The sequence below is a fragment of the Halichoeres trimaculatus genome, unplaced genomic scaffold (assembly GCF_033239565.1).
Source record: "Halichoeres trimaculatus isolate MK-OKI-2021-1 unplaced genomic scaffold, fHalTri1.1 fHalTri1_scaffold_18, whole genome shotgun sequence".
NCBI lineage: Eukaryota > Metazoa > Chordata > Actinopteri > Labriformes > Labridae > Halichoeres > Halichoeres trimaculatus.
In genome coordinates, this window is record NW_027437196.1 from 25,978,458 (window position 1) to 26,122,636 (window position 144,179).

The 144,179-nt window shown below is 41.0% G+C and overlaps 3 protein-coding genes across 3 annotated transcripts in view; 2 read left to right on the forward strand and 1 right to left on the reverse strand.

Moving 5' to 3' along the window:
* Positions 1–10,045: 10,045 nt before the first annotated feature.
* aoc1 (amine oxidase copper containing 1) lies at positions 10,046–14,850 on the reverse strand. The gene is made up of 4 exons (XM_074693878.1): positions 13,314–14,850; positions 11,107–11,395; positions 10,711–10,843; positions 10,046–10,315 (listed from the first exon to the last, which is right to left on the reverse strand). Exons 1-4 carry the CDS (start codon positions 14,848–14,850, stop codon positions 10,046–10,048), a joined length of 2,229 nt encoding a protein of 742 aa, XP_074549979.1.
* Positions 14,851–19,212: 4,362 nt separating this feature from the next.
* sspo (SCO-spondin) lies at positions 19,213–112,682 on the forward strand. The gene is made up of 117 exons (XM_074694077.1): positions 19,213–19,223; positions 20,758–20,967; positions 23,331–23,413; positions 23,599–23,769; positions 23,855–24,078; positions 24,264–24,366; positions 26,639–26,797; positions 26,990–27,075; positions 27,983–28,108; positions 28,601–28,757; positions 28,867–29,119; positions 29,203–29,344; positions 29,436–29,589; positions 30,803–30,975; positions 31,823–32,041; positions 32,128–32,293; positions 34,095–34,356; positions 35,851–36,061; positions 37,900–37,994; positions 38,077–38,333; positions 38,441–38,575; positions 38,822–39,024; positions 39,590–39,717; positions 39,818–39,927; positions 40,051–40,200; positions 40,660–40,753; positions 40,840–41,049; positions 41,285–41,490; positions 41,643–41,757; positions 41,997–42,118; positions 42,563–42,712; positions 42,785–43,018; positions 43,122–43,244; positions 43,437–43,534; positions 43,691–43,922; positions 44,033–44,185; positions 44,550–44,687; positions 44,778–44,960; positions 45,050–45,200; positions 45,878–46,037; positions 46,273–46,321; positions 46,502–46,606; positions 46,747–46,874; positions 46,979–47,099; positions 47,194–47,321; positions 47,494–47,635; positions 47,730–47,900; positions 48,003–48,180; positions 48,666–48,741; positions 49,158–49,179; positions 49,290–49,410; positions 49,559–49,772; positions 49,942–50,083; positions 50,187–50,363; positions 50,460–50,654; positions 50,757–50,867; positions 50,948–51,103; positions 51,297–51,455; positions 51,557–51,721; positions 51,816–52,007; positions 52,159–52,281; positions 52,520–52,649; positions 52,929–53,054; positions 53,342–53,433; positions 53,566–53,763; positions 53,848–54,018; positions 54,199–54,454; positions 54,541–54,587; positions 54,720–54,890; positions 54,982–55,116; positions 55,539–55,675; positions 55,752–55,846; positions 55,955–56,004; positions 56,221–56,394; positions 56,957–57,127; positions 57,232–57,311; positions 57,430–57,599; positions 57,718–57,764; positions 58,427–58,627; positions 58,891–59,061; positions 59,947–60,147; positions 60,236–60,347; positions 60,467–60,687; positions 61,397–61,549; positions 61,627–61,793; positions 61,944–62,089; positions 62,270–62,490; positions 62,692–62,727; positions 63,126–63,290; positions 64,313–64,525; positions 65,869–66,036; positions 66,207–66,341; positions 67,890–68,127; positions 68,296–68,448; positions 68,580–68,626; positions 68,736–68,906; positions 69,034–69,210; positions 69,696–69,851; positions 69,952–70,076; positions 71,365–71,504; positions 72,957–73,003; positions 73,113–73,349; positions 76,620–76,781; positions 77,030–77,146; positions 77,243–77,381; positions 77,462–77,661; positions 77,807–77,977; positions 78,760–78,887; positions 78,994–79,148; positions 82,180–82,226; positions 82,923–83,087; positions 85,947–86,155; positions 87,195–87,290; positions 98,746–98,806; positions 100,814–100,944; positions 104,720–104,870; positions 112,244–112,682. Exons 1-117 carry the CDS (start codon positions 19,213–19,215, stop codon positions 112,264–112,266), a joined length of 17,238 nt encoding a protein of 5,745 aa, XP_074550178.1. The 3' UTR covers positions 112,267–112,682.
* A 4,098-nt stretch (positions 112,683–116,780) lies between these two features.
* The window catches only part of kcnh2b (potassium voltage-gated channel, subfamily H (eag-related), member 2b), a 434,397-nt gene continuing 406,998 nt past the window's right edge, over positions 116,781–144,179 (forward strand). The window contains exon 1 of the mRNA XM_074692997.1: positions 116,781–117,538. Within this exon, the coding sequence (XP_074549098.1) occupies positions 117,463–117,538 (76 nt within the window). The 5' untranslated portion in view covers positions 116,781–117,462. The remainder of the gene's footprint in view (positions 117,539–144,179) is intronic.

A 144,179-nucleotide genomic window follows, 5' to 3' on the forward strand; every position in this document is an offset into this window, starting at 1 on the left:
CCCTCCTAAATTCATGCACGTCAGGACATTGAAGGCTTTTTGTTTCTATTCTTTTCTTCTAGTGTATTAGTTAAACTTTGTGAAATTTTCTATCACAAACACATAATTGGTGATCCTTCAGGAATCCCAAACAACTTCTTTCTGTCATTACTTTTTATTTTATTTTATTTTATTTGTTTTTCTTTTAAAACTTTCATGCCTTTTATCAGAGTGGACAGGTCAGTGGATAGAATAGGAAACAGGGAACAGGGCTAGAGTGGAGAGTGACATGATGGAAAGTTTCCACAGGCAGGACTCATCTGAAATTTTTTTTAAATAAAATTTTCTTTTTCTTTTTTTTAAAGATGGTCCACAGAGCACGCTGCGTCCTCTCTCCTCTGCTCCCTGGTCTGGTCTGGTCTGGTCTGGTCTGGTCGGGTTTCCTCTGAGATCAACAGAAAACATATCATTTAAAAAGAGAGAGAAAAGTAAACAAACAAGAAGAATCATTTCACTTTGTTGGAGTTCTGAAATATTTCAGAATCAGTTTATTCACCTTTTTTTTTGAAGATGGTTTTCAGTGTATGCTGCTCCCTCAGCTCCCCTCTCGTCTGGTCTCTTCAGGTCTGGTCATTTCAGGTCTGGTCTGTTAAGCTCTGGTTTGGTCTTCTCTGGTCTGGATCTCCTTCCTTCCTGAAAACAATAAGAGGAAAAAGATAAGTTAATAAAAAACCTAAAACACTGGTTGTATAATTGAGCAGAATAAGAATAGAAAAAGAAAAAAAAAAAGATTATATTTCTCTATTTTTAAAGAAGCTTCAGTGTTTGCTTCCTCCTCAGCTCCTCTCTGGTCTGGTCAGTGACGCCTCCCTGGATGAAGGTTCCTGGTTTGAGTCCCGGGCTGGTTGGTTTGTTCTCTTAATACCCTGCGTGTGTGTGTGTGTGTGTGTGTGTGCGTGTGTGTGCGTGTGTGTGTGTGTGTGTGTGTGTGTGTGTGTGTGTGTGTGTGTGAAGCAGGGAGCTCGTCTCTCTGAAGTGAGTCCAGAGCTCCTGTAGGTTCACTGTGGCAGACACACAGGCAGCTCCAAGAAAGGAAAAAAGCTGCAGGACGCACAAAAAGACTGACCTGTGTGCTGCATCTACAGTGACGTGAATATGTCAAATATTTCAATGTGCTCAGGGTCCAGTGCCAGATGCTACCAGGGACCCTGACGGCCGGCTGTAATAAAGAAACAGTCACAGTCTGAGGCGTTTCTTGGACTGAGACTGGCTGCTGTCCTCCTTGTCCTCTGTGGTGTCCCTCCTCCTCTTCTTTGTTTTGGGGATGCACCGTGTGGACCACTCAGTGAAACGACAGAGGACAGACATGAGACACTGTCCGTCCTCTGCGTAGTCGGTCACCCTCCAGCGGTTGGTCACCTGGGTGAAGTTGAGGCGATACCCCAGAGAGACGACTCTGGTGACTCTCCTTCCGTTCACCTCCAGGCGCTGGATATGGTTCCTGGGATCTCTCCGTAGAGTTCCCAGCTCCACCCTCTCACGGACTTCCGGGGTCAAGATGATGGGAGGAGGAGGCTCTACGAGGGGAAACATCATCCCCGGTGGAGCTTCTAGGAAGGTCTGCCTGGTGTTCTCCCTCTCCTCTTCCTCTGCAAAGGGCGTGAAGACCAGCCTCCTGCGGAGGGATCCTCTGAAGGGGATCAGAGGAAACTCCATGGAGCCTGTGATCAGGTTGTTGTACAGGCTCACGATGGTGTCCCTCATGGAGTCCAAGCTGGTGTCGCTGAGAGGACGGTTCCTCATGTTGGTGACGATGAGCTGTAGACATCGTCCTGTCCGAGGTAGAGAAGCTGGAAAGAGAGTCAAGAAGAGGAAAACATGAGTCACAGGAGTCAGGAAGACGGGATGGGAGAGAAACAAGTCAGGATTGCTGCTCAACTCTGACTTTGAAGTTCAAATCATTGAACACAGAAGAACACAAAGACACAGCAAATACCATAAAGATGATACGAGATGATCAAATGTAGCATGAGTCACTCTAAGACTTTACAGCATATTAAACAGCTTGGAGCTTAAATACAAATGAAGTGAATAAAGTAATTCTGCCTGAAATCAGTTCAAATAATTTTTTAAATAATCCTCACATGTCTGACAATAACACTGAGAGTAAACTATGAGTTATATCCACATCTTAAGTTACATATCATAAAACAAAGAAGAAAAATATGAAAATGTGGCTTTCACTGCTTTGATGTCTTTAAATCTATCAGGTCAGAGTGGACCTCCTTGGTGTTTTTCTAACTGATCAGGAATCTCAATCTGCGTCACATCATCTCATCACAAACACCTGTATCAGCTGTCATAAACTGAGCATGATTGGCAACCAAAACCAAGACCCCCAAGTAACTTAGCAGTGGCGTAGCTAGTGGCTAAACAGTTTCTTTCATGGACATTTGAATGAGTCCTGTTACTCCACACAGGTTCAAATTACAAGTAACTGAACCATACCAAGAACACAACTTTCCTGTTTAATAAAAGTAAAAATGAAACAAACCTCTAGCTACAGACATACAAGCAATAAGCTGTTCTTTATTTTAGATTCTACTAAAATTTTTAGTCCTGTTTTTGTTTAAACTGCTAAATACTGAAACTCATAGGAAAGTACCAATTCAGCTCTCATGACTCAACAACACAGTAAAAAATGTCAATTTCTGATTTAATGCGACAGAAATAAAGACACCAGAAGGTCTTTTACTTTCTTAATTCCTATTTTTAAACTGAATGTCCTTTAACTGTCCCATTTATGAAGCTAAAGTGTATCCTAGCCATGTTAGCATCGCACTTTCATATTTCTTTATACTCTGAACATGACCATCCAGAGTCCCCATCAAATCAAATCTACTGAAAACAAGAAGAAACATGCATTTTCATTGGTTTTTATACTTGAAAAGTTAGATAAAACATTGAGATAATTTAAACTCTAGCTATCTAATGCTGTTTTAGCTTGAAAAAAATGACGGGCACCATCTTTGCCCATAACCGGCAAATTTAAAAATTTAAGTTCAAGTTTTTCTCAAATTCTACACTTACATTCTTTATTTTCTACATGATTTCTCCCTCATTCGACTTAACGCTTAAAACAAACTCAAACTTGTGTCAGTTTTGGTGAAAAAGTTACATAAATGAAGCTAACATCAATCGACGATCGATGATTTGATATTTGATCATCAGTGGTCATATTTTCAGCCCAAATCATTAAATACAACTTTTTTTTCCATTTAAATGACTTTATTTTCATAATTTCTTCCATTTCCTTCACAATAAAGCATCAAAGTAGAGAGAAATAGTTTTATTGAGTCATACCATACTGCTCCGGCAGACCGAAGATGGTGATGGTCAGGTGGTGCTTCTCTCTGAAGGACCTGTGGGCCATCTCTTCCTGCTGATGTTCACTGGTTTCAAATCCTGAGGATGTTTCCAATACTTTCGTCGATGCTTAAAGTTGAATTTTCCAAAAATGTCAGCTTTTCCAACGGATGAATAAGTCCACTCGTTTTAAAAGTGATCAAAACCGGAAATGAATTGAAATGATCGTGCCCTTCGCTTTTATATGAGCAGGCCTGTCACCATGACGACCAGGGATACGGAAAATAAAATATTAAATAAAATAATCGGTAGCACTTTAGATTACAGCCCGCGTCTTACAGTGTAGTTTCCCGTCTCTTACAGTGTAGTTTCCTCAACTGTAGGGGTAACTCTCACACATGTACCTTGACATTTTGCGGTACCTATCGGGTAGTTACGCCCGCGTCTTACAGTGTAGTTTCCCGTCTCTTACAGTGTAGTTTCCTCAACTGTAGGGGTAACTCTCACACATGTACCTTGACATTTTGCGGTACCTATCGGGTAGTTACGCTCTCGTCTTACAGTGTAGTTTCCCGTCTCTTACAGTGTAGTTTCCTCAACTGTAGGGGTAACTCTCACACATGTACCTTGACATTTTGCGGTACCTATCGGGTAGTTACGCTCTCGTCTTACAGTGTAAGTCCCGGAGTCTTACAGTGTAGTTTCCCGTGTCTTACCATGAACTTATCAAAACAGTGTAATTTTCCTGGACATATGCTCTAACTATGCAAACCTTGATGTATCACTTCCTCTTAAGAATCAGCATGGATAAAGATTATGTAGACCAATGATAAAGTTAAAAGCTGTAATGTATTGATGAGTATGGGTTTCACATAATAATGATATTCAGACGTATAAAATATCTTTATTTTTTTATACACACAGAGACCCCACATTGTAATTCTCCTTTTAAGTTACTGATCCATTAAGATCACACTTGTCTTTGCTTACTGGCTAACTATCCAGTATTTTCTGTTATAAATTGCCTTTGTTCTTCGTTGATGTGTTGTAAGCATTTTGTATATAATTTTATTCAGGCAACTTGGAGGGCAGACCGGGGTCCTTAGGATTTTGCGTATTTGCGTTCATGCCTTTATGCGGGCAGCCTGGGGTCCTAAAAGTTGTATATCCCGAACGGAGATTCCGCGATTGTTTAAAAGCATCTTCAAAACATCTTATAAGTTATCAGTGATGCATTCTTGAGGAAGTAAGTACTTTAACATCTTACAAGTTATCTTTAAGTAGTGTTGAGAGGGGAATAAACATTTAGTTTGTTTATGTGGCAGGAATTTTGGCTCTTGTTTCCCTTACGTTGCACTGCTAATGCTAAATAGCTAGTGGGCGCATCATTAACGTCTGGTAGACACTGTCTTTGATTCACCTTCTGTTATTTATTGTTTCAGATACCATACACTGACAACCCTGTTGAGATGCACTACTGATATGTGGCTGTTGGACGTTGATGTCACACACATTATTCATCCTCTTCGTTCATTCAATCTCCATCCATCCGGCCGTTGCTGTAATGCTGTTTCTTAAAGGATACATAAAAGACTGAACTGTGAACTGTGTATCTGCCTTTACTCTCTGACCAGAGTATCTGTGTGGATAAAGTGTCTAAGCATTATTCATCATTGAAACACAGATGTCAGTAGCTTCAATAGTTCCACTGCAACAACCCAGCACTTTACCTGTAACTACTGGTCAACACCTGGAACTGGACTAGATTATAAAATGCACACTAGTAGAGGGTAGTTACACAGTAAGTAAAGCCAACAAGTGTGCACTTTAAAATCCAGCCCGGTTCCAGTTGTTGACCAGTAGTTACAGTAAAGTAGTGGGTAGTTACACAGTAAGTAAATCAACAAGTGTGCACTTTATAATCCAGCCCGGTTCCAGTTGTTGACCAGTAGTTACAGTAAAGTAGTGGGTAGTTACACAGTAAGTAAAGCCAACATGTGTGCACTTTATAATCCAGCCCGGTTCCAGTTGTTGACCAGTAGTTACAGTAAAGTAGTGGGTAGTTACACAGTAAGTAAAGCCAACAAGTGTGCACTTTAAAATCCAGCCCGGTTCCAGTTGTTGACCAGTAGTTACAGTAAAGTAGTGGGTAGTTACACAGTAAGTAAATCAACAAGTGTGCACTTTATAATCCAGCCCGGTCCCAGTTGTTGACCAGTAGTTACAGTGAAGTAGTGGGTAGTTACACAGTAAGTAAAGCCAACAAGTGTGCACTTTAAAATCCAGCCCGGTTCCAGTTGTTGACCAGTAGTTACAGTAAAGTAGTGGGTAGTTACACAGTAAGTAAATCAACAAGTGTGCACTTTATAATCCAGCCCGGTTCCAGTTGTTGACCAGTAGTTACAGTAAAGTAGTGGGTAGTTACACAGTAAGTAAAGCCAACAAGTGTGCACTTTATAATCCAGCCCGGTTCCAGTTGTTGACCAGTAGTTACAGGTAAAGTAGTGGGTAGTTACACAGTAAGTAAAGCCAACAAGTGTGCACTTTAAAATCCAGCCCGGTTCCAGTTGTTTACCAGTAGTTACAGGTAAAGTAGTGGGTTGTCGCAGTGGAAGTACTGGACAGTTAGACAGTAAGCAGTGGCAAGTGTTAACTTAAAGGCCGGGTTACTTAAAAGGTGAATTACTATGTGGGGTCTCTGTGTGTTTAAAAAAATAAAGTTTTTTTTTTTTTACATCTGCAAGTCTTATCATTATTGTGTGAAACACATACTCATCAATACATTACAGTGTTTAGGTTCATCATTGGTCTACTTTATTCACCATACTAATTGTTAAGAGGAAGTGGCACATTAACAGCAAAAGCTTATGCCCAGGAAAATTACTCTGCTTTGACAAGTTCATGGTAAGACACGGGAAACTACACTGTAAGACGAGAGCGTAACTACCCGATAGGTACCGCAAAATGTCAAGGTACATGTGTGAGAGTTACCCCTACAGTTGAGGAAACTACACTGTAAGAGACGGGAAACTACACTGTAAGACGCGGGCTGTAATCTAAAGTGCTACCAAATAATCTTATGACAAAAATATCACGCCTTTACCAACAATAAACAGCAATTATAATCACAATAAATAAATAAATAAATAGATAAATAAATAAATAAAAACTAAAACACAAAATGTCACTATGGTGCCAACGTATGTCACGCACTTACGCTAAATTCTCACGATCTAAAAACAGCTGATCAAATGAATTTTTTTATTTTTATTTTTTTTTTTTTAATTTTTTTTGTCCAACATGGCCTTTTTGGAGCTTCAGACATGATGTTTAGCTTCAAATATATTAAGAACATTATTTCACTCTACTTTTATAGTTCTGATATTTGTGGATGCATTTCACAACGAAAATAATGGTATGAAGTCTTCTCTGATGCATCACATGCAGCAAATATTATGGCCTAACCGACTGCACCAAGGTGCGATAGTAAACTGAAATTATTTATCCTCTTAATTTATAAAGAAAAAAACCCACACACAATTTATTTTTTGCTCCCACTTTTTTCAGCATATCAATCCCGCCCCGGTTTTGTTCGGTGCGTAAAGGACACCAGGCGGAGCCAACTCAGAGTCAGAAACAGGTGTATCTGCAGACTTCCAGCTCCGCTCATTATCTAACTTCCACAAAAATAACAAAATAAATGTCAGCTGTTCTCGGGTTCTTCCCAAGAAAATCTGAAGAAAGGGAATACTTTTCAGTCATTTTATCAGCATATCAAATACACAGGTAGAAAAGCAGCCTGATAATTATGTAGGTATAGAAATAAGCCACCTCCCTAAAACATGACAGAGAAGTTTGACAGTTCAGAAATGGTCAAATGTGTGTTGAGACCTGGTTTATGGCGCCCCCTGTGGTCATAGGGTTACCCTTCTTTGTTGATTTTGCCCCTTATGTAACCAGTGTTTATTTATATTACAAAAAAGTCTTATCCCTCAAAATCTTATTATCATAGTCATATGTATTAAAACAGTGTGTAAAATGCAATCTCTGCAGGTTGTTTGCATTTCTGGATCATCAAAACATACTTTCTTCATGGTTCCCACCAAAAAGGATGCGACTTCAGTTAACTTAAGTCATGTGACTTTGGAGCAAACCATTGCTGATTTATAGGATTTTTTTCAATGGGTAACACAGCTGACACTGCTTTCTCACACACACACACACACACAAATAATTTATTATTAGATTAGATTTAATTATTAGAATAGTTAGTTAAAAATAACCTTTTTCATATTTTAGTGAAAATTTCAAACAAATGATAGTGAGAAATGATTAACACAAACATGTATTTTAGTGTTGATTTTAAAAAAGAAAACTTGACATTTGAGAAATTAGCACAAAAACTGCAACTTCCCAAATATGATTTGCATTTTTATCAAAATAAATTACGTAACCTGTTAACTTTCTGAATTAGATGAAAAAGAAATATCACCCAAATTACCCACTATTAAATTGGTCATTGCTTGAAATTAATACTCAGTAATATTGATAAGTATATCCCATGGACATGAAATGTAGTCCTAATTATGGAACCACTTATTAGCTAGTGACTCAGGAGCCAGTGACAAGTGTTTTCAAACCAAACATGAACAGAGTTATTGTGGAAAACCTGGATTTTCTTTTGCTGTTACTATGATTAACTCAAATTACAAGGCCCTGGTTGACAGCATGCTGTGTCTAACATCATATTAAAAGTATGTCTATGATAAGGTGTGAAATGGGTCACCAGTAAATAAATAAATAGATTAAATATGGGATTGGAAGTAGCCGGTGACTTGTTTTATTAACTGAAAGTAGCTCTCATCATAAAAAAGCTTGAGGACCAATGGCTTATTAATGTGTGCACAATAACTGCTGCAGCAACAGACGTCATAACTGATGAAACTCTAACAGTTATCAAAATGGACACTAGGTGGAAACAAATCCCCATTTAAGATCCACTCCTCTTTTTCCAGACACAGTTAGAGCTCAAAGGTACATATTATAACTATGTAAGAAACTTGTAGAAAGTGGTCTCCTTTTTATAGTTGAATTTATTATTATTATTTTTATTATTATTATTCTTATTTTCAAATAAAGCTTTTTTTATACAAATAAACATTGAATTTTAATCAGATAAATTTTGGTTCACTGAGCTGATAAGTGTTATATGGGCTGTCTCCAAACATTAAAACACAAACATGCGTCATTTGTGAGAATCTACTCTAGCTCCTCAAGATGTTGATAATAGTTGGTGTTTGTTGATTTTTTTGTTGAAGGAACAGAAAGAAACACAAAATCAAGTTTTAATCGGGGTCAATCTCATGCCTGACTGTAATGTGAACATTTGTATGCATGTTAAACTATAAAAAGCCTGTTTAGCTGGATTTAAGTGTGTTGTTTGCAGCAGCATGTTCTCATTGCTCTCCTATAGTTTGTCTGATGTGACGTGCGGAGCATCATTACCATGGGGACAGCTATAGGAATGCTTGTTACAGGGTTTACATTGTTTTTTGTTCTCTCCTCTGCCTCTGTCTATTCTCCAGAGCATGCATAGCTTTCATGTTATCCCTCTTTTACCATGCGCTCTGTAAAACACAGGCACACACTTATAAAGAGTGTGAAAACAGACATTTGTTGGCCAGGTGCCTTTTTTCTTCATCATTATTTACCATTCACACAAACTGCAGGATCCACTCCTCCATTTACCACTTATAGTTTGTTTGCTGGCTGGCCTGCACCCATATCATTTCAACAGACACTCCCAAATCCACCCACAAAACATGATCACACTTTGATTTATTCAGCCTTTTACGAAACTTTGGCTTGAGGAATTGTCAGGTAACATGGCAATGTGAGGAATGTTTGCAGAAGGGACAAAGCAGATACATGTGCCGCTGATATCCAGCGTCACGTTGGATGTAAAGTTTGGTTACCAGGGGCAGCAGCACAGTCAGGAGGTATCCTGTTAGGGGGGAAGGATCCGGAATCAGGCTGTTTGCTCTGTGAGACCTGTTGTCCTTCCAGTAAAAACATTCCCGTGGCGGGGGTGAGCAGAGCGCGCTGAGAGCCTGCGGTTTACCACACGCAGGGCGGACACAGAGCATCCTGCATCCTGGATGCTCGCTGCTGCTAAACCTCAGTCATGGAGACGTTGACATGGGATTACATGAGCTCCAAAGACCCCTCTCTCATCACAGCCACATCCCCTTCCTCACAACAGGTTACACAAAGTCTGATTGAGTGAGGAGCTTAACCAACATCTTTGAGACTTGTTTCTTTTTGCAGTCCCCCTTTTTTTTGTTTAAAAACACTGGAGACACACGTAATCGTACATTCAAACAATTTATGAGCCAAATCTAAAGATTTAAAAAGACACATGACAATGACATGGTTTAAAAAATAAAGGAAAAAAAACACTTTTTGTTCTAAAATAGTTTCCTGCCCAACTTCTTTGATTTTCTTTAACTTTTAAAAAATATCAGGTAAAGAAATGTCCTTATTTGGTCTATTTTTTTTTTTTTTTTTTTTATTTCTGAGGAAAAATGACTTAAAGATAATCCGAAAACAGCTTTTATCACAGTGACTCTGTTGGGTCATAGAAATGTGCAGCATCATATTTGTGCTAAAAAAGAAAAACAAAACAACACAAGCCAAATCTCTAGACCCCTGCATAGGTGCCATCATAAGAGAAAGGCTTGTCTGTCACACAGTGACCTACGACCTCAGGTGTCCACCTCTGGACCTTAGGCTTGCCGTTTTTGCCTGGCCGGACGATGATGGTACTTTTGGACGCCAGTGAGGGGTCCTCGTCAAAGAAGTTGAAAGGTCGGAGGAAGAAGCCCACGGCGTTGCCAGGTGTTGCTGTGTTGGGGATGTCCTCTGAGTGAGGCACATGCAGGAAGCCCACGGTCACCCAGGCAACCAGGTCCTACACACAAGAGAGCAAACAGCACGTTAGAGGAGAGCAGGACGTATAAAAAGTGTTTTTATCCACATTTAAACAGAGAAGGTTAACATGATAGTCAGGGAGTAGAGCTGATAAAACATGGCAAGAAAAACAAGAAAACTCTTCTTATACTGAGGAGTCACACTGAATCCTTCTGCTGGCTGCATTCATATCTGACTTCCAGCACATGTTCCAGGCTACAGGGAACTAAATTAAAACCACATTAACATGTTTATTTCATTGTCTCGTCTCCAAAAATTACTCATTTCAAATTGTGGCAGGACAAACTCGTAGGCCTATCTCTGAAATCTGAATTATCAGACTGTGATCTGAGAAGAAGAGGAAGCTCTGGTTGTTACTGAAGTTCATGACTGTACCTGGTTGACTATATCCTCGTTGTTGCGGATGAAGTCCTCGAAGGAAACCAGCGGATCCCAGGGGTTATTCTGAGTGTATATGCTGCTGCTGGAGGCCTCGCTGTCTTTGTGACGTGTCACAGCCAGAGGATACCTGCAGAGAAGTCACCACGTCGTGGTTCATATGAACTGTCAACAGGCTTGATGTAGATCTCCTTGATCCTACTGTTTTTTGTTGAGTAAATCATCACAAACAGCTCATGCTGAAAACTTGGCCTGAATGCACAGAAGTTGAGTGTTTACAAGAGATCTCAAAGTGAGCTGAGCCAAATGTGTACAAAATGTTCATTGGTTGATTGTGAAGGCAGTGAGACTTGAGGTAACTATCAAAGCCCCACCTAATAAATACTTCATTACCTTGACCAACTGATGCCGTTTTCCTCTTCCCAGCCTCTTGGAAGAACACTGTGAGCGTGTGAGTTGAACTGGATGCGGTAACCCTTCTGGTGCCCCCATCTGTTCTTCTCATTGGGGTTGTAAAAGTGTACATAGCGAGGGAACTTTTTGCCAAAGCGGAAAGCTGCAGACCTCTCAGTCTTATGCTCCGTCCTGTGGAGTTTGGACTGGACAATGAAATGTTTTGGACTCCAGGGGTTTGTGAAGTTCACCAACTTCAGGTCTATGGACTCAAAGCTGTTTTCTCGGCCTGTGTCACAGTGAAGACAGAGTTTCAGGGAAAAAAGTTGAGTATAACGCTTAAACAGCTGGTTAAGGCATTCTTATCTTTGCATTGTCGCAGAGACATTTAGATGTTTGTATATTAAGTTAATTATTGATGCACAACATCAGGCTAATTGGGCCAGTACTCCCCCTTTATGAGGGGTTAAAGTCCAGTTAGCTGGTTTATCTGGCCTGCATCAATAAAAGACAAAGACAAAACAAGGTTTCTGTTTCCTTTCACTTCTGTCACTGCCTTTGAATTCAATTCAGAGCACCTCTGAATGAAATAAACAGAAGACTGTTCCATCATGACTCTTCTCTGTCAAAAACCATCAACCATCAACCCCTATTTGCTTCATGTCTTACCCCCTGCTTTCTTCACTCCAAAATGTTTTATTTGCACTTGTTTATTCTTTGTTATTAATTTGTAATACTGTGTCTGCTACTTCAGAAATGAAGCACGTCTGTCCGAGACAAACTTTGCAACTGGTACATTAAAGTGCATCATGCACTGTGCCGTGTCATGTCTTCTCCTAGAAGTTACAGCTTGTCCATGTAACTCATGCTTTGGGTTTCTTCACTGGCTCCTGACAAACTGGGTTATAATTGTTGTGTTGATTTTTAAAGCACGCACTGCTTCCAAGTACATCTCTGATCTCATTCAGTCCATGTGTCATACTAAACCCGGGCACGCCCTGCTCTCGTGAAGCCCGTTAATAATAAAATCAGAAAGCCTGTTAGTCAAAAAATGAGTTTGGATTTACTTGATATTCTTAATTCTTATTATATATTTGATTAATGATTCATGCTTCAAATAAAGTAGAAGCTATCACTTTTCATTGCTTTTAGAGTTTTTTCTACTTTAATAACATGTTGTTCTTGGATCATTCACGTTATCTGTACCAGAGCTGTTTTAACAATGTCACAGGGCCCCCCGGCAAATTATTATGTTGGGGCTCCTTGCATGCTGGCTTTTGTCAACAAGAACAACCAAAAAATTAAATAATAAATAAAATGAAAACTTTTTTGTTGATTGGTGGTACCCCTTAAACTCATGGGGGTGGGCAAGCCCCAGAAACTGCCCACCTTGCCCACATATTAAGACAACTCTGACAGGAAGCAAATTCTCTAAAATACTGGTACAAATGAGAGTGAAGTATATAAACTAATTTTCTGACTAACAAGCCTTGAGGTTTTCTGAATAATGGGCCTTCTAATTTTCTGACAAACAGGCCTTCTGACTTTAGGCCTCAGATTTTCTGGCTAACCAGGCGTTAGACTAAAAAGCCCTCTGATTTTCAGACTCACGGCCTTCAGAAGTTCTGACTAACAGGCCTTTTGATTTTCTGACTAATGGGCAATCAGTTGTTCTTACAAATGGGCCTTCAGGTTTTCTGACTAATGGGTCCTCTAATTTTCTGACAAATGGGCCCTTCTGTTTTTCTGACTAATGGGCCTTTATATTTTCTGACTAACAAGCCCTCTGATTTTTAGATAAATGGCTTTTCAGAGGTTTTGACTAATTGGCCTTCTTACAAATGGGCCTGCACATTTTATGACTGACAGGCCTTTTGACAATAAGCTGGGCGCCAATGTAACCTGAGGTTGCCATATGAGGCTGTGCTTGTGGTCCCAAGATAAGAGACTGATGAGCATAGTTGACCTTTGACCTTTTTTGTCAGAGCTCCCACCCTCTGGAACAACCTTCTTGAAGAGATCAGACTTTTTGTTCTCCTTTAAATCTCTTTACATCGGACATTTTATTGATGGGCTTTCACAGAAGATGTTATCCAAGGGTGTATTAAATTTTCAAAATAATACTTTTGTGGTTTTTTTTCAAGCAGTAGCATTGGCAGGATATACTATATGAAGTTTATTGTAATTATAATTATTATTTTACTCACCAGCAATGTCCAGATCCACTTTGTAGTGGATGAGGTGTGTGTGTAGGTTACCCAGCACATGGTTGTACACCTTGGTTCCATAGTGAAGTCCATTTGGTGTGAAGAAAGTGGCGTGGATGTATCCTGTAGCACTGACCTTTACCTCCATGACCCCATTCTGGTAGAAGAGGAAGTCCCAGATGTAATCATAGTTGTAAACTGTTGAGGTCGTACGCAACACCAGCACATTGTTTTCCAGCCCTCCGTAGAAGTTGTACCCTCCCTGGAAGTCTGAGTCAAAATGTCTCCTTAAGGGCACGGCAGTGTTCATCTCAAAGATGCAGAGTGCGTTTCTGTGGCGCACAGGCTTGTCTGTGTCGAAGAAGTGATAGAGGTCAACAAACTGGGCGATTTCAGGACAGTCGATTCCAGGTGCAAGCTCGTAGCTTGAGGCGCCCATTGCCCAGCCAGCATCGATGTACTTTGTCTGCATGCCAGCCGGAGTGTCACCGGAATAAAAGGCAATGGCTTCTTGGAGGCTGATCTCATATGCAATCCTCTCTCCATTGAAACGGAGGTCAAAGACTTGAAGCCCAGCTGAGGAGCGGACTCTGTAAGCAAAGGACCATCCAGCATACTCTACAAAGTTTCGGTCAACATGGTAGCGGGGTCCTTGAGGCTCCACAAACTTGGGACCATGGATATCAGAAGGGGTGTTGCTCTTACCCCGAGGGATGTAGGTGGAAAAGAGGTCACTGTCATCGTGTTTGGGCAGTTTCAGCTTCTCCACATCTCCTGACTCATATTTTTCCACCAGTTCCTCAACACTGTCAAAGTACACGCTGTTGTACCAGACTTTCTCGACAGTCCACTTCTCTGGATTCAGGTCCCTGTGGTTGATGAGCACCTCAAACCCAACAGGCTGGATGAAGAAACCCTCCACATCCTTCTGCAACATGACCCAGGTTCTCCTCTCACCTGGACCCAGGCCACGGGGGGCAATGTCTGAGAATGTAAAGCAGCGGTCAGTGCAGTTGGTGTAAGAAAACCCTCCCGTGGTCTCAAACAGGAGCTTGTAAGCCTTGGTCGCGATCTGCTCCAGTAATCTCTCAAGATGGTAGTACTCAGACTGAGTTATAGGCCTTGATTCAAATAGGATGGGCTTGTTTCCTTTGAATGTCCTGACTTCATGGGAGTTTGGGGACGGCAGAGGACTCACAATGTACTCTGTGATGTTGGGCTTGGTCTGGTTACCGAACATGACGACCACACGGGCCTGGCGCGGAGGTTTAGCCTGTCCACGGTCCAGGGCTCTCAGAGCTTCATGCTTCCTTGGCAGATGCAGTTCAATCAGGAGGATGCTGTTTCTCTGAAGAGTCCTGCTGGTAGCATCAGTGAGCTCCAGCTCTGGGAGACCGTGCAGGTAAGTCCTGACAGCCTTCAGCTCACGCACCGAGAGGTCGGCGAACATGGGGGCACCATGGTGAGCCCAGTCTCTGGATCTGGAACCACTACAGGCAGCCAAGCAGACCAGCTGCAAGAAACAGAGCAGCCTCATGGCTCTAAGAAAGGAGAAAAGAGGATCCAGCACCACATTAATGAAGGACAGTGGATGTTAAATGATTTTACACAATAAACAGGGAGAAGCAGTGCAGTTTGCTCTTTTGGTAAAGCTTAGAGGAAGTCGTACAGGCATAAAGGGAGGAAGACAGAAGCTATGTGCAGCAAAGAGCTGGATCTCAGAATTGAAATGTTTTAAAACTTTTCATCTGAATAAAGATGAAAAAATTCTCTAGCTTCGAGTTTGGATATTTCTCTGTTTTCCACCTCGCTCTTGTATCACATAATCACCCCATTGACACAGAAGATCAGGTAGATGTGTACAGTCAGTATGCTTACAGGCACACAGTGGTCAGACTAAGGTCATAGCTCAATCACAAAGTCAAGATAAGGGATCTTGGCTTGTCTGTGTGTACATGTAGAAAGAGAATTGAACTTCTAGCTGAGGACGTCTCACGCCGCTTTGATAGGTGGTGCCGTGTCCTTTCTTGATAAGTGAAGCTGGGTGCACATTTCAGTTCACCTGAAGAGGCAGGAACATTCTAATGACTATGGCCAAGATGGATGCAGCTGTTCTCTATGTTTTTATGTTTGTGCCATGGTGTTTGTTGTGTTGGAGCCGTGGACAAGGTGAGCGCAGCGACCTTATTTATTATGGTCATCTACTTCCTCCTCCAGCAGAGGGGGAACCAAGTCCTGCTGAACCCAACCACAGTCCAATAGCAATCGCTTTATCCAGGTGTGTCAACCAAGCTTTGCTTAGTCCAATCTCTAAGCTGTTTACATGCATTTCAACAGTCTGATCTCGCACTGACTGAGCTCATAGTCTGATTTCTGAAGCTGAATGTAAACGTACTGATAGCGATATGATTAAGAGATTTGACAGAATAGGTATAAAAACAAAACATAAACATTACTTCAGAAGAAACTTTGAGGATCTTAGAACTTAAAACTACACCCACAGAGGACACCAAACTCCACACAAACTGTTTGGATCTCTCTTAATCAAAATTTTCTTATCCGTAAATTGTAAATTTAAATCAGTTTCTTTGGAAAACCAGGACAAAAAGAAAAGCCTAGGTTTCAAAACTTGCACTTCCAACATCAGATCATTCATATCCAGACAAGTTAGTTTTCTTTCTGCAGAAGCCAGTCAGCTTTGAATTGTGTCATCACTGTGCTTTTATTAAATAAATCTCTCTTTCCCTCTCTGCCAGGAACACAAACTAAACTCTTCACTTTTTGTGCTGCACACTTTAAAACCAAACCCGATCTCTAAAGCACGTTTTCCATGCTGATTGAGAGAACAGAGCAAGCTGTCTTACCTTCAGTGGTTCTCTTTCTCCACGCACTCGATGAAATGTAGGATCAGTTCACCTCTCCCTCTTTGAACACTGAAGAAAACAACCACAAAAAAACAATGATCATTGCACTGCTGTTTACTTTTCACCACCTACTTTGCAGTGAGGGAGACTGATTGGCCAACAAAGGGCTGTAAATGTGACGAAACAGGTGTGCTTTCAGATAAAACTGCAGAGAAAGCAGGTAGGCTGTGTAAGAGATGTTCAACTTCCTGTTTTAGATACTTCATGTATGACACAGAAGGCATGAAGTGAAGAAAGACAAGACCAGGGAAAAAGACAATTAAAAAAAACAAAAACAAACAGTTGACTTGGGAGTGATATAACAGTTGTGGAAAACTAAGAAGACTAACACATTTTGCATCATTTTGCATTTCCTGTGGAATAAATACGTTTCATTCTTACACATAATGTATTTGCAAGCCATTTGAGAGCTACACGCTTCACGTGACTTCCACACATGCTAAGGTGCTTCACACAGATACAAGGACAATCAACGTCATTTGAGACATTTATAAGGATATTTCTTCATTTGCACATAAACATCATGACGAGGTAGACCTTTGTACTGCTTTTGGCTGCAAGAGATCAATCTATTAAGGCCTGAGTTAACCATTAAAAAGCTGTCCTTCAGAATGAATAGTGTGTGATTAACTTCGGGGACTCAGGGACTTTATGATTGTTTTTTGTCCTTATATCAATAAATTGAATAAACAGACAAGCAGGAATAAAGTGGCTCTGCACACATGGTAACATGCAGCCTGGTGCAACAGAGTGATGCATTTTTCATTGGTTAGCTTACTGACAGGTACAGGCAGGTAGCCAGACAGGAAGTTAGGCAGGATAAGTCCAAGGTAGAGTCAAGAAAAGAAAGCTCAATAAAGGGACTGAAATAAAGAGGAAATTAAACCATGTGTCGAGGAGACATGCAGAGTGAGTCTGAGGGGGGACAGGTGGATCAGTCAGACTAATTGGAAGTGGGAACAGGTGTGTAAATGATACTGCATTCGAGGCAACCCGTAACTCGTATGTTTCCCAGTTGAAATCACCGAGTTCAGAACTGAAAGCGTTCCAGGGAATTTACGACTTCGGTTTGAACGCAAGGAATTCTGGGATGTAAACAAACCAGCATTGCAGAGATTTTAAGATTTATGCTTGGTCATTTCAATTACGAAAGGAGCCTGCAAGTTCTTTATTGAAGTGAAACGGAGGAGGGGAAACCACAGCATCCATAGAGGCTGCCATATTCTTATAGCACAGATGTGACGTCACAAGTTGTAACTCGTAGTACATTGATCTAGTACGAGTTCACAGGTTGTAACTTACGAGTTTGACTGCTGTTCCAGGGCATTTTCATGAGTTACAGGTGGGATATATACGAGTTACAGGTTGCCTCGAACCCATCATTACAACTTGCCGTAGAGAACAACACAATTTGCTGATGCCTCTTTAGTAACCAATGGGTGGTGAGACTACTGGTGCGTTTGAGGCAACCCGTAACTCGAATATTTCCCACCTGCAACTAGTGAAAATGCCCTGAAACGGCAGTCAAACTCGTACCAGATCGGTGTACTCCGAATTACGACTTGTGACGTCAAGCCTGCTCTTACCCCAAGGGATGTAAATTGCCTGGAACGCTTTCAGGTCGCGACTCGGATATTTCAACTGGGAAACATACGAGTTACAGGTTGCCTTGAACGCACCATACGTCCATGTTTTACACCAGGAATGTCAAACTCGTGCCATGGAGGGCCAAGAGGCTGCAGGTTTACTTTCCAACCAAGAACTCCACCAGATGATTTCACTGATTATCTCACCTTCAAGCAGAGAGCAGGGACTAATCAGTGAAATCAGCTGGTGGAGTTCTTGGTTGGAAGGAAAACCTGCAGCCTCTTGGCCCTCCATGGCACGAGTTTGACATCCCTGTTTTACACAGTCTGTGGTGGTCAAAGACCTCCCACCTTTTCCCTTTAACAGTTCCATTTCTGACTTCCAGTCACTGATGGCGAGAAGTGAACCAACAAAGTGACTCAGCTCAGTGCCATCTCTATTAAGAGACACAATGTGTGAAAGTTGGTGAGGGGAAACTGAGCTGGGTGTTACATGCTGGAAGAGTAAATTATGACACAGTTTGAGTAAACCCTCACGCCATCAGAAGCTTCTTCTTCCCCTGTGCTCATGCTAAGGTGTGGTGGCAGCTGTGTTTGAGGCTCCTCACTGCAGGGTCAGGAGGGCACACTTGGGATATTGGTGAGTCTGAAAGCCTTCAGTCCCCATGTCTGTTGACACGCTTCATTGAATAAACGCCCCCATCATCCCTCCTGAGACGCCTCTCTTTACAGGATTAGGCTCTGACAAACATCTCTTTATTCTGGGGCTGAGACTCCTCCACCCCCGCCATCACCTACAGCCTCCTGTAACGTTTGACAGCGCACACTCTGAGGGTGAATCCGTCACTGGTCCGGTGCCCAATGTGTGCCCTCACAGCTGTGACCTTACCTCTGGTGTCCAATGGCAGCGGCTTCAGATGCTACTGTACGTCTCTGGAGTTTTCCCCCACGTTTAAAACCCTGCATCAGGGGCTCCACTCCCCCATAAGGAGAAGCGTCACTTTAATGAGGACTGTATCACATAGGATCAGATCAAGGACACCAAGGGGAACAGTGATCAGAGGGACAGCGAGCCCATCAAGACGTCTCACACTGATTAACAAGTCGAGGAATTTTTGAAAATTTCCCAGGAGCACTTTAAAGGTAAGTTTCACTCTTTTTTTTTTTTTTTTAAATAGGAGGGCTTATTAAAAAGATGTTAAGAATGTTTTTTATTTATGATACTAGTGAAGGCAAATACTAATTTGGAATTATATTTTTTAATTTCTTTATATAGACCCTGAACTCTTTTCATTTTACTGTCTTTAAACAGGAATTATAAGCACAACCCTTCAGAAGAGGAACATGGAGACGTTATTTTTGTTTTTTCTGTTTGGACTCCACGGAGTGATGGGAACAGGGTGAGTGTGACTGATATTAAACTGGTTTTGTTTTGGATTCACATGTTCATCCTATGTTTGGATTCTTTCTTCCAGATTTGGTTTTCCTAAGAATTTAAGTTGATTTGATTGTTGAATTTTGAAGCAGAAGCGACATTAACTTCACCTTTTCTTTCACTTATCATGTCAGGTTAAACTACTAATATGCAGCATCTGCTGACTGTCAGTGTTTTGTTCCGAGAATGATTTAAACTTTTAAATATAACCCACCATAAAAACAAAAAAACGTGTCTCTGATTAAGAATATTCACTCTGAAGTAGTTAGAAAATGCAGGTGAACACATGCAAACTGTCCAACTGTGAGGAATTCATCTATTGATGAGATATGTCAGGGAAACTTAACCATTGCCTGCAATTTGTATTCTGGCTTTTTTTTATGCCTTTAATTAAAGAGGACAGGTCAGTGGATAGAGAAGGAACCAAGGTGAGAGTGGGGAATGACACTCAGGAAAAAGGCTCTAGGCTGGATTTGAACCCAGGACGTCCACTTGAGGGTGAACCTCATGGGGCACAACTGCTTGCGGTTTTGGATAGACATGTCTCTTCTGTGAAAACCTGTATATACAATTCAAAGCAGTGGTGTGTAGAGAGGCCATGGCCCAGTTGTTGAAAAACACACACTAATGGATTAACTATCCTCCTGGGTGGCAAAAATGCATGCTCACTGCCTTTATTTATGTCTGTGCACACCACTGATTCAAAGCACCAACGAAAGGAAAACACCAAATAGAAAATTCTGTTGTGACACAGTTTGCATAGTTAGTTTGAGAATAAATATTACCTTTGACTCAGCAAACAGTAAACTGTAATTTGTTTATCACGGTGTCTGATCTGATTTCTGGGTTTGGGATGTTGCAATGCTGTTCCCAAGCCACAAGCACCTACTGCTGCACAAAGACCGAGGCTATAAAACCAATAATGAAGCTCATAACTTTCTTCACTAACAGGGTCAACAAATAACTTTCAGTATTGGTTAATCCTCAGGTATCTGTAGATTGGAAAAAGATTTTTCCCAAACAGTCACCATTGTATTTACACAAGATCACAATATTTACCTCAATTGATTAAACACTGCCGGGAAACTTTGTTAGGATTGGTCTGGTATTCATAAAAGAACAAATAAAGAGAATGACGCTGTGACAAACTAAAAGTCACAGAGATTCTGGTGAAAAAAGGCAACAGTACTTTGTTTCAAAGAATAAGGGAGACAGCTCCATAATTTGACTTATGAGGAAATGAATCACCTGTGGCACACCATAGCACCATATGAGATAAAAGGCACTGAATGCATTTTAAGAATGATTAAAAATGTGATTTATTTGCTGTTATTTTGATACTACTTTTGAGAGAATCGCTCTGCAAGAAGATTCTTCAAGTCTCTTCTTGACCTTGATCCTGGACTCTACAACAGTATAAACAACTATTCAATGCAAGGCAGTCCAGCCATAGATAATAAATATTGTTTTGGTAAAGTCATTGTTCTGTATTTCTGCAGACACTGGTGTGAGCATACAGTGGTGGAGAAAGTGGAGCGGGTTTTGTCTCCTCGGCTGCAGCTTGAAGTGAGCTGCTCTGAGGTGTATCAGTACAACACTGAGGGCTGGAGGCTGGACGTGGACAGGATGAGAGTCAAACATGGAGGAGATGACGGCATCGCACTATACTACAAACAACAGGGTCCAAAGGCATCATGTTTCATGTTCAAGTAAGTGGAGAGTAGCTGAGGAGTTTGTGTAGTAGATTGTTTTTCAGTCTTAAGAAGGAAAGAGTTGAAGGGTTGATAAGTTATTGATTTACCACCAGGAGGCTGAGGAGTGGAGGCAGAATCAATACATTTATAAACCCACAACAATATTTCTCATGTAAAAACTGTCTAACATGCTTTCTTTAAACACAAAGCCCCTGCCAAGTGGCTGGTGTGTCATTTAAAGCTCCAGTAGGGAGTTTTTCCACCACAGCTGCTGTCATGAAACTGACAGAATTTCAATATCAATATATATTTCAAAGCAAAGAAGACCATCAGCAAACTGAGAAAGAGTTCCTCTAATCAATTTGTCATAAAGTGAAGAGCCGCACACTGCTTAAACAGACTTTTTTTTAAATTCATTTGATCATTAAGGAGAGAGGGGTTGTTACAGTTGGGATTCAACAACAAAAGGGTGATAGGTGACAGAATTTATTGAGCAAAAATAAAAAAAAACTAACTGGGAAAACAAAGCTACAGAGGAAAACTCACAAGAATGCAGAGTATGATGATGTGAGGTTAACTGATATGAACAAACTCACAAAAAGGCAGGGAACAGGGGCGGTAACTTAGAAAAGCAGACAGCAAAACTGCTTCCTTTCTATCAAGTTATGGTGTGAAAAAAGTGAATAAATGGTTTCAGTGGACTAGCGTAAACAGTGACCTTCGAGATGGGTATCAGCTCTGTGATGGTTAGAAGTGACAAAAATCACCAGAGTTCTTTCACATCACTTCATGTCTATTCCCTAGACCGTCCAAGATTAGCGTTATGGTATTGTAGTTGAAAAGCCTACATATTCCAGTAGCGTGTAGATGCCAGTGGCAACTAAACTGAGTTCCATCTGCATAAAAAAAAAAAAAAAACAGAAAAAGAAGCCAGACACTACTGGTGCCATGCATGGCATGGTGGGAAGGCAGAGGTAGACTGGTCCCTTGCATACTGAGTCTGTTTGACAAACCGCCGTCTGATGTGGTGAATCTAGTATGGTGTAGGTGAAAGAGAGCAAAATCTGTAGTTCGCAAAAATTCCCATAAGTCATACTGATCTGGGGAAATTTCTCTGTGTGCAGTACCCAGTTCACCTGGCATCCTTTTCCCCACGATGCACAGAGCAAATACTGTTCATCTTCTTTTCCTATTTATTGCGGGATGCACTCAGGTTTAGGTGAATTACTGCCACCTACCAGAATGAGTCAGCATTACAAATACGATACAAAAACACTAACAATAGATTTAAGATAAAAGTGATTTGAATGGTCAAGAAACACTAGAAAATATTGTCTCTTGTCAGGAGGTGTTTACTTCACCGAAAGTCATTAAAGTCCATGTAAATGTTTTTTTTTTTTTTAAACCATATGTGGATACAGAAGCAGTTTTATACTTATCTGTTGCGATAAAATGTTAATCTGTTCTAGATTTGTTTTCATCAAAGGATACAATTTATGGCATGAGATTAAAAATCCAACAAGATGAATTCTGTTGTGATAATTCTGTGCCTTTTCAGACTTTTGATTAACAAAGACAGAATCCTGACATTTCTCCCTGCTTTCTTAAATTAATTTTTAAATATACCTTAAACCACTTGAAATATTATTGTTTTGTTCCTGTTTCTTCACCACTAATACATTGAATAAAATTATATATCTGGCAATTTGTTTGCTTATTAAAGACTGAAATATCAAGATGTACCTTTGGTTTGTTTTGTAAATTTATAATAAAGTTAAAAATATCCACCGGCTGGACTTCATTTTCTTGAAACTTCCACGAAACAGACCCGACAGAGTAGTCATAGTACAGACCACATTCAAGAGCAGTAGGCAGTATCCAGTGCTGTTAGGAAAACAGCTTTAGGAATTTTTTTCCAGAACCAGCTGGAGATCTGGGAATATTTGGCAAACTGCAAATTTTTGGCTCTTTTTCACATACAATTTACTGTATTTTGACCAAATCAGTACACACTGCTAGTACTGTAACTGAGACTAAAAAGGTTACTACACAGAAAGGTGTTTTAACACAGGGTCGAGAGAAGGCACAGGCAACCCTAATGAGTGCAAACAGGAGGGAAACACATGGACGCACAGGAAGCAAGAACTTAAAATTCAATCAACAACAAAACCCCTAAAACCAAACCAAAACAAACAGAACAGGAAACTCAAGTACGACACACATGGAGTACACCACAAGACATGGCTCACTTATAGACAACAAGACATGAAGGGTGACCCACAGGGTAAATCTACAAAAGATAAAAGAAGTAACCCACGTCAACACAAACAGTTTCTCACAGAGTATGGATGCTTTACCTGGCATGTTTGTGATCTCAGACCCCCAGAGATTGAGAAGCAGACTGTGAACAAGACAGTGAGGGCGTGTTGTGAAGGCTGGGGTGGACCACGCTGCTCTGAGGGTGAGGACAAAGAACCACCTTATCTAAGCTGTGTCCAGAAAATACATCACCTTTGTTTCGCATTAGAATATATGCTGTATTAAGAGCTAATATTTATTCGAAACAGACACATTTTCTATATTCTCATGTTATTTTGAGTCTTATATCATTTTCATTGACCAGTTTCTTTATCCTCTTCCTCTCAGGAGTGGGTGCTCGTGGTCAGTGTTTCTCTACTTGGAGCTGTGAGGAGTTTCCTGGAGTCCATAACTCCTCACTGATGTCCATGGAGCAGTGCTGCAGCAGCCTGTGGGGCCTGAGCTGGAGGAATGCCACAGATCAGACCTGCCTGTCCTGCACCTACACTCTCCTCCATGGTCAGAGAACACCTCACACCTCCACACAAATAAAGTTTGCAGCTGCACACTGCTCGTGTTGAAATATTCCCTCTCTCCTCCACAGACTCCCAGTCGTCCCCTCTGGTGCGTGGTGGTCTGCTGGGTAGCGTCAGGTTGCCCCAAAGCTCGGCCACCTGTATGTCATGGGGTGGAGCTCACTATCGCACTTTTGACAGGAAGCACTTCCACTTCCAGGGCAGCTGCACTTACCTGCTGGCCTCGTCTACTGACGGCACTTGGGCTGTCTACATCAGCTCAGTGTGTGACGGGAGAGGACACTGTGAAAAGGTGTGTTAATAGAAGAATTACACAAATAGCTGCAGTAAAATAACAGAGCCTGGATTGATGCCAGTGAAAACCAGCAAGTCTTTGACCACTGCTTGCTGTTTGTGAGTCTTATAAAAATTTCTTTTTTTCCTAAAATGACTGCTTAAAATATGTTCTGGATTTGGTTTCTGCTGCTCTGCTTTCAGGCCTTGAGGATGATGCTGGGTCTAGACTTGGTCACCATTCATCACAAGAACTTAACTCTGAACAACCTCCCTGTCCCAAATGGAGAACCGCTCTTTCAAAATGGTGAGCTCTTCCCTATATCAGTTACCATTTATGAATCTGTTGACCAGGCAGTGTTGTATGGATTGACTGGCTTGTAGAATAAGCTTTCAGATAACTCAGCTTTTGGATGGTAGCCCCATAAATCTTGGTCAGTAAAGAAATGTCGAATAGCTAACAAAGGTGTGTATTAACTACATTTTGACATCATTTCCTTTTTCCCCTCAGTGTTCATATTAATTCAGTGACTATAACAGTGCAGAGTTGAATGTCTTTGTGAAATATAAGCAATACCCTTGTTCTGTAGCTTTGCTTATTATAATGTATTTTACCAGCTTTATTCTGGGATCACGATTTTATGTGCAACAGTAATGCCTTTTGCAGGGCAGAGTTAGGGGAAGCTGTGTTGATCTGATTTGAGAGGGTGCTACTTTTCCATGTTTAGAAGAATATTTGTTTAATGTCAGTCACTTCTGTGATGGTGATGATTTGCTACAGAGCTATGCTTTAACCAGACAGAATGTACAAGATCTATCTTTGAGGTGCAGCAATGCAACCTCACAGTGAACAACATTACAAATTTTCTGAATTCAAAGATTTTCTTTAGCATATTACTCCTACAAAGGTGGGTGTAAAAGACCTTACATGTTGTTGTTGTTATCAGAACAAGGGGAGTGTTAATATATGGAGACAAAGTCAGGGACGCACCGATTCAACTTTTCTGGTCCTGATACTGATACCTGGGCTTTGGGTATTGACTGATTCCCATGCCGATCCAATACCAGTGTTAAAATAATAACCAGCATGCCCTAATCTGGGATAAGACTGGTAATGTACTGAGTAAGAGTCAAAAATGAGTACATATGGAACTACTGAAGTCGATTTTTATTTAAACAATAAAGTGTTTAAATGTTTACCAGCAGTTTGCTATAAACAATTCTTCAGAACGCACAGAAATGACCAGTGTTGTGCCAGCTCACACAAAAGTGAGCTAGTTCAAAGTTCAGTTTACACAATTTTAACAGACTAGCTCATGTTTAGAGCTCATTTCTGAAAATTTTGATCTTAGTTCATGGCACTACAAGTTCTGTTTTTCAGTGAAGCCATTGATGCTTTAATCCATATCCCTTGAGCTAAATATACTATCATAGTACTGCAGACAGAGAAACCATTGCCAGATTGAGTGAACGGAGAGTGTCATAGTAGTAGATCTGACTTCTGTCTCCATAAATCACCTGATATCTCTCGGCAACTCCCCTTATCTCTTAGCACCTTTCGCTGTCCCACTGATTATGAGTGGCCGTTCACTGCCTCCTGAGTGAATTTCGCTTACATTCCACTTCATGAGTTACGAACTGAGCAGTTCATGTTCATGAAAATATGAACATGCTTATTTTTACTCAGTCATGCACAACACTGCTGTAAACTAAATTATAATTTAGCCTTCGTGTCAAACTCAGCTTGATCCTTGCTGATACCCAATACCAGGATCAGGACTGATGCATTTAAGTCACACATGGTGTGACACAGCATCACAACCAATTAACAACTCGCTCACTATTTTGTACGCAGAACAGGTGATTGTGTTTGCAGGACTTCAGGTTTCTGTGCCTCTTGCGTTTTGGGACTGGAAAGGACTTTATTCTGATGAGAGGGCGGGTAACCATCTCTTCACCTCTACCTTGAATGAGCTCCTGTACTAAACTGAGAATCATACAGCCTGAATCGTGCCCTGTTTTACTGTAAATATGAATTATAGATGGGTGTCATGCTGCACTGAAGGAGACAAAAAGCTAGATATTGAGACTATATTAACGATAGGAATATTATTGCGGACGTTTCTAGTCTTGTACAGGTCAGTGCCCATATGCAAGTCCAGACATCAGGGATGAAAGCAGACCCTTGGTATGAATGGAGAGAAATAAATTGACAGATTATGCTTAGTCCTATCTGTATTGTTGGCCGCAGTCATGCATGCAGCTAACATTACGGCTAGATGGGCTGTACCATAACTGTTCATTATGACTAATGGGCCCGTTTGTCTAATGACTGGACATGCATGTGGGCCAAGATCATTGTCTGGTGAGTTGCTTTAAACTAGTTTTGCAACCATTGTTAATGCCCCCTGCTGGCCAATAGAAAAAGGTTTAGTTTTGCACTGACTCAACCTGTTAGACACAATAGAAAATCTGCTCCTTTTCTATTCTATTATGATGATCACAGAAAAGTGAAATTCAGGTGACCTGTAAATACTTGAGCCTCCAACAAGTTTTATCATTTCCTGTCATTTCTTCAGGAGTGAGTGTTCACTGGCTCGGGGACTTTGTGTTCGTGGAAAGCGGCCTTGGTGTGAGAGTAAAGTTTGACCTGACCAACACAGTCTACCTGACTGTCACTGCAGAGCACCTGGCTGCCACTAGGGGGCTCTGTGGAGTCTACAACAACAATGCTGACGGTACAGGAAACACAATCGACATATTAGTTACAGTGATATCAGAGTCAATGCGTACCATTCATATTTTAGTTTCTCTAACCAAGAGTTGTTTTCCCCAAATTTCTTGGGGGAGGTACTACTGTAAGTACTTTTTTTGTTATTGCTGACACACCCGTGCAAGGCTTCAGTAACCTGTTTGTGTTTGTGCCATAGATGACTTCACCACAATGAGTGGAACTGTGTCCCAATACGCTGCCAGCTTCGGCAACTCATGGAAAGTTCCTGATCAGCAGAATGAAGTACAACAATTAACAATGCATGACTGTATTTTTGTGAAAATTTCATTTTGGGATGTAACTAATGTGCTTTTAGAACATACACTTATGAAGATGTCAATTGACTTATGGCTAAGCCACGCCCCCTGGGCTCACTTGGACAAACAGTGAACATTCAGTAACAGATGCTATGGAAGGTGTCACAGCAGGAGACATTTCACAGAATGCTGTTGATGATTTTTGAAGGCTAAAAGATCATATATTATCTAGAAGTCACCAAAAGGCTCTAAAGTCCACATTGGAGGGATAAATAAATATGTATGTAGTATAAATGTGTATAAATATGTAAATATATGAGTGTGTCTTTGTTAGTTTGGAGCTACAGTATTTACACTGAATCATTCAGCACAACGTTTGACAACCTTTGTTATATCAGCTATTACAGATAAGCTAATGAAGCTAAGCGCCAGAAGCTAATGTTAGCTTAACTAGGGCCCTTTGGAAAACAGGTAACAATGATGTATGACCACCAAAGAACAAAAACTAGAACAAAACAGGCCAATGAACTCCCAACAAACAAAGAGACGTGATGAACAACTCAGCTAGGAGCTAATGTTAGGCTAACTTTAGCTAATGTTAGAGAAAATCCAAAAGGGTCCATCAGACTGAAGTGGTGGTTCTAGTGATAAAGATAACTTGATGTAATTTTTCAGCAAAGTCACAATCTGCTGCCTCAAATACGATGTCAGCTTACTTTAGTTAAGAAACAATTTTTAAAAACAAAAAATCTGTTTGGGAAAAAGAATGGTTCCATGTGCGAACATTTTTTTGCTGTAGCATTTTTAAACTATTTGAAACTAAAAAGAAATTTGTCCATGACATGCACTCTCAGAAACTTAATCTCTTGGTGTCTGCCTCTGGTTTCCTGCAGGGCTGCAATGATGCAGCTGAACTGGGTCACAGCTGTGATGTCTCAGGAGACCCCTCCCTACGCAGGCATGCAGAATCTGTGTGTCACCGACTGCTGGAGGACCCCTTCACGCACTGTCACCTCAGGGTCAGACACCACTGATATGCATCACGGTCACATGGCATTGTTTATAAACTTGACGGTAGTCCTCTAAGATGATAAGACAGGGTTTAACTCTGATTTACTGAAAGGCTAAGTCTGCAGTGAACTTGGAATCAAAAGACTCCAAAGACTGAATTATTTATCTGGTGATAATCCTGTGAGAAACTTCAACTACAGGTCAGACTGATTAACAGAGCCTTATAAAACTGGTCAATTATTCATGAATGAAGATACGGTGGCCTCACTAACGTTTACCTTTCCAGTCTGACCTGTGACCTGTTACTGGTTTACTCATTCCAGAGGCTGATAGATGCTTAAATGAGTGTTTGGTGTAATTATTTGGTAAACATTTTCTTTTTGTTGAACATAAAGATTGCGCTCTGAGTTGATAAGCCACTTGGTGTAGGATTGTTCCACACCTACCTCTGCAGACACTCTAACCATGACATTACAAGCTTGTGTCTTTGTGTCTTTAAGGTGGACCCAGCAGCATACATAGACACCTGCCTCTACCTGTACTGCAGTCTGCCCCCCAAAGAAAGGGACTCAGCAGTGTGTGACACCCTGGCCAGCTATGCCCGAGAGTGTGCTCAGCAACATGTCGTCATACTGTGGAGGACAGCAGCTCAGTGTGGTAATGAAAGATAGTTATTTAAATATCCTGTTGACTGAGGAAATAATAAACAGCCTTTGTCGCTACAAGAAGTACATACACCTCATGCTTGTTCAACCTGTCTTCCCAGGTCGTGTCTGTCCCAGAGGTCAGGTGTTTTCAGACTGTGTGTCCTCCTGTCCCCCCAGCTGTGCGTCCCCTCAGCCTCCTGGGCCTGCTGCAGCCATGGGGCAGTGCAGGGAGGAGTGTGTGGGGGGCTGTGAGTGTCCACCAGGCCTCTACCTCCACCAGGGAAGTTGTCTAAAAAGAGATGATTGTCCTTGTTTCCATCGCAGACAAACGTTTCAGTCAGGGGACAAGATACAGCAGAGATGCAACACCTGGTATACCTGTTAAAATACCTTTCACACATGTCCGTCCTTCATTTTCAGACCACTCCATACATTTTTTACCTTAATTTTCACAGTGTGTGCAGAGCAGGCCAGTGGCAGTGCTCTGGGGAGAAGTGTGAAGCCCAGTGCATCCTGATGGGGGCGCTGCAGGTGACCACCTTTGACAAAAAGAGGTATTCCCTGCAGGGTGGAAACTGTCCATTCACTGCTGTGGAGGTGAGACACGTGAACGCAGCTGTGATCATATGTTATAAACTTTAGAAAGCATGTGGGAAACACTGGCTGCTTCATGTTTGTGTCGTTATAGGACTTTGTTGACAGGAAGCTGGTGGTGAGCGTGCGCAGTGGGGAGTGTACAGCAGGTGGAGGAGGAGGAGGAGGAGGAGGGGGAGGAGGGCTGGGTTGTCTGAGGGAGATGTCTGTGACAGCACTCCGTACCACAGTCACAATCACAGACACTGGTGAGTTAGAAACGAAATGATAACTTATGCCCGTCAGTACTGCAGAGTTTTTACGCCATAAATGTTAACCGGGGAAAATGACTCACACTTAGATCCAGTATTGTTCTAGTGCCTTATTTATTATCCCATCCGTGATCTCATATTGTGCTCCAGTAGAAACCTCATTTGCTGTAAAATAAAGACCTTGCATGACTATACAAAACTGCAGTTCCTTGAGTGTCCACTTGAGGCTTGTTTAAATAGTCTTTATGCAGGTTTTTAGACAAGCTGTAGTAATTATGATAAGACTTGTATTTCCCGTATCACAACTGCAGGACTTGAGTGTCTTTACACCTCTTTAAAATTTAAGACTAAAGACTATATCCATTTTTTATATCATTTATAGTTCTGGCTCTTCATTAGAGACAGGTACAGTAAACCTGCTGTGCATGGCCACAACCACGACCAGCTGTTGAAAGGTCTTATGTTTCTGTCAGGAGACAACAAGAGAAAAAAAGGGAAAGAGTTCAGATGGACTAAGCAGTGGTCTGACATTCAAGAAATATGTAACATAATCCTCATTAAACTGTTGTGTTGTACTGGTTAGATCCCAGCACAACATTTTTATTTTCTCTCTAAAGTCATCAAACTTTTGTGTTTTTATTCCAATTTGCTCTACCAAGACCAAGTGAATTAAAAAAAATGCTGTGAATCTTATCAACAATGTAAGTGTGGAAAAAGAAAGACCTATGAATGTATTACATATGATTAGTTGAGTTTCTCGCATCCGTCTAGTTGCAATCGTAGTACAACAGGTGTTCGAAAGATTAAGTAGGCTCAAACGTTTAAAGAGAACCCTTCATTATTAGACATTTTAAATCTTATTGAATTTACATTAATATCTTTGATACAACAAACACCACACTTTCATATTTTTGAAATTTGAATTTTTTAAATAAGAAAAAAACCCCATCAAATCTCATGTTATTGTGCAACAGAGTTGACAAGTTTGTTTCTCTCCCTAAATCTGTTGTGTTCCCTTCAGTCTGTGTTGCCAGTAACTTCCTCCTTTTCAGGATATGTCTTTATATCAAGGGTTTTCTGTTCTCTTTGCTAAATAATTTAAGTTCCAGAAGGTACTGGAAAGGATCATTACAATAACAAGCTTTAAGGCGTCTGTTTTTGGATTAAGATTACTGCGTCCTGTCTGAGTGTTTCCTGTTGCTCCTCTCAGGTACAGTAACACTAAATGGTCAGAGGGAGTCCTTGCCTGTTGTGACAGGGGACCTGGTCGTCCGTAGAGCTTCCTCCTCATTTCTCCTTATCCAGACTTTTGGAGCCCAGCTGCTCTGGCACCTGGATGGACCTTTGGCACTCATCACACTGCAGCCTGGATTTGCAAACAAGGTGATCATCAAGCATTATAGTATGGTTATGTCAACTCATCTGATGTTTTACAGAGGTCAGATTTAATATTCTGCTCATTTTCTGCAGTTTAATGTGGATCATTGATGTCTTCATTAAATGGTAGTAACATGTTTTGGTCCAAAAAGCCAATGAATCAAGCACAGCAGCATTGTTTCCAGGCTCTCATAGCCCCTCTGATCAGAACGCTCTGATTTAGTGGGCGTGGTCTTCATAATGAGCCACCACTGATACTGCCCCTTCAGCGTCACTGAGAGAGGAGCCACGAGCTCTGAGTGTACAATATTTAGAAAACGGCGAAGCTCGTTTACCCAAACGTTACAGGTTTAAACAACAGGCTAACTGCAGCTAAAGTTAGCATTCTGAAGCTAACACAGAGACGAGGGGACACTGAGGAAAAGCTCTGCACAGAACACAGCATTTAGCAGGGGTATCTGCTCCGGTGGACCAATCAGGTCAGACTTGCTGCTGATTGGTCAAAAAAGGGAATCGCTGATGTTGGCAAACCCCGGGAATTCCGAACAGCTCATTTTAGGTCAGGATTTTACATCCACAAGCACAACTAAGTACAGTTTTTGTCATTAAATGTCACATTTTGTGGTCTGGGAGGAAAGCCAAAGACCCACAAATTTCACTGTAAGACTAAATAAAGTGAGTTTTGCTTAATATGGGACCTCTAAAATACGAGATATTACAATGTGAAACTTGCTTTTCTGTTATAAAAATTCTGCACTAAAAAACAGGGAGCAAATACCAAACTGCTGTCAATTTAAACAACTGAAATAATTTCTTCAGTTTAAAGTTGACTTCTCCGTATGCTGTATTTAAGGTGCGTGGCCTGTGTGGAACGCTTACCTGGAACCAGCATGACGACTTCACCACACCTGAAGGAGACGTGGAGAACAGTGTTTCATCCTTTGCAGGAAAATTCACAACAGAGCGCTGTTCTCAGCCTAAAGGAGCCCCACCTGACCCCTGCACCACCTACAATCAGAGGAGACAGTACGCAGAGAGCGTGTGCTCCATCATACACAGTCCTGTCTTTCAGGTAGTTTGCTCTGACTGTGATAAAGAATCACCATTTAGGAGGGAGTTCATTTATTTCCACATATAAGACCCTTTCTGATTCCACAGGTGTGTCATGACGTGGTGGAAAGGGAGCCCTACTATCGTCTCTGTCTGTCAGAGGTCTGTGGCTGCCATCCACAAAGGACCTGTCACTGTAACATCCTCACTGCATACACCCGACACTGTGCTCAAGAAGGTGCAGCAGTCAACTGGCGAAATCAGACCTTCTGCCGTAAGTTTTAAAATTGTGTTACAGCAGAAATTCATCGGTTTCACTTCAGGTTACAACAGGAATGTCAAAAATGCAGATATGTCTGAATAATATAAAGGGATGTATTAACCATATTTTGGTTATCTTATACCCATTGCTGCATTTATTTTAATCCACCAGGCCCTGTTCATTTATCTGTCCTGTCAAAAATCTGTTATGCTTATATGATCAGGTATAGTGACATACATACACAACATGTCAAGACACAATACCATTCATTACATTGTGATGCTATGTGCTTTGATTCCATTTGTTTTTAATACGATATGATATCAGGCATATTGATAAAATTTGATGCAATGTATTGCAATTTGATTTGATTCGATGTGAAACAAGTCTGTACGATGTCATACAATTTGATATGATACAAACATGATATAATAAGATACAATACCATAAGGTTTAATACAGTTCGATTCAATATATGATATTTTACTAACAATGTGACAGGATTTGATAGGGTACAATACTATATCATGATGAGTTACCACATGATCCAATATTGTGCGTTATGATACAATGCAATTTGATACCACACAATACATCACAACATGAGATGAGATAGGACGATATGATACAGTTTGATACAATAAGATTCCATTTGATTCAATAAGATGTGATACTACACTAAGCATTCCAGTATGATGGGTCTGATACAATATGAGTTTTTAATGTTCAATATAGTGGCCATTATATGTGATTTGAAACCATATGACACCACATGGTACGACACCACATGGTATGATACGAAAGAGTTCGAGATGAGACCACATAATGTGAAAGCATGCGTTAGGATGCGATATAATAGAATACCATATCATAAGACACCATACTGTACACCAGGTATGGTACTATGCCATGTAATTTGATAAAGCACAATATGATATGTTACTACACTATATGAAAGGATAAGTTACTATTTGTATTGTATGATACCAATATGGTGTCAGATACAATAAAAACAGGGAACACATCTGGCAAGTTTTTATTGCCTACTCGGTAGAAGTTGTAACTACTATCCAACTAGACCATCATCATATAAGTGATTTGTGGCCAGACATAACAATAGCTTGTCCAGAGAGTGGATGTGCTGAGCCAGTACCTTGGTTTGACAGATAGCAGTGTTAGCAACCAGCTAAATACAAGTAGCCATGTTCCAAAGCTTAGCATTTTTTTTCTTGCTGTTTTACTTCCAGTTGGACCTTATTTACATAATCAAAATTGTACTGTGTTGAGGCAGACTTGAAACTAACTGAGACCATGAGCTTATTAAGAAAGTGCTTACTGAGGTAATATTTAAAATGAACAATAGGAGAACAACAGGTGAACTGATTCCCCTCTGCAGGTCATGAGGAAGACACAGGTTTACCAAACTATATTGTGCATTGGTCTTGAAAGTAAAAGATATGACTTCTTCTTTTATTGTTAATTTGTTCAAGTTTGGAATCACATGACCTGGACCTAAGTATTTTATTGACAACAAGTTAAAGACTTGACTTAAAGCAAAACCTTGTCTTGTCTTCAAGCAATATGACCTCATATACTTAGGGTTTCATTCTTTGATGGCATCGGCTGCAAATCCAGAACATCTTGGTTTACCAATTTGCTTAATAAGTGTAAATTTGCATTTTTCAAAGTTAAAAACTGAGAAACCATTAACAGAATTGAGTTTCACATTGTAAATAATAATAAATAATAATAAACTTTATATTTAATAATTATAACATGTACCAAGCATTTTCCTAATCTCCTTTTCTCTCAGCGGTCCAGTGCTCAGGTGGTCAGGTGTACCAGGAGTGTGGTCGCGCTTGTGGGGGGTCCTGTTCGGAGGGCTGGAGCTGCAACGATGATGATGATGGTGTTGGTGGAATGGGCCTGAGAACTTGTGTCCCAGGTTGCCAGTGCCCTTCAGGACTTGTGCAGGACCACCAGGGCCAGTGTGTGCCCATCAGTATGTGCCCCTGTGTGCTAGGAGACAAGACATACTCCTCTGGAGCGGTGATCCAGAACAACTGTAACACCTGGTAGGTTGTAGATGGAGCTCACCCTTCTTTATTACCCTACTTCCCAGCAACATTTCTCCAACTGTATTTTTGCATCAGGTTTTCTTTGTTTCATGATTTAAACTCTTGGTGTCAGGTCATTTCTGACTCTCATGTTAAATCCAGGTTACATGTTAACAGTCAGTCACTCTTGCAGCTAGAAACAGTAGACACACCAAAGCTGTAAAAGTAAAACAACACGGCAGAGGTTAACTCAGCACAAACTCTCAGTGACCCAATTACATGGACAATATTTTACAGCGTGTCATAAAAACAGAGCCTGTCTCTGTGATTACTTCTTTTATCATGTGGGAGCTGTGATAAGGAACCAGCATGTGTGTGTTTTCCTCACTGATTGTTGGGCACAGATTTGAGCCACAGTGTAATTTTTGCATGTAAGGATCAGGTGTTTGTCTATGAATCCCATGCCTTTTGCTGGTTTTATCTGCTTTAGATAAGCTGCTATTAAAACAACCCAATCCTGAAATTGATTTATTGAGACTTGCATATCTAATTTTCTCTTTGATTTTATTGCATTGATGGCCTTTACTAGGTTTTTTTTAATAAACTGAATCTGAGTAACCATAACACCACACTGAGCTTACTTCTACCCATATTGCACCTGATATTTTTGAGCTGAATCCAGCTAAGAGAAAATTTTTGTCATGCACTGAGTGACATTTATCTTTAAATGACTGAAAGTCCAACTACACACCTACAGTATTGCACTTGCCAGCATTGTATTTCCTGTGACCCCTGGTGGTGCAAGAGCTCTGATGAAATCACCCTATGTTCCTGCTCACTGATACAGGATAGGTTGATTTCATTGCAGCTTTTCACCTCACAAGCACAGTGATCTTCTCTTAATGAGCCCAAGTCAACAATCAGAAAGCTACTGTTTATTTCTTTATCACTCATTTTTGTTTTATGTTACATTTTATTATATGTGCATCTGTGTCTGTGAAATGCTCTACTTAGCTCAACCCATTTTTATTGTCTTGTATTTGCATGTGTCTAGGCACAGAATATTGACCCAGCTGAGTAATAATTAAACTGATATAAGATATGCTGAACAGTTGATCCATTTCAGACTGAATCACGAGACTAAATAATACCAGTTAACTTAACCTAAGCCACATATTATAATTTATGCCACCTTATTAAATTTTATGGCAACTCTTTAGAAATTTAAGTAAAACTTTCATTGGTGAACTCTCATGTGCCAGCAGTGATTCAGTAAAACACAAGAGGGCACTGTTGCACAGTTCAGCTTTCGACGTAGCCCTGCTCCATGTCCAATTTGTGGAAGTCTCTCAAATTTGCCTTGTTCATTAGCTAAAAATACTGTACAGTATTTGTACATAATATTGTACAGTATTTTACATATTTCCAAAGTTTTTATTTTTTATTTTTTTTATTTTTTTTTACATAAACAAGTATGTTAGTTATTACGCTCCCCCTTCTCTTCTCTTACAGTACTTGTGAGCAGGGACAGTTTAACTGCACCCAGGAGCACTGTGAGGAGGTGAACAGGTGTCCAGGCTCTCTGGTGTACGCCCCACGCTCCTGCCTCCTCACCTGCTCCAGCCTGGACCCTCCAGGCCAACAGCAGGGCTCTGGGGTTACACAGTCCAGCTGCAGAGAGCCCCTGTCTGGGTGTGTCTGTCCCCAAGGAACTGTGCTATTAGTGAGTAAAATCTCTCTTTGTTTTTTTTTCCCCCCACAGGATAAAGGTAATTGTTTTGAAAGTACAGTTTGACTTTTTGACTGAAAAAATATGCACATTGTAAATATTACCCAAGAGGCCCTGTTCTATCAGACTGAGTAGCTTGGGTTAAGTAGAATAGACCCCTTTCCTCTTATAAAAGTACAGCTGTGTGGGCAATTTGAATAAAGAAGTACCACAGAGTACAAAGGTTTTTCAACTTTTTAAAATTAGTTTACTTTGACAGATGGTTAACAACTCTCAACTTGATGAGAGTTCAGTGAGTGGATGGAAGACATTAAGTGGACAGAGGACAGATATTAAACCTACATATTGAGCCCTAGCTTCGTGTGTGGTCATAACCTTGGCTCCAAACCACCTATTTCATGAACTACTTTTTTTTTAACTACTTTTTTTTTTTTTTTTTTTTTTTTTTAACTTTTTGAACTACTTTCATGAAAAAACAGGATTCAGAATTGGAGTCACACCTGGTTTAATTAAGTTAGATACAGGAATCACATTTCAAGCTCAAAGCCACAGACGTCATTGGTGTTTTAGTGTAAAGTGTGCCCCTTTAACTGGTGACTGTCAGCCAACAACCAGTGACACTTGCGGCGGAAGTCGTCAATTAGCACGGTCACTCTTTATTCCAAAACACCGGTTGCTCTCTACGGTCGCGATACTCCTGTGGGTAGAACTTAAATCCCCGGTGGAGAATCGTTTCTTACAACAGACCACAAAACAACCAGACATTTCACAGCTACGAACAGTTTCATTCCGAGTTTCAGAGTTTAAAGAAAGCTTTCATGTCTAAATGGATGGAGCTTAACGCTGTTTATGTTGCCAAAATGTGTACGTCTTTATGAATGGGGTAAGTGTAAAGAGATCTATGACACGTCCATGGGTAGCTGGTGTCAGAAGACCGATCACTCCCCCCCCCCCCCCCCCCCCCCCCCCCCCCCCAGGAAATAAAAGTTAAGCTAGCTTCCAGCAAAATACCCACATTGACTTAAACTCCATTATCTATGCATGCATTCATTTATTCATGTATTTATTATCAACCTGTTTTTAATTTAGTTTTTCATTTTATAATACAAAATAATTATAGGTATACCAGGTAAACGTTGGGCGGGGCAAAGCAAAACCAACAAAATTGAGGTTGCTATTTGCCTTCTGTCACTACTGTTATAGCTTTTTGTAGTCGACTTTTACTTTTTTTTTTTTTTTTTTTTTTTAACACATATTTTCATTTTCCTCAATCAATAGATTTAAGTACTCTCTGTGTGGTAGCAATAAACCTGACACTGCTTATCTGCTTGCTAACAATGCTAACGTTTTTTTATTTGGATGCTAACATTACAAAGGTAAGAGCTATTTCACTACAATTGATTATTAAGACCTTTTCTTGACAATAAGTCACCTTATTAAACTTTAAAACACATATGAATGACATAATTAGTGAAAGTGAACCGAAATAGTAATGTTTAGGTCATTAAACGTGTTGCTAAAGGTTTGGGTATAAATATGCGTCTGTGCTGAAGGCTAGGAGGTGATGAAAGACAGCTTTATCTGAAGCAAGGCTAGCCATGGTGTTTAGCCACATTAAGCTGACTGACTACTTTTAAAATGCCCTGTCTCAGACACGTTGCCATTGTTTCTTGCTGTACTTTACTGTCAAACAGTATTTTTGTAAGTAGCAAAATTTATCTTGGTACAACCCCCTACACTATGTGTTAGTGTGAATATGTGATAAATGAATTCAGACGGTATCTATCTAATATCATGCCCCTGTACGGCTCACTGTACACTGTGTACTTCAGGGTGATGACTGTGTTCTGCCCAAAGAGTGTCCATGCCACCATAATGGACGACTTTACTACACTAATGATACCATCACTAAGGATTGCAACACATGGTAATGTACACACATGTCTCAGTGTTTATCATCTCTGTAATGTTATGCAGTAAATACAACTAATCTTCTTTTACTCCTGCAGTGTTTGTAAGGAGCGGCGCTGGCACTGCAGTCAGTCTGCTTGTGCTGGTGTGTGTTTGGCAACTGGTGACCCACACTATGTCACATTCGACGGCCGCTGTTACTCTTTCCTGGGTGACTGCCAGTATGTCTTGGCAAGGGAGACTAGCGGTTTGTTCAGTGTCACAGCAGAGAACGTGCCCTGTGGGAGCACAGGGGTTACCTGTACAAAGTCGGTGACCCTGAGTCTGGGAAATACGATCATACATCTACTGAGAGGTAGGCAGGGTGGTCTTACAAAGGGAAGAAAACAAAAGCTCCACAGACACCTAAGGTATTTTGTGAAATTGTTGCTTGGTTTAAGCTGTCCTGTCTCTGTCCTGTAGGCAAAGCTGTGACAGTAAACGGGATGCCAGTGAGTCTGCCAAAGTCTTACAGTGGAAGTGGTCTAACTTTGGAAAGAGTTGGACTGTTTGTCTCCCTTTCTTCAAAAGTAGGGGTCACCCTGCTTTGGGATGGAGGTAGGGTACCCACAGAAAATTTCTCAGTTGATATATCTATAAGCCATTATCAGCAAATACATATCTGGGTACCAGTCAGGCTCTGAAGTTTTTTTCATAATATGCAAAAAAGCATGCATTTTCTTTGGATAATAATTTGGGAAACTCAATGCTAAGAAAAAACTTCACCTTCCGTTGACTCCACCTGTGTCTATTTAGAATGGATTAATAAAATCAGTACACTGTCATTCCACATGCTATCTCCAGGTATGCGTGTGTATGTGCGTCTGTCAGCCCACCTGCGGGGTCGGGTCGGAGGCTTGTGTGGTAACTTTGATGGAGACACAGAGAATGATTTCACCACACGGCAGGGCATTGTGGAGTCCACACCTGAGCTGTTTGGAAACTCGTGGAAGGTCAGCCCCTCTTGTCCTGATGTTGCAAACCAGGACCTTCGAGACCCCTGTGCTGTAAGTGTAACATTATCAGAAAAGCTGACACTTGAAGAAAAACTCCAAATATCTCATTTTTTTATGGGCTGTGATGGTAAACTGTAACTTTAAGGTCTTTATTTTTTTTATTTTTTTTATTTGAACAATTATACAAAAACCAACATTTATACATCCATATGGTTACAGAATAAGCAGTGAAAACATTGCTCAAACAGAGCCTCTTCCCTCAATGTACCTTATAAAGAAAACAGCAATACATTCATTCATACATTCATACATGCATATGCCCACATACACACATAACATGTACAATAAGAACCAATAAATATATAAGTGAGTGATTGAAGGCTTAACTAAGATGTAATAGATTCATCTGCTCTGACTTATTATGTCCTTAGCATTCATTTTTCCTACATAAGTTAAAAAAGGTTCCCAGATGGAATAAGATTTCTGGGAATTGCCTCTTGTGATGTGTCATATTTTGTCAAATGTCAAATGGTGAATAACATCATTAATTCATAATTTAAGGTAAACTTTACCTTTAAAGCGCTCAAAAACAAAACTGTCTTTTTGCCTTGTGTAGTTGAGCCCTCACAGAGTGACCTGGGCCAGGAAAAGGTGTGCAGTCTTGACTCAGGAGCTCTTCTCTCAGTGCCATGCCGAGGTGCCCTTCCAGCAGTTTTATGACTGGTGTGTCTTTGATGCTTGTGGGTGAGTGACAGAACCTTGATTTAGTACCACTGTTTGGAAAGAAAAATGCACACAGGGAGAAAAAGTTGATGCTGCTTTGTTGACTTTCTGTGTGTTTCAGCTGTGACTCTGGTGGAGACTGTGAGTGTCTCTGCACAGCGATTTCTGCCTACGCTGAGGAGTGTAACCGTAGAGGAGTTTACATCCGCTGGAGGTCCCAGGAGCTTTGTCGTATGTCACAGACAAACAAACACATAACCACACTTGACTGTTGGTTGTAGACTGTAACCCTGGTTTTATGTGCTGGTTAAGCTGTATTATAATGTATATCTGTATTCACCTCATTCCCTGCAGCTCTGCAGTGTGAGAACGGGCTGGTGTATGATCCCTGTGGTCCAGCTTGCTCCCCCTCATGTCCAAGTGTAAAGAAAAGTCCTCACTCACAGTGTGGTGCTCTCTCTTGTGTGGAGGGCTGCTTCTGCCCTGCTGGCACCGTCCGACATGGTGAGACTGATTTACCAAACTGAGCTGGCAGGAGTGTTATTCATGTTGTTTGGACATTTCTTATTGTATGGGTTTATTTTTGGGATAACACTTGTATTATATGTGTTGGTGACTTAGACATCTTTCATTTAGCTCATTAAATGAATTAAAGGCTCTGCCTGACACACACTTGAGACAACATGTTATCTACAGAACTATTGGCCTAACTATGATATCATCAATGGATTCATAACATTTACAGCAGATTACCCCTTTAATTTTTGGCACATCATTCATATCATTAGCTGTAACTCTCTTGAGAACAAAGCAAGTCTCTCATTCACAACAAGATTTTCAAAGTTAGGATCTGTCTTGACTCTAGTGAGCCTCTTTTTTTGTCTTTTTCAACATCTTGAACAAAATGTCTTTCTTTAAAACTTGCAAAGATCTAAGTATCACAGTTTTTTCTCTGTTATGTAGGTGATGGCTGTGTAGTTGCCACTGAGTGTCCATGTGAGTGGGATGGCTCCATGTTTCCAGCTGGATCAGTTGTCACTCAGCACTGCCAGAACTGGTTAGTCAACCTAAATGTAGATCAAATTATGGAAGTTTCTTCACTTTTTGAAGTTAAAAACATTGAATGTGTCTTTGTGTCTCCAGTTCCTGTGAGGATGGTTTGTGGCAGTGTCAGGGTGTGGCCTGCCCTCCTCCTCCCCCTCCCTGTCTGGAGTCAGAGTTCACATGTGCTGGGGGGCGCTGCATCCCCTCTCAGTGGGTGTGTGATAATGAGAATGACTGTGGTGATGGATCAGATGAGGTCTGTCCGTATACCTGCTCTCCAGACCAATTCCGCTGTACCAGCACGCCAAGGTGAAATAAAAAATGATTGAATCAAAAGGAAAACTGGCACATAGTTTATGTTTGAGTGCAACAAATGATATACAGTGATGTACTTTTGCTCTAACATTTGCTAGGATGCTCCAACAGTGATGATCTTTTTGAAGCATTACATTTATCAAAACTGTACAGGATTTCCAGACTTGAGACTTCCTGTTTAAAGTTCTTTAACTGAACTAAATAAAGAGTAATAACCCTGATCCTCCAGTGGACCATGTTTGAACCTGGCTCTGCGTTGTGATGGCCATCCAGACTGCACTGACCAATCAGATGAGGAGTTCTGTGGACCTGCCACCCCCTTGCCTCTTTGCCCACCAGGAGAGTTTCAGTGTGCCAGTGGAAAGTGCCTGCCAGCCAGCCGTGTGTGTGATGGACGGCTGGACTGTGGATTTGCTGATGGGTCTGATGAGCAGGGTAATTCATGATTCTACCAGTGGACGTCTTTAAACATAAAGGCAGTAAACTGTAGTCTGAACATACACTTAGTTACACGTCAACAAACTTTGAGTTGAACAGTTCAGTTCAACATATGTAAACATAAAATGAGCTGTTCTCTGTTTGTCCAGACTGTGGTGTGGTGTGTGATGAAGGAGAATTCCTGTGTGCTGGAGGACGCTGCATCCTCTATCTACACCGCTGTGATGGACATGACGACTGTGGAGACCTCAGTGATGAGAGAGGGTGTGTTTTTATTTTTGTTGGATGATGATGTTATTCAAGGATATCTCTTGATTCAGAAGTTTTTCCTGCCACAAAAAAAATCTTCACTTGTAGATACAAGATAATGTAAACAAAAGCAACAAATACCTCAGGTCATTAATATCTGATGAAAGAAAGAATCACCAAATATTGCAAATACTCATCAGCCAGTGTCTGTTCATTAAATAATGGTTATTCTCTCTGTTTTTCTTGTGTTTTAGGTGTTTGTGTTCTCAGGGAGAGTTTCAGTGCCCTGGAGATCAGTGTGTCCCTGCAGACAAAGTGTGTGATGGACACAGAGACTGCCTCTCAGGGACTGATGAAGCTGTCTGTCCGAGCAAAGGTAAACATTGCAGAAATTAATTTATAAGGATGTCAGGATGAAAGGACATTCAGTCCACGCAAAGAACTCTTGATTACTGAGGCCAGTATCATGTAGAGGTACTGCAGGTGTATTTAACCCTGAACTAGAGCAGGAAACATGATGCATTTATTTGACATTTGGACATTTTTTTAACTATCAAAATAAGTCAAAGAACATTTGATCAACACACTGTCTCAGCTTAACATCAGAAAGGGGGCCAGAATTGCAGGGAAACTTGATAGACTCTTAAGTTTGTTTATTAAGCTGCGAGATGTATTTTAGTAGCTTAACTCTATGATCAATGATTTTTGTTGATTCAACTTAAAACTTATCTTGAAAAAGTGTCACATTAAAGTTTTTCCTTCAAAGCTTTTCTATCTGGAATGATTTTCTTTCTTCATTTGATCTGTATGCTTTTTGCAGTAACCTGTGCTCCTGACCAGTTTGCCTGCAGTGATGGCACATGTGTTGTAAACACTAAGCTGTGTGATGGAATAAGAGACTGTCCAAGAGGAGAGGATGAAGACACAACCAACTGCTTCACCGTTGTCACTCCAACTGTGCCCACTTCAGGTAACAACAGTCGTGATTCACAGACTCATGGGAATGTTTTTCTACTGTTCATTCACACCTCTCTGTCTTTAGTTTGCAGGTCTTATGAGTTCAGCTGTGCCACTGGTGGGCAGTGTGTTCCTCAGGCCTGGCGCTGTGATGGAGAAACAGACTGTATGGATGGAAGTGATGAGCAGCAGTGCAGTGCCCCCTGTAGCCCCGGTCAGGTGCCATGTACCAGTGGGGACCAGTGTGTGGACTATCAGCAGCTGTGTGATGGGATTCCTCAGTGCAGGGATGCTTCTGATGAGAGTGTTGACAACTGTGGTGAGTTACTGTTAATGCAAAGAGGAAATGAAAAGAAGACAAACATCATCAACACACAAGAGATACAAAAGACAAAGAAAACTGAGAATAACTCTGTCACCAGGATCCATTCGGATACCTCCATGTCCAGGCAGCTTCTCATGTGACAACCGCACCTGTGTGAACGTGACAAAAGTGTGCAACGGTGTTCCAGACTGTCCGCGAGGCGACGATGAGTTGGTGTGTGGTGAGTTCTCACAAGTTAAGGAGAAGAGAGGTGAGAGTGGAAGTGTAGATGAATGAAAAAAAGAGATGCATTGTGAGGGAAATGTTATGAAGATGGAAAGGTTTATGACGGAGTACACCTCAGTGTTTGATGTTTTGGATCTTTTAATCTATAGTGTGGTAAATAATGATTCTTTGGTGTACTCCTGTATAGATAAAACTGTCACACCAGTGCCTCCTGGCAGCAGGAACACCACAGTTACCTGCCCTGAATTCACTTGTATGGATGGCTCTTGTGTCCCCTTCAATGTGGTAAGTCCAAGATCAGAGCTGTACCAGAACTAGAGCCAAACAAGAGTTGTATCTCTTGGAAATCTTAGTATGTGGACATGTTTCTTATGCATAATTAGATGTAAAATAAGAATAAACTATCCAGCTGATCTGACTCACTCACTCTTTCTAACTTAGGTTTGTAACGGTGTTGCAGACTGCCCAGACTCCTCATTGGCTCCACTTGGAGGTCCCACTGATGAGCAGAGTTGTAGAAGCTGGAGCTCATGGGGTCCGTGGAGTCCCTGCAGCACCTCTTGTGGCACAGGCTCCATGAGCCGTCACCGAACCTGCCCCCCTGGTGACCCACTGCACCACTGTCATGGTCAGGACCACCAGAGGCAGCAGTGTTTCAACACCACCTGCCCTGGTGAGGATGTGGATATGAATTCCAAACACGCTTCATACTTTCCAGCAGGGTTACAGACATCTCACAAGCCCTAAGCAAAAAGGTCTTAACTTGATTTTTCTTTCCTCTAGTTGATGGTCAGTGGATGCCATGGGCCAGCTGGTCCAATTGTTCCAGCAATTGTGGTGGAGTACAGGTCAGGCACAGAGGCTGCTTCCCCCCTCGCTATGGAGGCAGAGACTGTTCCCAGCTCCCAGGACAATCCAACCTCACCATGGAAATCAGTAAGAGCTTTTTGTGAACAATGGAGAAAAAAAATCCTTTTAGAAGAGAATGCTTTGATCCCATTTCAAGTAAAATATGAAGTGTTTGATATATTTTATTATAAGTTGTTAGTACTTTAGCTGTCTCTAAAAGTTGGTATTGCTACAAGTAAGAGAAAAACGTGCAAAGTCAAAAAACTCAGTCAAACAGATGTGAATTTGCCCCACACATCTTTGGTACCTTGCAAAGCAGATGGGTTGACTAGATTTGATGTCTGTCATTAGGAGGATCCATCTCACAAACTGTGCACTGATTTGCTTGGAGTTTTAAGAGAATGATCACATGATTTAAAGAACTCAAAAGTAAATTCCCTTTTTTTTCCAGAGCCTTGTCCTGAGGATGGCTGTACCAACACCAGCTGTCCTGCTGGGTTGGTGAGATACGACTGTGCTCCCTGCCCTGTTTCCTGCGCTCACATCAGCAGCGGGATGACGTGTGATTCAACAGCACCCTGCTCCTCAGGTCAGGCCAGAGTCAAATGAATTTTTCCTTTCTCTGTGATTTAAAAGTTTTACTCTGTCTCTATAGTTTCTGTCATGTGTCTGATCACAGGTTGTTGGTGTGCTGAGGGTCAGGTGATGAACCATATGCAGCAGTGTGTGTTACCAGAGGAGTGTGCATGTGAGGTGGCAGGTGTGCGCTACTGGCCAGGCCAACAGATAAAGGTGGACTGTGAGATTTGTGTCTGTGAGAGAGGAAGTCCTCAGAGATGCCAGCCCAACCCTGATTGTTCAGGTGAGTCTGTCGAATGATTGAAGACTGTTATCAAATCTAAAGCTGTTTTGTTTCAGCTTTATCAAGGTCCTTTCTTTGTGATGCTACAGTTAACTGCGGCTGGTCATCGTGGACTGAGTGGGGCGAGTGTTTGGGGCCTTGTGGTGTTCAGAGTGTCCAGTGGTCGTTTCGCAGCCCAAACAACCCTGTCAAGCATGGAGATGGGAGAACCTGCAGGGGGATTTATAGGAAAGCTCGCAGGTATATTCTCATCTGGACCCTCACCTGCTACAAGTGTTTAATTCTAAATCTTTATAAATCTACTCATGATTACTTTATTTCACCTGTAGAATTAATACGACATGTTTGTTATCCAGCTCTGCTTATTGAAAAGTAAAAATCTTAATTTCAATTTGCTGTCATTGTTCATGGTATTAGAGACTCAAAGCTAATGTTTCTGATTAATCCATCACAGCATTGTTTAGGGGGAATAAAATAAGAATTGTTTCTGCAGTCTACCGAACACTGCCTCTGAAATTCAGCCTCCAGTCAACATGGACCAAACTTAGCTGAACACCTTGAACTTGATTTCTGTTTGATCTGGTTATTTGTGATGCACAGGGTGTCATGCCTAGTAGTCTTTTTTTTTTTTTTTTTAATAAATTCTTCAGTATTTTGTCTCCAAGGAGGAAATGTGACCCTTTGCACAACATCCATGTGAGCGGGTTATATTAGAATTGTCTGACAACTTTAATCTTCTCCAAATCATGTTCTTTGATCACTACTGATATAACTGCAATGCTTTAAACATTTTAATGATTTTTTAAAAGAGAAAATTTAAAGTTACTGTAAAAATAAACTAGATTGCTGAAAACAGATTTACATCCCATGAATGTTCTGTCCTCCTGTGTTTATGTGTGTCCAATGTCTGTGTGCAGGTGCCAGACTGACCCCTGTGATGAGTGTGAGTATCAGGGTCAGTCCCATACCGTGGGGGACAGATGGAGGTCAGACCACTGTCTCCTATGTCACTGTCGGCCAAACCTTACAGTGCAGTGTGCCACCTACTGTCCATATGCTGTCAGTGGATGCCCACTGGTAAGAGCCCATGAGTGTGTTTGCACATTTATTGAGTTTTTGATAGTCTGTGATTTAACACGTTGTTACCGTCTCGTCTAATATGAACAGAACAATCTCTCTGTCTCTCCATGACATGAACATATCATGTTTCCTCTACATCCCGATCTCTCCCTCTGTCTGTTGAGATTTGTCTCTAAAGAAATTGTCATATGTGTTTAAGTCAAATGTTAAGTGGTCTTCTTCTGTTGTGCAGGGACAAAGTCTGGTGCCTGGGGATGGAGACAGGTGCTGTTACTGCCAAGGTAAAGTCACCACCTTTGATCTGTCAAATAAAGAGCATTTCTCAGTTTTACACACCTTGCTGCACCAAGAGATGTTGTGAAGATAAAATTAAATCAGAGCATCAAAGATGGCAGAATTGCAACATAGTGAAAATTCTCTGACACTGATGATCCTCACTTTGCATGTACTTGTGTTTATAGGAGAAAATGAAACCACTCTAGTGACTGTCAGTCCTGACACTATAACTTCCAAGCCAGCAGAGGGCACCAAACCCCTGGTTCCTACATACCCACTTCCTCCTGGAGGTAAGATCAGTGTGTCATGTGGTTAAAAAGGTAAAAGCGTTTGAGTTGTTTTTATCTTATGTGATAACAATAATTGATATATATTAAATATATGTCCTCTTACTTAAATATCAAAAGAATATTGTTTTGTTCTTCTTCAGATGAGTGTTGGACCCCACTCGGTGTTCAGTCTCTCCCAGCTTCTAGTTTCAGTGCCTCCTCAAAGCAGAGTGGTCACCCACCTGAAGCAGGGCGCCTCCACAGGTGGGACTCCCACAGTGATCTCCAGGTAAGTAGAAATCATGCCACCTCAAGAGTCAGAGTTAGAGCCCTGAGACTGCTGGTCAGACTGCCCCACAGAGGATCAAAAGATTACCTTTATTTCATCTGCAGGGCTGGAGTCCAGAGCCTGAAGACTACAAGGACCTACCACAGCGACGCCCTGACGGACACACCAGCAAAACACAGAGCCCCTACCTACAGATAGATCTTCTCCAACCGTACAACATTACTGGTAAAAAGGGAGACTGAAATCCTAGCTTTGCTTTATGAAATTATGTGTGGTTTCTGAGTGAAAAGACTGTTTCTACCTCTGTGATGCTGACTAGGTTTGCTAACCCAGGGTGGAGGTGTGTTCAGCACCTTTGTGTCCAGTTTCTATCTCCAGTTCAGCAATGATGGCAGACAGTGGTACACCTACAAAGAGCTTGTCAAGGATGCCCGACCCAGAGCCAAGGTCAGACATTACAGTATTTTAATCCTGCTTTTTAAATGTTTAAGCTATAGGCTAACTTTTTGGGCCTGTATCAGACTGATACCTGATACTAGGACGGGACTGGTGCATCCCTCCTAGGCTCTGCTTTTTCTTTTGTTCTTGAAATTGATGTTCAAACCATTTTACCCTCCAGGTTTTTATTGGTAACCACGATGATCGAGGGGTGGCAGAGATCAGGCTGGACAGGATGGTGTCGGCTCAGTTTGTCCGCCTGCTACCTCACGACTTCCAAAACGGCATCTATCTTCGACTTGAGATAATGGGCTGTGGAGATGGTCAGGAGATGTTCAAAAGTTTAAATGCTTATTTTTTGACGGTACACGATTTTTCTGAATTTATGTAATGCTAATGCATCTTCTCTTCCTCCAGGTGACCACTGGCTGGGGACATCAGCTCCTCCCACTCCCGTGTCCCCAGGTGGAGGCTGCAGAGAGAAAGAGTTCCACTGTGAAAACGGTCGCTGTGTGCCAGCAGGTCCACTGGGAGTTGTCTGTGATGGGGTCAACGATTGTGGGGACGGATCAGATGAGAGGCACTGTGGTGAGCTTCCCAACCTTACATAATGTAGTTCAGTTATTTTACAAGATGTGTGCAGCTTAACTGTAAAACCTTTGATGTAATTCTTCCCATTTCTGCGCACAGGAACACGGCCATCCCTTACAACCACCAGTCCACGCAGCTGCCCCACTGGACAGTTCTCTTGCCCACCACCAGGGGGCTGCATTGAAAAGAGCCAACGTTGTGATGGGATCCCACAGTGTCCTAAAGGAGAGGATGAAGCTGGCTGCCATCATCACAGCATGACTACTCAGTCAGACAGGTGAAGGGCATCATCGTTGGTAGTTTTAGATTATAATGTCAGTTAAAAGTCCATGGTGAAAATAATAGTGTTACTTCATAAACCCTGTTATGTTTTATCCTTGTTCAATAAGCTCTTTGTTCACTGTTTAATTTCAGTTGTGGTGAGTATTGACTTTGTTTTGCTTTTGAGATGAATGGACATCTGCAGTTTACAGCTTGAGAGAGAAAAAGTGTAAAGGCAAAATGCTACGGAGAGGCAGTAAAAGTAACAAACAGGGTTTTTTTTAGATAAGAGCATCACAGCTTCTTTGTCAGGTACCTTTGATTAACCCTTCACCTGCAAAGACGTCTCTCTGGAGATGCAAAAAGTTGATTCTTTCTGTTACATAAAAATCATTAATTATGTCAGCATAACTTTATTGATAACTATGGGTTTAGGAGTTAGGAAGACTGGTTTTATGCATTTTCACCTCTTCATTATAGTCCTACTATGTTAAATTACAGACCATACACATCCACCCCTGCGCCTCTCAGGACTCCATCCATGGCTGCTGTCACTCATCCTGCAGTTACACCATCAGTAAGAAAACTCTTCAGTAATCACAGGTTTCCCTGGATTCTGCATCACTGACTTTGAAGTTTTTTAAATTTTGATTGTTTTCTTTTTTACATTGTCTGACATCAAAAGCAATTGATGGTACATCAACCGGGTTTGTTAAGGACACCTAAAGATGGAGCATCTGTCTTTGTGATTTTATATTTGGGTATAAAGAGTTGTAGAAAGATTTTCAGTAATGGCGATAAAGGCTGAGATAGCACCTCTTTGGAGGAAAGTTTTAATTCTAAGTCAAAATAAAACTTTTCATAACATTAAAGCTAAAATTTCATTTCTTCCTGCTTTGGGCAAATAAAACTGCATACAACATACAGAATTAGACACTACAGCTTACACAGATACATGTCAAGTGCCTGAATTAATTTCTGATTGTTTTGCAGGATGGTGGCCCAGGAACTCGAGGTGAGTGATAAATTCACTTTTTGTGGACCTCTTGTGCTTTGAGGATATCAGCCTCTCATGGACTATCGGGCTCTTTTGGTTTGCATAAACACTGGTTTCATATTTCGTAGGAATCTGCTCATCACCTCTTGGACTGGAGGATGGCAGAATACGATACGGTCAGCTGACCTCATCCTCGTACCATGAGAACAACCCTGCTGATGCTGGACGATTAAACATCGTCCCCAATGTGTGAGAGACCTGGTCTATGTGATATATAACATACTTGACATCTGATACGTCTGCATGTCACTGCTTTCCCGATTTTTCCACACACTTTTCAGAAAGTGATAATAGAAAGCATAAAAAAGTATTAACTCATATCCTCTTTAATGCACAGTCAGGTTATGGAGCCAGGATGGAGCCCTTTGCCCACAGATCCTCAACCATACTTTCAAGTGGACTTCCTGGAGCCCACGTGGGTGTCAGGGGTGGTGTTACAGGGCAGTGAGCGTATGTGGGGTTACATCACTAAATACCGCCTGGCCTTTGCACTGCACAGTGGACTCTTCTCAGACTACGCTGAGGATGGAAAGCCTGGGGGTGCTGCTCAGGTAGAAAGACGCTAAAGACGATCTAAAATCATGGTTGTATGTGTTCACATTTTTCCTCATGATACAATGTTTTATAAAAATGTTCATCAGGGTGATGAAAAATAGTAGTTACTAATTTATTTTGTCTGTACACATATTAAGATTGTAAATTCTTCTTTCTGTGGTTTAGATATTTGAGGTGCGCATGGTGGGCAGAACTCCTGTGACTCGCTGGCTCAGCCGCCTGGTCAGAGCTCGCTACCTGCGCATCATCCCTGTGGAGTTCAGACACACTTTCTACCTGCGTGCAGAGATCCTGGGCTGCCGGGGAGGTGAGAAAGTGATTTCATGTTCTTTGATTTCCACCACTTGTGAAAGCCTGCACCATCTCAACACCAGTCTTATATGAAACCCTTTCTTCTCCCCTTTTTGAAGATGAGCTGGTGACACCCAGCAGTGTGACTACGTCTCCACCTGATGGTGGAACAGTCACTGTGCAGCGCTGCAAGCCCGGTCACTTTGCATGTCAGCACAGTGAAGACTGTGTGTCCATCTCTGTGCTTTGTGATGGAAGACCAGACTGCAAAGACCACTCTGATGAGATCAACTGTGGTGAGAGCTCAGTGATTTCTTTTCCTCCCTTGTATCTTATTTCTGAACCTGTTTCTGTCTTTGTTCATGTTTTAATCTCTTCATTCTTCTCTGTAGGCACGGCTCCAACCAGAGGCCCTCCAGGACTGCAGAACCAGACCACCCCTACAGGGAGGCCTGGTTTCCACAATGACAGTACCACAGGCCCCCCAGGCCTTCATACCACCAGGTCCTCAGGTGGCCGCCCTGGTGTGGCCAGTGAGGGGGTCACGGGTGAGTCAGGACTTCACAAGACCACAACCTCAAGTCAAGGTATTAAAAGCTGTTGAACCAGTGTGCTTTAAACTCATTGCTTTATTTAATGGTCCTGATCTTTTTATTCCTCTTCTGTCTTTTTGTTTCCTAAATGAACAGGTCTTTGGACCACCAAGCCATCAGTCTACCCTGGGGTCACCACAGGTCAACCTGGACTGCACCTCACCACGAGCCTCACATCTGGAAGACCTGGGCTGCAAACTACAAAAGGTCAGAGACACTAAATGAATTCATCAACAAGTGTTTAGCATTTTTATATATTAAAACCTCTCATTTGTCATCACCGATAGCCCCACTGATGGTCACCACTCCTCACGATGATGGACTTCCCAGAGTGCTTTGTGTGGAGGGCCAGTATGCTTGCAGGTCATTTGGTTGCGTGGACTCATCACAGGTGTGTGACGGCAGACGGGACTGTTTGGACGGCTCAGATGAAGAGCGCTGTGGTAAGCATCTCCAACCATTAACTACTGTGGTGATAATTTTGCAAACAGCCCATGCAGAGTGCAGTTAATTCCACTTTCTGCAGACTCCATATACATGAAAAATGTGTTACCGTGTTAGTCAGTTGTTGTAAATATTGTTCTGTTTGTGCTAAAAAACTTGTGAGATGAACAAAGTTTCATTTTGTCTCCAAAGGCACCACGGCCAGACCAGCCGTCACTCCTAAGGGCCCCCCTCTGCCCAGCCCCTGTTCTGCAAAGCAGTTCACCTGTGTCAGTGGTGAGTGTATTCACCTGGACCGCAGATGTGACCTGCAGAAAGACTGTACGGATGGGTCGGATGAGAAAGACTGTGGTAAGACCTCTGTCCACCTCATAAACCAGAGAAAGATCTGAGAAATAGAGATATATTTTGGGAACTTTCTGTGAGCCCTCTTTTTATTTCTGCATGTCCAGTGGACTGCATCATGTCCTCATGGACTGCGTGGAGCGCGTGCAGTGTGTCCTGTGGACTGGGCTCTTTGTTTCGTCAGAGGGACATACTGAGGGAAGCTCTGCCAGGCGGGGCGTGCGGTGGAGCTCAGTTTGACAGTCGGGCCTGTTTCCCTCGGGCATGTCCAGGTCTGTGTCCTGAACCTGACTGCATCATTCACACGAACAGCCAGTATGGCGTGTATTTATTCTTTAACCTGGGTGTCTCCTGTTTCCTCTTCAGTTAATGGACACTGGTCAGAGTGGGGAGAGTGGTCAGAGTGTGATGCTCAGTGTGGAGGTGGTGTCAGGCACAGAAACAGAACCTGCTCTGCTCCTCCTCCCAAGAACGGAGGACAGGACTGTGAGGGTATGACCCTGCAGACCCTGAGCTGTAACAACCAGCCCTGCACCAAAGATGTTGGCACACAGACAGGTGAATCAGACAAATTCATGCAGTTATGTTTTCTGAAATTTCCAGATATTGTCCTTTAGTCTGAGTATTACTGTCTAACAACAAGCTTGAATCACCACCAATAGTGTATGAATGAGTCTGAACTAATTGTGTTTTGTGATTGGTTGTGCAGGCTGTGTCAACAACATGGTTCTGGTGACTGAGGCAGACTGCAGGGCTGGAAGAGTTGAGCCCTGTCCTCCCACCTGCTCACATCTTAGCTCGTCCAGCAACTGCACTGATTCATGCATACTAGGTAGGACACACAGGGAGTAGTGCAGTTTCAGTTAGATTTTGCATCAAGTTATGTTTCATTTTTTTCTTTTTCAAAACAATTTGAGGATTGTTTTCAAAGTTTAAGTGTTTGGTAATTTCATTTGCTGTTAAATTATTAAATACGAGCAGAAATATTGTGTTTCAGAGTGATATGAGCACACTAATCCTCACTTAGTGCTGCTAAAAAGCTGAGGAGATGCTTTCTCCATGTTCTCCAGGCTGCCGGTGTCCTGATGGACTCTACCTGCAGGGTGGCCGATGTGTGAATTCCACTCAGTGTGGTTGTGTCTTTGATGGTCAAACGCTTCAGCCAGGACAGACTGTCAGCAAGGACCGCTGCACCTCATGGTGAGAAACATCTCAGCTCTAGTTTATGGGTTTAAAACCTAAAACATATAATCTAAAATTCATGTGTTGGGCTCAACATTTAAATTAAAAAAATCCTGAAAGGAAGTTAATTTGAAATGTAAATATTGTTTTTCTTTTGGTGGTCTGTCTCTTTTAAGTGCTGTGCTGAATCACAGTATCATCAATCCCAATGCTTTTGTTGGACAGTTGGACAATAAATTTGTATCTTTAAAAAAACAGTCTACTGTTGCTCATATCTTTCCCCTCATATCCCCTCAGTGTGTGCAGAGATGGAAGAGTAACCTGTAACACCTCCAGCTGTGTGACCGCCTGTAACTGGTCAGCCTGGTCATCGTGGTCGCCATGTGATGTAACTTGTGGTCTTGGACTACAACAACGCTACAGGTCAGTTTTTTTTAATTTATTATACCTTTATAACACTTCAATCTTCAAAGCTATGGGTCAGAAGTTTTCAACTGCCAATGATTATTTTTATGGAAATGGCTTTCACTAACAAATCATTGCTCAATCTTTGTCATTTGTTTTAAGGTTGTTTTTATTTTGTAAAATCTAAGAAATGCTCTCATTGTTTTGTGATGTCTCATTTTCTTAATTTAAGAATTAACACTTTGAGAAAAAAATGCCTTCAAACCGTTCTAGAGTTACATACACTCATGAAAGTCTTTCTGTAGATCACCAGTGATCCCAGACGGAGCATCTAGAGTCCAGCCCTGTTCAGGAGACTCCTCAGAGGCCCGACGTTGTAGCAGCCCCTGCCTCCCTGGTATCAAATCTCACTGTGCACACAACAGAAACATTAATGCTTCCAATCTTCCAGACTTTATGAGTAGTCATGGTCTTCTAAACCTCTTGCACGTTCATTACCAAAGGATGTCTAACTTTTTCCTCTGTGCAGAGCTACCTGATGGAGTGTGGAGTAAATGGACCGGCTGGTCAGAGTGCAGTAAGACATGTTTCAACCATGTCGATGATGTTGGGATTAGACGACGATATCGCAGCTGTAACCACACACTGCCGGCCTTTAACCACACACACACTGCCTGTGCTGGGGACAGCGAGGAGCAAGAACCGTGTAACACTGTACGCTGTCCAGGTAGAACACCTTTAACTCCTCTGTTTTTTAAAAATGACGTTTGATTAAAAAACATGAAGTAAGTGATATTTTTTATACAACTAGTGAATGGCGCCTGGTCTGAATGGTCACCGTGGTCTCAGTGTTCATCAGAGTGTGACTCTGGCGTCCAGATTAGAGAGCGATTCTGCAATTCACCTCCACCACAGCACGGGGGCAGCAGCTGCTCTGGGCCACACATGCAGACGAGAGACTGTAACTCTCACCCCTGCACAGGTAGAGTCCTGCTCTCTGATTTAGTCCATCAGAGTCCATTGAGTAACGGTTTGAATATTACTTTTAAATCACTTCTTTTAATATTCATTTTGTGTTTTTATTTCCTGAATTTAATAAATGTTTGTATGTGTGTGTGCAGTATTATCTAGTATTAATTCCCTACCTTTGCTCCCTCTCCAGGTGTGTGTCCAGAGGGCATGGTGTACATGACAGCGGCGGAGTGTGAGGCTCAGGGTGGAGCGTGTCCTCGGGTGTGTTTGGACATGACCTCCACAGAGGTTCAGTGTGCCACGGCCTGCTATGATGGCTGCTACTGCGCCCTCGGCTTTTACCTGCTCAACAACAGCTGTGTGCCCCTGGCACAGTGCCCATGCTACCACCACGGGGAACAACATCCAGCTGGTGCCTCCCTACCTGTCGATGCCTGCAATAACTGGTACATTCAGCCTGTTTTCCAATTACTTTTATTGTAAATTAGATCCAAAGACAGAAAGTCACTGGTTCCTGTTGTGTTTTCATCAGTACCTGCATCAATGGAGAGATGAAGTGTGGAGCAGCTCCCTGCTCTGGTGAGTGGCATTTCTATTACTTGGACTTGTTTCCCCCTGCGTCTCCTTCCCTCTTAAAGTGTTTTCCTCACTCTTATGTGTTTCTTTTAGCCTTTAACATTCTCTGTCTTTTGTTTTGTGTGTGTTCCTCAGTGGACTGTGGCTGGAGCAGCTGGACTCAGTGGAGCGCCTGCAGTCGAACATGTGATGTTGGAGTGAGAAGACGGTACCGTTCAGGGACTAATCCTCCTCCAGCCTTTGGGGGTCAGCCTTGCAAAGGAGACAGAGTTGGGATTGACACTTGCAGCATTGAACCATGTTTTGGTGAGGAGAAGAACTCATTTTTAAAAAAATATTTTTTATTTTTCTTTGTTTAAGTCTAAAAGAAACCTGACATGCTCTGTTGTGTCTGAAGGTGTGAAGGAGCCTTGGAGTGCGTGGTCAGAGTGCTCAGTGACGTGTGGAGGAGGTTACAGGAGTCGAACTCGTGGGCCCATCAGAGTCCATGGCACTGCTCAGCAGTTTAGTGCCTGCAACCTGCAGCCCTGTGGTACACCAAGATCTCACTGTTCTTCAGCATTTTTTTTTATCTTTGATATGATTGTACAAGTCATAGCTTTCTCGCACCAGAGGGTCATTTTTCCTTAATTCAACAATAATTTGAAAGTTAAGGTCTCAGAAGTGCTCAAACTTAGATTTTATCGTTTTCATAATGAAATCTGCACAATTCAAAACTCAAAATTTGATGAAAAATAAATTTTAGAAGGAAACGAGGACAGTTATGCAAAGGTTTAACAACACTATTTAGATACAGATAAATCCTTTTGTTCAAACTCTTTTTAATGTGCTGTTAAATTCATGCTTTCAGCAAATTGATGTGTTGGAGTTAATTCAGATGTCCAGTTTTAAGCCAGCTGTGAGATATTTGTACCAGGATTAAAATCCTGCTCTGTTTGCCTTTTCTCGTGTCAGGAGACGGCACGTTGTGTCCTCCAGGCCAGAAGTGGAAGCAGTGTGTGAGGGGAGCTGTGTCATGCACAGACCTCACAATGGACATCAGCAGGAACTGCACACCTGGCTGCCAGTGTCCACATGGGACAGTTCAGCAGGTGAGTTGCCTGTTTAAATATCAGTTTGGTTATGTGAATAAAAAACAAACATATTGATGGTAATCCATGTTGTCAGGATGGTGTGTGTGTGCGGGAGTCTGTTTGTCGCTGTGATGTTGGTGGAGAGCAGTACAACCCAGGAGACTCAGTGCCCACAGACTGCAACAACTGGTGAGTGAAACTTTGTGACTCAATCACTTTATCAACTCCTGAAAAAAAATTACGACTGAACAAAGTGAGTTACTATAATTATTTTACTTCTGTGTGTGTTTGTTTCAGTACATGTGAAGCAGGGAGGCTGGTCAACTGCTCTCAAGTCAGCTGCAATGGTAGGAATCAAGTCATTCAAAGTCATCTCTAATTCAACCTTTAATGATTTTAACTTTGATCTACTTAATTTTTGTGACATCTTTTTACATTTTAGAGTTGAGAATGCAAGTCAACATGAACAAGTTGTGAATAAAAAGTGAAATTATTGTCTTTTAAACCATCCCTCCACTTTTTCTTGTTTCTTTTTTCAACACACAAAAACGCTCTCCTTCCAGTCGATGGCCAGTGGTCAGTGTGGACTCCGTGGGGTCAGTGTTCTGTGTCTTGTGGAGCAGGTCTTCAGTCTCGATACCGGTTCTGCTCTAGTCCTCAGCGTTCAGGCAGTGGTTTACCTTGTCTGGGAGCTCACAGAGAAGACCAAGTCTGCATCAACACACACATATGTGACAGTGAGTTTTTCACATTTTATGATGTACATTGTTAGGAATCTTTTTTTTTCTCATGGTCTGTTTTTCAGACCAGAAAAAAGTTTTGACTGAATTGCCCCTTTAGTGTGTAGTACTTGGTGATTTTAGCAAATAGACTTGTTAGAGATGTTATGTGATTTTTTTCAGTCTGCCTAAATGATTTATAACCTCCTAGATATAAACAATGTTTTTGATTATTGCTAAATATTCCCATATTGGCATAGAGTAACTCTAACATGATAATAAAATTTAAACAAAATTATCGGTCACAAGATGTTTTCAAAATTATTACAAATAATATAACTCACAAACTCACTCTATGGACTCAAACTGGTCTGTCAGTCTTGTCTAAATTTCCAGCTCATGTCTCAGACCTCCATGCTTGTGCATCTCAGGCAGTTACATGCTGTATACTCTGTATATAATGAATTTGTCACTGGGTGATTAATGTGTTCACCAGCTGCTTATGCTGATCAAATTGTGAATCCTTGTTCATGGTGAAGTTTTTTCACTGTTTGATGTCAACCATCTGCCTCTTGTGAAGGGGACGGCGGCTGGAGTTTGTGGAGTAACTGGACAGAGTGCAGTAAGTCATGTGGAGGTGGGGTTCGGAGCCGGAGGAGAGAGTGTGACAGTCCCAGTCCAGAGGGTGACGGGAACTACTGTGAGGGGCTGGGGACTGAGGTCAAAGCCTGCAACTCTGCCCACTGCCCAGGTACCTTCAGAGAGAGTGTGTTCTGAAGAAGACTGTGAATGTGTGTGTAATTGGTTCCATTACAGTGTTTTTACATCAGTTATGATGCATGTGTGTGTTTCTAGTGGCTCCATGCTCACAGGTCCCCGGCACTGTGTTCAGCAGCTGTGGTCCTTCATGCCCTCGCTCCTGCGAGGACCTGGCTGTGAGTATCACACTGATCTTTGACTCCTCTCCCCTCATACTGCCACCACTGTAAAATTTAGTGTGAATATAACAAACAGATTTGATGAGAACGATGAATGAGTGTTTGTGTCTCTCAGCACTGTGAGTGGCAGTGTGAGCCGGGCTGTTACTGCACAGAGGGAAAGGTCTTGTCTGAGAATGGGACCGTCTGTGTGGACAGAGAGGATTGTCCCTGTCTGGACCTCAGTACTGGACACACACTTCAACCAGGGGAGACCACTAAAGCCCCTGATGGATGTAACAACTGGTCAGTATGATGCAAATACATGTTGCATATTCTGTGTCCACATGTACATCCGGGGTAAAAAGTAAACATGTACAACAAGAAGACAGGAAGAGGGTGATAATTTTACTGTGTGTTTCAGCACCTGTGAGGGTGGGAGGCTAAACTGTTCCAGGGAGCCCTGTCCTGGTGAGTCAGACCTAAGACACTTCAATTCATTTTCACATTTTGTTTTTTTTCCTTTAGTTTACTGTAAAATTTAGCGTGAATATAACAAACAGATCTTGATGAAATTTTCAGGAAATGTTCAAAATGGGATAAGGAAGAACTGATTAAGTTTTGGAAATGATCTGGATCACTGTCTGAATCCAGGATTTTTTTTAAGGATTCTTTATCATAGTGAGATAGGGCTGTTTTCATTATATGTTTATATAACTCCATGATAAATGGTCAGATTGCTTTGCAAAACAATACAAGACAAGGTCATCATAATTTCTGACAGATGTAAAAGTATGATCCACATCCTGGCAATATTCTGGATACCAAGATCCAGAATATGAAATATTTACTGGGTCATCGTCATTTTCAACACTGTCAGGAAACAAATTATCATACAAATCTGCAACTAACACCAAATTGTAGCTTGATACTGCAAACAATGGTGAAGGCAGTTGGCAGGTCTGCCTTGATTCCTTTAACGCCAAGACTGTTGAGGTAAGCTGCACCACAGACAAGCTGCAAACTCTAGGTAGATCTACCTGAAACAAAGATAACAGGTCAGAAAACAGGAACAGAGGCCAACCCTGATACTGTAGGCTTTCAAACATGAGTGTTCCTGTGTGTGTTTCCAGTGTCTGGAGGCTGGTGTGAGTGGTCAGAGTGGACTCCATGCTCCAGAACCTGTGGGGCAGAGTCAGTGTCCCGGTACAGGAGCTGCAGCTGTCCAGAGCCCAAAGCGGGAGGAGTGGCCTGCTCTGGAGAACAGGAAATACACAACGGGGTCGGAGTTCAGATTCAAAGACAGCCCTGTCCTGTCATCACATTCTGTCCAGGTAAGACGCCATCACTCATCTCAAAGGTTTGGTACTACAAAACATCAACTAAAGATTAACCACCAGCACCTGATGATTTTATCTTAAATTAGAAAAGTATCCATGAAAATAAATCCTTCTTTTCATTTTGATAATCCTAAATTCTACAATCTGTCTTATTTGCTTCTCTACAAAAACATTAATATGAATTTATAATCTTATCCTTGACACCTTTCCGATTTTTAACTATCACTGTTACATTAATGTTCTCTTCCTCTCTGTAGTCCACGGTTCATGGAGTCCCTGGTCTTCGTGGTCTGAGTGTGACGGGTGTGCAGGGTCGTCTGCTCGCACCAGGCAGTGTAACAGTCCTCCTGCCAGGTTTGGGGGCCTGCCCTGTCTCGGAGAGAGCAGACAAAGACGTGGCTGCCATGATAACATAACAGTTTGTGCAGGTCAGCATGTCAAAGGATTGTATATTAATGCAGATTTGTTTAAGGTAACAGTTCTTACTCTCAGTGGATGAAAAGGGGAAAATATATACAGAAGTTTGACCAATTCTAAGAGATAACCTCTCCCACCCTTCTACTCCTCATTAGGTAAATCATTAAAACTATCTATGGACTTCTTTTAAGAGATATCAAAGTTTCCAGAGATAGGATTGCAAAAAATTATAGTGAAGTGAGTTGGACTTGTGGTAACCAAAAATGGGAACAATTGGGCTAATAGAGGCATTTATTCATATTCTAAAGAGCTAAACTGATCAAACATATCACTGTTGTTTTTATGATTTAAAAAGAGGAAAGTGGCAGCCATTTGTATGTTTGGTGCTGAAGCATAAGTGAGTGAAAATCCACTATTTTACTGTAAAAAGGTATGTTAATGTGAATCAGCTGCCAGTGGGAGAAGATTAATGAATCCTCTACTTTGGTTGACCTGCGCCCACCCTCCCATGTTCCAGGAAATGTCAAACTCCCACAGGATGACCACAGGGATTACTTACAAGTAATAAGATGACGAGCTTCTATACAGCTGGGATTCTCCGTCAGGGCTACACTCAGGAGACCATGAATGTTAGGAAGAGATCATCCAAAGGCTGGTCATCGATCATCATTATCAGTGATGCAGTTCACTTATTCATTCATGATTAAAAAGATCTTTACACTGTTAATACTGCACCTTCTAACTCTAGGGCCAGAAGTTGTGTAATGCTGTGTGTAGTCTGCATTGTGTAAAGCTTCCTTATATCATAACTCTCTTAAAGCACACAGAAATATGTGCCTTGTTTCTTTGCTTATGTGTCATCCCTTCAAACTGTACTTCCTGCTGTTTTCCTGCAGACTGCGGCGGAGGCCAAGAAGAGTGGCCTTGTGGGAAGCCCTGTCCTCGCTCCTGTTCAGATCTCCATGGCGACACAGAGTGCTTGGACTCCCCTGGGTGCCAGCAGACCTGTGGTTGCCCGGGTGACATGGTTCTGCAGGATGGAGTGTGTGTGAGCAGAGAGGAGTGTCGCTGCAAATACCACAACACCTCTGCAGCTGGTCAGTCCAGCTTACAGCGAAACGCTTTCACATAAACTCATCAGTGAACAGAGATCTGTCTAACCAGTAGATTCTGTCTCTTTTAAAGAAACAACATTTGGTGGGCTCGATTCCACAAATGCATCATGGGTATGGCCTGGTGGGTCCGTCTGGCAGTTTGCAAATCCAGGAGACAGCATCATCAGTGACTGCAAAAACTGGTACCACACATTTTGAGTCGCTCTACAAAGATTTGAATTTACAGTTGCCCCAAATTTAACACACACACAGTTCATACTGTACGTGTTATGTAACTGTTGCCCTCCTCCTTCTCTGCTAGTTCCTGCGACGCTGGGGTGTTGCAGTGTCACTCCGTCCCTGGCTGCCATGTTGATGGTGGATGGAGCCAGTGGGGGGCCTGGACTGAGTGCTCGCTTCCTTGTGGTGGAGGAACAAAGTTCAGGAGACGCCACTGCAATAACCCGTCTCCTCAGAGCGGTGGGCGGGGCTGCCAGGGTGCTGCTGAACAGCAGAAAGACTGCAACATACACCTGTGCACAGGTACATGCTGGTAGGGATAGGCGAGTGCTGGTATCGGTATCAGGTATTGGGCCAATACCAGCCTTATTTCAGGTTTTGTTACTCGCCAAGGCTGCCAATATCAGCAGCCGATACTCAAGGCAGAAAAAAAAAATCATACGTCAGGTAAGTCCTAGCCAGCAGTTGGCACTACATTAAAGCGGTCTGACATCATGGGAAATATGCATCAGGTCCTGTTCAGAATGAATGAACCAGGGAGAGTTAACAGTTAAACTGTTTTATTTTACACTTTAGTTTATTAAAAAAAATACAAAACTTTGAAAGTTGTTAGATTTATTTTGTGCCTTTGTTAATTTATTTAAAAAAAAAAAAAAAGTGAACTCAGATAGAAATGTTTGCGTTTTTTTTGACTTAATGGCAGAGTGACGGTACTGTCTTACATCAAAATGATGTGTCACTGTGTATTTGAATTTTTTGTAACAAAAGTACCAGTGGTATCAGTACTCTGGATCTGTGAGGACTCGAGGGAGGACTCGTACTGATATCTGTGAAAAAAAGCGGTTTTGAACATCTTTATTTCCTAGTTGTCGTCCTCTCTGCTTTACAGGAATCTCAAAGTTGGTTTCTTGTATGATTCTCTAAAAATAAAAGTTCCTGTTATCCTTTTTGTTGGCTGTTATAAGAATTGTATGCACATGTGTCTCCCATCACGTTTATACTTCCTGTGCAGACTCGGTGGGTCCGTGGCTCCCCTGGTCTCAGTGGTCTGTGTGTTCAGTCAGCTGTGGAGGAGGACAACAGTCCCGCTCTCGTCACTGCAGCTCTCAACCCTGCAGCGGCCTGAGCCGCCAGAGCAAGACCTGCAACACCCAGGTCTGCCTCGGTGAGTCCTCCTGTCTCATAGAGTGTTTGTGAGTTTCTTAATTTGCGTCTCCGTGCTGACATCATGTTTCTGTGCAGAAGTGGGCTGCCCGCCTGGAAGGTTGTACAGGGAGTGTGAACGAGGTGAAGGTTGCCCGTTCAGCTGCGCTCAGGTCAGCGGCAGAGAGGGATGTTACTCTGATGGCTGTGAGGAAGGCTGCCACTGTCCTCCAAACACCTTCCAACACCATGGAGCATGTCTGCAGGTGGGGTTTGGTCATTCTGGTAGAAGTTATTTAATTTTCTTTAAGTTCATTGCAAGAAATTATTCAGATACTTTCAAATGATCAAAAATACTTTTATCTAAAGTTTGAACAGCTTTTAAAAAGATAATGTAATTCTTATCTTTGTTTCAGGAGTGTCCATGTCTGGTGGACAAAGAGTTTCTGGCCTCTTTGCAGAGTGTTTCTGTAACACCAGTCTCATCTCTGCTCCTTTATAACATCTCTGAGGGAGTGGAGCTTCAGCCAGGAGACACCGTGGTTCATGACTGCAGCACATGGTGAGCAGTAAATCATCAGAAATCATCTGAACCAGGAGATTGTTACTTAATCTGAAAAAGGATTTTAAAAAAACAAAAAGCTGTGATAAAAATGAAATCATGATGCTTGCTCTGTTGGTCCAACTTTTCAGTAATTCACCATCTTCACGCTTCACTTTTCCTCCACTCTGTCCCCTTCAGTGGCTGCGAGCATGGCAGGTGGAACTGTTCCCTGGAGTATTGCGCGGTTGATGGGGGTCTGTCACCCTGGGGTCCCTGGAGCCCCTGCTCCTTGTCATGTGGAGGCCTGGGACTCAAAACTCGCTCCAGGGGCTGCACACAGCCTGCCCCAGCGTACGGAGGCAGAGACTGCCAAGGACCACGGCAAGAAACCACTTACTGCCAAGCCCCAGACTGCCCAGGTATGGGAGCTATTTCAGTGAGCTTAATGCTAAATGGAGGGAGGAGGAAAACTTATGATCACAGCAGTGAGAAGTTAAGTTTTGTTTGGTGTAACATTACTGTGTTTATAAAGTTAAAAAAATTTGTAAGATAATGGAGGGATATATGTATTATTCTAAATTGCAGTTAAATTACTTTGTTTTACTTTTTCTTCTTTCCAGTAATTGTTGGTCCCACAGATGAACCAGTTTTACCAGGTACGTTTCTGCCTTCATCCAGAGTTCTTAAACAACTTCTTTGCATTAATTATTGTTACTAAATTTTGTCAGTAAATTCTGTGATCTCAGTGATTATCACAAGTTTTTTTTCTCTAATTTGCCTCTCCTGCTTCCATCAGTGATCAATTTTCTTCTTAATTTCTTTGCAAAAAAATGATTTTGATTTTTGATTTTTATCGGGTCTGTTTACAAAAATCAACCTTTTCATAGGTGAAGAAAACAGGTGAGAAAAGTTTAAAAACCTGCACCACTAGACTTTTTTCTGACCCTCAGCTGACCCTCAGAGCTTTATCTGGTTTTGGTGTAATCTCATTTTAATTCCCTGTGTGTTTTGTGTGTCCAACTTAAACTTGAACCATCATCACCACCTTCATTAGATGACGACGCTGGCTTCTCTCCCTGGTCCTCATGGAGTCCCTGCACCAAGACGTGCACTGATGCCCTCAGCCCAGCCATGAAGTCTCGCCATCGACAGTGTGTCAAACCTCCCTGCTCTGGAAGCTCTCACCAAGAGAAGGCCTGTAATCTGCCACAGTGTCCAGGTTTGACCTCACACACACACACACACACACACACACACAAACACACACACTGAGCTACTTCCAGGGGTGATGGTGGCAAATCATCCTGTCCTAGTTTATCAAGTGCAAAAAGAGGTCAGTTAGAAACGACTTTAGTTTCCTGTTATAGAAGAAGTGGCAGTATGAAGATTGTGTAACACAAGGACAGAAAAAACTACAGAGTGGTTTTATAGCTCCTATCAGAAAACAGAGGAGCACACACAGCACGCCAGCTATTATAAGCGTTCTCTCTGTAAATTTCCACTCAAACGCAATTTCTAACACATTTTGCTTTGTTGTTGTGGATTATTTGTATTGAAGCCTGGTTTGTTATTCTCCCTTGTGCTTATCTCGGAGGCGACAGAAGAGATATTAAAGTGGAATTGTTTTTTATTTGCACATTAAAAAGATTAGTACCAGTGAGTGTGTGTTTCTGAGAATGTGGGGAGGTTTTTCTTGTTCACAAGATCAGAATTTAATTGAATCTAAACAAGAGATAGCCGGCTTTGACTTCATCTCAAGTTGCTGTTCCATTACAAGTATCAAATATTTGCACGAACAAGCAGGAATATAACAAAAAGTGTTCGTGCAAAACGGTGTGTACATGGATTTAAATAATTGAAAGACAATGAACGTCCTTAACTATAATCTAGTTTTCATGAATTAGTTGAAAAAGAGCTCTGTGTGTAGTGGAGACTTCTCATCTCTTCCTCTCTTTCTGCATCTCCCTCTGTTCCTCTTATCAACCCCAACACAGTCTCAGCTGCTGGCTGTTTTTAATCAGTCTGCTTCTGCTCAAGGTTTCTGCCTCTTAAAGAGATGTTCACCTTGCCTCTTTAACTTAGTAAACACAGAAGAGTGTTCTACTCATGTTGGTTTAAGTTAGGATTACTGTGATTACTGAGACTTTGTGCTCCCCAAAAGCAGTTATGAGACGGAGGGAAGCTGACATCAAACTCAGCCTGTAGAGGTATAACCAGTCGTCTCATGTCTTTTGTCCTCAGATGGTAGTGGGGTGTGTGTGGGGCCCGACTGTGCCCAGAGGAACTGTTCCTGGACAGAATGGGGGGATTGGAGCTCGTGTTCGCGATCTTGTGGAGTGGGTCAACAGCAGAGGATTCGAACTTTCCTCAGCCCAGGAACCAACGGCTCCTGGTGCGCGGACATCCTGGGAGGGAACCTGGAGCATCGCTTCTGTAACATCAAGCCCTGCAGAGGTCAGCTGGTGGATCAGATTGTTGTTGATTCAAGTTTGTCAAATTCCCACTTGTCTGTTATCAATGTAGGGTGTCAAAGTTACTGACCTCCCAGGAATTTGTTCAGTAATGGTCATTGGGCTATAAATATCCTCCGACAGTGTCAACCATTGGAACACATAGCTGCAAAACAATGGCATCAGACGTGAATTTCACATTAAAGTGGAATGATAAGAATAATCAAAAGCAATAGCTGCATGGTGGGTGAAACATTTCTGCCCCTCAGTAAAAAAACTCAAATTTCTCTCACATTCTTTTCACAGTTTCCGTGATGATTAGTATTCAGTAAGTATGTATCATTTGACAAAGCACTAATTTAATAAGCACAGCGCTCCTTACAGGCAGATTACATGTTTTGAATAATAAAAAACATTTAACAAGGATTTCAGCTCAAGGCTTTTCTCCAAAAGGGGGTCAGATCAGCACAGGTAACGCTGATGTAACCTTGATGTCATAATTACGGACAGTGCAGCAGATAAAATAGGCCAGCTGATCCTTAAAATAAGGCCAGGTTTTTCTTTGGATAATGGGCTCTGACACAAAAACTCCACCTGTACCAGTCAGATAACATCATGTAAGTGATATTCTCAAACAGATACAAAGCTATTAAACAAAAAACAGGATGGATGAATGTTGAAAAAGGATGAAAACACACAGAGACAAGAAGTGAACACGTGAGTATGAAGCTGCATCTCAGGCTCCCAAAAACAAGAACTGAGGGTTGGTGTGGACAATCTAGAGCAGTGGTTCCCACAGCTGGGGTCACAAAACACAGATAGAGGGGTGGCAAAATACCTTACAAAACAAAAAAAACTATTCATGACTGTATATTTTTATCCATTATAGTTAAGATATAAACAAAAAATCCATGCAAAAATTTGTTTGATCTGTTGAAAACCCCAGAGGTGGCTAAAACAGCATAACAACGGTGTTAGTGGTGGCAGAATAATTTAGGAAACAGACATATTTGACCATAGGTCGTCAAATGTTCCACTGATCAGTATCTTAGACCTCTTGTTTGTTTTTGTCTGATATTGGATAGTCCTATTGGTGTATTTTGACAGCAGGGGGTATCTGGTTTTCAGCATCTCTATTTTTGGGGTCACAGGCTGAAAAGTAGAAACATTCAGCCAAAAGTGTAAATCCATAAGAATGAAAAGTCTTGATATTAAAAAGAAAAACTGCATTAAAGCACAATTAATTTAAGACCCAGTCATCTCAGATTAAAGTGGAATAATCCCTGAGTGTAGACCAAATGAGTTGTTTAGTTTTTTATAGGACATGTTTGTGTCTTAATTCCGTAGTGGACGGTGGCTGGTCTCGCTGGAGTCCCTGGTCCCGCTGTGATAAGCGCTGCGATGGGGGACGCTCCATACGCACTCGCTCCTGCTCCAGCCCTCCACCCAAGAACGGTGGAAAGAAATGTGAAGGAGAGAAGAACCAGGTCAAGCCCTGCAACACCAAACCCTGTGGTGAGACACAAGCACCCTTGTTGTTGTTGTGCATCAATAAGAAAGGGCAGTAGATCATCAAACGTCTGTTTTCTGAATCAGTCTCCATGCTTGAACATTCAGCTCTGTGAGGCGCCCGATGCCTGCAGCTTTATGAGAAAATTCCTGACCTTCTGTTTGTGTTTTGTCAGATGAGAAAGGGTGCCCGCCGGGCCAGGAGTTTGTCTTGTGTGCCAACCAGTGTCCACAGCGCTGCTCAGACCTCCAGCAGGGGATCGAGTGCCAGGGCAACACCGAATGTCAGCCTGGCTGCCGCTGCCCCAAAGGCACTGATGCTCCTATCGTTTTATTAACAGATAAGCCTGTGTGTGTGTGTGTGTGTGTGTGTGTGTGTGTGTGTGTGTGTGTGTGTGTGTGTGTGTGTGTGTGTGTGTGTGTGTGTGTGTGTGTGTGTGTGTGTGTGTGTGTGTGTTCCAATCTGAGCGATTCTTCCCTCGAGCTTCTGTGCCTTTTGGTATTCACAAGATAAGCACAACACAGTGTTTGTGTGAAGCCTGTGTGCACTAAACGTATCTTCAGGGTGCTGTGAAGACCAGAGTTAGTTTTTGGATATTGATACCACGAAAGAGATTACATTTCCTTTAAAGTAGCCTTTTAAACAGTCAGTTTATCTTATCTACAAAGTTTATTTTGTGATACCAAAACTGTACAAAGGGTTCTTCCCTGCCTATAAGGTCTGCTCATCCAAAACCAATGTAATTGGAATGAAATGACTTAATTTATGGTAATCACAACATTGAGAAATGAAGCAGTAATTTCTCTTATGAGAAAAATATTCTGAATGCTCCTAATTCCTTCACCAGAGGAGCTCATTGTGAATTACCACCACTAAAATCAGTAAAGTAGCGACTCAGTGATGAGGTTGATCTTCATGTGTTGTCACTTAAAGTTTCATCCAGTCACACATGAACACTGTGATGACTAAACTGTCCTGACCTCTCTTGAGCTGTTGTTTAAAAGAGTTTCAGGATTAGAACACTGAACATCTGCAAGTGTTTACTTTGTTTGAAACTGAATTACATCTATTTGAAACTGACACTAGACAGGTGTTGTGTAGGCTGACTCAATTTTTACCTCAACATTATTCTGTTAAAAACAAACCCTGCAGAAATACAGTCTGACTTCATTAGAAAACAATTTCAAGAAAATCTCTATCAAGAGACAACAAGTTAGGAGTTTATTTCTTTTCTTTTCAAATCTTATTTAGTAATTTAGAAAAAAAACACAACTCAGGATTTGTTTGTACTGTGAGTTGTCATTATATGGGTTTGAGAAATAATTTAAATTTGGATTATTAGTTGCATTAAAAGGTAATCTCCCAGTTTATATTGCTCTTCATACAGATGCACTCCTGATCAGAATTTTAAGACCAGATGAAAAATTGCATTTATTTACATTTTATACTGTTGAGTCTTAAAAATGTTCCAAGTATAGTTATAAAATGCAAAAAGAAGAAATGGAAGAGAGACAAGCATAATTAAAGTAAGCAATTAATTGAAAACAGCAATTAAAGTAAAATAGTCTGTTCATCAGCTGATCAAAGACCACAGCTCAAAAAAACGTAAAACTCCTTATATAGAAATAAAAGTTTGAAAAAAGGACTTGACATACATTAAAAATGTAGAACAAAGAGCTTCACATGTTTCAAAGCAGCCCCCCAAAAAGTTTTGGTCATGCTTGTTTATTTGTTGGTATGTGTGACCCTGAAGAAGATGCAGAAACATAACTGCAGAAACATAACTGTTGAATGAGCTTCTGTTTGTTTATTGACTCACATTGTTAAATAATGTTCACTTGTGTGTGTCTGTGTTCAGGCCAGCTGCAGCAGGACGGGGTGTGTGTGCAGCTGTGGCAGTGTGACTGTGTGGACTCACTGGGACAGATTTGGGCGGCAGGCAGCTGGCACCAGGTGGACTGTAACAACTGCAGCTGCTCTGATGGACAGCTCTCCTGCACCAATCACAGCTGTAACCCCACCTGTGTTTGGAGCTCCTGGTCCAGCTGGGCATCATGCAGTGTTTCCTGCGGGCAGGGACAAAGAACCAGATACAGGTGAGTGGGAACAACAATCACAGATACCTGTTTATCTGTAACAAAATACATTTTTACTGTGTGATAACTTTAATATTTCAGTCGTCAAACTGGTATGAAATCCTGCCTTCCTCTTTAAGAGATACAGCATCAACAAATGTAGAAAGATGAGCATCTTTCGTCTGTCAGGTCTCTGATACCAGAGAGTGAAGGAGCAGAATGCCAGTTTGAAGAAGTCCAGCATAAATCTTGCAACCCAGGACCTTGCCCACCTCTCTGTCTCCATGACAACCGGGAGCTCAGTGTGGGAGACACCTGGCTGCAGGGCGAGTGTAAACAATGGTGAGATGTATGCACACAAACACAGGGGGAAATAACACTTTGTTGTTGCTGAAGGGATTAAACTGGAGTGGAAATAGGAATTTTAATTGCTGGTTTTGAGATTGAAACTCTTTGATTTGTTTTCCTCCCAGCACTTGCACACCTGAGGGACATTACTGCCAAGACATTGACTGCAGAGGTGGGTGAAGTCATTTATATAAAAGGAACATTTGTTCGGTTGGCTGGTGTGTCTTTTTGTTGCTTTAAAGTTGAGTTTCTGTTGATTTCATCCTGTGTGTTCTTTCTAGTGGACGGTGGTTGGACGCCATGGTCTGTGTGGTCTGACTGCTCGGTGACTTGTGGTCAGGGCACACAGGTTCGAACTCACGCTTGCATAAATCCGCCTCCTCGTAACAACGGGTCTCAGTGCAGTGGGCCAGAGAGAGAAACACAGGACTGTCGCACTCCTCCCTGCCTGGGTTCGTAGATCGGATTATAGTTTAATGAAAAGAGGCATTTGATCTGAGAAGAAACAAATCAGCACATCAGGCTAATTAAGTGGCCTCCTCTGCTCATATTAACTCTCTCGGTCTCTCTCGTCTACAGATGACCTTTGCCCCTGGTCACCATGGTCACAGTGCTCTCAGAGCTGCGGCGCAGGGTCTGTGTCACGGAGAAGGGTGTGTGTGTGTGAGGAAGGAGGAGATGCAGCATGTCCGTCTGAGATTGAAGCTGAGAGGAACAGAGAGGAGACCCAGCTGTGTTACAAACAGCCCTGCCCAGGTGAAACTCAACACAGGTGTTAACCTGTGAGAAGTGGGCGTACTGATGTCACTGCATGGCTCTGTTTAAGGAAATGTTCCCCATTTGCTTAAATCAACATGCACACATGAGATTATTGACATTTTTACTGCAGAAAGATTGTGATGAGTAGCTTAAGTTTTTATTGATCTTTATTCAGTCAATAACCAACATATATATGTACATTTTCCATCCCTGTCGTTTGCTGAATTGGTCTATTGATTGTGACAACAATGGATCTATAACTATTGAATAATTTGTAATAGTTCGTGTCGGACTGGTTCTGTAATGTCTGATTTATGTTGATGCTTAAAAGGAAAATGTATTTTTTGGGGTACATAATCACTTCTTCTTGATGTGAATAAACTAGGAGGAGCACACAGTCTCAGAGTTTCTAAGTGAGTCAGACCGTGATGTGATGTAAATCTGCTCCAAACACCTCATAGTGGGTTTGTTTTCTCCCACAGGTTGTCCCGTGTCACAGTGGAGCGTGTGGTCTCAGTGCTCCTGTGAGTCTCAGAAGCAGCAGCGCTACCGTGTAGCACTTTCACCAGCCACCAGGGGGCAACAGTGCACTCCTGTGGAGACACAGAGCAGGACGTGTAGTCTGAGTCAGTGTGATGGTGAGTTAAAAAACATGCTCAGAACTGATGCGTTGGCTTTTCATTATGTTCAGATTCGGAACTCAATGTTTTGTTTTGTGGTGTTTTTCTCACGTTTTAGATTGCAAAGCCCCGTTTGTGTACTCAGCTTGTGGTGCTCCCTGTGAGAAGCTGTGTGCACTGCAGGGCCATCCGGATCAGTGTTTAGGCGTCAGGGAGTGCACACCTGGCTGCTACTGCCCAGAGGTAAATATGATATGAGCCCTAAACTTTTTTGCATGAAGGATCAGTTTTGTTTAAATAAACACTTTGTTGTCCCTCAATTTGAATAAAATTATGCAAAACCTGAACAGTGCTTTCAGCCATTACAACTTTGGTTTATGGCAATGAAAATGATATTATGTCACATTCCTGACTGCTGACAGATGACAGTTTTAGAATCTTTTATAAAAATAATGCAATTCTTTGTTTGGTGTGTTCTATTCCTTTAAAGGCACAGTAGTTGAAAAAATCCCATGTGGTATAATTTTGATATTTAAATTTTACCACTTGACACGATACACAGTGATTCTCAGGATGGAGGGTGTGCTATAAAAGCTTTGATGCTTTCTGATAAAACTTTTATCTAAAGTTTACCAATTTTCCTCAGGTTAATCTGAGTATGTGAAAGATGTTTCATTTTCATATTGTCTTTTAAATGTGTGAATTTGAATGCCAAGTTACAATACTGTTGAATGAGAAAAAGAATCCTAAAGGGATGATTCTGCATCCATCTACACATTTTCTTCTTTTATACAGATTTAAATCTAGCAAGTGATATTTTAACAGTGCAATCTGCATATTGCTAGACTTGTGTTTTGGATAAGATCACTGTTAACGTATTCTGGCATGACTGTCTTGAGTGAAATAAGCTGTGTAGCATACTGTTACTAATACATCACTTTGACATGAGCTGCAATGACAATTTTATAATGTTATTTGGCCCAGTTTGAAAGTTTCAAGCTTTGATTTATTGCAAAAACCTGAAAATTCCTTTCTGATAGATGGATGATACACCCACACAGCAGCTGGGTGGAGAGGTAGAATGAAATATGGAACACAAAGCTTTACACCAGAGGTGCACAACATGAAACAGTTACAAGAAATTTTTATCAAACCAGCTTAAATTACTTTTTGGTTTTGGTGAGTACTTAAACCTGCAATTTCTTTATGGTCACTTTGGGAAAGTAAAAGCAAAGTAAGATCACAGTGTTGACATTTCATCACTTTGAGGTTAGCTGAGAGAACTTATTACCAAATAGTTGCTTATTTTCTCACACCACAGAGAGGACTATCATCATTAGTTTCAAAACATGCTGCCCTGCAACTTTGCTTAATGTTTTAACTTAGATTGGGTTTTCAGCTTCTCCCAGGGAAAACTCTGCCTCTCTAGCTGCTTTACCTTCCCACACATTCATGTGTTTTCACACCCCGAGCAGAAACAAATTGAACTGAAGAATGAAAAACAAAATACTGCAATTCTTTCCCCTTCCAGGGCCTGCTGCAGCAGAATGGTACCTGTGTTCCTCTGGAGCAGTGTGGCTGTGTCCACCTGCAGGACCAAGCATCAGGACAACCACCTACACCTGTCACCATCCCTCAGGGGGGCACCGTCACCGTAGGCTGCAGTACTTGGTAGGGCTGTGAATTAGCAAAAAGATGTTATTATACTATTATCCAAATAGAGGGGATGATTCAAATTACTGCAGCAAATATTCAAAATAAGCATCAATATTATGTCAAGCATCTTTATAGAGGAATTATTTGTTTATCATCAACGGCAGATGCGCGCGCAACGTCAGTGCAGAAGCACTGTGGAGTATAATAGTTTGTCAACTGACATGGGGGAGTTAACCACCATAAAACACATTTTTTAACTTCATATCACTTTGACAGATGTTATGGCTCCCAGGTTTGTGAAATAGCAGTAAGTGGACAGAAGAGATCAGCAAGTGGACAGATATTAGGTGGACAGACGTTTTTAGCTGAGAAATCTAGTGTGTACCCAGAGAGCAATTTAAATACATAACTGGAGCCACAAAACTACGTCCAGAGAACCACATTCGAATTTTAATGGTTGTGTATATCAAGGTTAATTGGCTGGTTCATCATTTCATAATATTCTGTAATTTTACTTTGATCCTAAAATCTGTTTCTGTTTATCATAATTTATAGGTTCACTCGTTATTTACTGTCTATATTGAGTCCATGTTTGGTCAGAACCTCAGCCCCAAAACAACTTTTTCATTAAATAAGCAAAGTCAAATCGGCACTGAATATCAGCAGTTCATATTGCTTGTTTGTGGTCAAACTTGGCTAATTGAGGTAGGATAAAGATTACACCCCTGTAGACCTCACTGGTGTTTCAGTGTTAATTGTGACCCTGTTAACTGGTGACTTTCGGCTGAGTCACCATTTAGCATGGTCGCTATTAACTCCAGAACACCGGTTGCTCTGTAACTGTCCAAACTTGACAGACATTGCCTCTGTTGTATAGTATTGTTTCTGACAACTGAGCACAGAATAACCGTACATTTTGAAGCTGATAACACGTTGAATTTGGTGTTTAGAAAATGCTAACTCCTATGAATCAATGACTCTAAACGCTTCTTCTGTTGTCAAAATGTATGTGCATCTTGATGATGACGTAGATTGATAATCCCTCTGTTGGTGGTATTGATCAGCATTCAACATCAGAAATTTAACACTTGTTAACAAAAGTATGTAATCCTGAAGGATAAACTAAAAACACTAAAGATCTTAAAGCTCTTTGATAGAAAGTGTTTTTTCTGACACCCCTCTGACAGAGAGCTGATGGTTTTAGTATTACAGTAAGTTTGATTTTTTAACGAAGAACAAGTCTATAGAGAAAAACTTGCACACTGAGCAGTTTTAATATAAACAGCATACACATTAATCTTTTCTATAGTCCTCACTGTGCCTTTGAATCTTCACCCATCTCCTCTGTTTTATTTTTCTTATATCAGCTTGTTTTTTCTCCCTGTTTGTCTGTCTGTTTTTGGACCTATCACTCAGTTTGACGTCTCATAATTACACTGTCTTTTGTCTGTCTGTTTTGTCTTCCAGCCTTTGCCATGATGGGACTTTGCAATGTGACATGAGAGAGTGTGAAGGTACAAAGGGAGAGAAAATAATGTGAAGAGATTAATGTAAAGAGCTCTAGGTTTAATAATTGACCCATCATTCTTTTCCCTGCTTGCTTTTTACCGTTTTTTCCTTCAGTCATCCTCAGCGAGTGGTCACAGTGGACTCCTTGTTCTCCCTGTGTGCCCTCTTCCTCCCTGCAAAGCTTCTCCCAATCAGAGCTCATCGGTGGCAGTCAGATGGTTTCAATCCAGAGGCGTTTCCGGGCTTGTTTGGACCTGGACTCTGGTTTCCCAGTCTCTAAAGAGGAGGAGAGCCAATGTCCTGGACCTCTGGTAGAGGAGAGGCTTTGTCCAGATGCTAACATCTGCAGAGGTAATGGTTTTTGTCTACCTCGACAAAAAGCGGTTTACTCTGAACCAAGAGAGTCTGAAAATGAGGTCCCCTCCTCTGTCTGCCCTTGTTAAGCTCCAGTTGTTCCTTTCACTGCACAGTGAAGAAAAGTAATGACAGGGACAGTTTCGGTTCACTCAAGCTCCACTCGACATCTTGCAGCCATTTGACACTTTGCTCCTATCATGAGAGAGTAAACCGACAATGCAGTGACCTATTCACAGCTAGACAAGCAAGGCAGCCCAGAAAAAATAAACAACAGACTGGGTCAGAGAGTCTTTGGTGCCAAAGTGGAGCCTGAATGTCTTTCTCCAGGGAGGAGCGGGAAATACTTCATGCCAAAGTACAAGTGGAAGACAATGCAAGGCCAATTTGTTTGTGTTGCAGCGGAAATTCACTCGTTTAATCAATGCAAATATTCAACATATGACAAAAGCCTGTATTAGCCACAAGCCAGTTTGTTTTATTATTTAATCAAACAGAAAAACTGTGAGACAGAATACATGCAGTAACAGCCCAGTGAGAGGTGTTATCAATGCTCAGAGCTGAATCAAATTATTACATTTTGGATGCTTAATTTGAGAATGTGAGCAGTGACTTCAGCTCGGGTTTATAGCTTTATGTTTCACAAATTAGCAACAGATCTGAGATGTTTGCCAGCCTAAAAATCATCCTGCAAAGAAACAGTCATTACAAATGCACACAGCTGGCTCTTGATCCAGGGATCAGGATTTTTTAAGAGCTGTGAATGAGATGCTGCTGTCTGATCAACTCTTTAGAGAGCCATGTCAAGACATAGCAACAGTTTCTGTGCTGATAAGCCTGACAGGGTTTTTAATTCATCTGAGACAGTCCTTTGATTCATGAGACAATATGAGAAGATTAAAGGATTATTTCTTAAGGGGATGTCAAACTTAAATGTTAAAGTTAAGCCTTTGTACAGAGTGATTGATTATTCCTAAAACTCTAAGGGAAGTTTCTAATCGTTGATTCTTTTAATAGCAGCTCCTCTGTGGTTTGATTGGCCTGCAGCTTCTCTGTCCGTTCAGTAATTCACTCTGATAATTAAGGTAAAAATTGCCTTTCTTATCACCTCATGTTTAATGTTAATCTTAAAGCAGTTTCCATCCTGTATATGAGAGAAACGCCTGGAATTCATGTCGTTTTTTTTAACACCATCAGGTCACAATAAGTGTGGAGATAAAGTCTGGATGTGAAGCATTGGAAGTACAAAAGAAGACCAGATTTTTAATAGACTGCAATATGTGATGAGGATCTACATTTGGGTCCCTGATTTGAATCTCTATTTAATTCAATATTTATTGTGTCAGAACTAAAGACCTGGACTTGTAAGGCAAAATGCCTCTGTGCACAGGTGCTGCAGCCCTGTTCTTCTTAATCACCAAATGGGAAAGTGTTTGATAAAAAAGAAAGAGTTGGTTGTCTTCAGGGATTCATGAAGTTGATTAGATTTGGTGTTTTTCGTCCATGCAAAAAGTAAAGTGCTGAAACTCAAATCTGTCACCCCATCAGTTTTTCTCTGCCCTTTGGATGTGAATGAGATGAGCTCTGAAATAAAATAAGTCCACTGGACCTTTGGCTTGATTTGAATTTCTGAAGTTATTTGCCTGATAAAAGTTCGGCTGGTTCCACCTCCTCTTTCCTGGTGGTCACCAAAGGTGTGCTGCAAGGTTCAGTCTCAGGACCTATTTTATTCTCTGTTTATAGTAATAGTTTTTGTGTCAACGAATGCCTCGTATAATTTCTATGCAGAGGATACTGTAATTTATTGTTGCTCCACTTCAGTTATACAGGCATTTGAGTATTTGCAGTCTGCTTTTGATGTGGTTTAAACTCAGCTGCAGAAATTCAAACTGGTCCGAAATGTTGAAAAACCAAACTGATATAAGAGTGGGCTGCTGGTTAACACCCCTGAAATCTTACCTCACATGGTGTTCCCATTGAGCCAGTAACTAATCACAAATATCTGGGCTTTCTTATTGATCGTGAGCTCTCTTTCAGAGCTCACATTGCCAACCTTGTGGCTAAACTCAGGGTGAAAGTAGGTTTCTCCTACAGAAATAAATCCTGCTTCTCCCTCAGACCTTGAAAATTTCTTGTATCTGCAACATTTTTAACATTGCTTGATTATGGTGATATTCTGTACATGTCAGGCTCTGCCAAATGTTTGCAGTCTCTGAATGTTATTCACCAGTGGGCTTTGAGGTTTGTCACTGGTTGTAGTCGCCTCACTCATCACTGTGAGCTCTACCCCGTTTCTGGCTTACCTTCTCAAAAAGCTTACTGGTACACTCACTGGCTGTCTCTAATTTACAGGCCAAGGTTATGTTTTTTTCTGTTTGTCTGTGAACAACATAACTCAAAAAGTAACGACTGGATCTTGATGAAATCTTAAGGAAATCTTGAAAATGGGGTAAAGAGGAATTGATTAAATTTTGGAGGTGACCCAGATCACCATTTGGATCCAGGACTTTTTTAAAGGATTCTTTATCATTGTAAGATAGGGCTATTTTCACCATATCTGTAAATAACATCACGACAGATGTAAAAGTATGATCCAGATCCTAGCAATATTGTATACTAAGATCCTGGAACATGAAGTATGTACTGGGTCATCATAATTTTCATCACTGTCGTGTAATAAATTATTATACAAACCTGCAACACCAAATTGTAGCAGACAGTCTGCTGAAAGAAAGTATAACATTAAAGTAGGACTAAAGTGTTGGTGACAATCACAACATGCTTGGCGGAGGTCTGTGCTGTCTGAGTGCTTTTCAAGTTTCGATTTATTTTTGAAGTATTGTGTTATTTCTTCTTTTAAAGACTGCATTGTGCCTATTTATTTACTATAACGTGTGCTGCAGACCTCTTGGCCAGGTCACCCTTGTAAAAGAGATCCAGATCTCAATCGGTTTCATCTGGTTAAATAAAGGTTAAGTAAAAAAAGAATACAACAGTTGGAGCAGATGTTTACTCCGTAATGATAAATTGAAGTTTCATTATATATAAAAAATGAGATGAACTCTAACATGTATAAATCAGACATTTAGCCAGCTCCAGCAGGCCTTTCCAGCTCATAGACAATAAATTTTCACCATATTTTCATTAACAATGATGAGCAATGTGACAGTTACAGCTGCTGAAACAGTCCCCATCATAATTACTGCCATTATAATCAGGACAACAATGGGATTGATGGTGGTTAGAGTGTTTATTCTACTCTTCCAGATCTGTGTCAGTGGAGTGTGTGGAGTGCCTGGACAGCCTGTGCAGAGCCATGCAGCGGTGGAGTCAGGCAGCGCTTCAGATGGCCCCTCGCCACTACCCCTGGACCAAAGTGTAGGAGCCAGCAGACACAGAGCCAGAGCTGCAACACCGGACTCTGCCCTGGTACCACTTTTTAAAACTCACTTAACTTACGTTCATATTATCATGGAGAAAACGTTGTTTCAGGAAGGTTGAAACACTAACACTTGGACGGTTGCAGTAATGACATATCCAGTGTTCTGATTGGTTATTTGACAGACATTTGTTGCATGCTAAGTCGCTCCACTCCCACTCTCTGTAGCATGCAATGGATGCTTTTGCTCATTTTTATGTATGTAGAGCAGGAAAGATTGATTGTCCTTCTTTCCAAGGGGAGCGCTGTGAGGACAGGGGGCGGATCTACCAGGAGACTTGTGCCAATCAATGTCCTCGCAGCTGTACTGACTTGTGGGAGCATGTGCAGTGTCTCCAAGGAGCCTGTCACCCAGGTGACCTCTGACTTCTAGCATGATCGGGAAAACAGCATGTGATTATAAGATTAGCAAGTAAATGACTGTTTTGTTTCTCTTTGTTTGACCTATCAGGCTGTCGGTGTCCAGAGGGTCAGTTGTTGCAGGATGGCCGTTGTGTGTCAGTGACAGAGTGTCGCTGTGGCATCCCATCAGGCAATGGGACACTTGAGTTCAACCCAAAAGAGGAACTTCCTGTGGACTGCAACACTTGGTGAGAGCTTTTTGGTGTGGTTCTTAAAGTTAATGTTCAAAGTCAGCTCTGCTCCGAACTAAACATCTCCCTGTCTGCAGTGTGTGTGAGAATGGCACTCTGGTCTGCACCAAACTCCCCTGTCCTGTGTATGAGCCGTGGAGCACGTGGAGCTCATGCTCAGTCTCCTGTGGGCGTGGACAGAGGACAAGGACACGTCTCTGCCAGGACACAGAGGGTGGTCCTGTCTGTGCTGACACTGTAGAGACAGAGAGCTGTGAAGTGATGCCAACATGCCCAGGTCTGACTTTATACAAAGAGTTATGTCTAAAAAATGTGAAACTTTGTTTTAAATGTCACTTCAGTTCAGCGTGTAAACCTATTCTTTGCTTTTAAGTGTTTCTGTCTTTAAACCCCTCATCCTCGCCCTCCCCATCTCTCCCCAGAGGGTTGTTTCTTGAGCGAGTGGTCTCCCTGGAGTGAATGCAGCGCCACATGTGGTGGTGGGTTGTCAGTGCGGAACAAGACAGTCCTCAGAGAGCCGGAGCCTGGTGGGGCTGCATGCACTGGACCACTGGAACAGCACGCTGTCTGCAACACAAACAGCTGCCTGCCTGGTAACAACACACACATGAGTAGATTCAGCCTGCTCTAGTTTTATTTTTCACCAAGCAACAAACAGTCAAAATGAGAATTACAGAGAGCTGCTGCTCAGCACGATGCAAAAACATTAATTAGTGATATTTACAGCTGATTACACAACAGGGTCACATGTTACACAAGTGTAAAAATGTACGGAGAGAAAGGACACATCCCAGCATCTTTACTACTGAATTATATGACTCCATTTGGTTAATTTTAAACAACCAAAACAGCTTTACAACCAGTTTTCATCCCAAACACTGGAAAAAAACAAAATCTTATCAAGTCTTTTGTCGCATTTAAAGTAGAAATTGTCTTTTTAGACTTAATATGAGCCACATTCACCTGACCAGTCCAGAAAAATGTCAGAAAAAAGTTATTGATAGTTAAAAATTAGGTCGGAATTGCTTGTAACAAGCTCACAGAAACGGAACAAGAGAAAAGTTACTTGTATTGAGACATTTTGTAGTTTTAAGCAAATTTTCAAGCAATTTTTTTTTTGTTCCATTGTCTGATTTTTTTTTACTTGTTACAGCAATTCAGACCTCATTTTGTCTTGAAATAACTTGAAACAAGACGTTTTTTGGACTGAACAGTTGAATGTGGCTCATATCAAGTATCACAAGACAATTGTTACTTAAAATGAGACAAAAACACTTGATAAGATTTCTGTGTTTTGCAGTGAATAAACCTCCAACTTTAAAAAGAAAATAATTGACTGTCTAAAATGACATTTGTTCTTCTCCATGTGTTGCAGAATGTCCCAGCGGACAGGTCTATAGCAACTGTTCAGGTTCCTGTCCTTATACCTGTGAAGACCTCTGGCTGCACACCCAGTGTTTACCAGCACCCTGCACCCCTGGGTGCACGTGCCCTCCAGGAGAGGTTTGGACACATCTCTTTGAGTAGATTTGTTCATAAATATGACCATAGGTGGTTAGATTAATTCGATGCATTACCCCTGATAAGATCCACTCTGTGTCTCTGATAGGTGTTACACGAAGGCTCCTGCGTGCCACAGTCCAACTGTCCTTGCTCACCACTGTCCCTACCGGCTGCTTACCGGAGCTGGAACGCCAGCGCTGATGAGGACACAGACGCTCTGCTGCCACCTGGAACTGCCATTCACCATCTCTGCAACACATGGTTAAAAACTTAATATATTTGACCTGTTCGGTCTTTGCTTTAGCCGTCTTCTCCAACTAGACTGTCCTATACCTGAGGAGTTCAGAACCAGCTTCTCTCAGAGGCTGAGCTCTGTGGTCGATGTGGGCCAGGGTGAATCTCTGACACAACTGACGACTCTGTACCTCACAAAGACTTCTCCTTTGTTTACTTATAGGTTTAAGACCGTTCCCTTCAATTTTGTTTGTAATTGAAACTGTCATTACGTCTCAGTTGCCTTATCCTGCCGTAAAGTGGGCAGCAGGCAGTGTGACTGAAAGAAATTTACAACCAGGATTTTGATTTCTCAGCTGGTTCAGTTTTTGTTCAGGCTGGCTGCAAAAACAAGAAACACAAATAAATCAAATGTTGGTCCCCAGAAGGAGGGATACCTGGGAAAAATTGATCAGAAGAAAGTAAAGCTCCCCTCACAGCCTACAGTAACAAAACAAACCACTGATGCTGTTGACCTGAACCTTTTGTAGCAGGCTAGATACTGATCCAATCAGGCAGGAGCTCTGCAATCAGTGCCACCTCAGCTCAATCACATCGAACTGTGAGCTAAACTCAGCCCTCACAGGTCAATCTAGACACACTTCTTACTTGGAAAGTAAGATAGCATTAGTGGCAATTTACACGAAATAAGTTTAGCTCACACTATATATTAAACTATATATTGTGTGTTTTTTTTGAGGGGTTATATTATTATTATTATTATTGTTGTATATATTTAATTTGACATAATAAAAGCTTGTCGGTGAGGCTAGTTTGCTGAAGACAGCGCTAGGTCTACTTAGTTTACTTTAACTTTGAGACATCAACCCAAGCACTGAGAGTTTTTTTATTCAGTCTTTCCCCTTCAGCAGCTGTCACAGTGTATTTAAATAAGATAAACATATATAAACCATGGGTTGTCTCATTATGCAACAAAGAACCAATAAGAGACAAACATTTATTGTAAAGACTCTTTTTAATTTGACTTTTCTGTTTTTGTAGTTTCATTCCTAAATATTGAAGAAAGTTGGCAACAAACGTCACTGATCATGTTTACTGTTTACTACCAGTTAGCATGGGCATCTCCTCGTCTTTGCTGCAGTGCACCAAGTCTCTTTTTTCTCGGCTTTTAAAGGTGTCCACATGCCAGCAGACAGCTAATGAGTGTGCTGCTGGTGGAAGAGCACATCCATGTTTTGTCTGCAATTAGTGCAAAAACAAACTGGCTTTGAGATAGCATGAAGCACTGGTAAAAATCTGGGCCGAGTGAAAACATGAACTGAGACAACCCAAGCGCTTGTCTGCAGAAAACAAGATTGCATGCCTATTTGCCAGGTAGTTCCTCACTGACTGTGTCAGGGTGACCGGAAATTACAATAACTATTGATGTTATTCAAACAACCCCACTTCAAGAAAACTGAAGAATTCCTTTAACAAAAAATATTATTGTCCCTTAACATATGCAGTTAAAAAAAACGCATGTTTCATAAACAGTGAATCAAGGTCAAGAGGAATGGGCACCGTCCTCTCAACTCAATGAAACAGTCACTAAATGAAGAGTCTGTGTCAAAATGAAGCTGAAAACTCAACTTGTTAATAATTTCTTAGGTGCTTCATTTCTGCAGCACATGCTTTGATGATGTAATGTCTAATCTCATAGTGGTTTCATGCATGGAGGTGTAAGTTTGTTATTCTCAGTAAAGGTTGGAAAAAGGCGTCACCTTTACTTTACTTTACTTCACTGATTTATTTGACAGGGACCATGTACAAATACATTAATCTTTCAATAGAAAAGATGCTTTGTACCAGATTTAGCAAATGCTAATTTCCATCTGCAGCCCCTGGGCAGGTTCACAACAATAACAATGCAATTACATAACTGTTTATGTTAAAAACTTTTACAAAACACAATACATTAGCTCATTTAAAATTAATATACATCAGTGTCAAATCCTATATACAAAATCAACCGGACTGATGCTGACAGAGTTTGTTATCAAGAATGTATTTCTTTAGATTTCTGGAAAAAATCCTTAAATTTACAGAACATTTCCTTGATCCTCGATTTTAGTTTTTAAAGGAAATATTAGGAAATAATTGTATTAGTGACACCTTGTTTGGCAGGGGACCAGAGAAATTAAAGACTCTGACATCGTCTTAGTGAGTTCATACACAGGCTCCGCTTGAACAATAGTGACTTCCCACTGGTGTAATTCTGGTGTATTCTTACAACAGTACAAAGCAGTATGTGATAATACCTATAATCACTGTATAATTTCTTACTTCTATTACCATTCAGGTTATGGAAACTAAACAAAGTCTGATTTTAAAGATTTTTCACTAAAAGTTATTATCATAATATTCAGTCATTTGATTCTTTGAAACCAAAAACTACTTTGTGAATACAAGGAGGTAGCTAAAGTTAAAAACATTAATGTGAACATGAGTGGTGGAGAAGACTGCAGCTTTAGCTCATACAGTCAGACACTTTGTGTATTCATCCGCCCAAACCTCCAATGCCAACAATGAGTTTGACTACACAGAACAGAAGATACCTCCCTGTGACTTTTAAAACAAATAGAGCCCTTTCAAAATAACATTTACTTTTAATTTCATTAAAATACAAATGAAGGCCAAAGGGCAGAAGAGGATGTAACAAAATGTGAAATTTGCATGGGGTTATGTAGACTTGACTTGAACCTTTAACCTTTAAACCGCTTGGCTTGACAGTCTGACATTAAAGATACCCCCAAATTATTTGTTATTTCTGAGAGTGTTTCTAAGCGTTGGTGGGGTTGAGTTTCATCCTACAGTCACAGCTGAGTACAGTGATATGTGCTGTAACAGATAGTCTGGCAGACAGCAGACATGTCGTGTGTTATTGTATCTCTTGTAAGGCTTTATGTTCAGTTAATACAGTCTGACGGGTTCAGCTCTATGACATAACGGCTGATTTTTGTGCATCAGAGTCCAGATATATCTAAGTCACTGCCTTTTTTATCTTTCTGACTTTCTCCAGTGTGTGCACAGGAGGAGCGTTCAACTGCACCTCAGAGCTCTGTGATGGTGAGTGATGCTCTGTCACAGCTGTTAATGCGTATCTCTCACATTATAAGGCATCTCTCTTTCAGCAGTGAAACTTCAAGCAACAGTCATCTTTGGTTGAACTATCAGGACCATGATAGATATGTCATCCTATCTATAGTTAGAAACAGCTGCTGCAACAGTTGGCTCAAATAACTGAGCGACAGTCACATCAGTCACGGCATACAAAGGCCATTACTGGGCTTTTGTTTCAGAAACACATGATACCATCGCAAGCAAGCAGACAGAGAGGAGGGGCTGGAGGACTGTGGGGAGCAGAGCATCAAGAAGAGCATCCCCTGCAGGCCTAAAAATAGATTTGAATGTGTTTGAAGCTCCGCCTTAAGTTTTTAACTGCCATCATCTGTTAGAGTGAATTACCTTTTCACAGATGGTGATGTTTCACAAAGTGTGACAGCTGACTGTGTATCATGTGTTGGCACAGGGGTTTGTTTGTCTGCTTCTCTTTTCTTAATGTGTTGGAGGTGTTGTGTTTAATAAATGGCCTTGATAAAAAGCAATCAGGGCATATGACCTGTAATTGTGTTTTTTTGGACAAACTGAGGGTTATTGTTCAGATGAGAAATCATTGTTATACACAGCTCCAGGGCAGCAGCTTTATGAAGGTAAAATGACCTGAGTGTGATTACATTCTTCTCTCATTCTCGTCTCCTGCAGTGGACTGTGAGTGGTCCAGCTGGTCCCAGTGGAGTCCTTGCTCCGCTAGCTGTGGTACAGGGCAACAGCGCTCCACCAGAGTCATTCAGCAGCCCATCCTGTATGGAGGGGCCCCATGTGAGGGCCCTGACCATCGCACAACAACCTGCATGGCCCCTGACTGCGGTGAGTGCATAGTGGGGAAATCAGTATCCTAAAAAAGATGTTAACACTAAAAACATGGTATTGTGGAACCCATCACATTGTGTAAACACAGATGATGTAAAATCCAACAAATTACTTTGACAATCACATCCTCCAGTTACTTTTGCGGTGCTTATCAAGTTCTTGAAGTACACCCAGGTTGACAAAGTTTTCTTAACCTAACTTTTTCTGTATACTGTTGCCCACAGATTTTTTAAGGAATGCATAAATGGGGCAACATTCCACTCATACATTGATTGAAAATACCATCCTTTCCTGATTTATCACAGAATTAATTCTAGAGAGATGTCGTAAAGTAAGTTTAACATATTCTGACTTTCTTAATGTAAACTGACTCAGTAAACCCTGAAGCCCTCGATGGAGATACCGTGGATCACTTAGATTTTTGTAAACTGTCTCTTTTAAGTCATGTTTTCTTCTCTGAGCTCTGTGTACACTTGTATCAAAAGGTCATATGATGCACTGTTTGCCACAACTTTCACAGAAACAGTAACACACAGACGGTCATAATTAGTAGGTTTAGGACAATATGCTGTTCTCACCTCACGATTATATTATGATTTTTGGGGTGCCGATTCGATTTAAGTTGCGAATCTTCAATATATATTTAATTTTTGCAACTTTTGGTTTGGTTTGTTTTTTTAACACCAGACCATGTGAAAAAGTTAAATGATGATAATGTCTACAGACTATCAGGAGCCATATTTTCCCATAAAATGCACGTCACGTGAGTCAGAGAGAAACATTTCACCCTCTGCTGGAGAAAAGTGGTAACTTTTTTTCAAATCCAGTTTATAAACAAAGACTGAAATGAAGAATTTGAATTTGAAAAAAAAAATCGATTTTTTGACAAAGAATCCTGATTTTTGTCATTGTCAAACAAAAAATCCTGATGTAATGATTTTCATGTTTACAGGTTACTTTTTAGGATTGGGAGAAAAAAATGATGTATTAAAGTGCTGGGATTTTTTTTTTAATGATTTGAAATCATGGCTTTTTTGGTTCAAAAATTCTTCAAATTTTAGTCCTTTATTTTAGTTATTGTTTGTCTATTTGTTGGCTGCACGTTGGCGCCAACAGTTAGCGCTCCAGCCTCACAGCTAGAAGGTCACTGGTTCGATTCCCAGCTTGGCTGGTGAAGTTCGCATGTTCTCCTCGTGCATGTGTGAATTCTCTCCGGGTTCTCTGGCTTCCTCCCACAGTCCAAAAACATGCTCACCAGGTTAATTGGCCACTCTTAATTGTCTGCAGGTGGGAGTGTGTGGGTGAATGGTTATCTGTCTCTATGGACGTTTTCAGACCTGGACGGTTTGGTCCACTTTAAACCAACCAGGGTTCGTTTCCCACGCTGGTCTGGACTTTCCATGCAGGTGTGAATAGACACAAACGAACCCTGGTGGGGACCAAACAACCGGACCGAGACCCACTTTTTGAGGTGGTCTCGGTCCGCTTCCAAACAAACTCTGGTGCGGTTCGTGGTTCTGGTGCAGGTCTGAATACAAACCAAGGTCCATCCGAATTAAGTACAGGATACATGCGCCTTTTGGGCCTATAAAGCCACCGTAGCCTAACCGTCTGTGGTTCATACCTGATCCTCCGTCTTCTGTTTAGCCACACTGTTGCTCACATGTTGTGGGTCAGGACATGCAGAGCATAGCGTCTCCTTGCTGCGCACATTCGTCTTCGCTGTTTCAAATTTGTAAATAGTGTTGTTAAGCCTTCTTTGAAGGAGCTGCCCTTGAAACTGAAAATGATTTTGCAGCTCTAATAAGAGCACAAACACACATGTTTACCTCCACTTCTGTGTCTGTACTCTGTGTGCCGCCTTTGTCAGTGCTGTCCAATGAGAGCACTGATCGTCACACACGTGGATGTGTTTACAGAATATAGTCCACTTGCAAAAAGTACAATCTGAACTTGAACCGCACCAAACGAAAAAAATAAAGTCCACTTTTGGTCCGGACCAAACAAGTGGACCAAAGGACTTTTCTGGTCTGAATACAGCCTATGTGTCAGCCCTGTGATTGACTGGCGACCAGTCCAGGGTGTATCCCACATCTCACCCAATAACAGCTGGGATAGGCTCCAGCCACCCGTGACCCTGAACAGAATAAGCGGTTCAGAAAATAAAATGAAAATTAATGTTTATGTGTTGAAAAAAAGTTACCACTCTTCTCCTCCAGCAGAGGGCAAAATTAACAACTCCCTTGTAACTTGAATCAACCCTAAAAACTGACTCACAATATGTCTTGTATAGTAATATAGTCTGTAGACATCATCATCATTTTTTCATGCCTCTGATGTTAAAAAACGACAACTAAAAACTGTGTATATCGGTAAAATTGCAAGTTAAATTGAATCAGAACCCCAAAGATAGTAAAAGAATTAAACTGGAAGAAAAGATTATCTTTTGTGCTCGTGTCACAATAAAAGTAAAAAGCCACTACACTGCTACTGCAGATAAGGTGAAGAGGGAATACTTCTGTATCCAGCTTAATGTTGGCTATTCAGCTTATTACCATCAAGCATTTTTTAGACTTATTTTATATTATTTTTTGGCTTGCATGGACTTTGCAACCATTAGCACCAAACAAAAATGTGTGATCTCATGTTCTCATCTTTTGTTTCCCATATGGATGAATATCACTCGGAGTTAACAACAGACAACAGATGATTCAGTTGTTTGCCATTGTTCCTATCTTTTCCTGGTAGTTGGAGATTAAATGCTCTCTCCCTGTTCTGTTTCACCTACCCTCCTCTGTCTGTTTTTCTCTGCTCCTCACTGACACCTTTGTCTCTCACCTTCCTCCTCACCTGCAGCGTGTCCTGTTGGTGAGCAGTGGAGGAGGAGCTCATCAGAGATGGCCCCGCTGTGCGAGAGGAGCTGTGAGGACATTTACTCCTCTCCTGTCAACTGCAGCCACTCCAGCGAGGGCTGTGTGTGTCAGGAGGGGCTTTATCGAAACTTGGAGGGAGTGTGTGTCATCCCAGCCCTCTGCCCCTGCCATGACCAGGGCACCCTACGGGAGGTACGCTCAAACACACACACTGGAGCAAACCCAAAGTAAACAGACATCTGCTATCCAGCTCACTCTGCAGCTTGTACCTTTTGTGTGTGCCGTATTGTGGCGTGTGTGTGTGAACCTTAACATTGTGGTGTTTACGTTCCCTCCCATTCACTCCCATTGTGTTATTTACTCATAGAGAAGGGCCCATTAGAAGATGAGTGACATGCCCCACGGGCAACATTACACCACAATGCCTCTCCAGCCCTCGCTTTCATCAATTATGTATGTGGTGCCGTAGGAAGCCGGCCCTGGGACCGCAACAGGGCTAGCCTGCCAGGAATTATTTATGATGGAAGGGATATTATAGGATTATAAGAATTAATCATACACTGACAAGAGGTCACATCCCCTCCTCTTGATCTGCTCCTTTCTCTGTGCCTCTCCCTTTTGCTGCTCTCTCCTCTTTTCTCCACCTGCTTCATCTCTCGGTAGTCTTTCCATTTTTACAGAGCTCATGTTCAGTAGCTTTGTTTCTCCACCCCTCGTTCTCTTTTCTCCATTTCACGCCAGCCTCTGCCCCTCTCATTTATTGCTTTACTTCTTTCCTTTTCTCTCATTTCCCCTCTGTCTTTCTACGCGTGTCTGTCAGCTGTTGAGGACTAATGTCTGTTTAAAGACCCTCTTTGGTTTTCTAATCAACGACCTCATGAATGTAATGCCTAATGACTCAGTGAGCCACAAAAGCACTCCTAAGTGGGTGCTTTCATACGTAAAAACTCAACCTTTAATGATTCCCACAACACACACACATCCACACAAAATATCATGGATAATTTGAGTATTCATTATGGTTTGCTGTAAGTGAAGCATTACCACAGCCAAATTATTCCAATGTGTGAAGTCTGAGCTGTTATAGATTTATTAGTCCTGAATGTGAAACTTGTTGCACATAATCAGAATAATAGGCGTCATCACATTACCTTATTTAAAAAGTGAGTTAATCTGAATATTTTCTGTGTTGTGTGTGTTTTTCTGTGTGTGCGTGTGTGTGTGTGTATAGGCAGGATCAGAATGGGATGAAGGCTGTTTGTCATGTCGCTGTGTGAACGGAGAAAAGCTGTGCCAGTTGAGATGTCCCCCGCTTGAATGTGAAGAGGTAAGAAACACACTCTGATCCTGAGTGAAACATGACAGATCAGCTCTCTGATGTGTGTTTTTGTCTTTTATTTACTGTTTTCTTATGTCCATGAGTTACTTACAGGTGTATCCCCTTAAATATTGGTTTGAAATCCGATACTAACACAGCTTTTTGAAGCTAATGAGCAAGCAGAGGAGAATACCCAATGCATCTCAAATTTCATTCAACCTCCATCTTTGCTTACAAAGACAAAGGGACATGATAGTGTACACAAGAATAAACAGTGTGATTAACTCTGTTGCCAGGGTTCCCGCGGATCCTTGAAAAGTCTTAAAAGGCATTGAATTCATAATTCTAAAAATAAGGCCTTAATTGGCATTAAAATGTCTTAAATCCAATTTCCAAAAGTCTTAAAAATTTAACCACATCAATAAGATTTATGTTAGATTGAACTAAAAAAATATTTAGCAAAATGTATATATTTTTCAAAAAGAATTCACTGATTCATTGTCATGGCAACATCGTGTAATCACAAAAGCACGCGCAGAAATCCAGGATCTTTCAGAGCAGACGCATGTCTTGGTTTTAACTACAGTGCCTGGAGAGGGAAAAAAAGGTGAAAAATTGGAAAAAAAAGAAAAATCCAAAAGTGGCCCAGGAAAATTGATTATTGCAGCAAAATTGGAAACTAAATTTGAAATTAAATGTCAAAAAACATGTAAAAATTCAAAAAATGTTTCTGACAGTGGTCAAAAAATAAATAAATGGGGGCAAAATAGGAATAAAGTTATAAAAGCGGGCTTAAAAATATAAAAATGGTCTAGAAGTGGGACAAAGTGTATGAATAAAGGTAAAAAAAGAGATGAAATTGCTAAAACTGGGAAAAAATGGTACGAAAGTGGAAAAGGATAATAAATAGGTGCAGAATAGGTATGAAATTCCAAAAAAAAAAAAAAAGGGAAAAATGTGCAGTAGCTTAGGAAAATAGTCTTTGGCAGCAAAATTGGGAATTAAATTTGATATTAAATTTCAAAAAACATGTAAAAATTACAAAAATGTTTCTGACAGTAGCCAAAAAATGATGAATGGGGGGCAAAATAGGCATAAAGCTGTAAAAATGGGGTTAAAAAGAAGACAAATAGTGATGTTTTGTTCAAAATAAACATTGGGTTAAAGTGGCTTCTCACCCAGGTACATCATGTGGTATTTTTATTTTGTTTTTTTGTTTGTTTCAGTTGTGGTTCGTTGTAGACTTGGTCTTAAATTTGATTTCAAACGGCCTCAGAAAAGTCCTAAGTAGTCTTAAATTTAACTTGGCTTGAGCTGTAGGAACCCTGGTTGCTGTTGAAGGTGCAGCCGTGAACAAACTGGAAAGCTCCCAGTTGTATAAAAGTTTCTGTTGATTAACTTAAAGCAGTGACAAGGGTTAGTAAGAAAGACCCAAATACAAGACTTTGCTGCTGGAAACTAAGAATCACAGCTATGCTGGAAGAAACTAGATAATCAAAAGTAACACAGCCATCTAACTGGAAAACCAAAACATCCAAAAACTTGGCATGAGGCATGGAGGGTTGACAAAAGCCATGTTTCCACCAAGCAGACCGGTTCAGTTCGTCTCAATGTGGCACGCATTTTGTAGTGTTTCCACTGACTTATCCCGGGACAGATCCCCAAGTAACTGAGATGAGCCGTGCCACTTTTTTGGGACTCTTTCGTATGGGTGCCAGACTGAACCGCTCTTGGAAGGTGGAGCTACAACACTGCAGACTGTTGATTGGTCGAAAGAATCATCACTTACCCCGTGACAGCTGCTGGATTTCTCCTGGTGGCTCACAGACTTCTCTGAAACAAAGCTTGATTGCGCTCTGTACCAAAGAGAGAGGATGAAATGCTGCATGTCTTCCATCTGTGCTCTTTATTTACTGTGTTACGTTTTTTTTCTTTGTAGGATTTATTAGTGGGGTAAACTGTGTCTCGCTGCTACGGCGTCACGCTATTATCTAACTTAGCCTCCTACCAAGAGAGGGCACAGTTTGCTGTGGAAACTCAAATGGGATCAGACTTAACTGTACCAAACCGAGCCAAACCATACTGAACCGAACCAGACTGCTTGGTGGAAACGGGGCTAAAGTCTGCACATGAATAAATGATAAGGTGAGATGATCTGGCTCAGGATGAAGGGAGACACAGCCTTTTATACGTAATATGTCGTAATGGGGCTCAGGTGGAAACAATGAAGGACTGGGATGACAATCACAAGGTGAAGTGACCTGAAACAGGAGGGGAGATGTGGCTACAAAATAAACTGGACATAGCAAACATAAAAGACAAGACTGATGTAAAATTTCAAACTTAAAGTAACCAATGAGGTGTGACAAACACAAGTAGAGCCTGCTCAGGTGCAGCACTGTTAAAGATCTGAGCGCTGATGGCTTGTTTGGTATTGATAATCGGTGTTTGTTATAGAGAGGGTTTAAATCAGTCATTTCTTTGTAAATGAAAGGTTTCAAATGCTTGTTCAAAGTACAAAAAGGCAAGACAAGTCATTTAGCAAACTCTTTAGTCCAAAGTGACGTACAGCACAAGCCAATCAGGAGAGTAGTGTGCAGATAATTGACTCCAAACAATTCAACAAAATCCAAATGCTTATTTTCTTAACTAAAGATGGATTTAATTTGATTCCAATATAACTAGGGAATAAAGCTATGTACTTCACACATTATGGACATACAAATGAAAACACAGACATGCTTTGTGTGTCAGAAATAACCAACTAAAACCTGAGGATGTTGATTCAAATTTGTGGGTAAAAAAAGGTTTTGGCTGCTGTTCTTACGAGTGCAGCTCTTGCAGAGAAAAGATATATTTTATGGTAAATGAGGCAAGTGGATCCCAATGTTTTCAGCCTGATACCAAGTTTCATTACCGAAGGTTGTCCCTTAACAGAATGTTCTAGTTTAAATATTTCTAAAGGCTTAAAAAGGTGAAACTACCAGACTTTTAAATAAAAGAAAGGCAAGATCAGAAAATAAATCCTTGTCTGTTTTTTCCAGCAGTTACCCTCACAGTTGTCTGCCTGTTTATCTTACAGACATGAAACGACCTGATCATAGGTTATGAGCTGCTGAATTGAGCCCACAGCTGTATGTGCACAGATGTGGTTTTAAAGAAACAGAGTACAGAGAGTTTGAAACCAGAAGCTCATCTCTTTATGCCAGTTTGTTGTTCTGCTGCTGTGACAACAGTCACACTCTGACATCCAGAAACCAAGATTCACATTAAAAGTTACAATCTGTCAACAGAGCAGCACATCAGTCCATTCAAGCAGCAGTGCCAGCATACAGTTCACAAAGTGTTCAGAAACACCTCAATTACTGGGAGCCAGGGAGAAAACGCTCTGCTCCCCCAAGAACGTGTGGGATGTTTTCTCTAAGCGACCGGCTGAAGTAGATCAATACCTGACAACTGACCTCCCACGATCCTTTGCTCTGTCTTACAAAGCCTCTTCCTCCTGTTTAAACACAGAAACCTGGTTTCCTTGTTCTGCATACTTGAGTTTGAAAACATTACTCAAAGCTGTTCTGCAAAAGGATGCAACACGCACCAACAGTCTCCTCTGTCTCGCACAAGCATGTTTTTTAATAAAATTCAATTCATTGATCACTGAATTGATTTGTTTACTGACTGGTTCCACTTTATGTGCAATGCAATTTGCAGTTCACGTGGCAAAAGACCTGAACAGACCCATAAAGGAGAGTAATCCTCTAAGTGCTGTGTGCTGACCACAAACCAGCATCCACTCATACTGATGGGTGTAACAGCCATCTGTTAGACAATGCTTCACAGACCAACACTGGGCTGTATAAATTTAATAAACCGAGGTTATAAAACGTCTTTATTTACGTAAAGTACGAGCATGCTTTACTGAGCATCTGACTCTAATTAAGTCTTGATTTTGTTAAAAGGCTGTGAGGAGTCTGAAAGTGGTCTTGAAAAAGTCTCCCCTCTAGATATCTGCCTGATAGTAATCCAAAATTTAAAATGAGATTGTCAGCGCCAATATTGCTGGTGGCAGGTTACATTTAATTGCTACTTCTTAGCTTCCAGTTCGGGTCAACAAGGCCTGGATTGATTTACCCAAGGGGCAACATCTGGTTAGTAAAAATGAAACCTATGTCGAAGTGCTAAACGCCACTGTTCATCGAGCATCCACTTGAAGCTGGCTGCAGAAAGACCAGAAGTCACACCCAGCCATAAAAAGAGACTTTTACAACATTAAAAAACATATTTACAGCCTGGTTAAAAAAAAACAGCTTGGGTCTAAAACACTGATTTCACTATCAGCGCACACTGTACAGTGAGTGATTTTTTTTCTAACTTGGCGGTTTGGGAGTTATTAGGATTGTTTGATTGTCAAATCAGAGAGACAGCTCAGGTCACGTGACCGCTGGACGCCCTGTAGCTGTTCAAAAGGTAACTCACAGCTGGTGTCATAGTAAATGTGGCTGCATACGGCGATTGGCTTCATTTCATGGTTTCAGAAACAGACGGGTGACGTCGTGGAGGCTATGTCCATGTTTTATAGAGTCTATGGAGTTACAGCATGTCTAGTAGAGCCCGACCAATATGGGATTTTTGGGTCCGATGCTGATACCGATACTGGGGGCAAAAAAAAAACCGATATCCAATATATCGGCAGATATCCAATATATCGACCGATATCCGATATATCGTCTAATATATATAATAAGTTCATTGATATACACAGGATATATACTGTATATAAACACAAATTATTATAATACCCGTATGATTCAAGACAGAGACGGAACACTATTAAATTAAAACAAGGAACTTAAATTATAAAACTGTCAACATAAGAACTGTAGTTTAAACCAATGATAAATAAGAATAAGCTGTAAACACAATAATAGATAAAGAAGTCAAACTGTAAACACCTTAAATAAAGAAGTCAAACTTTAAACACAGTAAGTAGAAAAAAAAAGTCAAACTGTAAACACACAATGAGCAACTTACACAACATTAAAATGTCGTTCTATAGTCTTACATTAGATAATGGTGGACGTGTGACTTAACAGTAGCATTTATCTCTGTTTATCTCCCAAAAAAGCAACTAACACGACGTTAAAACGTTGTTCTACCGTCTTACATTAGATAATGGTGGATGGAGGGGCCAGGCACTGAGGCAGCGTGCAGCCCAACACACAGGAGCAGGAGCGACAGAATCTCCGCGGAGCAAAAATTTTTTAATTGGCTCGATTTGGCCGATGTTGATTAATCAGTGACAGGCATAATCGGCCCGGCCGGGTATTCGGTCGGACTCTAATGTCTAGGTCTCTATGACAACATCACGGCGGCTGGCAAAGTTGAGTAATGAGAAGAGATGAAACACAGAGATCTGTGTTTTTTTCTGCTGAAAACGATTTCTGTGATTAATTATGTAGTGATGGTGGACACTAGAGCCTAACTGTCAGACAGAAAAATGACAGAAGAGCAGAAGAAAGATAAACAGGAGAGCGATACAGCCGAGCTAAAGGCTAACACAGGGGCTAACCTGTTTGTGCTAATGTTTATTCCAGCCCACAGTCAGCAGTTATTCTGCAGCGGTCTGTTCAAACTTGAGGGTCTATCAATAAAATGAAGAGTGAGGTTATGTTAGCTCTGATTGGTGGATGACTGACAGGACATAGCAAACCTGGACTTACTGACACTTACAGACATGTTTTAGAGCACCTGACTGCCAGCCGCGCTAAATATAAACAGCTACTAAACTACTTACAAACTAAAGTGTTTGCTTGTTGTCACGTTAGCCTACAGATACGCCAGAGCACCAGGCTGACGATGTCGCTAACATATAGCTGGCTACTACAATGTTTGCTTGTTGTCACGATTCAAGCCGGAGTGCTGTATGTGTACTGATAAATACCTTATCTCAGCGCATTGTATAAATAAATCACACTCTAAGCACTAAATGAAGTTGGGTCAGCTTCCTTTGGTATAAGCCGTATCCTTCTAAATCTATCTGAAGGGTTGCTGGGGTTCGTCATAAGCCAGAGGAAAGAGAAACCCCTTGATTAGTTTTATTCCATTATCTTATTGCAGACCTTGACTTACACATCTGAAGTTCTGCTGAAAACAGCTGTGTTCTCTTACCTTACCTGAAGGCTACAGGATTCAGTGCATCACATATTTTGTTGATGTGGATTGGTTGGGATCATATTTTCCAGCACTGGCTTGTCCAGCACTGACATAAAAATGACTCCCTTTTTAAAGAGTGGAAACTGGATGTACTGTGGCAATAACTGGATGGTGTTCTTGAAAACTTTGGGACTGCACCAGTGGACACAAAATACATTAAATTCACTGTATTAATCAACAAATAGTTCTTTTATAAGAAAGAAAAATGTTTCACTTTGACTTTAAAGTGGGAAACCGTTTTCCTGGAGCTCCATCTTACAAAATACTCTATAAAACCAATTTTTGTGTTGGCTATGATACACTCTAAGGTACCCTTAAACTCCTCTTACCCAATCGGACAGCAAGTGTTGATAAATGCCCCAAAACTGTGAAGCTGTTGAACCATGCTCATCATAAGACTAAATGTGTGCATATGCCAGACTTTTGCATAAGACTCATCTATATAAAGTTTATTTTGCATATGCTTTGGATAATTGCTTCATCAGTAACCATAAGAACAAGTGCACCCTTGTGATTGCAGATGTGATCTTTACCACAGAATATCTTGCAGATCACGTTTGCAGCAGCTGGTCGTCTTGCAGCAGAGTTAAAGTTTAATGTCAGTAATCATATGGTCTGTTCTGTGCAGTGAGAGGAATCAGATCCTTTTATTAAATCTCTGAGACATGTTGACCTTTGGATAACTCAGACATATAAGATCTCCAGTTGAGCTTCTTGTGGAAAAACTGTGAGGTGTGACGCTTTAAAAGTGCTTGTGACAACGCAGTGAGTGGCTGCTGTCTTGGTGCGTAGAAGATTCTGATAAATATATTTATATATGTTTCAAAACCAACCCTTTTACAGTTTGTTGTTTTAAAAGGAGTAAGATCTCTCCAAGCATTGAAAAATAACATTTTGTTTCATTTATGCTCTGAAATGAGGGAAAGGACATTGTGTTAATGCAAGCTGTCAACAAGGCCTCCCTACACAGTATCCATGGAGAGGAGTCAGAAAGGCTAATAGAAATCCTGGACTTCTAAATAAATCTTCTCTAGCTGTCTGACTCCAAACCATTAACAGTCAGTTAGAAAAAAGTTGTATCATCTTAAACCTAGGTAAATAAAGGCAAAACTGTCTGCAAAGCTAGATCCCAGACATTTAAGAGGGAAATGGGTCGTGTGTAATCTGTAAGAAATGAACTTGTAAATGAAAAACTACTCAATAAAACACAAACTGACTTTATTAAAAACACTCCCTCCGTAGGATGATGAAGCTGAGGAAAGTCACAGTGGAAAGTTTGTCTCCTCCATGACACAGTAAGCTGAATTTATATCTTTAGAATGCCAACGCTGAATAAAGGCCAGGGTAAAAATAAATTCTGCTGACATCCAGGTCTTTAAAGGAGAGGTTGATTGCACAGCAAGCTCCTCACAGTAGACAGGCTACAGTCTGGTCCACCTGTGGTGCACACCGGTCTTTACATCTATGCACTGCTGGCAGTCTCGAATCAGCAGCCTCCAGGAGCTGCACCTGGCTTTGCCTCAGTGAAGGGACTAAAAGAATATTGATCTGTTTCCTCTGCTGTCAGTGAACCTGCTGTATAGGAATCAGCTCACTGTACGACTTACTTCTGATTAAACTAAAAACTTTCAACATGCTTCTTTCCTCATCTGGAGTTTCTTTTGAAATGTTAGAGACTGGATGAGGTGATTGAGGGATCTGGATTGATACAAATTCAGATGTCAACAGAAATCAGCTTAATCCAATCTATGACTAAAACAAATTCAGTTTTCATTATGACTCATTGTTTGGCATTTATGACCTTTCTGTTCTTTCTTTGAGTGAGCACAAATTTATGGAAGCAAATAAGAGACATAATTATTTGAATTTTAACAGCCAACATAATGTAGGCATATCCATTATCAGAGCTGTCATGAGAATTATATTTGAAGCACAGATCTTATTGTTAAGATTGTATTCAAAGAGAGGAAATAAACCCGTTCCCATATTCATGTCAGTACTAGAGATGGGCCAATACACTTTTTTACATTCTGATCCGATCCGATCGATTAAAATTTAAATGTGCCAGTTAATAAACATCACCCGCCTGTTTCTAGAACAGAAAATGAAGCACGATGGCTATAGCGGCCATACTGATAGTGGCAAGGGGTTCGCCTACAGCCATAGGGCGCCGGCCGTCACGTGACCCTCAGCTGTGCCTCTTATTGGGGGAGCTCGCGATCTTAATATCATCTGAACGGCCACGTTAGAAAAAAATTCACCCCCCGTACAGTGGGAGCCGATAGTAAAATTAGCGACTCAGACAGGAGACGTTTTTTGAACCAGGCTGTAAATAGGTTAATTTCTGCTTTGAAAACAGCTTTTTTTGGCTTGGTGTGTATGTGACTTCCGCTACTTCCAGAGCCAGCCTCAAGCAAACACTTGAGAAACAGCAGATTTTAGCACTTAAGCATTGTCTCATATTCTCAGACCGGAGGTTGCCGCTTGGTAGGGATGCACTGATCCAACTTTTCTGATTTCAATACCGATACCGATGCCCAGGCTTTGGGTATCAGTCCATACCGATACTAAAGTTATTTACTGAAGTAAATGATAACCTGCATGCCCTACTGTGGGATTAAACTGGTAATGTTTTGGGTAAAAGGCAAAAAATGAGTAGATGAAAAAAGTGAAGTAAATATTTTTTTAAAACTATAGAATATTCAAATGTTAAGCATATTTTGGTAAAAACAAAGCTTCAGAATGCACAGAAATTCTATTCAAATGTAAACTTTTATACCCTGTAGATTGGTAATGCAGCAAAAGAAGTGCATCAAATGTAACATTTTAAATCAAGTAGCCAAGAGCGCTGGTGAAAAAAGGCATGGAGCTGTTTGCCTGGATCGGCTCCTTTCCCACCAATACCAATCCAGCTTATACCAGGATCGATATGCCCTTCCTGTCCTGGGTACCCTGGATGTTGCCACCTGATTTTTTCAACTAGAATTGATTTTGACAAGTTGAATTCAAGCAACCTAAATTTTTTTTTTTTTTTTTTTTTTATAATACTCTTTATTGAATATTGTAAAACAACACACAATACGTAACAGAGGATTAAAGATAATACTAGAAAACAAATGGATAATAATGAAAACAAATTGTAGGAAAAAACAAACCTTTGTACATATACACCTATATACTTATAACTATATGCACATATACTTACACATATACATACACACCGACATATATACTCATACATATGAACCCAACTCTTTGTGTTGTTCAGTTATGAAACTTAAATTTTGGGACTTAAATTTTTAAGAAGTGAATTTTTGGGATCTGAATTTTCAACAGGTGAATTCAAGACAAATAAATTCAGATACATGGTTTTCATGGCAAAAATAATTCAATGCCATAAATTAAGTGGTGTTTCTATCTTAGTATTTAGTATCCAATGGCTGTTAAATTCAAATAATTACATCCCATATTTTCTTTTATACAGATTCAGTCACACAAATCCACAAAGCAAGCATCCATGTAGCTTTTTTTCACCAAAAACAATGAAAAAGTAAAAATAGAGCATGCTTTGAAGCCTCTTTGGCGTCGGTACAAATAAACAGTCACAGGTATCACAAAACATAACTGCAGGCTCAAACAGGGCTGTACCAGTGTTTAATCGATGGGGTGCAGCTGATACATTTCTGCTGCTGTAATCAGTGAATGCCAAATTATGAGCTGAAAGACTGATATCAGTCCTCAGGATAATCACAGGCCAGCATCATTACTCAGGGTTAGTCGTCATTTCTGTTTGTTTTCCCATCAAACACCACTAATTTTTCTAGTTTCTCTCTTCATGAGCTTTTAATTCATTTTTATACCTCACAGCATCTTGACACCACTTATTTATCCTTTTTCCTGATAAGTAACCAGGATTCTGCACATCCTGCTGCATCACACAAACACAAACACACACCAAAAGCATCTCAACTTAAAACACTTAAAAATGGTCCTTCGTGATCTCCCGCTCTTCAGATGAGTGGGCTCTCCCCCTCCCTGAGGGGAGGCTCAGGGCAGTGTGAGGAGTGGGAGGACAAGTCCTCGGGGGGAACGGTTAGGAGAAGTGTTCCTGTGTATGTGTTAGAGTTCGCATGCTAGCAGCAGCTATTCTCAGACAGAGGCACCACGGGACACACTGCTGGTCTCTGGACTGCTCTGGATGTCTCTTCGCCTCAGTGACTCGCTGCCTCTGTGTGTGTCCTATGTGTCCTTACGTCACTGTCTCGCTCTCTCGCTATTTTTGGTCTAAATGTGACTTTTTGTCTTTTTAATTCCTGCTCTTTTCCCTGGTCGTGAAGCTAGTGTGATAGTCTGTGTCTGTGCCCCTCTGCTCTGTGCTGGATCACATCTCCTGGATGATGAGGTTCATTTGCCCTTGTGTTACTTATTTTAATATGAAAAAAATGACACATTTATACAACTAGTGTGTTTAAATGTTTTTCACCATGGTAGCATGTTTCTTTGGATGTAGGGTCCACTTCTCTGCTCCAGATTCACATATCTTATCAACTTGTTTTACAGATTATCTTGAACTTCCCTCTCACTTTAAATACCTGATTAACTATTGCTATATCTGACTATGAGCACAATAAGTATAAAAATGTCATCCTTGCATTCTCATTCAGTTGGAGAGGCTTTAGGTTTGGAAGTGCTGCATTGCATCTGCAGTATTGGAAAAGCAAACATCTCTTTGAGCCAAAGGAAAATGCAGAGCCCCAAATAACAGAAAATGTCCTGTTTGGCAAATGGAGGATAAAAAAAAAAAATCATTATTCCAAAGCGGCTTCTGGACTTGAAAAGAAATAGTGCAGTATAAAGGTTTTGCAAATGCTCAGTTTTTCTCAGCATCTCCTTTTAATGGATGTGAGAGTTCAGCAAAAAGTAGCCAAACTGTTTTCAAATGAGCATCCTGGATGGGGTTTCAGAAATGTGAAAGGTATTGAAAAGTTGTTGTAATACAGGAAACAACGTTTACCCTGCTTTTCTGATGAGTTTGTGTGATCTTATTTGAAGACCTGATGGCTTGGTCACTCAGGTTGGTCGTTGTCTCAAAGAAAGTTTGCTGTTGTATGCAAAGTTTGCTCATTGTAACTGTTAAAAGAAATGTACGCTGAAAGTGTTGTGCCTCAAACTATGTAGGGGTGTTCACATAAGGATGATTGGCATTTTTTTTTTTGCTTGTCACTTCTTGTGTTTGACTAAATCTGTCTTTCAGGGGGAGGTGAAGGTGGAGGAGCCAGGCAGCTGCTGTCCAATCTGCAGAAAGCAGTTTCCAGGTTAGTGCAACAAACTGAGACAAAATCTACTCAAACTTAAATCAAATGTATATTTTTTAAGGTATAATGAGTGGTGAAGGTAGACATTTCATTTGACTTAATCTTATAGGCTATATAACCAATGATGAATGAAGAGTGCAGTTTATTTTTTCATCTTGAAGCCAGAGTTATGACCAATACTTTTTGCAACTTTCCTCCTTCTATAGAGATGTCTGTGCTATTTTTATTATATAAAACTAAAGAAAACTTAAGGCAAGGGAGGCAAATTTATCTGTATAAAACATTGTATGTACGCACGCAAGTTAAAGTGCTCTGCAGATTAATAAAGCCAAGTACAAATAACAAATTTACAACCAGAAGGACACGACTGAGAGCAGGGGTGTCCAAACTTTACTCAGACAGGACCACAATTGATTTTGTGAAAATGACAAAGGGCCAGCAGCTCTCACTGACATATTCATTAACCCTGAAAGTACCACAAGTGCTCTATTTTTTAAACTATTTCTTTAAGTGTTTTCTGTGAAAATCAGTCTCTCAGTGCTCAAACCTCCTCATTCCATCATCACAGACTGATGAAATCAAAGCTCACCTGTTCCTCAGGTGTCTCTTGATCCCAGATGATCAGTGGTCAGTTTTCTGCAGTGTTACATGCTGCGTGAACATCAGCAAACTCTGCTTCTGACTAAGGAACATGTTCTTGGTATGGGCAAAATTATGTCAGGATGTTTTTATGTCAGGATCAGGATTTGGATTTTATCAGGATTGTTTCTCATACTCAGACTATTTTGACCTTACAAAAACATGTATAGCCTCGAATAATCTGATAATAAGTAATCTGATCCTACATTCTGAAACATTTGTATGCTCCATTTCACAACTTAAATCTGGTGTTGTGTCCTCTAATGTGATTTTTGAACTCTCACATTTTAATATCCTGATCAATCCATTCATTTAAAGACGTCAGCTTTAAGAGTTGTTGAGTTTCTGCAGAGTGTCCAGAGATTTAGCTTTATATAAGCAGCCTATGCACAGTCCAAATGTAGTTTAGTGAGACCTTACTCGATATACTTGGGTTTGATTTGTGACCTTGACAGAACATTTACACGTAATTTGTCACAAAATTCATTTCACTGATATCATTAGTTAGAGATTTAAAGTTAATTCATCCCAGTTCTATAGAATAGTAATAGAGTATAGGTCAGAGAAATGGTAAAATTGTAGTTTAATAGTAAGTCTGCAGCCGTTTAGAACTCAGCAGCGTAAAGTAGGACATTCTGACTTTTAAAAAGTTTGGGTTAGTCTCACATCATGTGGGAGTTTATTCCTGGTTTGTGCTGCATGATAACAAAATGCTCCTTCACTGTGTAAAGTTCTGGCCCCAGCATCTTAGAGATGAATTGTGGCACTGAGAGATATAAAACAACCAGGGAAATGAGAAATCCGTTCTGAGTATCACATAGGGACTTATTTCATTTTTAACTGGTGACATGGGCCTCTTATAGTTTCACTCAGGACTTTTGCCACAGCATTTTATGTTTGATAAAGTTTGAAAAACCCTGTGAACAGGCTGTCACAGTAAAATCAGTTTACATTCAAAGGCAGAGCATATGATATTAAAGTCACATATGTGAAAGTCTCACTGTTCCCTATGTTCCATGTCACCAAACCACGTCCTTGAATTTTAATGCTCTTTAGTTCATTATATAGGACGCTATAAGGCAAGTGCTTCAGTGCCCAATTAGTGAGAGATTACATTACTGAACCTATATTGGGGCTTTAATCTGTCTCCCAGTGGAAGACATGCTGCAACAGAGTCTGGCAATGTCACAGCGCTCTCTGGGAGGAAGTATCTGCCTCTTACTCTGCCTTTGTCTTTTTCTCCCCTTTTCATGAAAACACAAAAGACTCAAATGAAGCTTTCTCCAGTTTTGGATTCCCACTCTTGATTCACCCTGAATGATTGCCCCCTTTCCTCCCCTCTCTGCCTCCTCTCTGTGTTTCTGTCAGGCGAGCCCGTCCCCGAGTGTCGGCGCTACGTGCAGGTCAGGAACATCACCAAGGGAGACTGTCGGCTTGACAACGTGGAGGTCAGCTTCTGCAGGGGACGCTGTCTGTCCAGGACGGATGTCATTCTGGAGGTACAGAAAAAAGACACATCTTACATTCACAGTGAGATATTACTGCCTGCATGGACTTATTAACTTAACATGAGAGTCACTTTAACACAGCGGAAATCGATACAGGCAGCAGAGTGGACCAAAGGGAGGCAGATTAAATACTGTTGATTGTAATTTATCCACACAGTCAGATGTGTTAATCATTTAGTGCAGTTTCAGACCCCACAGTTTGAGATTTATGCAGTTTTCATTAAATGTGGAGTACTGAGACCTAAATCATAAACAGGAGGTACAACGTGCCAAAAAAGTAGTGGAACCAATTTGTTTCAAAGCTACGTGCTGTTTTAATAAAAGTCTTCACACTGTGAAACAAAATAGTTATTATACTAATTCAAACTTTTAATGTGCCTACCTCTCCCGAAGCATCAACAATGAAGCACGTTTGACACAGACAATCTTTCTTTATGTCAGCCATGAGAAACCAAACCAAAGCTCCAGTCTAAGATTAAAAAATAATAATCATGACAGCAGTATCAACTGTAAGTCAGTAACATATCTTCTAGGATTCGAGGTCACAAAGGTCTTCACAATAAAAGATTAAAAGGAAAATGTTAAAATTAAGGAAAGGCCACACAGAGAGGTCTTCCTCTTGTCTGCGTCTGAAAAATGTCCACAGTCTCAACAGTTTCCTCCTCCAGTGAGAGACAGCTCTGAAGTTTAGGAGCAACAATTTCAAACTTTTATGCCAACCCAAACTCTTCTCTGCAAGCTCTGCACACATCCCCATAAAAACAAGAGCTGTAGTCAGGAGGAACAGATAAAATGCAGCCATGAAGGCTAAATGTTGCAGAAGATATGAAGAGGGGAGACAGAAAGTTTTCACTGAGGATTTATATTACCGTGGTCCTGGCTGTGGCTCAGGGGTAGTTGGTTAACTTTCAGTTGGAAGGTTGTTGTTGTTGTTTTTGTTTTGCTTTTTAAATCTATTTATAATTTTTCTTTTTTTTTAAGAAAAAAAGGAAGGTCTGGGTTTGATTCCAGATCTGCAGTCCAAATAGAGATAAGGTTTATGATTTTGCACTATGTAAAAAGAGATTGATTGATTGAGTCTGAGTTGTCCTTGTGCATGACACTGAATCTTAAAACTGACAAAGTGATGCTCTGCTATCAGTGTGTTCATAAATCACTCAATGTAAAATGTAGAAGCCCTTTAATCGGAAGATGAGCCCAAACAACACGAATTTCCCTTCGGGGATCAATAAAGTATATTTTATCTTTATTTATCTTTATCTTTGAGTGGTCAGAAGACAAGAGGAAACAAAACATGGTTTGTTATGGCTAATCTCACTCAAGGAATTCACAAAAAACCAGTATTTTGTTCATTGTGGACCATTTTCACTGTAAGCCTGATTAATTATAGTCTGCACTGTGAAGTCAAAGGGCTAATATAGTCAAAAAGAAATAAGGAAAAATTTAGGGTTAAACTGTTTCCCATCATGTGATGCTCAGAGGTTTCAACAGTTGGACTGCACAAACAACACGCAAATTCTGACTCTCAGCCCAATCTAGCTTGCTCAATCATTAATCTCACCTACACTGAAAAAACTAGAGTGTTAAACCCTTATTATTATTCAAAATTGTCCTAACTAATAATTTGAGATCCACCTGACGAGTCCGGAAAAAAATTCTTATTTCAAGACATGAAAAGACAAGTTACGCCTGAATTTCTTGTACAGAGTGAAAAATTCTTCCAGTGGGTAAAGAAAAATGTACTTGTCAAGTTTTTAAACCTGTTTTAACACAGGCCGCTGGTATAACTTGGGAATAGGTCGCACATGCAAGGAGGCCGGTCCTAAGCAGGTGGGTCTGGGTTTGGGTGTAACCTGCAGCACCTTTCCCACGTCATTTCCTGCACTCACCCTTTTTACTGCTCCATCCACTGGTCTATCCTCTCAGATTAAAGGAATGAAAATCCCCCAGAATAGAAAAAAAATCTTGATACAAGCATCTTGACAAGTAAATAGTTCTTACTTCATTTCCAGATTTGTTTTACAGAACAATAATTGAAATATTTAATACCTTGAATTGAGACTTTTCTGGACTTGTAAGGTGAATGTGGCTCATGTTAAGTCCTTTAAGACAGTTGTGACTAATAACAAGATAAAATTACTCAGATTCCATGTTTTTACCATGTGTAGACATTCCTCCAGTATCTGTATTTCAGGAGCATCTTAAAGCCCACTTCATCATGTGACCTGATATCTCTGGTTAATCTGCTGTGATCTCACTTTTCCACCAACAAACACACAACACTCAGACACCTGTAGGTTACAGCTAATAGCCTCTGACTTGTGTCAACTTCAGTTATGGTTAGAAATCCTCTCACACGGATGACATGAAAGCAGGTAAACAAAAATACATAATTCATCAGCTGAGTCACAGGGATCTAAATATAGATGTTCTGAGTCTGGTGCAGAGGTCACATGTGTGAGTGATTCTCTGCTCTTCATCTGCGTTTTGGACTTTCACTCGTTATCTTTTCATCCTCAGAAGGAAGAGCTCATTACTTCATCGCCATGGTGACTTTATTCATCTTTGGCTCCAATAGACCTGCACTGTAAAAACTGAGCCAGTCAGATTAGTAAAAATAAACATCAGCTCCGCCAAATGTGTCATTACCTCCTGTTACTGTGGCAACCAGGGATGGTGTCTAGCAACTAAGCAGCGCTGAGAAGTTCCCCTTCCATTGATCAGCTGAAGGCTGGGAGCAGCAGGAATGAATTGTCATGAATCACTTGGTCTTTCTTCACCACCTGCTGAAGAATTCAACACATGCAGGCTCACGCTCTGATGCACACAGTGGCTGCAGACTTTTCAAAGTGTCTGAAGGACTAATTAATGTTAAATAACATTAGAAGGTGTGAGTTTGTGATCCTGGACCTCCTCCCTCCTCCTCCTGTTATCCATCATCCTCTGAAACTGCACATTTTTACTTTGCCACAGTCTCCTCTTTGGCTCCTTCCTTGGACTAATTGGACTCAGGAAAAATATTTTCAGGAAGTGGCCTCTGTCATGCAAATAGCTGAGGGTGGGTTTTTTTATTTCAGGAGCAAAGAAAAGTGAAAATATTCCATTCCTGTTTCTGTGCCTCAAACATATTTGACCTTTTTCTTTAAATTCTTTTTTATTATGATTTTCCAGATCCATCAATCAATGTAGATACATATCATAATTCTCATTTAGCCATCTGTAAATGTACCACTGTATCCAACAGAAAAATATCCCAGACCTAGCAAGCCACACAAAAGCACGAAATGACCAATTAGGCATTCAGTAAAAAGTAAGTTTCTGGTTGGAGTCATCACAAGAAGCATCCATGTTTGAGCTCTTAAAGTCAATGTTTTCAAGACCTGAGAAAATTCATGTATTTTAATCTCAGTTTGTTTATTGTAGATGTTTTTTTCAATGTAAGGAACCTCTCTGTATTCAGCACACTGCAGTGTATAATGTCTCAAGGTTTAATGTTAAGTCGACAGCTTCTTTCCTCATGCCTCCTCCTGCTGATAGTTTCACACCCTCCTATATATATTTTTTACATTCCTCCTCTTTGCTGTTTTTTTCTCTCCTTCTCTATCTCTTTACCTGGTATTTCACCCTCTACCCAACATATTCCACTCTCCTAATTGGCCTGCACCACCTTATCCCTCTGGCTTTTCTCACACCCACCCTCTTACTCTGTCTCTTCACTCATGCACCTCCATCACTTCATCTTCCCTCCCTCCCTCTGTCTCTGCAGGAACCCTACCTCCAGTCAGTGTGCGAGTGCTGTAGTTACCGTTTGGACCCTGACAACCCGGTCCGTTTCCTCAGCCTGAGGTGCGAGAGCGGAGAGAGCGAGCCGGTCGTCCTGCCTGTCATACACAGCTGCGAGTGCACCAGCTGCCAAGGTGGGAAATAATGAATGTGGCCGTGAGGATTTGCATGTGCATCCCTCATGTCACTGAGAGGAGGCAGAATTTAAATAGATTTGAAAATGTGTGCAGAGGATCCGTGTTTACAGACCTCAGGCTCTCTGCAGACACAGAGACGTGACAGGGACAGGGGTGTGCTCTGCATGTTGCAGACATGAGAGATCAGGGGGGTGCTTAAAAGTAGGGGATCAATTAGAGTGTTCTCCAGATATTTTATTTCTTATGACAACTTCATGTTAGCTAAAGTGGAAAAATAGAAAAGCTCTCAAATCCACTTAAAATGACTTAACTCTGGCATCATATCAGCTAGGAAACACAATCCTTCCAGTTCTCTTTCCCTTAACTTGATTCTTCAAACCCAGGTGGAGGATTCAGTTTCTAAACCAATCAAAGTTAACGGAGAAAAAGGATTATCGTCCATAATTCAACAAAATGACTTAAGACCTAACTCTGTGATCAGGGCTCAGCTACTAATGTGTGGATCATATTACTAATCTAATCTGTAACCAGTCTGACACTGAGACAACATCCTTTAACATGCTGTTGCTATGCTCGAAACCTGCCTAAATCTCAGATAGGAAGATGTGTGTGAACACATATACAAAATATACACCTGATTATCTGCAAAAAAAAATACTTGATTTATCATCTCAGTAAACATGATCCTTATGTTTTCTTTTTTTTTAACTGATGGTATTGTGTCATGTGAAACACACAATACAGCAGGGTGCGTTGCCACAAGTGTGATCTATCAGCCAGAACAAAGGTGTGGCAGTGTGTTCACACCTCTGAGTGTTGATTTGAAACATACCAGAAAAAAGAAGGTGCGGGTTAAAAATCATGAGTCTCTGCTCCAAGTGTTACCATCCACCTTCAGCTTTCCTAGCAAAAAATGTCCCAAAAATTCAAATCAGAGAGACCTTAAAAATCTTAAAGTATGATGAAGTGTGAGGGCCACATTAACAAAAAGAGATGTCAAGAATAAAGTTGACAGAAAGTAGACTCGACATCTTTGCTGCTTCGTGAAATGTAATCTGGCGTATAATGAGAACTTCTCATTTTTGCTTAAGCGCCTGTCTTCTCCTCTAATATCCTCTCTCAGATTGACATCCAGGCTATTGTCTAAAAAATCTTAACTATCCTCTTGTCGTATCATTTCAATCTTACAAGATTACTGCTTCATTCTTGTAGCAAATAGACTCAGTTTCTTGATCTATAGACCAGTTTAGAGTTTGTAAACAGTGATGGCGTTGGTATGGATGTGCACGCTTTTTCGCCTACAGGAGTCCTGTGGAGTACAAGGGATGGCTAAGCAACCTGAGGGTGTTAACCACCAAAAAACCCAAATTTTAAATAACAATTCACATGTTTGCAAGAAATCAGTGAATGGATGGAAAACATCAACAAGTGGACAGACATTCAGTTGACAGAGGTTTTTAGTGGAGAAATCCAGTGTGTACATCAGAAAAGAATTTAAACCCACAAGTTACTTAATTCTTGTGACTGCCATAGTCGTGGACACTTACCAGACTGAAATATTAAGACATGTGTCGTGTTAATGAACCAGAAAACATCCCAAATCAAAAAGAGCACACAGACCGCTGAGTCTCAAACTTGGAGCCAGGAAACTATGTCACAATAGAAAACTGCACCAAATCTATCAGAATATTATTTTGTATTTTAAACTTACTGAAAGAACAGGTTAACCCTTAAATGGTTTTTGTATCCTGGGAGATACGGACATCTGGCAGGCTGTGGGGGGAGGGGCATTAAGTATTTAAACTTTTTATTTTGGGAAAAACTTAGGGGGGTATGGGCCAATTACCAGGTTATGTGGCTTCATGCCAGCATTCAAAATAATAGGGATAAATTTCTATCAAATTTCAAAATGGCAGCCTACGTGGGAAAAGACAGTGACCATGGGGGGAGTCCTCATTTTTTTCATATAAATTACATTTTGGCAGGACTTGTTTTGATAAAATATTGTTCCTTAGGATGAATTTATGTATTATTTTTTAGAGATAATGAATAACATCTACACAGCTTTGATAATAAGGTGAATGTCTGTATCCTGTGGGATACATTGTCCGGATAGGGGTATATAATGGGAAAATTTAAACACAGATAAACATGTTTTTTGAGGGACATACTCTATAGATCCTCAATCATAGGAAGTTGTAAATTATTAAAATATTTTTTACTTTTTATTTTCCAATAAAATGTTTATTACTGATATATATACACACACACAAACCTTGTTACCTGAGGTTGGATATAAAGAATGCACATTTAATAACACAGCCACAGACACCCCTGGTGGTTCAGTGTAAAGTGTGACCCAGTTAACTGATGACTCTGAGCCGACCATCACTGACACATTCAGCTGAGAGTCACCAGTTAACACGGTCACTTTTTGCTCCAAAACACCTGTAGCTCTGTAACAGTCAGAACTGGATATAGAAGTTGACTCCATGGTAAAGTATCATTTCTGAGAACTGATCACAGAACAACCAGACATTTTTATGTTGCTCACAGTTTTGATTTAGTGTTAAATTAACAACAACTCCTCTGAATGAATGGAGCTAAACAATCCTTCTGTTGCTCAAATGTGAGCACATTTTTATGAGGACGTAGTTTGTGAACACGTCTATAAAATCATACTTTGCCTTCCATTTTGGGCCATATTTTTGTACTTTTACAGATTCATTATTGCAATATTGCTTCTGTATTCTAAAAGCTCAGATTTCTTTTTCTCTAATGTAACCCTTAAACTGTGTTGTGACAAAAACCTCCATGCTCAATTTAACAGTCACTTTAACAGCAAAGACAATGTTCTGACTCTGTTAAGAGCTCATAGTGAAAATGAAGTCATCTTTAATAAACTGGATTATCTCAATAACAGATCAACCTTTACCTCTCTCAGTGATCTTCCTTTAAAGATCAGGACTCCACTGCAGGCTTTAAGCACAGGTTTGAGCCACACCTCACATATGAAGTCACAGCAGGTGTTCAAACAGGACTGTGGTCAGTCTGGTCACGTCACAGCGCCACTTGTTTTGTATTTCCACTGATGCAGAAAGCTGCTGACACACGGGGCAGGTGAGACGTCAGGTGGCTGCTCCATGTACGCCTTTAGATTAGCTCAGAGCTTTAATCCAAAAGGGAAAAGGAGCTTGTTTTATTTCTTTTTAAATTACCTGTTAGACAGCCTGTTCCTTTCCTGCTACAACTTTTTTGTCACTTTCCATTAACGCCACGCTGACACACACATCCACACAGTCACTGACACACACACACACACTTTTACACATCTCACACATGCACATACAGTGTAATCTCAGTGAAACATACGCTTGCCTTTGCCCGCCATGAATAATTCAATCAAGAATCCCACCTCTGAAGCAATTATGTGCTAATCCATTCATCAACATGGCTGATTGCGTTAGTTAATTGGATGGAGCCACACAGGACACACAGAACATCCCCCCTGCTCATACTCTCCTCCAACATGACACACATGCTGACATCACGTCTGACAGCTCTGGTCAATATAGCAATCAATCTTTGATAGTGTGTGGACACACTCTCAAACACACACACACATGCATACAGTATGATTATCGAGGACAAGTTGTGCTGATTCACCTCCGATGATCCACACACAAACACTTAGAACAAACACAAGACTGAACCAGACGGGATAACAAAGATTGATATAAAGAGCAGCTTTGGAGTTGAACATGTTATTACAGTGACTGGAAGTGTGTGAAAAGTTGATCCCTGGTGTCATGTTAAAGGACATGAGGAGAAATTAAGAGGAAAAATAGTTTTTTACTTCTGAAATGTCAGACTCTGTGCCTCCAACTCTGCCTGAGCTGAAAAGCAGCAGCTGACATATACCACACCAACACCTTAAAAACAAAGAATCAGTGCACTGTCACCTCTCTTCCTCTCTTTCTGTCTATCTAGATCTTTCTCCCTTTTTGTCTCTTTTCACACACACAAACACACACACACACACACACACACACACACACACACACACACACACACACACACACACACACACACACACACACACACACACACACACACACACACACAGACAGACACACTGCCGTGGTACCTTATCAAACTGATTTACCGTCATAGAGAAGAATAAGAAAAACAACTTATACTCCACCATCAGCAGCTGTAGAGGGGAGGTATCAGTGTTGTCTTAGTGCTCTTCTTCTTTGGTTTGAGCCTTTGGTTATCAGAGGAAGTGCTGTTCATCTGGATATCAGCATGTCTGATCTACACTACAATATCACAACCTCGAGCGTGATAATTTAATGAAACAGTCCCACAAGCACTTCAAATTATTACAGAAGACAAAGAGGAAGCTGATTTTTAAAACGACTAACTTTTTAAAATTTTTATTCCTTCATTTTTTTCTGCCAAAAGAACTACTTCAGTAACTTTCCAACACACCTCTCTATCAGTGTCGACAGCTCCAGCATGCCAGCTACATAAGGTTAGCCCTTTAGAATAACTGCCTACAAAAAAATTTAAATCAAAATTTAATTGGTAAACAAAAATATAAAAAATATATACAAGATATCATAAATAAACATAAAATGTTTTTCTTCTTTTCTGAAAACTTTAAAATTTGACTTAGACCATAATGCTATGAGGCTACAATACTATATTGATTGATATAGGATATCATGATCTAGATTTTTCTGCATGTTTTCATTTATCATCAAATTGTAAAGATAAGACTCTTACAGTTACTTTTATCGGTCTGTGTGATTCTGGGGTATCACCTTGATCATTGTATCTCATTCAGTCAGTTTATTTATAAATTACAACAATTGTTTCCTCAGGACTCTCTGACAAAACATGAGCTGGTCTAGAACTGCTAATGGTCATCTTATCTTGGCCATCAAGATAAGGAGTCATCTTAGGGCACCATGAGTAAAACCTTTAACAAGGTTTTACCTCCAGCAGAACCAAATCATGTTGGACATCTGCTGTGATATTAAACAACTTAATGTGGTCTGAAAAATCTGAGACTGAAAGCTACCTCTGACCTAAAGTTATTTCCTGTGACCAGTTAAACTTTGACACTGTTTTTGCCGGACTTGTGGCTGTCTTCTAAACTGCCTACTACACTAGCAGTGCTAGTTATTGTAGTTTGGCTGGTCCTGAGATGTATAGTGAGGTGTGACTTCTATATCAAATTAATGAAGTGCTGTGTTATTGAATACTTTTATGAATAAAGGGCTTTAAATTCATACATGGGGTTAAATCTCCCTGGCCCTGATGGCACTGTGTGCCAACAGAGGCTCTGCATCTCCAGCTTGGACAGCCTGACAGCTCTTGGTGTTTATCGCCTGATAACGTGATTTAGAGAAATAAAAGTTCACTCATTTCCATTGTAAGCATTTTTGCAGGATTTGAGTCACAAACTAGTGTCAAAAGTCTTGTAACTTTTTAAAAGTGAAGACCTTTATCCAATGGAGCTCATTTAAGCTCACACTGCACCGGTCTCACCAGCGACACTCACAGTAGAGCCGGGGAGGAGTGCATTTTCAGAAGAGAAAGTGAAACTTAACTATGATCACATATGAAGTGCTGTTGGAAAAATATTTAAACCTCCTAATATACAAATACTTGCCTATAAACCTATTGTCCAGAAAATAAGGTGTGTGAAAGAGAGCAAGATCTGCAGTATAACAGATTTTGGGACATGAGTTAGTGTTAAGACTACAATGCTAATGTTAGATAGTCTACTAGGTAACAATAAAGTGAAGCAAAAGAAACACCTGGTGAAAAGTGTTACTTGTAGTCGTTAAAGAAGTGACATCCATCTCATAGGTGTCCATCAGTGTCCCCATAAAACACTTATTCACTTTTTCCAAACTGTGTTTTTCTGCTACAGAAACATTTTTTCTATCATCCTTACCTCTACTTTATGAAAAAAAAAAAAGAGTGAAGCTAAGAAAAAGACCACTTATACCATATTCAAGAGCAGTATGCAGTACATATTACATACAATCTCATGCAGTATGTAGTAAGCAGTTTGTAAAACAGTCTGTGTCTCTTTTACCCCCAGGAGGAGCAGGTGTCACTTTGTAAAGTCAGACTAGTTAAGGAAATGAAAGCGTAAAAGGAGACAAACACAGAACTTTGAAGAAACAGGATGATTGATAACCGTGCTCTAAAAAGGGAGAGAGTAATCCATGATCAGACGTTGAGCTGATTTAAAGGATTTGTTTTGTCCGATAAGCCCTGTTTGAATAAATCAGACATTCCCCTCAGCTGCTGCATGTGTCAGACAGAAACACAGCGCTGTCCCCGCCCTGCAGTCGCTGATGGCTGTCAAGTTTTATGTAAATGATGCTGTCAGCTCGGAGCTGTCAATGTCATCCAGTCCTGTTAAAGTGGGGGACTCCTCCCTGCTTTAAATGATAGTTTTGGACCTCAGTTTTCCTGTCAGAGCCTCTGTTTGCTGCAGTGGGTGTTGAGTTTTCAGTGAGAATGCTTTTATTTTCAGCAGAGAGTTTCCAGATAAACTAGATGTAAAGTTTTTTCTTTGCATTGTGTTATCCAAACATCTGCAGATGTTTATTGAAAGAAGAGAGTGGGTAGAGGTGTAAGTAGATTCATCATCCCATGGATGTTCCTATGAACACCCCTGTTAAGACTGAGCACAGTTACGATTAAAGAGGGGGTATCATGCTCTTTGAAATGCTTTATACTGTCCCTTTGGTACCCATAGTAGTATAGTTTTAAATGATTCACAGCAACAACAACAAAAAAATATATATATATAAAAAACCCACAAACAACTTTTCCTTTGCTGGTCATTTATAAAACCCTAATATCTGCATCTGTCTGAAACTGCTGGCTCTTAAAGGCTCCCCCTTCCCCCTGATTGGCCAGCCTTCTGGTGGCTTGTTGTGGGCGGGGCTATGGTTTGAGGCCCACTACTCCAATGTGTCATGAACCACCATGGTGATCCACCTGTGATGACATCATTTCATGAAGATCTGGTGCTCTTACTTAATATATGTGTCAAAAATATGTGGGAGGCATAACACCCCTCTTTAACTTTCTGTAAAAGTGTTGGTCATTACTTAGTTACCTAGTTAGTATTCAGCTGTTGCATTTTCTTTAATTGTAATTCTTTTATCCTGTTCCAGTGTAGAAACTTATATATAGAAGAATTTATCAACCCCTGCTGTTAAGATGCTCCAGAAAAATTCATTTCCTCTCTCCTGCAGTGGAAAGGTTTTTCTTCTTGATTCATGTTAAATGTGGAGTTACGATCCCATCAGTCTCTCTGTTTCTCTCCCTCACAGGAGGTGACCTGTCCAGACGCTGAGCGATTATGTTGAGTGGGTCTATGAGCTGAGTGAGTGTGTGTGTGTGTAAGTGTGAATGTGTGTGAAGAGGATGAGCATGAACACCGAGCCAAGCAAGAGCTCCAAGCTGAAGGCCAGCAGGATGATGGATGGAGCGTTCTGACGGACGGACGGACCAAAGAAATAAAGTTCTGTTGATGTAAACATTGTTGTTTAGTCGTCAGTCATCATATGACTGGATGCTACTGCTTATAGGAGAGTTCCTGTTCTCAGTGTTGATTCTTCTGCCTGTACAGCTTTTTTCTTTTGTCTATTTATAGTAAGATTAAAGGACCTATGATACTTTAAAAGTAATCTCTAAGATGTTTGGATTATATGTTTTATATACCAGCAGTCCTCTTGAAGCACACTGGTTAGATTATTTTTACATTTCCTGTTTGAATCGGCTGTTAAATAAAAACTTTTTTACACATAAAGACTGCTCTGTTGTCATTTTTAGATTTTTCATTCTGAAGTTTTTCAAGAGGCCTTCAACAATCAACCTTTTTGATACCTGAATGCAGAATGTTTCACCTGATTAACCCTCATCAAGAACCAACACAATAAAAGAGCGTGTTCAACTGAAATAGGGACGATTAAAACTCCTCTTTCCAAAACAAATTGAAGAAATGTGATTAACACGGTCAATCAAAACAGTTGCAGACTAAATTTGAATATTTTTGGAAAGTTATTTTTTCCACATTTTTATAGAAAAAATGGTATTATATTTTGTGTAAGTATCTCAAGTTGTTTTGTTTTTAAACTGAGTCAACGCTCAGGGAAATCAAAAATATATCCCCCTACATTATTGGAATTTTTCCAAAAGCAAAAAAATAAAAAATAAAATAAAATGAAATACACGAACGACGTACCTCTGGGTGACAGGAAGGCAAACATTGGCCTTCAGTAGGTCAGGTATGACTCAGCTTCCTCTTAACAAATATCCAACAGATTGTCCTCAAGCAAACCTTTTGGCGTTGTGGGCAGGAGCCAGGTGCTGCTGAGTTCTGCTGTAAAAAGGAAGTCAGAGTCCCAAGTCCCAGTCTCGATAAAACAAAGTGGAACAACACCAAGAAACAACATGATGCTACAAAACTGTGCAGACTGCAACAACAACTCAGTGGACTTCAAAAACCTTAAATCTTGTTCCTCTCTATTCTTCTGCAAGAGTCTGGTACCTTGATTTCCAAATCTAATGCTGCATTTTAAGAAGACTTTAGAACACTCCTGTTTCTTTTTCCCTCTTCAGATACTTCATACTTGAGGGTGGCTTGATATTAGGATTGTTGTTCCTTTCCTGAAGACTTCTGAGCACGCTGGCTTCACAAACCCTGAGTCCACTCCTGGAGAAGCTCTCCAAAGCTCTCAACCAACCCCCTAAGGTTGCCATCATCCCTGTTGTTAGTTCACCTTTCACGACCACACTTTTCCCTTCAGTCGACTCTCCATTAATATGCTTTGACACAGCGCTCTGCAGACAGCCGGCCTACTCAGCAATGACCTTCTGCGGCTTTCTCACCTACTTGAGATGCACCTGTAAACAAAAGCTACAGACGTTTGCATCATCCAGCTGCACTCCACCATCCTCCGCTGAGCTTTAATTATTTGTGTCTGGCTTCAACACTTTCTCACTCCACTGAGAAACAAAGTTCAAACTCTGAGGCTTCACTGGAACCAGATAGCAGCCAGTTTTGAATTAATGATGTGGTTTTTTGGTGATATTTACTCCAAAGATGAAAGTGCTGGCATTTCTTTTGGTTTGGGTTTTTAGGCTAATGAATGAAAATATTTATAAAAAGTTTTCTCCAAGAAAATCTTTGGTTGGTAGCTGACAGAATCTCTGATTTGACAGGTTTGATGAGCCACTGTGCTTTAATCCTCATAAGAGCGTAGAGCTTTTAATGGATGTGTCAGAGTAAAGACATGTTTGACACTTCATTATTATTGTGTAAGGTAAATTACATTAAGAGCTCCTCAAGCATCAATATCCATCCCTGTGTCTGTTTATCTGTGTGTGTGTATGTGTGTGTACTGGTGATACAAAGAGAGTTTGACAGGCTCAGATCCGTCTCATCTATCCTTGTCTCCATCCCCCTCCTCCTCCCTCCTCCCTCCGTCTTTTCCTGCCTAAATAAGGGAGTTGTGAGGGGACGGCAGAGCAGCACGCCTCCTCTGACTCTCAGCTGCTGTAGTAAACACTCCTGGATCCGGTACAAGAAGGAACTGGAGCATTTTTAATTCATATCAAATTGTCACATCTTGATGGATGGCTCCTTCAGACTCGTCCAGCTTCAGAAGGTTAATTCATCATGTCTGAGCGATCATTAAAAGGCTGCTTTTTGAAAAGGAAAGGCTGCGTTCATGCAGGTCATAATGATGAATGCAGCTGGAGCAGCAGTGTTGCTTCAGGCATGGATCTGACGGAGGAAGTCGGACCGTGTCAGAGCTGATTACGTCCTGCAGATGGATGTTAAATGTTATTTTAATGAATTAAAAGAAGCTCAGAGAGAAGAGAAGCTGGTAGACATACAGGAGGGAGCTTTGTCTGCTGATGCCTTCAAGTGCAGTCAGAAAAGAGTAAACTAACATTATCTGATCTGAATATCTGAGTCCTAAGCACGACTCAATATTTAACTCAACCTGTAATCTAACACTTAAAATCAGGAGCTTTTTCGTTGCATTTTCTAATCTGTGATACTCACAGAGGCTGTCTGAGATTTCTGCTCTTGCTCTGTCTTTTGCTGCTGTCTTTGCTTTTTGAGTGTACCCAGTTGTACATGCCAAGGAGCCTATTTATAACCACTGATGGAGGCATTGGCAATCATTTACTAGCAGTGGTGTGCACAGAGGGGGTCAGAGGGGGCAATTGACCCACCCTTGTAGCCCAGTTTTTTGGAAAACACAGGCTAAAGTGCCCTATTAAGAGCCAAAACGTGTGCTGATGTGCCCTCCTGGTTGGCAAAACGCACTTAACCGTCTTCTTGGCTGGTTAAAATATGATGAACAACCCTGGAACGCCACATTGGAAGGATTTCACCGCCTGTAAGCGGACAGGATACAGAAGAGTGAGATTGAACAGCCTGGTGAAGAGGGTCAGCTCAGTCCTGGACCCTGTGGAGGTGGAGGCTAGCTGAACTGGAGAATGATGGACAAGCTGTCGTCTCTGATGGACTTTTTTTTTTCTTGTTAAGTCTTTTTATATTATTCTTTTTATATATTCTTTAATGTTTATGTTTTATACTTTCTTGTTCGGCTGCTGTGACTCTGAATTTCTCTTAAGGGATTAATGAAGTATGATCTGTTCTATTCTATTCTATTCTATTCTATTCTATTCTATTCTATTCTATTCTATTCTATGTCTTTTTGCTGCTGCCTCACAAGAAGTTTGTGCACGCCACTGTTTACAAAGATGCAAATCAACATCCAACACCACCCTTTCTTTAATCAAACAGGCTGAGCAGTGTTGCCTGGACTTGTTCCTCATACAGACCCAGTCAGTGTTATTCACCTCATTCAGCAAAATTACAAATCTCATGAAAAATGAACAAAAATACTCATTTTAATAAAAACAGGAAGTGTTTATTTCAGAACTTTCAGAGGAGTTAAAATATTTCAGGTTTAAAGCCAAATGTGTTAAATTGATAAATTTATTTGTATATTTACCTCTGAAGACACTGTTTTTACTACATACAGTAAACTCATTATGAAAGAATCCCCTTTTCTTTTTCTTTCATTTAATGTCTGGGATCCATTCTAACAGGAAGGAAAGGGAAAAGATGACGCTTTTGACAATTGCTGTAAGATATATATGTTTGTTCCAGAATTTCCGACAGCCCGTGAATGCACCATCACCAGCATGACGGAAGGGGGGAACCCCGACGTGTGACGTAGCTGAGCAGTCTGAGTGGAGAATCCCCATCCAACCCTGAAAGACAACAGCAGCATCACAACCCGCAGCTCCTGCGATCATTAAACGTCAGGTGCGCTGATTCTGGATCAGCTGGAGGGCTGCAGGAAGCCCGGAGACCGGCTCCATCTCAGCGCAGGTAAAATCTGCTATGTGGGTCAAGATCAGGATATTTTAGGTGCAGAGCAGAGAGCTGTGCACGCCTCAGATGATCTCTCCCTGACAGCAGACTGAAGCTTTTACAGGAGGAGATGACACTCTTTTATCATAGATCAACTTTCACATTTATTAAAGCTGCCCTAAATATATTTTTCAATACAAGTGAAAAAAAAAACACATTTTGTGAAAAGAAACATTTAAATTCAAAACGCCTTCATTTCTGACCCGTTTGGTTTCATCCCAGAGTCCCTGCGCTGTAGGGGAATCAGTTTTGGATAAAAGTGAGTCTTTCGGGTGTAAAGAGGACTCGGGTGGATGAGAGGACATGTAGTTCTCCCTCCATACTAAAAAGTGAGCAGCTGAGCTTCTGATGAGCAAAGGGTTAAAAGAGGCGCAGCTAGAAGCTGGTGGAGCTGAAGTCATCCGGCAGAGCGCACAGCGAGGAGGAGGAGGAGAGATACAGAGAACACCTCCAAAAACACGCATCTAGGACGGCTGAAACTGACTGCTGATCTGCGCTCTGCTGCTCCCTTTCTAACCATCAGTGTGTTACTTCTTCCCACAGCGGAGCACACAGACGCCCGGAGGCAGAGAGAGGAGCTGGAATGAGAAACAAATAAACGCGCAGCTCAGCGCCCCAACTATGGCTCCAACGACGCTCGTCGGAAAGCTCGCCCCGTCCGCCTCACAGGAGCCGGCTGCAGCGCAGGATGAGAGGTCTGCTGTGCTCCTGCGAGTGTGAGACCAGGAAGAAATATCACCTGACAGGCTGCCCTCCCCCTCGAGGCACAGAAACAGACACCCTCGCTCCTCTCAGCCTGGAAAGTGGAGGCTGGAAACGGCTCCGCTCTGCCGTGCGTACAGTGCGCCTCCTTTCCAGAACTCTCCTCTCAGCGTTTCCTCCACGAGATCCGCCACACGCCTGTCATCCCTCAGAGCAACTTGGGACAACTTTGGCCCCCGGATTACCGCCGCTGAGCCCGCTGGTGTTTGGTCTCCATGCGGGGAGCGCAGTGAGCATCGCGCGCTCGGCTGCAGGATCTGGAGCCTCGGTGAGAGATCTTAAAGTGCTGCAAAGTCCTCTAAAGTCTCGGGAGCCGACACACCGAAGATGCCGGTCCGGAGGGGCCATGTGGCTCCGCAGAACACCTTCCTGGACACCATCATCAGGAAGTTTGACAGTCAAAGTAAGATCATTCTCCCTCACTGTGTCATTTCTTCTCTTCTCTGAGGCCTTCTTGGTGATTGATCTGAGGAGCAGAGTCCCTCAGAGATGGCTTTCTAATGATGCAGGCTCTCACTTGACATTTTGTTTTCCATATTTAGCCTCAGTAATAATGTTTGCTGATGCATGGATAATAGCTTTGACGACTCACACTGAGCTGAGGCGAGAAAATGTTTGATAATTGGAGAAAACTCCAAACCAAATTTTAAAAAAGACGCGCATGCCCTTTTAGAGATCACGTCATTAACACTGACTGTGATACTAAGTTTGGAGGATCATCTTCTCTCATTTCTCTCTGATTGAACAAACAGCTTGTGTTGTTTGTGCTGCTGAATGTTGCTGCCACAGACATGTGTCACTCAGGACACATTTATGTTGTAAGCCACTACACTCCTTATTAATATCTGATGAGTTTTGTTTCTGCACATCTATTCATGCTCACACACAGAGTCTCATTGAGCCGCTGCACTGACTGCTTCTGTCAGGAAAGCAATCTGCAAGAAATGATACGCTCAGGTGCAGCTGTGGAGTCCATTATCTTCTCTTTTCTCAGTGATGTGTGATAAGTTTTTATTCACCAAATATTGGACACCCCCAGTGATCTTATTCTCATATACTTTCTTGAAAGAAACCAAGCACACTCCTTGTTTTGTTTGCTTTAAAAAGAAAAATCAATATCCTATCAATTAATCCTCACAATGCTACAAGCCACAAAAACAAACAATATATCCAAGCTCCTGAATTTTTCATGGCGCCCAGCAGCATGAAACTTGAAGCTGCCTATATTTCAGAATGCACCATGCGTGCTCACTCCCTGCTCCTGTGTTATCTTTGATGCAAATCATTCATGTTTTTTTTCCATCCCTGATGTGTGACCAGACTCTCAACGTGCCTCCTAAACGGCCTGTTTCACCTCAGTGCTCAGCCTCAGGGCTGGAGATGATGATGGTGTAACAGCGGCCGTGAGGAGGTAACAGTGTATCAATAACATTTTTAAAGTTCACATTTTGACAAACCAAGCTGGAGCGGTTGACATTTATTGGAGAGTTTAACTCAGTTTTTCGAGCAATTAAAATGTCAGCTGTCCCCCTGGGGTGCAGATGAGATGAGGCTGTAGATGTGAGCTGAAGTAAATTGGAAGGAAACACAACTCTTAACAACAAATGACCCCTCCAGGAACCTTTCTTTAAAGACTAACAGTTTGCTTTCCAGCATTCAGTGTGCAGCGTGCTCTTTGCTGATCTGTGGAAACGGCCCTTTGGTATACAGTGTGACGTCCTCTGCGTTTATAACACTCCAGCTGCAGCAGAGCTGCCGACAAGGTGCAACAGGGCTGGATTTCAGCTCATCCATCCTGTTCTCTGACTCAGAGGTGCTGAAAAACAACTCAGCACGACTGTAGTCAAGTTAATAAATTAACTAAATATCAAAATTGTAAAATAACCCTGCTGAGTCTTGGAGGAAAGTGGAAACTCTGCAGAAGTGAAATTCTGCAAATATCTTTACAAACCTCTGCTGCAGTTTCTGCAATGATTCTGACAGCAGATGATGAAAACAAAACACATTCCTGAGAAGATTCAACAAAGTTTTGCTGTTGTGTAAAATCTACAGAATGGAATTAAACATTTTTCAAAGATACAGAAATTAGAATATGGCAAAATAAAGTTTAATGGTACTTGATGAAATGCTGGTATTCTTCACCCCTGGTAGAGGAAGCTACCTTTGCTTTCGAGGACAAGAAGCTTCAGTGGTGATACACTGCAAAAACAGATATCTTACCAAAAATCAAAAGTCTTTTTAGACTCAAACTGAGCCACATTTGCCAGACCCCAGTTAAGATAAACAATCTTATTTCAAGTTATTTAAATTAAAAATAAGGTCTGAATTGCTTGTTACAGGTAAAACAAACAAACAAACAAACAAACAAACAAACAAACAAACAAACAAAAAACCCCAACACTTTTTTATTTCCAGAAACTCACTGAGCATTTTTTTTCAAGCAATTCAGATCTTATTTCTGTCTTTAAATATCTTGAAATAAGACATGTTTCTGGACTTGTGGCTCATATCAAGTAATACAATTTTTACTAAAACTAATAAGAACATTTGCATATAGTTTAGTTTTTGCAGTGTAAAGTATGATCCTCCACTTGTCAAGTCTTTACCATCAGATTTGCCAAATAAAACCAAATTGACTTGTATCGCATTCCTCTTCTACTTCATCTTTCAACCGATGGAGTCACTTAATGCAAAACACACCTTTGCAAGTTTGTCCATTCTGTGCTACATTAGAAACAATAAGGCCAGCTCCAACATGAATATAGAAAGCTAAATTTAAAAGAACAAAATAAAAACTTTTATATTCAAGAGATTATAGAGTAAGTCATAAGTACATTAACAAACAAAATACAGTTTCTTCTGTCTGTTTAAGAGTGCACTGTGCCTTTAATTGGAGAAGTATCTTATAAACAAAGTTAAACCTTTTTATACATGAAAAGTTCCCCTTCTTCTTATCATAACAACACATTTCCACATAAGTAGTTTAGAAAATATGCCAAGTAAATGTGGTTCCTTGACGTTTCCATCAGTGCATGTAGTCCACTAAGAAAGTAACATGAAAAGAAATCAATATAAAAGATGTTAAAGGACTAAGCAGCAACCTGAGATGTTAACAGTGAAGCCAGTGTATTGGATCAAATTACTGCAGTTCCACAAGTCTCCACTAGAGGCTGGTCCTGAAAGCCACCGCATTAGCTTCATAGTATGACTGCTTCAGTCAATGAAATATAAATAAAACAATAACAATAACAATTAAATACATCTTTTACATTTATGTTTTTTAAGGGATACAGTCATAGCATATCTGTATTTAGAATGACGTGTTACATTTTCATTCTTTATGGTTTATTCCACTTTTTTTAGCAGCATTTTAGTTAAATTTGGGATAATAGGGTTGTATTGAGGTGTATCAAAATTTTTACACAAAAAAATGACACAACAGCCTGTAAACATGTCAAGATGAACTCTGGCAGACTTTTTTTTTAAATTCTGGTAAAGTTAGTTGTTCTACAAAATCAGATTTAATCAGATGTGTCTGTTTTTACCTGTTTGGCCGACAGCTATGCTAAGGCTTCAGTTCCAGCTTTTTCTCTGTTTCTATGGTTAGCTTAAAAGTGAGGTTGAGTCAGCATCTCCAGAGAGAAGACTGCCATCTTTAAGCTTCGTGACATCTCTTTGGAAACCAGCTGGTGACTTCAGACACTATAAATGTCCATGTTTTGCAGAAAAGTACAGTCTAGACAAACCAGAAGAGAGGAAAACTCCTTTATAGAAAAACAGTGTGTCTGATGAATCCATGAGGATGAGAGTTGAGCTTGTTGCTGACTTGCACTCAGAAGTTAATGCTAATTTGTTTTCAGCTTCTTTCACTTCAGTACAACAGTCTAAGTTATATACTGAGCCCAAAGGCTTGGAGAAATATTCTAGTGGGACTCCAGACTCCTGCACAGACTCCTCATTACTTTTACTGTGGCAGCACATTTCAGAGCCTAAACTTTCTTTTTACTTCGACTACAGTGAGGAAGTATTTCTTCTTCAGCCAGACTATCTCCACAAACATCTCTTCTTCTTCTTCTTCTTCTCCGGTAAAAGAAGTGCCACCTCAGCCACCTCGGTTAGAGGTAGATAACCTCACGTCGGTGTCCTCCAGTTATTTCAGTGACTCATAATGATTTCCTGACCAGGCGCGCTGCTGACAGTGATGACATGTTGTCGAATGACTTTCAGTAATGAGCTGAAGAAGGCGTCAGCTGACACCAGCAGCTGTTCAGACATCCTCACACATTACAGAGAAGTTAAAGACACCGTGGATTAAAAACTTTTAAGATCTGTTTGATTGACTGAGCTTTCATCACACCATGTCAGAGAGATTTCTTCATCCTGCTGAGCATTTCATATTTCCTCATCTCCAAGGTCCCATTTCAGCCCTCCACTCTGACCCCCGCCTCTGAAACTGGAGCCCACCCCTCTCATGTTATCTCTAATTGAGGAAATGAGGGTTTTAGAAATGCAGAGCCTGGTTTGGGTTTCCTCATATCTCCTCTTTGCTGGTTTTTTTTCATCTTAATGGATGCTTGGTTAATTTAATCTGACCACCAATCAGGAGCAGACTCTTCCTGTTTGTGCAGCTTTGGAAACGATCTCATGCTGAACACAGTGAGGAAAACAACCTCCACGATGGAGTAAGAGTGACAGAGCCGTCTCTTTCCCTCTTCTTCAGAGATAATAAACTATGATCACAAGCTGAGGGTGCTGGATGCTCAGGCTACAGGAGATGATGGAGGAGCAACCTGTGAGCGTCTGTTGTTACAACACAGAGACATCCCACTGTACATGCTCCTTATATATCGTGACAACTTGATCAGCCAGCCCTGGTTGTTTGGCCTTTCAGTCAGGTTCAGAAGGAGAAACATGTAGAAACACAGCGCTGGATCAAATGAAACCAATCACTGTAACGTTAGCTGCTCTGATTGTGTGTTATGTGTTTTGTATCTATAAGAAGTGCTTCTATGTTTTTGGATAGCAGAGTTAAAAGGATGCTAATGTCTCACTTTAACTTCAATCAGTGAACTACGCTTTGATGACTTTGCTGGATGTAATTTTGACTTGAAATAACTTGAGCTTCAATTGAACATGTAAGGGTGCAGGTATATCTTAACAGTTAGACCGTGTGCCCTGTGAGGTCATCAGGTCACACAGGGTCAGCCCAGACTTCAGTCCAACCTCAGGTCTCATGTCACTCCTCACTTTACACCTGTTTCCTCCTCTGTCCACTGCCCTGACCTCTCTAAATAAAGAAATACATATCCCCAATGCATACATTTTTTATATATGGGGCTGCAATACAAAATTTAAAAAAAATTACAAAAAAATTACAAAAAAAAAATTACAAAAAAAAAAAAAAACATTTTATACAAGTGAACTGATGTGTCCATGGAGCAAGTTATTTTAATCCAGTAAGAAATCCTGACGTAAGAGTTTTTATCCAGAGATAAGTCTGGAGAAGTATTCCCAAGTGTGAAAACAAAAAGAAAATGTTCATTTAAAATACAAACAAAAAACCCTCTCATTATTATTATTTTTCTTTTTTAAATACATATGAAATTAAAACCATGGACATGTTTAACTACACTTCAAAACAACACAAAAACTAAATGAGAGATAAATCAAAAGATAAGATAGAGAAAAGTAAAAGCAAATAAAATACTTATTGATTTCCTTTTTTTTAAAATAAGATTTAAACAGTGATAATAAAACAACTTGAAGGATGTAAAGTGAAGGGATTTTGCTTTTTTTTTTTTTTCATTTTGTTTGTTTTTTGTTTGTTTTAGTAGTCTATGTACGGCTGCCATATTGAGTTTAACATATTTATCTCTCCTCTCGGCGTGAACTTTATGTTTTCTAATACTTCTTTACATCATTCAATCATAAAAGCTTGATAAGACACATTTTTTTCAATTTCCAGCTCAGCAGAATTATTCTTCTTGCTAACAGCATCACAAAGCACATGACTTTCTTCAGGTTGTTTGGTAAACAGAGCTAGAAAATGCTCTTTTTAAATTACAGTAATTCATGAAGAACTAAAAAATTCATGAATTTCAGAAAAAAATTCAAATTTCATCCATTCCTGTTCAGGGTCTTGGGTGGCTGGAGCCTATCCCAGCTGTTATTGGGCCAGAGGTGGGGTACACCCTGGACTGGTCGCCAGCCAATCACAAGGCTGACACAGAGACAGACAACCATTCACACACACACTCACACCTACGGACAATTTAGAGTGATCAATTAACCTGATGAGCATGTTTTTGGACTGTGGGAGGAAGCCGGGGGACCCGGAGAGAACCCACACATGCACAGGGAGAACATGCAAACTCCACACAGAAAGGCCCACCAGCCAGAATTGGACCTGTGACCTTCTTGCTGTAAGGCTGCAGCGCTACCTGTTGCACCACTGTGCAGCCCCAAAACATAAAATAAATAAAAATAACACATAAAAGTAATTTAAATTAAAAAATAAATAAAATTTTGTTACTATTTTTTAACCTTAATTTAACACACGAATACACAGGAATAAGGAAAACAGCACTAGTTTTGGTAAAAAGTCACTCACTATGAAAGAAGTATGACTGAGATATTTTATCTGTTTTAGAGAAAGTTTTCTTGCACCAAAAATACTTAGTTTTTGTCACATAGTATTTAGTCCTGTTGCACTGTTGCATGCAAAAATAGGCATTAGGATGTGTATGTTAGGAAATGCATCAGGAGCTGTGGTCTGGTGTGTACAGCGTCTCTTTTATGTTGTTTTTTCATGTGTTTGTTAAAGTCTAAGCTTCTTGATAAGTTAAAATGTGTTTTCACCCATAGTTTTCTGCATTCATCTTCAATCAAGTAACTTGAAGGTGTTGTTAAATCTTGAAGCAACTTATTGTGTCAAAACAGAGATGTTCATCCTCAAAATTAGTTGAAAACAATATTTAACCAAAAATCTGGTGCATCCCTCTTTCTAAATTTGTTCTTTGATTGATGGGGTATTGTTTTTCACTGTACAGACAACTTTTGCCCTTCCTGAGCAAGCAGAAAACTGTAAAATCAGCCATTATTTTAAATTGTATAATAATAATTGATAACAGTCTCCTCTGACACGGTTTGAAAAGAATAGGGTGTTTACACTCTGAAAAACAAGCTGTTCCCATTAGACACTAAAACTCAATCCTTAAAGGCCAATGAGAGAGTGTCTAAAAGGTTTTAGGACAGAGAAACATTAGAGAGTGGTTTTTAATTGTCCAAACAGGAAATCATTGGGTTAGAAGATGACCGTAACTATTCTGATTATTGTTTTTTAATGTGATGTTTTTGTTTTCTTCCAGTAATGTTTCTCTGTATTTCCATAAGCTCACCATATCGCATCGTGGCAAACCTCAGCCTATTTCAATGTTGCCTTTTTGCTGGAGACCCTGCCTTTATGTGCCAAATCTCTCTGAGCCTACAGCTCAAATGTCAGGCCAGATAACCTGGGTTTTCTCTGGGCTTTAAACTTAAAAGCAGCTCCTTTATGTGCAGGCAAATCCTCAATATGCCAACCAATCACTCTGATCTAAAGCTGCTCTTTCAGTTTGAAGTTCACTTGACATTTCCACGTCACGAGGGTGTAAAATACACTCCAGGTCCATAAACCCAAGCTGTATTTCTTAGCAAGCCAATGATATGTTGACTGGTGATTAAATAAAGCCTCAGAGGCCGCATGAAGAGCAGATACAGATTGATTTGATGTGGAGGGAAAGCAGGTAAATCAAACAGGAATCAGGCAGATTACACGGGAACACACAGCAGCTGTAAAGATTGATTTCCAGGATACTTCTGTTGATTGGAGCATTCAACAGAAGGTCAAAGCTGTTTTGTGTTGAGATTATTGACGTGTTCACCTAAGAAAAGTCAATGAGGAGCGTGATCAATGAATACCAGAGGAGTGGACCAATCAGAGAGAGGGCTCAGATACAGGCGTGTGTAATCATCCTGACGTGAACTAACACCTGCAGGCCTCCGTACTGAGAACACACTCATTGATTTATGTTTTTAAATCATGAAGGTTTTGATTTTGAATCTCTGCTTTGCTCTTATCCTCATCTGGAGTTCTGACTAAGGACAGAACGGTTCACACAATCCACATTATTGTGGTCACGCTTTGTTGTTTTAAATAGAATAGAATAGAAAATACTTTATTTATCTCCGAGGGGAAATTCAGGAGTCACCGCAGCATTTAAGAAAACAAAAGTAAGAAAGAGTATAGAAAGTGCAAAAAGGTCCATAAGAAATTAGATGACGACTTCCCGTCCACCACTCTCCAGCCCAGCCAGCCTCCACCTCCACAGGGTCCAGGACTGAGCCTCCCCAGCAGTCTGTTCAGTCTCTGTCTCCTGGATCCTGTCTGCTCACAGCAGGCGAAGCTCCTCCCATGTGTCGCCGGCGTCCGATGTCAGCTCCGTCAGCCACGTCCGTAAACAGCACGATGCCGCTGGGTTAGCACGGCTAGCTCATCCATCCCCCGGGAGCTAGATCCCACGTTCCCAACAACGATGGATGGAAGGACAGGTCCATGTCGTCACCTCCCAGCTCACATCCGTCTTCCTCACCTCCTCCTCCTCAGCTCGAGGGAAATCATTAAGCCCTACGCTAGTTAGCATTGACATGCTACAGGCTGCTAACAGCTGAGTTCGCATGTAAACAATGCAGCCATTGTTACATGTAGGATCTCCAGACAAACACAGGAGAAAAGTAATCAAAAAATATCGCCGAAGCCACAAAAAGTTTGGTGTCCGTGACCAACAATGAACCATACAAAGTGATGTTCCACTCCAAATACAAAGATTACGAAAAAGAGACGAAAAAAATTACAAGAAACGGACAAAGACGAGAGAGCTGCTGCAACAGGCAGCTACTTGGGTAGCCAAGTACCTTCATTTTTACCATTTGCCCTAATAATCCACCATTAACAGATTATTTTTAATTCATTCTGTCATGTATAGTCATGAAAAACCTGAAAGAATGATGCAGTTTCTCATTTCAAACATCATTAAAGCTGAGTGAAACGTTGCTAGTTTCAACATGCCAACTCCTCAGTAAGGAAAGTCACTATTGGCTGTCCCAGAAGTCACTAAAAGCCACTAAATGACGCTGCTGTCTAATCTGCAGAATGATTTTCATGTAAATATCATGGACTCTGTAGGAGAGAGAAATAATGTGAGAGAGACAGAAAGCAGGTAAAATACATCATAAACATGTTTAGAACCACAAATTAACTTTTTGTCCATTCTTGTTTTTTGAATGTTTAGACATCAACCCTCCTCCTTTATCTGGGCTGGGGACCAGCAGAAGTGACCATAATGAGACACACACTTGCGTGATTCATGTGAATAGAGTTGTCTGCTCTGGAGCAGCAGGAGGAGACTGCTGTTAGTGAGGAGGACTATCTGTCTGTGTTTTGGATAGGGGAGGGATTCACACACGCTGACTACTGAGGAGATCAAACACGCTTAACCTCAGGTTCTCCAAACTCCAGAAAAGTCACAAGAGTTGTCATCATTGGAAAAACTCTCCAGAGGGGTCTGAAAAGTCGTTAAATGTAGCTACAAAGTCTCTAAGTTGTCAACACTCAGTCGTGGTTTTATCCTCCACTGTCTTATCGCTGTCATCAGAGCTCACACTGAGTCTAAAGAGCTCCCAGAACGACACAACGCCACAGGTACACCCTCTAACTCTGGGTTCTCCACTTGTTATGTAAACAACACACACGCCTCACCACAAAGTGTCCTGCTTTACTCCCTTGCCTCGAGTTGCGCATTGGTATGATCAGAGCTACATGAACTGTACAAAGCACTGGCCCCGAACCGAGTGAGGAAAACTGAACGTTTTGGATTTTCTTTCATAAACTGCTCCATCCCTAGTTGTGATCATCATATTATGACCAAATTCCAGAGTAACCAGTGTAACCATCACATGTCTGATCTTCAGATTATCAGATTTGGTCTTTGCGTTGGGCTGGCACGCTCTGAACATGCCCTGATTGGCTGAAAGGTGAGGCGTTGTTTGGAGTATTCACACTTAACTAAACAAGACATTGAATTATTTATGCAGGACCACATGTCACCAGGTGCTTTGTCTGTGTTAAAGTATTTTTTACCTAGCTGGGTGAAATACTTGATTCTGATTGGTCAAACCTCATAGTAACAGTTAACTGTCAATTATTGAGTGTTAGCCTCTGATAGCATCCGTTTACAACAAACAGGAGACTTTTGATATCACTTTGAGTTTGTTCAGGGAACATGAAACTAATAACAAGACTAGATACGGAAATGGTAGTAGACTTTGGTCAGATAACTTCAAGAGAAATATTTGAACTTAATGGTGAATAAAAATATAGAGTTTAACACTAATTCACTTTGGGGGTCGGCTATTCAGAATATCATTATCAAAGAAGCTCTGTTAACCGTAGAATCTAAGAGACTTTCCTTTTCGTTTCTGTTTTAAAATGTATAAATAATCTGTCGTTATTTTTAAATCCCAACTCCTTTGTTTCTTTAGCTATAAGTGGGGTAATGTAAAGTGAACAGGTGGTTGTGGGAATTAAAACCCCCAAAGAAAAAGAAAAAGAAACACCCCATCATGAGTTTCCCTTTCTTAGATTTCATCTTTAAAAAAAGAAAAAGAAAAAAAAAGCTGTATGTATGGAAAGAGCTCCCTCCTCTAGTGTAAATCTAGCCCTGCTGTTTTCCAGCCCAGGTATTTGATGAACTGCTCTCCCCTGACTCCAGACCGTCTCTGCTTACTGTACACTGATCCTCTGTGCGTGTCACCCGCTCTCTTTACTGTGCTGCGATCCTCCATGTTTGATAACCACGCAGCTCCACACAGATTAGACTACACACACACACACACACACACACACGCACACACAAACAGCGAGCTTGTGACACATTTGGCCTCAGAACGAGGTCACAGGTACCTTTAGGATCACATGTTGTTGTCTGCTCGGCGCCCCGCAGAGGAAGGCTTTCGCCCAATTACAAGCCTCAGAGCCACCGTCCTCTGGGAGGATGAAACCATTCTACAGCTGAAGTACAAACACCTTGTCGCCATGGCAACCGCCCCCCCTTAACTCCCCCCTCCCACACACCCACCTACTGTCATGCACTTACACACACACTCTCACACACACAGCATGAAAAGGTGCAGTAAAATTCGACTCCAGGTAATAACTCCTTCTCCATCTTTAAGCTTTAGGAACTAACGTCGACTTTAACGACAAACAGGAAGAGTCTGCAACAAGTGAGGCTTATTACAACTAACATACTGTATTAAGAGCATGATAAACACTGATTTTACACATTTCACACTTGTTTTAAGGAGCAAAGGTGGATTCCCTGTGTTTTCATCCCTGTGTTTCCATCTCTGTATGACGATAAAAACCAGTCAACAGCTGCTTTCACTCTCACTCTTTCCTTCTGTTTGTGCTCCCTTGATTTTGTTGTTTCAGGGAATAACTGATAGAGCTCATTTGTGACCCATTTTTGAGATTTTCGTCCCTACAAGGACTAAATTTTCTCTGTGCTGGGCACCTTAGACAGACCACAGAAGTAAGAAACTCACAAAACTGTTGCTTGAGAGTTTAGAGTGCTTTCCAGTAAATCTGTAAATGATTTCTCTGATAAAGCTTCAAAAATCTCCATAATTAATGTGTAGAAGCACAAATATCTGAAATTCTCACACAGGTATTGTGAAGTAGCTGATGATTGAGAGGGTTAATAACCACAGGTTGATCAGTAAGGTAATGCAACATAAAAGCTAGCAGGCTAACAAGCAGGTCAATGCCAGTCCAACATTCAGGCACAAATCTCTCTCCAGTTTTCAACAAAGACTTGAAGACATAAAGGAGTGAATGAGGCTGACTTGTTCCTTAAAGAGGTGCTTTTTTGTCACTATATTTCCCCTCTGGTGTCCCTGTAGCAACTTAACGTGATAGACAGATTTGAAAAATATCCCCTTTTTTCTCACTGGTGTTTTAGAAAACTCTTGTTTCTGGGACACTTTATTTTAGCTGCTGTCTCTTTAAGGTTCCTCACGTCACAAACTCCCTTCCCTCTGATTGGCTAGCTTTCTGGAGGCCTGTCTGGGGGTGGGGCTATGGGTAGACCTTGGTGTTTGAGGCCCTCTATGTGTCTTAAACCAGTGATGACTTCATTATGTCAGCAAGTCACATGAAGATTTCTTACTAATTTTTTAGAACGGAGCATTTTGATCCGTTTACAGGCGGATTCAGGGACTTCTCCAACTAATGAACATGTAACAGTTTGAAAGTTTGGACCATTCAGTCTGAACATCATGCATTGCTATCTTATATCCATGTCTAAAATATGGGAAAGCAGATAACTCTCATTGAACCACAAATTAACTAGAGGTAGAAATTGGTGTTTGAGCTAAATAAAACCAAGCATGCCCAAAGCTACCACCACTGCAATGACCAGGGTATAACCCTGGTTTAGTGTGTTGTCTTTAGTGGACTTTATGTAAATTAAAAGGAAAGCGTGACACGTCTTAGACAAGATTTTCTCACTTGTTTCCCTCATCTTTGACATCACACCCAGACTCACTCAAGCATGAGTTTGGGTCTGATTCAAGGAACCTTTCATACCAGTTTAAGGTCTAGTTTCTGTCTTTGTTACACATGGCGCAGTATGAACTGAGATGAGTTTCTGTTTCTCAAAGCTCTTGAGAGGAAATTTCTGTTTGAGTTGATTTTGACATCCATAATGGACAAAGCGGTACTTCCTATCTTTTTGCAGTCTTTGTCTGTGTCAATGTGTCAAAGGTCATTTTTAATAGAAAGGTCTCATCCTATTGCTTTTATCAGTTAATTAATCACTAATGAAGGATGTTTGCTTTGGAAAATGCCATAAACATCTGTCACGTCAGTTTAAGTAGGTAATTGAGAGGCATCATTATAAATTTCGCTCTATTTATAGAGGGGATAGTGTGTAGTGAACGGGTGTTTATGCAAACTAGAATCTAGACATGATGAGCTAGATATTGACACTAATCAAAAGAGTCTTGTATTATATAAGCCCCATTTCTACCAAGTGGTTCAGTTCGGTTTGTCTTAGTATGGCACGCATTTTTTGGCGTTGCCACTGACTAATACCAGGACAGATCCCCAAATAACTGGGGAACTGTCCCTCTTTTTGGGACCCTTCTATTGGGGTGCCAGACTAAACCAATCCAACCCCAGAAAGTGGTACTAGAAACACTTCAGTCTGTTGATTGGTCAAAAGAATCATCACTTCCTGTGCGATAGTGTCTGTATTTCTTCTGGTGGCACACAGTCTTCTCTGAAACTAAACTTGAATGTGCTTTTAACAAGGAGCAACAATGGGAGACATCCAGCAATTTGTCTTCTTTGTGATTGGCATGTGGCTCTTTGTTTACTGTGTCATGGTTTTCTTCTTCGTTGGATTTATTAGTGGAGTACACTGTGTCGCACTGCTATGGCATTACGACATTATTTAACTGTCGTGACTCTTGGCACCCAGCTTATATGCTGCCTACCAAGAAGGGCACGGTTGGCTGTTCAAATGCAAACAGGATCAGGATTTACTGATCCTACCTGTACCAAACCGTACTGATCCACTGAACCAGTGGAGACAGGGCTTTAGTAGAGATGATCAGCCTGCTGATACTCTCATTAGCTCCACCGCTGTGTCTGGGTTGCAGGACAAGATGTTGCTCCCCTTTTATCTATCAGAGATGTTTGAGGTGCAGTAGCTCCTCAGGTTGATCCCACATCTTTCCTGTACTTATTTCAAAGAATAATGCATATAAACACAATCTCCAAGAAACACTGGAACAAACCAGTGGTTGACTATTGAATCAAACTTTAAAGCACTGACCTTTAAAAAGTGCTGCTTACTGCAGAGAATGGCGTGTAATTTGCCTCTCCAGCCGGCGTCAGTCACACGGGCCTGTTTGCCTCTGACAGCAGGTCTTCCACCTGAGCGTTTAGAGCTCAATGCCTCTGTGCTTCCTCAGGCTTTGATGATCTCAGCGCAGGAGTTGCATAAGACGCAGAGCCTTGATGTTCACAGTGCGGGGAGGAGGAGATGCCTTCTGTGCTCTGAGAAAAGACATGTAGCTGCTGCTGCTGAGTTCATGCTACTGTTCCTCACACAAACAAAAACACATGGCTCACACAGATAGATCGGACTACGTGGGGACATTTGAGAGTGCTGTCTGCAGGATGGCTTGTTGAATTTGCAGCTGGGGGAAATAAACAGAGCAAATGTTGCTTTTCTTTATCGCTTTCCCCTCTGTATAATCACACAGCTTTATGTTTGTCCAGCAGATGTCTAGAAAATCAGAGAACATCAAATTTGCTGGGTGTAAAGGCTCCCCTGGTTGATGTATACTGTACCAGTAAAAATAAATTGTGGATCGTGGCTCTTCTCTGGTGGTTCGCTTTATTTTTCTGCTCCATCTGTTTCACTCAGAGGGTGTAAACACAGCCACATTGCTACGCTGGTGCTGAGGTCAGGAGTGAGTCTGTGCCTCATGATTGCACTTTATTGGTGTGAAATCGCTTGTCTCTCGCACAGGCACTGTCTCCCTCTCTGTCTCTCCTTCCTCTTTCGCTTGCTCACACACACATACACACACACCTACACACGTTACCAAGCAGGAAGACAAAAGAACTCACGCACACATACTTGTAAAGTCTTCGAGCTTGTAAATACTCTTCTTTCTCTTCCCTCCGTCCAACTCGCTCCTTCCTCCTGTCTGCTCTTCGTCCCATCTGACAACCTGTTTTTCCTCCTCTCATTTTCTCCTCCTCTCCTCTCTCCTTGCAGATGCCATAGCGTACTGTTCTCTGATCTTAAGTAAGCATACTTCCACCTGAAGAGCATGGCACCTGCTGAGAGGGAGGACAATGTGTGAGTGTGTGTGTGTGCCTGACAGTTTAACCTTTCCACGTCATACTCCAGCACCAGCCCTGTTTCCTGTGCTCCAGTCATTAACAAGCAAAAAGAAAAGAAATGGAATAAAAAGCCTCTACTCAATAAAAAAGTTCAACTTTACCTTCTTCTCCTCCGTCCTGGTAATGAGCAGCTCTTTTGGAAATGAGTCCATCACCGTGTGTTTGCAGGTCTCTGTCAGGAGTCATATGGGAGCCTGATTAAACTGCATTAACCAATAAACTCTGCTGTTTACCATCAATAACTCACTGGGAAGACAAACACCTTCCTCCATCAGGGCCTGTCGGCTCGGGAACACTTGATCAACACACACTAAATAAATCTCAGACATAAAATCTTTCACAACAAAGGTAGAGTGCTGGAGTGCTCAACTCCCGTCCAGCTGTTTGTATCTTCTGCTGGTGCAGAGTGTATACATTTTTATGTTTTGCTGAATGGATCTCACTGTATGTATGTAGTTTAAGGTTAAAACCTGAGTATCACACAGGCTGCCTGGACCTTTTTGGGGGACTTTGACCTGAAAAGAGTCAAACCAAATAGTTGAAGACTTACTGCAATGAAAACATCTATCATCAGTTATTACCTGTGATTGGATAGTCATTGCATGTGGATTCCTATGCAGTACTGTAGTACCAAAGCTTGTCTTTTTTTTAAGGAATGATCTTGCAAGCCCAAATTGTTGAGGAGTGACAGTAATTTAAAGAGCACTTGTAAAATGGGAGCTCTAGCACTCAGATGGGTTTAACAGCATCAGTAAGGTTTTATCATCACAGAACAACTAATTTTTGCAGTAGTTGAATATAACAAAAAGCTGTTAACTCCAACACCTCTTGTCTTGTCAAAGGGTTAGAGTTAGGGTTAGGGTTAGGGTTAGGGTTAGGGTTAGGGTTAGGGTTAGAGGGTCAGGTTTAGGGTTAGGGTTAGGGTTAGTTAGGGTTAGGGTTAGGGTTAGGTTAGGGTTAGGGTTAGGGTTAGAGGGTCAGGGTTAGGGTTAGGGTTAGGGTTAGGGTTAGTTAGGGTTAGGGTTAGGGTTAGGTTAGGGTTAGGGTTAGGGTTAGAGGGTCAGGGTTAGGGTTAGGGTTAGGGTTAGGGTTAGTTAGGGTTAGGGTTAGGGTTAGAGGGTCAGGTTTAGGGTTAGGGTTAGGGTTAGTTAGGGTTAGGGTTAGGGTTAGGTTTAGGGTTAGTTAGGGTTAGGGTTAGAGGGTCAGGGTTAGGGTTAGGGTTAGGGTTAGGGTTAGTTAGGGTTAGGGTTAGGGTTAGGGTTAGGGTTAGGGTTAGAGGGTCAGGGTTAGGGTTAGGGTTAGGGTTAGGGTTAGGGTTAGGGTTAGGGTTAGTTAGGGTTAGGGTTAGTGTTAGGGTTAGGGTTAGTTAGGGTTAGGGTTAGGGTTAGCATTAGTTAGGGTTAGGGTTAGGGTTAGTTAGGGTTAGGGTTAGGGTTAGGTTTAGGGTTAGTTAGGGTTAGGGTTAGTTAGGGTTAGGGTTAGTCAGGGTTAGGGTTAGGGTTAGGGTTAGGTTAGGGTTAGGGTTAGGGTTAGGTTAGTTAGGGTTAGGTTTAGGGTTAGGGTCTTAGTCTTTGTGATCTAATTTATTCGGTACTGATTCAGACCATGGTCACACTGGCCATTTGAGACAAGTCCAAGCAGGCTTCAACCCTACAGTCCAGTTTGTTTGGCCACTGTGACCCCAGGTACACCGTGATCAGACATGGTATACTTCTCCTCTTTGGCAAGCTTTGGAGAGGTGTGCTTCAGCGTGGTACACTTCATGCAAGACCAAAGGCACGCAGACATGACGTACAACCCATGACGTACAACCCATGACGTACAACCCATGACGTACAACCCATGACATAAAGTCACTGCTACTGCTCCTCTCAATTGTTGTTTTAAACAGTAACAGGATGTTAAAGGGCTGTGTGGGACCAAAACAACTCAACATCAGCCAACAAAGTTGTACCATAATCTCTATTGAGATGGCGCTTTGTGTAAAGAGATGCTTCATGATAACATAGGCGGGCCATCAAGTGCCTTAAGTCAGGTTCATAATGATATTGAAGAAGTGTGACCGAGGTTCTAAGTCTCTGTTTCATTACTTTAATAGCTGTGTTTCCATCATACCTAGAATTGCGCAAAACGTAAAAATTGCAATTAAAAATATGGTAATGGAAAGGCCACATTTTTGAAAAACCTCTCGATTTTCGCTAAAAAGTTTTTATGCTCTCATGAGGTGGTTTTTCAGAAGTTTCGATATTGAAGTTTCTCGCAAAAGTGCAGTGGAAACACCTTTTCCTCAAAAATGTCATGTTGTCACAACAACGCACCTCCCTCACCTCCTTGAGAGTATGTGAGCCGGAGATGATGATTTTCATTCAGTGTTTGTTCCTTCCTTTTTTGAGTTAGCGTGATCACGGCCAACAGTTTGAGCAGTGAATAAAAACACTAATGTTCAAGAATCTGCATCGTTCAGACGGACATTATGTTTTACTTTAAGCAAGTTGTGCGCAATTTTTGTTGTAATGGAAAAACAGGTGAAGTAAAACTGTGCTTTATCAAAACTTCAGTAAATTTTGCTTTTATTTTGCAAAAATAGTGAAATGGAAACACAGCTATTGTCAATTTGTTTTGCCTTCACTGATATGTCATGTTACCACTTTTGTTTCATTAATTTGTTTTATGCAGCTGTTTCTCCATTTCATGTTTGTTGCAACAAAATGACATGGGCATCAGGGTATTTAGTGCTTCTCAACAACAACAACAACAACAACAACAAAAAGAATTCTAACCTTTTCCTCTTCAAAATATTTGATATATATCTCTCTTCAAGTCTCTATGAAGCATGATTAAAGCTGTATTATCTTCATACACCTTGGTCTGACACCTACCCCCTGTCAGTGGTTGCCAACAGTTCTCTTTATGACCTTGTTTGCTTTTGTTGGTCATACAAAGACATCAGTTTTAGTTTCAATCTGCTTGATAATCAACAGAAAGTCCACACAGGAGCTTAAACGTACAACTTTAAATCCAACAGGTGGACTACAGGGAACCTAGACTCAACAGCACACCCCTGAAAGATACATTGTTTTATTTTTTTATTTTTTATTTTGGTAGAGATAAATGAGAATCAGGTGTTTCTAGAAACAAGGGCCTGTAATTTCAACATTCTCTTTTTTTTTTTTTTTTTTTTTTGCAGTTGTGAGGCTGCCTCACATTAAGAGAGTTCCTGGGTGTGAATTTTGCATCTTCTCCCTGGGCTCTGCAGCCTCTTGTCCACTGATAGCTGTGATTGGCTCTAGTCATATGCAGCGCAGATAATGCATGGATCATTATTTGAAACTCAAAATAAAAAATAAAATAAAATGAAATATTAGATAACTTGTTCAGCATGTTACAGACAGAATCTGAACTTGTTTCATCAACAGTAGTTGATTTCTCCTCTCTGATTCAGTTTACTCTCTGACTTTAAACGGTTGTTTTGGAGCTAAAGATGCTCTGTGTTTTACTCGTCTCATATATAACAGTTAACTGTTTTTCGTTTAAAGTTTTTACAGAATATCAATAAAATAATTTTGGTCTCTCTAACTGAAAAACTTCCTGATTGAATCTTAAATCTCCTCATGTCTCTACAGATTGCTTGATTTAATTGTGTTGTGTATTGTATCTGATTGAAGAAGGAGTTATCACTTAGATGAACAAAATGATGCTCTTGTTTTCTCACTAAAAAACTTTAGCCACTGGTCCCTGAGTATTATTGTTTCAAACATAATGCAGCTCTCTATGCCATTTCTGTTTTGAAGCTTTATGTGCTGTGTTTTTAATGTTTTTATTGGTGTGTTTTTTGAAATGTGTTTTTGATAGTGTGTTAGGCTGGATCATATTTGGCTTAAAGGCCTTTTTTATTCCCATGATCACCCTCATCACTGTAGCTGCGTCAAAGCTTTGGACCAGCCCCCCTCTTCAGCCGAGCTCGTGTGCAGAGCTATATTTCAGTTTTTATGAATGTGTTTTGGCTGTTTTCAGCTGTGAGAGAACATAATGTACAAACCTGAGATGCTTTCTGGATGGTCTGGTTATTCCTACTGTGGGCAGATTTGGAGAGCAGAGACGCGGATACAGCTCTGAGTCAAGGACGCTTTGATAAGGATGCATGTTTCAGCAGCAGAGGATTAAACATGTGACGCTGTGTTTATCTTCTGCCTTGACCACCAGGATGGTGAAACACAGGGGTCCTCCTGAATGGAAAGAGAATATTATAGTAGAAATGATTTCCTTAGAAGGCTGTGTGCTTGGATTTTTATGTTGAGGCTGGAGTGAATTTACCCATTGTAAACAGCTGTTGGAATCAGATTCACATAGTATCTACATCTTTCAAGATGTAAAGAAAACTTCTGGTAATGGAGAGGTGTGTGAACTCTGTTTGATCATAACCTCAAACATTTCACAAATGTGAGTTTTCTCAGGTAAAAGGAGCATCTGCACCCGTTTTGTCTCATATCTCTCTGAGGATTGGCCACATCCATAATAAAGCGGTTTTTCAGCAATTTCCCCTCTGGTATTTCTGATTATGACCGGGGTTTGTTGAGCAGTGGTGTGCACAGACTTTTTGAAGGGCAGGAAGAAAACAACAAAACAGCACTATCTTCTCACTGAAGAGCGCACTGAGCTCTGTGTGCCTATGAGGACATTTTAGACATGTCTATATGTTTTACTAATGACACATTATATTGTCTTAAAACAGACTAACTACACAGGCTACTCAAGTTAGTTTGTAGTTAGGATCAGCATCCATGAGAACTGTGGAGATTCAACGCTGGACTGTGAAGAACGCACAGAGACAAGGATGCACGAGGGAAATAAATCCCTAGGGGCTCAGGGGATCCTCAGCAAGAATATTTTTTAGGGATGCACAATATTATCGGCACAATATCTGTATCAGCTGATAAAAGCTTTAAAACATGTTTATCAGTATCTGCAGATATGAAAATTTCTGCCGATATGCACAGCCGATAAGGTGCTATTCAGTTAGGATTATTATTATTTTACATCTGAAAAATAAGCACCTTAAACAAAATGTAGCACTTCATTTATTTGCACTGCAGAGCTCTGTGTCTGTCACCAGGTTGTTACAGTAGCTCTAAAATAATCATATGCAACTTGGTTATGTTTAAAAATGCATTGTACATTTAAAGTTCATGTGATCTAAAGAAATTATTTTTCTGTATTTCCATACTGAATGTCTTGAGTTTGAAAAACTAATACATTTCTTATTTATGGTAAAATCAAATGTTTTTTGTCTTGTTTTATGTGTGTTTCCTAAACAAATAAGACCGTCACAATAAGAGTAACATATAAATGCCAGTACAGGATAGACTTAGCTTTCTTTACAGTGAAAAAAACAAACAAACTTGTGATTATCAGTATCGGTATCGGCCAAAACGGGTTTCGATATATCAGCATATTGGATATCAGCAAAAATCCAATATCGTGCATCCCTAATATTTTTTGTTAAGTAGATGCCATTTCCTGTGTTCTAGTGCATTTTTCAACACCATTCAGCATTTTATTGTTGAGAAGGTTGATAAAAAGCTTCAGTTACAAGCCAGAATTTGCAGATCCCTGTTCAAACATGATGAACGCCATCTCATTGCTAACCACCACTGGTGTTGGATGTTTTGGCTCAGAATATAAGAAAAATTTAATGCCCTTCTTACCATCTTTACCTCTGATAATTTAGTGCTACAGTATTTACATTAAACCATTCAGCACAACTTTTGACAACCTTTGTTATCTCAGCTAATACAGATAAGCTAATGAAGCTAAACTCCAGAAGCTAATGTTAGCTTAACTAAATCCCTTTGGACAACAGCCTACAATGATGTACGACCATCAAAGAACAAAAACTAGTAAAATACAGGGAAATGAACTCCAAACAAACAAAGAGACATGATGAGCAACGCAGCTAGGCACTAATGATGGGCTAACTTAAGCTAACGTTAGAGATGTTAGAAATAACTTTAGATTTCTCTACAGCAAAGTTACTATTTGTTGCCTCATATACGACGTCAGCTTACCTTAGGACAGGTGGAGACAACCTTGATAATTTTATCCACGTTGATCGATGTTGTAGTCCACAGCACAACTTTATCCAAAGACGACACTTTCCTTGGTTGAGCTGTGTCTTAGGAAAAGGTAAAAAACACACCCCATCGCTCAGCCTCTCAGGATACCTTGTGTCAGAGCTGCATGTACCCCGTGAACACTGTTTGACCAATTTTAAACTTAAAATCTCAGAAAAATCAAACAAAAAGTGACTTTCTACAACACATTTCAATGATGGTGATGATGAAGGAACAGCCATGTGCAAATTGGACAGTGTTGAGGGGGGCGCTATGGCTGGAGTGAGGACTTTAGTCAGGGGTTCTTGTTTGATGTTTTGATCATTTTCACTGGTGATACTCTGGTTGACTCTGTGGCTTTCGGTGCTGAGTTTGTGCTGTAGTTGTAGGCCTGATGCAAGTTTTATAGAGCTTTTGTTCAGTAGAGGTCATTGTGTGAGCTTGTAAAGTGAGAAGCTGTTATCCAAAACATCTCAGGCGTAATATCTGGTTAATGAAACATGATTGATAAAGATCAGAGCTGGAAAATTGAATTCATAGCCTTGAAGGTAGAGAGGGTACAGAGACAGAGCGCTGGTGTTGTTGTTTTTATCACTTTCCTTTAACGGTTGTTTTTGATTGCATTGTTGTTTCATCATTATCAAGCCCACCAGTCGTCACAGAGGGGTTTTCCCTGTACTCGATAAAGCCCCGAGCACGCCGCCCCCCTGTGAGACAGCTGAACTTGTGAAACCCTGCACATGCCCTGAAACCAGCTTTTACATCAACGCTCTAAAAAGCACTGTGTTTTCAAAGTCAGCTGGATGTTTGTGGCTGCACGGTGAGAGAAGAGGAGATGAGATCCCAATCTGTTTCCTCACATCCCAGCACACACGTTAGCATCTCTGGGATACTCATACCCCCACATCATCAGCTTCTAATTGGCTGTACCATGGTGAAAATGTGCGCCCCAAAGACTAAAGCTTCAAAGGCTGAATCTCCACTGTGATTCCTTTCTTTTTTTCTCTTCCACTGAGAAAATCTGAGCAGCACCTTGTCAGGTAAAGCTCAGAGATTTAAAGGTAATAAAGTGATACGCTGGAAAGGGCAGGATCTGCTCTGCAACACATGTTAGAAAAACCAGAGGAAGAGAAGACTGATGAAAATGTGTGAAAGCTTTCACTGCACATAATTAATGTGTTTTATTTACAGGGCCATTTATGTTGGGTTTGAACTTTCGGTTACATTTACATGGACAATACTCCTCGCTCTGATTGAAGATACCAGATCAGGCGTTTACACAGTATATGTCTGGTGTTTACATGCACCTACAAATTATATCTACTCCTGATCCTGTTGACAGTTATTTCCCGTCTATTCAAGATCAAGAGAGAAGTTGCTCTTCTTAATGCAACAGCTTAAAGCCAGGAAGACAAGAAGACAAGCATCTAGCTAGAGACACATGACCCCACCTCTATCAGGACAAGAAAGCCCTGGATTAAGAGCCACCTTGCTAGTATTTGGTTGGACCTTCTTAAACCTTCAGACCTGCCTTAATTATTGGTGTCACTGATTCAACAAGGTACTGGAAACCTTCCTCAGAGGTTTTGCTTCATATTGACATGATAGCATCACACAGTTGCTGCAGATTTGTGGCTGAACATCCATGATGAGAATCTCCCGTTCCATCACATCCCAAAGGTGCTCTATTGGATTGAGATCTGGGGACTGTGGAGGACATTTGAGTACAGGGAACTCATTGTCATGTTGAAGAAACCAGTCCAGCTTTATGACATGGAGCGTTATCCTGCTGGAGGTAGCCATCAGAAGATGGGTACACTGTGTTCATAAAGGTATGGACATGGTCAGCAACAATACTCAGGTAGGCTGTGGACTTACACTACATCACACCAGCAGCAGCAGCCTGAACCGTTGATACAAGGCAGGATGGATCCATGCTTTCATGTTGTTGACACCAAATTCTGACCCTACCATCTGAATGTGGAGCAGAAATCCAGACTCATCAGACCAGGCAACGTTTTTCCAATCTTCTATTGTCCAGTTTTGGTGTTGCTGTGTGAATTGTAGCCTCAGTTTCCTGTTCTTAGCTGACAGGAGGGTCACCCGGTGTGGTCTTCTGCTGCTGTAGCCCATCTGCCTCAAGGTTGGACGTGTTGTGTGTTCAGAGATGCTCTTCTGCAGACCTCGGTTGTAACCAGTGGTTATTTGAGTTACTGTTGCCTTTCTATCAGCTCCAACCAGTCTGTCTATTCTCCTCTGACCTCTGGCATCAACAAGGCATTTTGCCCCAGTGAACTGCCTCTTACTGGATATTTTCTCTTTTTGGACCATTCTCTGTAAACCCTAGAGATGGTTGTGGGTTAAAATCCCAGTAGATCAGCAGTTTGTCAAACACTCAGACCAACAACCATGCCACGTTCAAAGCCTCTTAAATCACCTTTCTTCTTCATTCTGATGCTCAGTGTGAACTTCAGCTGCTGGTCTACACCATGTCCACATGAATAAATGCTGCAGAGTTGCTGCAATGTGATTGGCTGATAAGATATTTGCGATGAACAGGTGTACCTAATGAAGATGCCTGCGACTGTATGTACAGTAAATGAATAAAAACAGCCTGTTACGTGGCCTGAGTCCTCCCATAAATCCTAATTTAGCTGTCATGAACACTCGTGAAACTAAATGTATATCTTTACACATTAATTGTCAGATTGTGCTAAAAACAGCAGGTCCATAGGGTGCTACAGCAATCTAAAACAGATGTCAGCGGCTTCCACTGATGCATAAGAAACATAATTTCTGCTTCAGAGATGAATTTATATCTTTCCATCCATGAGTTGTCTGAAATGTTTTCAAACTATGTAAATGATCATCTCATCTCCCTGAATTAATTCATCATCTCAGCGATGGACGCAGTAATCAATAAGTGTTGAAGTGGTGTCAGCTCTGAAGTGTTTGGGAGTATCTCTTATCACCTCTTATCTATTGAAAACCAAACTTTTGGTAGCTCCCAGCTCTTGGCCGTCCTTCTCCTCCAGGCCCTTTGCCTGTTCCTCCATTTGTCACGGCTTTATCTCCTGGCAGCTGCCCTTTCCTCCTCCTCCTCCCATTCATCAATCCTCACTCCTTCCTCTGGGCTCTTTTAAACTTCATCACACCTCTCTCCTCCACTCTTCCTTTGTCTCCCTCTCACCTGTTCGGACTGCGTCTCTCATTCACCGTGACTCCTTTGCCCGCCGACGAGCAGGAGAACAGAAAAGACCGGCTAACCAGCTGAAAGACCCCCAGGTCCCCTGCGTCCAGGGATTAGAGCTCATTTGCATAAATCTGCATAACCTCGTTAAGGCAGGAGGAGATGCTGTACACAGTGTAGCCTGAGACACTTCAGAGCGAAACAGCCCATTAAGGATTGTGGTGATTATGGGATTATCACTCTTAACGACTGTTGGGGGACTGGACTTGTGTGTACTCTCTCTGGAAAGTACTACATCGCATGGCTGCATCTAAAGCTGTCTCAAGAGGTGAATCCAAGCTTTGAGCCAGACGCTTCTCAGGAATGTTTCTGAGTGGGATTTGTTCCTGACCATGACTTTATTTCCATTTCAGTCATTTCATTCAAATACCTCAACAGTAGAAACACAACAGATGTTTTCAGCTGTTGATTACAGATGATGGCTTGTTGTTTTTATGAAAGCTGACCTGTCACTACATTGATGTGCAGTTCTCATTCAACCAAATAAAATTATGATGGTTTAAAATGTGGTAAAGGTTTGCTGAAACAAGCCTAACCATGTTCCCAAGAAGAATTTAAAAAATGATACTAAAATAAACCTTAAATAGCTGCTCTGATGTACCTGAAAACAAACCTCATGTGTCAGAAAATTATTTAATTATCAAAATTAATAGTTTTAAATATTATTATTATTAAATTAAAATGACACTTGACGGCCAAAGCACACCAGATGCATCTCCATTCGTCCTTGCGTCTTCTTTTGCTAAATGCCAAAGGGATTGATCAGGACAGAAAGAAGTTCACTGAAGCTACATTAAAAACATCCAGTCACCAGATCATATAAGCTTTACTACATCCAGACCAGGAGTCAACAGGTTTGAGGTGGTACCCCACCATTAAAGACGCTAATGGCAGGATGACTGCACCTGTCAGGATGTTTCAAAGATGGCGGACGTCATGCTTATGTGTTATCATCTAAGTGGACGTCATGCAAAGACAACAGACATTTAAGGACTGAATGAATTCTTTGGAAAAGTATGACGATGTCAAAGTAGACAACAAATTTAGCAGATATTTTTCAATTTGATTGCTGTTTATGCAATTTGAATTTGTTGGATAGGGGTTTTCCAGAAAGTTCCCCAGACATGGAATGTCCTGCACCTGCTTCGCTCTAGTAGTGCCATTAGTTAATTGGCGTTTTTTTTTGCATTCATGCATGTGGCTGATGCTACAGCTAGATGAACCATCCTATGACTGTACGTTATGACTAATGGTCTTGTTTGTGTTACGACTGAACGTACACACAGGCCTGTTTGCCAAAAAGGAAACAAGTCTGATTTCTCAGTAAAACTAATCAGACTCAGTCATAAGAAGCAAAGAGACACTGGGAGAGATGCTGAAAGGTGTGTGAAAAAGATTTGCAGGAAAGAAAAAAATCTACTTGTGCAAAAAGGTACTAAACAACTGTCCTGACCATAGCCAGATCTGAACACAAATAAAATACCGCTGTGTGTCCACCAAGCAGACCGGTTAGGTTTGTCTCAGTACAGTGTGCATTTTGTGGCGTTTCCACTGACTTATCCCAGGACAGATCCCCAAATAACCATGACGAGCCGTCCCACTTTTTGGGACCCTTACGTATGGGTGCCAGACTGAACCAATCTGCTTTTGGAAGATGGAGCTATGACACTGCAGACTGTTGATTGGTCAAAAGAATCATCACTTACCCTGCGACAGCAGCTGCATTTCTCCTGGTGGCACACAGTCTTCTCTGAAACAAAGCTTGATTGTTCTCTATATCAAAGAGCTACATGCCAATCACAGAGAGGACAAAATGCTACATGTCTTCCATCTTTGCTCTTTGTTACTGTTTTGCATTTTTCTTCTTCGTTGGATTTATTAGTGAGGTACACTGTGTTACGCTGCTACGGCGTCACACTATTGTTAAGCACTAGCTTACACGCCGCCTACCACAGGGGCACAGTTTACTGTGGAAACGCAAACGGGGTCAGGCTTAACTGTACCAAACCGAACAGGACTGCTTGGTGGAAACGCAGCTTAAAGTAGTCCTTAATCAAACTGTATCCTGCAAAATGTGTCCCATGTCAAACAATGCAAGAAAGCACCTTAAATAGATTCAATCATAAAACAGTCCTATCAGTGTGTGATCAAGAGATCATACTTTAAAACTGATGCACAACCATTCCTGAACACAAACCCCAAAAATGTCCCAAAGGGGTCCTCAAAACAGTTCTGACAATTCATGAGGACAATCAGCTGTTCACTTTAAACAAACCTTGAAATGATGAAAAAAAAAAGAAAAAAAAAAGAAAAAAGAAAACAATGACCTTGTGTGAAGAAGACAGCAAACCAATCAACAAATACTAAATTATTCCTAAAAGCTGATACACATCATGGATTGCAAAGAAACAGGTTTGACAAGAGATCTTCTAGGAGGGGAAGACAGACCAAGTGAGCTGAACCCTAATTTATGTTAGAAAAAAACAAACTAAAAAAAAGTAGATTTAACCAGGTAAGAAAGAAATAAAATCAACAAAGCCTGGCAACTGTTAATGGGTAACATATTATTCTGTAAACATATTCTCCCTCAGAAATTATCCAACAGCAACAAAATGTGTCAGAAAAATATGCTTTAATTATAATGGAGGGTTTTATTTGTCACGTC

Bases quoted from the DNA above. Each gene is read 5' to 3' on its own strand.
- aoc1 (XM_074693878.1), bottom strand. From the start codon at position 14,850: ATGAGGCTGCTCTGTTTCTTGCAGCTGGTCTGCTTGGCTGCCTGTAGT. The intron at 10,844-11,106 runs GTAATGAAGTAT...ACTTCTCTGCAG, and splicing joins AACGGCATCAGTTGGTCAAG to GTATCCTCTGGCTGTGACAC. The intron at 10,316-10,710 runs GTACAGTCATGA...TCTTGTGTGTAG, and splicing joins ACGAGGATATAGTCAACCAG to GACCTGGTTGCCTGGGTGAC.
- sspo (XM_074694077.1), top strand. The intron at 38,334-38,440 runs GTAGGCAGGGTG...TCTGTCCTGTAG, and splicing joins GATCATACATCTACTGAGAG to GCAAAGCTGTGACAGTAAAC. The intron at 51,104-51,296 runs GTAAGCATCTCC...TTGTCTCCAAAG, and splicing joins CTCAGATGAAGAGCGCTGTG to GCACCACGGCCAGACCAGCC.